General features: G+C 42.6%; 1 protein-coding gene across 4 annotated transcripts; it reads left to right on the top strand.

The window, feature by feature from the left end:
* Window positions 1–61,974: 61,974 nt before the first annotated feature.
* On the top strand, window positions 61,975–129,156 carry LOC115469118 (anterior gradient protein 3-like). 4 transcript variants are annotated; one of them, XM_030201457.1, is made up of 9 exons: window positions 61,975–62,112; window positions 62,567–62,647; window positions 104,153–104,295; window positions 105,766–105,829; window positions 107,723–107,775; window positions 116,100–116,176; window positions 119,861–119,924; window positions 124,509–124,592; window positions 128,560–129,156. In XM_030201457.1, the coding sequence occupies exons 3-9, from the start codon at window positions 104,190–104,192 to the stop codon at window positions 128,607–128,609; spliced, it is 498 nt and encodes a 165-aa protein (XP_030057317.1). In that variant the 5' UTR covers window positions 61,975–62,112; window positions 62,567–62,647; window positions 104,153–104,189; the 3' UTR covers window positions 128,610–129,156. The 4 variants fall into 4 exon arrangements, with proteins under 4 accessions (XP_030057317.1, XP_030057309.1, XP_030057325.1 ...); XM_030201449.1 differs by lacking the exon at window positions 62,567–62,647; XM_030201439.1 differs by lacking the exons at window positions 61,975–62,112; window positions 62,567–62,647 and adding an exon at window positions 91,501–91,595.
* Window positions 129,157–144,179: the final 15,023 nt, after the last annotated feature.

Here is a 144,179-nt window from a genome sequence, read left to right as displayed (position 1 = left end):
GAGCTGCTATTGAGAGCCAAGTGGTATAAACATTGTAAGGGTCAGCCCCTGGGGGCAGGACCAGGGAAATAATAAAAGTTATGGCTTGAAGAAAATTCTGGTCTTTAGTAGCCCACCCCCACCAAGACCCGTAGTACCGAGGGGGAAGTCCTGGGTGCCAAGACAGGAGAAATTTGGAAGTGTGGTGATTGAAGGCTTCTGCACAAGGCAGAAGGTGCCTGCAGTAGTGTTCCCGATTTGGGAATAAAGAGAGAGGAGTGCTTGAGGATAATCACCTCAGGTGTGAGAAGTGGTGCATGCCAATCCATTTTTCAGCGCACCTGTAAAAAGGGCCTCTTTTTTTTTTGCCGAAAATGGACAAGCGGCAAAATCAAAATTGCCACGCATCCACTTTGGGTCTGAGACCTTACAGCCAGCCTTAGACCTAGCGGTAAAGAATTTGGGTGGTAATGACCTAGGCACATGAAATGCCACTTGGCTCGCGTCCATTACGCGTGTCCGAAAATAACAAATATTTTTCAGACGTGCGTATCAGATGTACACCAAAAATGAAATTACTGCAAGAGCCACGCGGTAGTTGGGTGGTAACTCCATTTTGGTAGACACTTACGCAGCTTAGTAAAAAGGGGCCCTAAATAAGCAGATGGACCCTGGTCGAGGATGGGACAGAGGACATTGAAAATCATGTAAGCGGATTATAAGATGAGTGAGACTAGTGCGGCTCGCCCACATGCTACTCTTGCTGCTTATAAGTCCACAAGGCATATTTTGCACTTGGGGCCATGAAGGGTTAAGGGGGTCTTTTACTAAGCCACAGTAGCGTTTTTAGCTCATGGTAGAAATCAATTAGCAGTAAACGCCGAGGCACCCATACGAATATAATGGGCATCTCGGTGTTTACCGCCAGCAGATTTCAACCACGAGCTAAAAACACTACTGTGGCTTAGTTAAAGACCCCCTAAGTGAGTTGCCCAGACTCACAAGGAGCTGCAGTGGAAATTGAACCTGGTTCCCCAGCCACTGCACTAACCATTAGGCTCCTCCTCTACTCCTAATGGGTCACTTGATTTAGTGCAGCTGTTTGGTGTGCTAATATATCTTCCAATGAAAGAAGGGGCATTGTACACAAAAAAAATTCTATGCTAAACAGGAAGTAAACCAGTGTACTAATGTCAGCATAATGAGCATGGCAATGTATGTTAATGAGCATCCTATGGAATTACTTCTAATGCAGCAAAGTGCCAAAATTTTAATGCATTTTTTACTTCACACTTTTTTTCACCTCAAGGTGAAGCAAAGCTATAAGTCCCAATTAATTTCAGGGTAGAATCAATTAATTAAAAATCATCCACCTAAGATCTGAAATTTCTGAGCTAGGGAGCCCTGGAGAATTCCCAATGTAGGGGCTAACAGATCCAGTATCCCCAGATCTAAGGTCCTTGGGTTCCACTTCTAACTACTGAAGTGACTTCCATGTTGTAGAAAAGCATTAGCATCATATCTGTGTTACTTGAATGTTCTAATGCATGCTTATTAGATGTTTCATTAGTATTATGCTGACATCGTATTACAAGTATATCTTTGTGATTTGAATTTCTGTGCTGTTTGATACTGTTTCATGGAAGTCAGATTCTTAGGTTTTAATTTGTTGCTCTCAAGATTACCTCATTTAGCGGACCTTATACAAAGGGCTTGTCACGCGCCAATACAGAACCAGTGCCGGGCTACCACAGAAGTCCTGTAGTAGTTCCCACCCCCAGTGCGTGCCATTTCTGATGCTACAAAAATATTTTGGGCCCCTTTACAAAGTGGCAGTAAGCCCAATGCGGGCTTACCGCTCACTAAAAATGAAGTACCACTGGGCTACCGCAGCAGCCCGGTGGTAATTCCCACCCCCAGTGAACCGTCATATCCGGCACTACAAAAATATATTTATTGTTATAGTGCCGGTGTGTACCTGGTGGTAATTGGGCAGTGCCACATCCTGCCTGGTTACCACCGGGTTAGCATGGGAGCCTCTATCACCACCTCAGTGGGTGACAGTAAGGGCTCCCCCCCCCTGAAAAAAAGAAAGACTTTCCTTTTACCCACTGCTGTTAAAGGGGACCTTGGCGCACGTCAAGAACACGCGCCGATGCTACCGCAGGACCTCTTTTACTACTGCTTGGTAAAAAGCAGGGGCTTAGCCAGACCTCGAGGTGGGAAGGGGCCAGAGCCTAAGGTGAGGGGGCACAGTTTGGTCACCGCCCCCTCCTCTGCCTCACTGCCCCCCCCTCCGCCGTCCACTGCCACCGCTGTACATCTTGGCTGACAGGGGTCCCCAAACCCTGTCAGCTGAAGCACCGCTGCCGCAAATACCTTGGCTGCTAGGGGTCCCCAACCAACCTGAATTTCATTCAGCATTGGTCTCCAGCGCCACCACATTGCCTGCCCTGCTCTCTTTTCCCCTCACGTTCGGCACGCTCCTTTTAATGAAACTAATTTCACTAAAAGGAGTGTGCCCGACATGAGGGAAAGAGAGAGTAGGGCAGGCAATGTGGCGCCGCCGCCGCAGACCAGCACTGGATGAAGTCTTCAGCTGGGGGACCCCGCCAGCCAACCAGGAGCCCAGAGCAAATTGGGGGGCCTAGGCCCACATGGCCCCACCTAGCTACGCCACTGCTAAAAAGGCCCTTAGGGCTTCTTGTACAATTAATGCTAGTGATTCGTGCACGGCAAATAAGAGGAAGACCATAGGAACTGAATGGGCTTCCTCTCATTTGCCGCACAGGAATTGCTAGTGTGACTTTTTAAAAGAAGACTTTATAGTATTCATGTTCATATTTGGCTATTTTTCCTGTGGTTATGTTATTAACAAAATTGTAAATTTTATGTTAAACTGCATTTGCTGTCCACTGCCATGGGTGAATCTCATCATAAAGGCGGTTAATAAATCCCAGTAAGTAAATAAATAAATAAATAACATTTTATTGCCCTGGGGTTTTTTTTTGTTTTCTACTGTACTTTGGATTTTGTGCTGTGCATCATGTAACTTATTATTTATTTATTTATTGTGTTTGTATCCCACGTTTTCCCACCTCTTTGCAGGCTCAATGTGGCTTACAATATATCATGGATAATGGAAATAGCAAGAGATATACATTTGGCTTTACAGAAGGATTTTGGGTTACTTCCAAAGTAAAATAAAAAATTAATACAAACGTAACAAAAAAAATTAAACCAAACAAAATAAAACATTAAAAATGTGATGAAGAATTTCAATGTACCATAAGAAAGAAATGCCAGTAGTGCTGGGTATGACTAAACAACAGATCCCTGGACTTGAAGAAAGAAAACCAAAACAAGAGAATAAACTGTTATCTTTATTTAAACTAAATAAAGTTAATGACCATTTTTGCTTAGTCATGTTCCCTGAGGTTCAAGAGCACCTGCTTGCTCCTCATCTGACCTACTGCACGTGTGAGAACATCCCCACAGGATTTCTTCTGCTAAAAGCTGAAATGGAAGAAACAACCCAGTAAAAAAAACAGCAATTGCTCTTCACATGCATAAACTGGGGGAAGGGGTCTTTATATTGATAGGCCTTGAATCACTTGTCCTGGATTTCTTTCCTCTCCTCCCTCTCATTCCTCAAACTGCTGATCCAAGGCAATTACTGGTAACAAGCCAACAGCAACAGTAAATTCTAATGTAACTTGACATTAGTCACTAGGAAGTAGCTGAGAGTGCTGGATGTGGCCTTTGACCTCCTCCCCAGGGGCCCTAAGCTGTGCCTCTGTACTGCTGCCAATTGAAGCAGCAAGCAACTTAACTCAATACCCCAACTCAGTTTTCCCACATGGAAATATACCTAGCCAACCTGTGAGCTATCAGGTTCACTTGATGGCAAATGCTTATGACCAAGGACCTTAGCTTCTAATGACAACTCGTAAACAAATTCTCTGGCATGGGTTAGAAAGATTACAGCATGATTTTCAAATTCTGCGTGGGTTCTCTATCTTGTTTCTTTTTGTTTGTTTGTTTGTTTAATTAATTTAATTTTCAACCCATATAGTGCAACGTGTACTTTTCCCTGTCCCATTCCTTCAAAATGGTTTTTTTCTTCCACTCTCTTTGAGTGACAGGAGAGCAGACACCTGAAAGCAGCTCCAGGGGCCACGTCACTTCACAGTGAAGAAAAAAAAAAGGGAACCTGTGCATTTACCTCTAATTCAATGGAAACTTTAATTGAATAATGAGCTTTTTAACAAGCTATTATTGGCACTAATTAGATTTAATTGAAATATATGTGGGATTCGCGCCTAAATTTTACACACAGGTTGTGGAAATGGAAGGGTCATGGGTGGATCGGGGATGTTCATTTAAGTTACATGCGTAGTTAGAGAATAAGGGCACCTGTGCCTACATTTCCATGTGGGTATTTTGCACCACATTTAATTGGTGCCAATGGCTGCGCCTAATGTTATGTGTGATTCCCAGGCATATGCGTTATTCTATAAATCTAACTTTAATCACGTTTTATAGAATAGCGCATTTTTCGTCATCCAATTTCTCATATATAGAATTTACCCCTTTACCTCATAAAACGAGTTACTGTGAACCCGTTTAAGTCAAATTTTCAGTCAACATGCAGAAATGTAATGAAAACAAGGCACTAATAATATACATAATTAAAGCCTAATGCTGTTGTCATATACCTTGTAAAACTGAAGTTGTCCAGCACACTTTTAGCAATAACTGATGTGATCCTCCTCAATTAGTAATACGCATGGAGCTACTCCTACAAAGTAAATTAGGTTAATTTCAGTCACAGAATTTATTCCAAATGTTCTCCCTGAGCAGACATACAAGCGTGATGTGTTCATCACTGTCTTATTGAAGCATCGATCCACACAGTTCTTCCCATTCAGTTACTTCCCTCCCAATGTTCTGTTGTACAAGTTTCATCAAGCTGTTTCAGAACCTTATTTAAGCCCCTCAATGACCAATTCTTTGTCAGAAATTCAGCAATTAGTCATTTCATATTGTAATGCTTAGTATGTCGCAAAACTTTGATAGCTCTATCTTCTTCAGTAAACACCATTTTCAGTTAGTGTAAGCAATGACATCATATCGATGTCACGTTTGCATGGTAGAAAAAGTAAGTAAGCAAGTTCTGGTTTTCAATTATGGAAAGTGTTGCGTGATGTTTATTTTGGTACAAATTACTTAAATTTGCTAAACAACAAAGTTAGATAACAAAATCAAGGGTTCACTTTTCTTCCAATGACCATGTATATTCAGCCATTCAGTTGTGACTCCAGAAGGGTATAGACAGCTATCTGGGTCTAAGAGCAGCTGGAAGATTAAATTCACAGCTAATTCATGCCTGCCAGTCACCCTAAGGATGTTGCTTCTCTCACACTTTACCCTGTCCTTGCCTCCTACCATTTTTTGTCATCTGCCTATGGTTCCTCAAAGAAAGCAAAGATGACAGAAGAAGAGGAAAGGTAGTTGGATGAGGGTAGAAAGTCCATACATGGCTGCCCAATGGAGGCTATGACAAGAAATGCCTTGCACTAATTTATTTATTTTAATTATTTATTTAGATTTTGCTTACAGCTTTTTCAGTAGTAGCTCAAGGTGAGTTACATTCAGGTACTCTGGATATTTCTCTGTCCCAGGAGGACTCACAATCTAAGTTTGTACCTGAGGCAATGGAGGGTTAAGTGACTTGCCCAAGATCACAAGGAGCAGCAGTGGGATTTGAACTGACCACCTCTGGATTGCAAGACCGGTGCTCTAACCACTAGGCCACTCTTCCACTCCACTAATGCACCACTAGTGGTTGACTACCCCATTCCCAAGATCTGCTGTATAGTCCAGATTCTGTAGGCATTACTACATTTAAGAATGATCCAGCCCACTCATTCTGCCCAATTTTCCCTTAATTATACTTCCAAATATCAGCCACATAAGCTTAACTGCCTATACTGCTGTAGTTCTGGTCAGCATCCTTCCTTGTCTCTACCACCACTTAATGTGCTAAGGATACTTTCCAGTCATGTAAATTTGACTGTTTGCAGGAGGTTGTCCCTTGTCCTGGAATGTATAAGCAAGCTAGCTTGCTGTCTTGGCTCCAATGTAGAAAACTTCCATTAGAGCCAGGCGCAGATAGATGAGTGCCTAACATCTAATGCAAACTTAACACTTGATTTTTGCTTACCGAAGCAATAAGCAAATTATACATGTAACATCCTGGTTCTGGTGGTCACCTTGGTAGCTGTCTAGTACGTGCTCAGAGTAGTAGGAACTGAGTACACAAACACATTTATTAATTGTCGGGACAAAGACTGGGAGTGGACTGAAATAATCCAGGAGGCAGTTCAGATTTTTCGATTAATCCTGCACAAGTCAGCAATTTTCTAGTTTCTGGTTCCTGCAACTTCTGTCTAGTCCTTAGGCCTAATAACTCTCTGGTCTGAGTGACACAGTAAAAAAAGATTATTAGTTCTGGGACCTATATTATTAAGGCTTGACTTGAAGAATTCCTCTAATAGAAAGGTCAGAGGCTGGGGAGGTTCTGGAACCTAAGACATAGTTTCTGAAGAAGCAGCAGCAGCAGCAGCGTTGGTGGTGTCAGGGGGAGAGGAGGAGAGAAAATAGGGGTCAAAACCTGGATGTATGGAGGAAAGAAAGTGTTCAGACACTGAATGTAAGGGTGAGAGAGAGGGCAGGCACTGGATAGAAGGGGGAGAGAGGGCACAGAGAAAGAAGACAGACATTGAATGGAAGGGGGGAGAGGGGCAGATGCTGGATGGATGAGGAGGCAGGAGGGGGCAGATGCTGAATGGAAGGGGAGGGAGTGTGGGTAGGTTCTGGATGGATGAGGGGTAGAGAGTAGGTAGACACTCGATGGATGAGGTGTGAGAGTGCGCAGGCACCAGATAAAAGGGAGAGAGGGGACAGACGCTGGATGGAATGGGAGAAAGAGAGGGCAGAAGCTGAATGGAAAATGGAAGAGGGAGCAGATGCTGGATGGATGAGGAGAGAGTGGGTAAACACTGGATGGAAGGGGAAGGGAGCAGGCAGATGCTGGATGGATGAGGATGAGAGGGGGAAGACACTGGATAGAAGGGGGAGAAGGGACAGACACCGGATGTGGGGGCAAAAGTTAGGGCAGACACTAGATGGAAGGGGGGAGAAAGAGGGAACACGCTGAATGGAAGGAGAGAGGCAGATGTTGGATGGAAGGGGGGAAGAAAGAGAAGCAGATGCTGGATGAAGGTGAGAAAGAGGATAAAGTGACCAAGACATTGGGTAATAGTGAAACAGGAGAACCAGAGTGAGGGAAAGAGATGACAAGATGTAGGTAGGCACAGTAAAAAGAAGGAAACTGAAGAATATATAGTAAGAAAGAATTAAATCTGGACAGAGGCAGGCAAATAAATTGAAGAAAGCTGAAAGAAAAGAAGGAAAGAAAAATGACAAATGGACAGGAAATCCTGGCAAGAGAGTTAAGGAGAAGACGAGGAAAGCAGAAACCAGAAAGTGGGACCAACACAATTAGAAAAAGTAAATGCCAGACAACAAAGGTAAAAAAATGATTTTTATTTGATAGTTTAGGACAAAGTAGTGTGGTAGCTGTGTTAATAAACATTAATAAATATAGGGATCCTTTTACTAAGTTGCGGTAAAAAGTGTACATAGCACACCCTTACATGGGTTTTTCCTTTGCGCTAAGGCCGTTTTTACTGCAGCCAGCAAATGGCCAATTTTCCTTTTTTTTTTTTCCATTATGGCCTAGTGCTATTGCCATCATCTATTAATGGCTTAGCACTTACCAGCACCTATTTTGTAGGCAGTAAGGGTTCACGTGGTAATCCAGTGCTAACCAGTTAGCACGTGCTAATGCTGATGTGTTAACTGATTAGCTCAGGAATGCCTACTCTTCACCCCCCAGACAGGCCTCCTCCAGGAACATTTTTTTAGCAAATGAGTACGTAGCATGCAGATTAGGAACTTAGCACAGTCCTGTGTCCCTGTGGTAAGCACGCACTAACACCGCAGCTTAGTAAAAAGACCTCAGAAACAGAAAATGGAAATAAGGTGATGTTTTTTTTATTATACCTTTTTGACTAACTGTTTGAGACCAAAACCTCCTTCCTCAGTCAGTATAACAGCAGTATACTATCCTGACCTGAGGAAGGAGGTTTTGGCCTCTGAAAACTAATTGAAAAAATGTGTTTAGCTCAATAAAATGTTATGAACAGATATTTTCCAGTTTTTGTTTTATTTATATTTGTTAATTTGTAATGAGGTGATTGGGATATGTCAGGTTTTGACATTTATGTTTACTATCTTTGTAATTTGTACAGTACAGAGGGACATGCATCACTTTTTCTCAGGTGTTGCACTGTGGCTTCTTGGGGGTTCAGTTTAATTTTTGACTTTATATTTCTGTTTTTAATTTGTGGTTACTTATTCTATACTGGGTGAAAGTCTACTTGTGTTCTCTGTATGTTTCTGTGTTCTGTACATGGTTTTCTGTTAGCATTGACTGTGCAGGATTGATCTATATTAATCTTATTATTTACTGTAGTTTTCTAAAAGATTTACTGATGTTCTAAGGCTCACTGCAATTTTTTTGGTGTTGTCTTTTCCTAGGCAGATCCTTGTTGTGTGACTTGTGGAAGTAATTGCTATTATGGTACGGTAGAATTACTCTGTATGTCCTGAGTGACATTTGTAGTGTTTTGAATTACTTCACAGTATGCCTGGTACTGGATTTTAGATTTGGATTTAGATCACACCTTTCTTAGTAATAGCTCAAGGTAACATTTAGGTACAGTAGGTATTTTCCTGTCCCTGGAGGGCTTACAATTTAAGTTTTCTACCTGCATTGAAGGGTTAAGAGACTTGTTGAAGATCTCAAGGAGCAGCAGCGGGATTTGAACCCTTGCTTCCCTAGTTCTCAGCCTGGGGGGTGGGATAGAGGAGAGAAGAGTTGGAGACCAAGGGGGAGGGGAGAAGAGAAAGCCCAGGCATAATGAGGGGAGGGAGAGGTTTGAGAGATAGGAAAGGAAAGAAATGCTGGACACCATGGGGGGAGGAGAGAAATGTTGGCCACCATGGTGGGGGTTCAGAGGTAGGGAAGAATGCTGGAAACAATGGGGGGGGGGGGGGGTGGACTATGGGATGGTAATAAGGGAAGGGGAAATGCTGGAGCTGCAGGTGGAACTTGGATGAGGTTCAAGCCTTCCTTTGTGACACAGCTTCTTGTTTCCGCATAGGCAGGACGAGGCCAGAGGGAAGCCTTGGGGCCAGTGTGAGCAGCGGGTATGAGCTGCTGCTCGCTGCTGGCAAAGAACTAAAAGCATTAAAAGGTAATGGTGGGATGGGGAAGTGGAGTTGAGATGCCCAATCACCTTGTGCGGAGGGGAGTGAGTGATGTCAGGCAGGGGGTGGGGTTGTCCTGCCCACCCACTGTGGGCTCAAGCTCACCCAAAACTGGGTGTCTGGCTACACCCCTGTGGATAACAGACTGAATATTGCCACTGTCAACATAAGGTGGTCAGCACTGGAACTTATCTGCTTATTCAGTGCCTCTACCCAGTTTGATTCCCCTGTACCCCAAGTCACCCTCAGGCCTTACCAGAGGGGATTCCTGGTATTCTAGTGGAATGGGGAAGGCACAGTCTCTCTCTCTCTCTCTCTCTCTCTCTCTTTCTCTCTGCTCCCACCCATCCAGTTCCGGGTTAAAAATGGCTACAATAACCCCTAGCAGTATTCTTGTGGTGCTACCACTAGGAGTCACTGTGGTCATTTTGAACCTGGAGCTGGATGGAGTAGAAATGCAAGAGGAATGTTCGTGCTTGCTTCCACCAGACTACTAGGGATCACCTCTGGGTAAGTCCCAAAATGGCTGGGGTGGTGGTCCAGAATGATCAGTGCCAAGGGGGGGGGGGGGGATCCAAAGGGGGTAATGGTTTGGGAAGGAGGCAGAGTTTGCAGTGGCAGGTCCACTTATCCAGGGAACATTTGCATGCTGATAGCACTAAGTTTAGTGCAGCAGTTTACTTCCAGTTAACACTGATTTTTTTTGTGTGTGTGTGTACTCCCATCCTTGCTGCACAGGAAGTTATTGGACTGCACAAAAAAAAAAACAGTTCTAAAACAAAAGTAAGTGTTGTATTGTGATTAGCACAGTTTATCAGAGCAGCCTACACATTTAAGGGAGACAAATCCAGCAGCACACTGCAACTCAGAAAGTACAGACACCACTTTCAGCTAGTTGCCTCCAGGCAACTGCCTGTACTGCCTCGTGGGAAATCTAGGCCTGAGTACTGCTAAAAGCTCTAAGAAAAATATGTAAGAAAAATTGCAGGAAACTGAACAGGCCAACACTATGTTCCACCTTTAAAATCCAATAACTCCTTGTTATCTTCCAACACCATATGTAAGATGATTTCTTTGGCTTTTTTATTTGTTTTTTTCTTAATCTGATCTGCCAAAATAGCCTACCATAGGATAATATACATATCATTAGTAGGACTCCAGATTGTTGACTTCAGATAAGCTAATGGAGGACTAAAGGATGGCATTTATTTACAAACATTTTGGTTAAAATGATGATTGTATATAAGTCCTCTGCTTTCCTGGTTAAACTTACAATTCATTGAGAAGGGGAAGAGAAAGGCTACTGAACTTAATCACAGTGACGCCTGTTTGTCTGATGTTTTTGTGGACTGTGGGAAGTTACGTCCCGTGAGATTCAGCAAGGAGCTCCTATTTTAATGAAGTCATGTTATTATAATGTATTAACTTTTATCTACTCAAAGTTAGTCAATTGAAAGAACAACAGAGACATAAAATGGAGCCCTCATCCAACTCTCCTATAAACTGTGTTTGAAACCAGTTTCAAAGCAGTTTTAAATAAATGAGGGCTTCTTTTACTAAGCCGTGCTAGCGATTCCTGTGTGGCTAATGAGAGGAAGCCCATAGGAATTGAATGGGCTTCCTCTCATTTTTTTCCACGCTGAGGATCACTAGTGCAGCTTAGTAAAATAGGCCCTAAGTATGCAAGGATTATCAAATGTCAAACCGATTTGAAATATGGCTCCAACTTACTTGGTGAAGAAAGTTAGGGTAAGATTTTAAGAGACAGAAATGCAGATTTTTTAAATCATCCATTTTCCTCAGAGTTATACTTTCCCAGAGAGCATGGTTATAATTTTGTTTAGGAGGAGCAGTCTAGTCAAAACTTTCCTTAGGAGAAGTCATCTAGACAATTGGATCGAGAAAAACACCTATACAATCTCTTCCCATCCCCACTCCCCTGGCTGTCCCCTCCTCTGCATGTCCTGCATCTCTCCGTTCGTTCATGCAGTTCTCCAAAGCTGCTTTTGGTTGCTGGCAGTGGCAGCAGTTTAAGACAAGTTGCTTCAGCCAACCCCAGATTCTTTTCTTTGTCATGTTCAGCCTCCTCAGATGTAACTTCCTGTTTCCATGTGGAAGAACCGGGGGCTGGCCAGAGGCAGCCTGCCTTAGGGGTCCTTTTACTAAGGTGCACTGAAAAAATGGCCTGCGGTAGTCCAGATGTGTGTTTTGGGCCCAAGCAGAATCATTTTTCAGCGCACCTCCAAAAATTTTTTTTGCTGAAAATGGATGTATGGCAAAATGAAAATTGCTGCGCGTCCATTTTGGGTCTGAGACCTTACCGCCAGCCATTAACCTATGTCCTATGTTAAATGTGCTTTTCCAAGGGGAATGTCATGAAGTCAGCCGGAAAAGGGCCAGAGTTAGTAACAACATTTTCTGATGTAAGGGAACCGATTTTTCTTGACTCCTTCCATTGCCTCTCTTCCTCACTTTGACAAAGTCCTTAAACATGACTCCTTGCAGTAGTGCCATGAGACAACTGCTAGGGGTGGCAGGTGCCAGTTAGGATCCCAGTGTCAGTGAGAGCAGGGGATCACTCCTGCCCACCCACTAGATATCAGGGAAAACATAAGGTATGTGGAGGCCTTATGAAGGGTAGAGGCAGGGCTTGATTGGAGGTGCTCAACAAGGGCTTTCTTTTGAGGGGGTGGTTTGTACTGCTAATTTTTACAAGTGTTGGCCCTCTTAAGAGATGGCTTAGAAGCACTGGGCCACAGTTTGGCAGCCTGATTCTTCCAGATGGTAAAATAACCTCAGCTTTTAACTGGAGTTTTTTTACATGCTATATTTTGGCTTGCATTGTGTACCCAGTGCACACAGCAAGCTTTGTTATAATATTTACATAATAAGCTGCTTTACATACATTTGCATGTTTTACATCTCATTACTATATAGTCCACAGTGACCCACAGTGATGGCATATTTTCAAGGCATTTAGATTTGCAATGTTCCGTTTACAGGAATAATCGAAAGGGACACCCAAGTTTTGTTGAGGATATCCTCGCAAAATGTCCTGATGGAGGGGCGGGGACACCTGTATTATCGAAACAAGATGGATGTCCATCTTTCATTTCGATAATGCGGTCGGGGACGCCCAAATCTTGAAATTTTGGTCGTCCTTAGAGATGGTTGTCCCTAGACTTGGTCGTTTCTGATTTTCGGCGATAATGGCAACCAAGGAAGCCCATCTCAGAAACAACCAAATGCAAGCCCTTTGATCATGGGAGGAGCCAGCATTTGTAGTGCACTGGTCCCCCTGACATGCCAGGACACCAACTGGGCAGCCTAGGGGGCACTGTAGTGGACTTCATAAAATGCTCCCAGGAACATAGTTCCCTTACCTTGTCTGCTGAGTCCCCCAAACCCCCCCCCCCCTAAAACCCACTACCCACAACTGTACACCACTACCATAGACCTTACGGGTGAAGGGGCACCTAGATGTGGGTACAGTGGATTTCTGGTGGGTTTTGGAGGGCTTGCTGTTTCCTCCACAAATGCAACAAATGTTTCTGTGGTTTTTCCAACTACATTCAAAGCGGTTTACATATTATATACAGGTACTTATTTGTACCTGGGGCAATGGAGGGTTAAGTGACTTGCCCAGAGTCACAAGGAGCTGCAGTGGGAATCGAACCCAGTTCCCCAGGATCAGAGTCTGCTGCACTAACCACTAGGCTACTCCAACACAGGGAGGGAGGGGGATGGGCCTGGGTCCGCCTGCCTGAAGTGCACTGCACCCACTAAAACTGCTCCAGGTACCTGCATACTGCTGTGATGGACCTGAGTATGACATCTCAGGCTGGCAAAATATATTTTGAAAGATGTTTTTTGAGGGTGGGAGGGGGTTAGTGACCACTGGGGGAGTAAGGGGAGGTCATCCCTGATTCTCTCCTGTGATCATCTGGTCATTTTGGGCACCTTTTTGTGCCTTGGTCATAAGAAAAACAGGACCAGGTAAAGTCATCCAAGTGCTCGTCAGGGACGCCCTTTTTTTCCATTATGGGTGAAGGACGTCCATGTGTTAGGCACACCCAAGTCCCGCCTTTGCTACGCCTCTGATACGCCCCCTTGAACTTTGGTTGTCCCTGTGACGGAAAGCAGTTGGGGATGTCCAAAATTGGCTTTTGATTATACCAATTTGGACGACCCTTTGAGAAGGACGCCCATCTTCTGATTTGTGTCAAAAGATGGGCGTCCTTCTCTTTCAAAAATGAGGCTGATGGTAACCTATGGATCTTTGTAAGCCTAAATGCTTTGAAAATGAAACCCCATAATATGTAACCCACACTGAGCTAGAGCAATAAACTAAATCCTGATAAATCAAAGGTACTTATTTTTTCTAGGAAAGGAAAAGTGACTTTCTCTGATTAACCATATATTGCTAGCTCAAAAGTCCCCTTGGCAGATTCCATCAAAATTCTTGAGTGATCCTAGATCTCAAATTGCACTTCCAGTTGCACCTTTCAGAGCTAGAGAGGAAATATTTTATTCATCTTAAAAATGATTAACTCAGTTAAAGGACTATTAGACAGAAAGTGTTCTCTATTCTGTTTCACTACTAATACATGTTTCACATTGACTATTGGCAAAGCTTTATTCAAGTACTATGGACAGCTAACATCAGACAGTAAAAGTCATCCCAGGTGCTGGGAAATTTGATGTTGACACCTCATTGCTGAGAAATGAGCATTAGTTACCCATTTCTTCAAGAATCCCTTTAAAGATTTTGATACTAATGCGCAGTATACTTTTCTGGGCTACCTTTATTTTTAACTTGCTTATTAATTCTTTCTAATTTCTAGAACTCTCAGATCTTCACAACAGAATCTTCTCATAGCCCCCCATTATTCAGACACAAGAGGCTAGATTTTATATGGAACGCAGTTCACTGAAGTGTCTTCCACATTGTGGAACATTTTGCCCGTTTATTTGAGGATGGAGACATCCTCTGCAACATTTGAGTGGTCTGAAAACATATTTATTTAAAAAGGGTCCCTTTTAACAAGCCACGGCAAAAGGGGGCCAGTGGCAAGTAAAGCAATTGCCTTGTGGCCATTTCGGGGGGGAGTCCTTACCACCACCCATTGAGGTGGCAGTAACGGCTTCCGCGTTAAACCGGCGGTAACCGAGCAGTATGCGGCACTGCCCAATTAGCGCCAGGTACTCTGGTACTACAAAAATGAACAAATGTTTGTAGCACCAGAAATGACAGTGCACTAGTTGTGGGAAGTACCACCGGGCTGATGCTGAAGCCCAGCAGTACTTCCTGTATAGTGAGCGGTAAGCCCGTGTTGGGCTTACCACTGCTTAGTTAAAGGAACCCAAAGAGTTTTGCTTCTTGTTGGGAATATTCATTAGGATGGAGGAGATGAGGCCAAAAGTCAGTAGTAGAAAACAAGATGACTTTTCTCTCTGTGATTTTCTCCTTTTCACTATCTTTTTCCATTAGCCGTTTTTATTTTATTAAGAAATCATTTCAAAACAGAAAACAATCAAGCCATCTGCTTGTATAGAAAAATGCATGAACAAGAAATAACACATTAAAGTATGCATATACCGGTAATACAAAAGAAAATCAATGCACAGAAGTCCTCCACATTATGGAAGGAATCAATATAGATTATAATCAAGAAAATCAGGAAGTAAACTATCTAGAAAAAAATAGCAATGGGTCGAGAACTGGCACACAGATAACTATTTAAGAAACCCCATTCTCAGAAACAGTAAGAGATAGTGAAACTGCTGACAACATAGGCTGGTTAGCGGATAGAAAAGAAGTAAGTTGTAAAGGCTGAAAAATTATATTAAGTAGACTTCTATTTATGGCATATTTTTGTGCCTTATTCATTATAAAAACAGTTCTAGCTCAAAACGTCTTCCTTGTAGCCTTGGACAGTTTTGCTTTGTTCCATTATGGCTGAAAAATGTCCCAAGTGTTAAGGAACACCCAGATCCTAGTCTTAACACACCCCTGATATGTCCCCTTATTATTCAAATGCACCTCTGACGGACTTCAGAGAAAAAAGTCTAAAATTGGTTTTGAAAATACCAATTTGGATAGTTTTGTGAGAAAAACATCCAAATGCAGATTTATGACACTTTTTGAATGTTTCTCTCTTTTGTAAATAAACCCCTTAGCTTTTTCTTAGCAACAGAGCAGCCACGCATAATGCTTGCTTCTCTGCACTGGCTTCCCCTCCTTAGGAAGGAATTCATGGCAAATGAGCTAACAGTGAGCAGCTCATTTGCATGCGATTTCCTTCATGCATGCCCGTTCCTTTCTGAATCCCTAAGGGATCGGTAAGGGAAGGGCTTTTTCCGTTCAGTTAGTGCATTAGTTAGTCCACTGCAGTGCCCCCTAAGGTGCCCGGTTGGTGTCCTGGCATGTCAGGGGGACCAGTGCACTACGAATGCTGGCTCCTCCCACGACCAAATGACTTGGATTTGGTCGTTTTTGAGATGGGCGTCCTCGGTTTCCATTATTACCGAAAACCGGGGATGACCATCTCTAAGGTCGACCATCTCAACATTTATGTCGACCATCTCTAAGGTCGACCTAAATGTTGAGATTTGGGCGTCCCCAACTGTATTATCGAAACGAAAGATGGCCGCCCATCTTGTTTCGATAATACGGGTTTCCCCGCCCCTTTTCCAAGGAAAACTTGGGTGCCATGTTCAATTATGCTCCTCTATGTGTATAAGAAAATTTCTGAACTAAAGAAGTAATTTCTGTACAAGAAACAGTGAAATGAAAACCAAACTCTATCCACAAAAATATGTCTACTTATATCAAAAAATGATAAGTATCCCTGTGACACTAATAATAATTGCATATTTTCCAGCTCTGCCCTTATCTTGCTAACATTTGAGAAGAAAAAGTCAGCAAGAGATTGAGCATCTGGCTGAGCCGCAATAACAGTTTCACTTGGTTTAAGTGAACAAATTAGCTTATTAATTGTCTGAAAAAGCATTTTGGAAAACAATGGAGAAATAATACCAACATAATAAGATCTTTTTGCTAAAATCAAATCAGACTTATAGTGTGCCATCAATATTTTCCAAGACTGCTTGATATCTTCATTATTAGATTTTTGCCATAATCTCTCAAAGCAATGACTTACCTGTTTCTGTCTCTGTAACTTTTGATCATACCAACTACTTTAATTTTCTTCTTCAAAGGTATAACTTGATCTAATACCCCAAGTTCTGAATGATTCCAATTGGATATTAATTATCATGGATCCTCAGAACTCTCCATCAAACTAACAGAGAGTGATTGCCAAAATACATTTGCCTTGATCTTACGCTTTGTTAAAAAAGTCTCATATTTAGGACTAAAAAATTCCTTAGACATCGCTGTATTTAAATTAAAAGACAACAAAAAATGGTCCAACCATAAAACCAACTGCCAGTTGGAATCAGATATCAAATTAGATGGACAAGAAGCAATCAGATCTAAAGAATGACCCTTAATATGGGTTTGAACCTGTATTTGATTGAACAACTGGAATGAAAAAAGATTTCAATTGTTGTACATTAATATCTGAATAATTTTCTAAATGTTGATTTAACTCACCCAATAAGCAAGCCTGGAAAATAAAGAAGAATAATAGAAACTACATCAAACAGTATATGTTGCATTTTAGACTATAAGCTAGGCAGACAGTAAATAACAATAATTTTTTTTATATTTGTACCCTGTGCTTTCCCACTCATGGCAGGCTCAATGTGGCTTACATGGGGCAATGGAGGGTTTAGTGACTTGCACAGAGTCACAAGGAGCTGCCTGTGCCGGGAATTGAACTCAGTTCCCCAGGACCAAAGTCCACCACCCTAACCACTAGGCCACTCCTACTACTACTACTACTTATCAGACATCTTAGTGGCAGCATCAGTTAGTTGAAAGTCTACTAATTCCAGTCTCTCAATAACCTTAGACTCCAGAAGTTTCAAATTAAAAAAAATGATTTAAAAAAAATATATAGCTTAGATGGCAATTCCAGAGTTGAGAAATAAGGCAAGTCCTGGGCAGACTTCTACAGTCTGTGTCCCGAAAATGGTAAATACAGATTGAGATCAAATAAGCATATTTTATATCGCATTCATAACGTATGAATGTGTCTCAAAGGGAGCAGGGAAGACATCTTGATGGTGATAGCAAGGAAAATATTGTCAGCAACATTGCTGGAATGTTGGTTTATTCAAGCATTGACGATGAATGTGAATATGCTGCAACCAAAATTAGAAAACCACTCTTCCAAGATTGCATTAAATCTAATTGCCTATATGTAGATGGCATTGATCATACTGCCAACTGCCCGGTTTGTGATGCCAATATTTGATCATGAAAGAGTGTAACCTGTACAGAGTGGAAGGTGCAGCTCTGGTAGCCTTGTTGGGCAACCTGGATGGATTGTGCAGTTCTTTATCTGCTGTTACGTTACTCTGTAAAAGTAGGTGGATAATGTAGAGTGGACCAGATGACATAACAGCAGGATGTTGTAAGGTCTCTTTAGGGACCAAGTTAATTATTTTTATCTTTTTCAAAACCTTTCATTTTGCTGAAAGGACTATTAAAGTACTGCAACAGTAAAATTGGTTGCTGGCCAGCACACTCCTTAATTATTTTTCATGGCAGAAGAATTATTATCTTTATTTGGAGAAACAGCTGATTAGTACTTTTTGGCACCTGTTTGCTTCCTCAGTAGGAAACAGATGTTGAGCCTTTGGAGACCTATTTAAACTACCTGCAGACACAATAGATTTCTGCTGCTATTTCACAGAGATCGCCTGATGTAGATGGCAGAGTTCAGATGTCTCCTGTCATTAGATATGTCCCTTTTTTTCTATTTTTTATGCTTTTATTTTTATTGCTACCTGAAAGTAGTCTTAGGAATGTTTTATTGGTTCTACAGAATTTGGAGTAAAAACTGATGAGAGATTAGATCTGATAAAGTCATAATTAAACAGAAACTCTGATGTTGTTTGTGTACTAAAGAAGGAAGATAGTATAGCTGTATAAATGGGCTTAGACAGGAACCAATGAAAACCTGATTGCTGCATTTGTAACCCCACATTATCCCACCGATTTGCAGGCTCAATGTGGCTTACATTGTATTGCAAAAGATATAATTACGAACAGAATAAGAGGTTTGTTCTAATTTAACATATTACTGTACAAGAATTGAGGAAGATATGCTTGTAGAATGATTTACATAACTCAAACTAAGAAGCAGTAAAATATAATGATCAAAAAATGATAATATGATTAATATAATCAATTCAGAGGGAACAGTAAGTGGTTGGTTTAGATATTCAGTGCTGGGACCCACATTGCTAACCAGCCTATTTAGGACAGGCTTTGTGCTGTCCTAACTTGGCCAGGTAAGCTGTACGGGTCCTGGTACTGAATTTTCCCTGCACCTGTATAACTTCTGACTCCTTCCCAGTACCACCACTGTATAGCTTCTAACCTGCCCACTTTCTACATGGATGTTCAGAAAAAAGATTCAGTTGTACGGCCTAGTTTAGTGCCGCTGAATACCAGAAGTTGGGTGGCTTCAAGCGATTTAAGAGGGTAGGAACTTTTTCTGCTTGCTTGAGTCACTTTGAATATCATATGTAATAACTAGTAAAAAAAGGCCCATTTCTGGAGTAAATGAAACGGGCGCTAGCAAGGTTTTACTCCCCAACCCCCCCTACCCTACCCCTTCGTCGTTGTGAAGCCACTGACGCCATTGCTCCGCACCTCGTCAACGCACCTTCATCACCTTCTTGGTTCTGAAGCCACTGACGCCATTGCTCTGCCCTCAATGCATGACGCCATTGCTCCACCCTCGACGTCATGACGTTTGACGCGAGGGCGGGGCCCAGAGACTTGGTGCTTTCGGTGGCTTCACCACCACGAACCCTTCATGAAGGAAGTGACGTCAGTGTCCTCAGAACGTTGAGAGTGAGTTTTATTATATAGGATTACAATTGAACCTCAACAGAACAAACACAAAAATAACCAAGTTTAGGAATAATGTTAAAATGTATTTATAGCATTTACTATACCTTATATATCTATTCTTTACTGTTTCCTTTGAAAAAGTCTTTCACTTCTGATGAGAATTATCAGTTCTCCATTCCCAGCTGTCAAAGCTGAAAACATTTTACTTAAGCAACTATTTATCTTGAAGTACAGTCATTGAAGCCATATGTTTGGACAATGCTTTTTTGGTAGGAAAAAAAGGTATCGGTACTCATACAGGGCAACCTTGGGGGCGGGTTCACAACCCTTTTACCAGCTATGGAGCATATAAAAAGGCATCACTGAAACTATTACACCAGTCCCTAGAATACCAACATATCTCTTACTGGGAAAACATAACAAACAGGGTTTGGACAGATTCCTGAAGGAAAAGTCCATTGAACATTATTAATTTAAATTTTTGTTTTGTTTTTGAGTTTTTGTAAGGTTCTTGAGGCCTGGATTGGCTACTGTCGGAGACAGGATGCTGGGCTTGATGGACCCTTGGTCTTTTCCCAGTACGGCAGTGCTTATGTACTTATGTAGGATTTTCTACACAGAAACCACATATCAGCAGAATACTGCATCTCAGTCATATATACAGATAGAGCCTCACCAAATACAAAATAAGTGATCATAAATTACTTTATGCTGCTGTTGCCATTATGGATAAATATTTCAATGCATCCCATCACATACGGGAAGCATAAAAAGTGAGGCATGGAACTGAAATAACTTGTAATTTTTTCATAATTTCTGGAAAGCTGTTACAGAAACCAAATTAGCACAGAGACCACATTACACAAATGACACAAACCAAATTAGCACACAAACCAGACACAAATGACACAAATCAAATTAGCACACAGACCAGAAATTAGAAGAACAGTCTTGCTCTTGCCAAATCTGAAACACAATATATCAAAATCTCAGAACCCTACAAAGCTCATATATCATAAAGGCACTAATTCCTGTTTAAGAGCAAAAGGTTCTATTATAATTTTAATTGGACAGCTCATAAAGGCACTAACTCCTAGTAGTTAACAGCATACCCCTCCATCCATCCTTGTAGCCTGCTGTCAGCTCTTCCTTCCCCTCCCTATACCACCTCATGCATCCATATCACAGCATCAGCCATTCCCTTCACTAAACCTCACATCCATCCCTATAGTCCAGAAGCAACCTTCCCTTCCCCCCATCCATCTGTGTGGTCCAGCATAGACCCTACCCTTCCCTTCCCATCCTACACCCCCCCCCCCCCATCAATCCCTGTAGCCTGGGATCTGCAGTTCCTCCCCATCCCTCTCTGTAGCCCGGCATTAGCCCGACCCTTTCCCCCCACTCCTCCCTGTAGCCTAGTGTCATCCATGACCTACCCCCAACCCTCTTATTTCCCATGCACACCAACATTAAATATAATTATAAAACTTTTATTTCAACCTAGGTACTGCAGAGCCCATTCCCACCCAAAAACCCACCAATATGAGAAATAAAATATACAACTTGGGTAGTGCAGAGCCCACCAACTTTACAGAAATTTTTATTTTATTTTACTTATTTTTTTACCTGGGCTTCAGCTTCCTACAGAGGTCTACCATCTACTGCTCCTGAGGCCTTGTGAGTGTGTGCAGACAGTGCTAGAGAGGAGGCCCAAGGTTGCAGTGTCCGTTGGGACTTTAGATTGATGAGGACAAAGAATAATTTTTCTCAGCGCTGCCGCAGAACTGCCTGACCCCATACTGAAGCACGCTGGTTCCCTTGCCCAGACGCCCAACCGAGCACTGATAATCACAATGGAGCAGGTTCCCTGGCCCCTGATGCCTGATTGGCAGGTCAGAGACTGGGTGGGCCTGGGTCCACCAAGGCCCACCCATAGATACACTTTTGCTGCCTGGAGTCGCTCTGTTCCACTGGCCGGTGGCTGCTGGTCTCCCACTTTTCTTGCTCCCACTGATTTCACTTCCTGCTGGTGATGCACCAGCAGTGTGGCTTTGCATGCAAAGAGGACCCCCTGGCCCCAGCACAGATCAGCATGGCACAGCCCTCCTCACCACCAAGCAATGTGCAAGCCACCTGCATGCTGGGAAAAAGCTGGGCGGGTGAGTTAGGGGAGTGAGAGATAAACAACAAGCAGCGCAAGTAGCAAAACAGCAAAACTGTGTCTGTGTGTTGTTGATCCATAGACAAAGGGCTGCACATTGAGGGCAAGCAGAGCAGAGCCTGGTAATATTAATAATTACAATTAGCCACTGTGCATGGGCGGTGTCAGGAAAAGGTTCCGGTATACCATACTGTCGCAAAAAAATCCCTGTGCTTGGGTGTCAATTGAACATTGCAGTCTCATTTTTGTCACTATACATGCTGAGATATCCTGCAAGCTTACCCCAGGTCCATAAAAGATTTGGATACCTCTTGTCATAATGTTAAACTATCATGTAGCAAGTCCTTTTTGCCAGACATTGAAGCTGAACTGCTAGACTAGGGATGCAGGAGTTCAGACCCTGAGTGTAACAAACAGGCCAGGTTTTCAGGATGTCCCTAATGAATATCCATAAGAGAGAGATCTGCATACAATGGAAGCAGTAACCATGCAGATCTATCTCATGCATAATTCTTAAAGTTCTGTTTTCTTTTATGGCCACCACCACACACTGAGCAGAAGAATTCTGCCGGAACAGCTCCCTAATGCTCAATGTTAATGAGTTGCAAATATAGGTGCGGTCATAGCATTGGGCATTAGGGGGTTCGGTGGAAGGATTGTACTTGGCGCATGTGCAGAAGAGTTCCGCGATAAGCTTGGCTCCTGTGTGCATGCGCCTGGCAAAACCCGAATGTGAAACACTCATTGGCGTCTGTTTTCTGCAACCTAAATATAAGCATTTTTTTTTTTTTAGCTTGGATGCTTATATTTAAACACAGGAAACAGGCGCCGATGTGTGCTTTCACTTTTGAGTCTGCTGTGACTTGCGCATATTTGTTTTTCACGACCAGCGCTTAAGGGCTTGCACGGACTTCCTTCTGCTTCCAAAAGCAATCAGAACCAGCAGATTTTGAAAAAAGAATCATAAGAAATCCTCTCTTGCAGCACCCTAACGCCTGCTTCGACCTGGCGTTATTTTTTACAGCGGTAAGGCAGTTTTGTTTTCAGCACTCTTTTCTGAGCATTGAGGAGGAAAACAAAATGATCTCGTTTTCACGACCTTCACTACATTAGCATCCTATGCTACTTGCACTGTTTCTTTGTGTGCTTGTTTGTTCCCGCACTCTGGGCCTCTGAACATTCTGCACAGGCAAATGTGGGTGCTAGTCCGGTGCTAATTACCTCTAGCACCCACGTTTACATTTGAGCACAGGGCCTTGATATGTTGTCCACAGTAATACCTAAATCCTTTTCCTATGTGGTGCCTCCTAGGGAATATGTCTACAGAGAAGGTGCTGACATTTCCATGACAAATACATGCATGAATGACTACAATACTAGCATATATGTGTGCACATGTGGTGAAAATATGGCTACATACCAACACACTTTGATTACCCAGCAAGTCATGCCCACTAGAGATGCTGCAAAAAGATTTTATTGAAGATACCGTGTATGAACAAATCGCCCGACACAGGCCATGTTTCGCCCACCTAGGGCTGCGTCAGGGGCTAATTTGAAACCTTCGTAAAGGGGCAAATATGGTGCATAAAAGTCAAGAAAAAACCAGCTAAAACGGGAATCCTGTGGTCTCTAGCATACACAAATGGACACACCATTATTGAAGCTGCATTGATCTGCTGGCTTTCTTTCCCATATTGGATTTTGCAGATCGTTTGCCTTGTTGTTTTTTGGGACCCTCACTAGAGATGCTGTACAGGTGTATCTCATTGAGGATACAGAACTTTGCTTGTGGTCATGCTGGTGTAAGAGTTTCCTTATTGTATGTTCTCCCAACCAACGGCCCTATGTTGCTTTGCTGATACAGTCACCCAATTCACCATCTTGCCTGACTGAGGCCTTTTGAGTAGCAAAGAACAAGCCCGCAGCCGATATATACCATACACCCTGCTCCTGTTGGTATACAAGGGGGGATTAGGGCATGATGGCTGCATCAAGTTTTAAATGTTCTTGCTTGGACCATACCAGTAATAGGCGTCCTGAAATATAGAATGCCTCCTAGAAAACATCCAAGCTCATTTCCTGCCCTTAGATCAAGCTCTGGCTCTCCTAAGCTCCATCTTAGCTGACTCTCCTTCCATTTTCTTAGTTCCTGCTACCCATAATTCCATCCCTGTTCTTCTTAGCCTTGCCCTACTTTCCAGAGTTGCTAGATATGGCCACAGCTTCAGATCTCAAAATGTCCCTGTTCGGGATTTTTTCAATGGAGAAGTGCCTCAGTGTATTGAGGTGATCACATTACCATCTTTTTAAAAGCAGTCAGAAATGATAGAGTTCATGTATTTCACAATATTTTTAAAGTTATGCAGTCAAGATCAGTCAGTATTTCACCTGAGCAAGTGATATAAAGTCAGTGCACATCAAAGGCATATCAGCTTTGTAGGATCAAATGGGGGTTTATACACATAGAGGGAAAGGAAGAAGATGGAAGGGGAAAAGAAGACACCAGGATGGTTCTGAAAGTTGATGGAGAATAGAAGTGTGTAAAAACTTCTAGATCACTGAGCAGCATACCCAAAAAACTGTGGGCTGTTGGGTTTATGTTACTTTAAGTTGAGAAAGGACGCTTGAAGAGAAGCTGCTCCACACTACTGGGTTTTCACTGGAAGTCAGGCACTTTTTCCTTGTGCCATCCCTCCAAACTTTCATAAAACAGACAATTCTTGAGTAAAGAAATCGGTAACATATTCTTACCATGTGTATTCTGCATGGATGCCATATGAGTCCAATTTTCTTCCTACGTTGTATGCAGCTCTTCATCATGTTCTTTCTGCTCCAGAAGAATGTCAACTAATGCTAAAACTCAGGGTTTGATTTCTAGAACTGTTGGAATATTCCTCAAGATATTTATCCTGGGGGAACAGTCCCTAGATGTTCTGATGTTAAGATATGAATTTAAACAGATGAAGCTAGAATATGGTAGATTTAAAACAAATAGGAGAAAGGTTTTCTTTACTCAGCGTGTAGTTAGACTCTGGAACTCGTTGCTGGAGAATGTAGTGACAGCAGCTGGCCTTACGGAATTTAAAGGGGATTTGGACAGATTCCTGTGGGAACAGTCCATTGAACATTATTAATTTTTTTTTTTTTTTGGGGGGGGGGGGGGGGTTGCCGGGTTCTTGAAGCCTGGATTGGCCACTGTCGGAGACAGGATGCTGGACTTGATGGACCCTTGGTCTTTTCCCAGTATGGCGGTACTTTATGTACTTATGTATTTTCAACTCCAAATATGAATACATTTGGAGTTACATTTCTGGCTCAAGGAAACTTTACCAGAATTCAGACTGAATCTAACTATCTCTTGCAGAGGATAGGAAAGTCAACAGCATCAGACCTCTTCTAAAGCATTCCTTATCTTACTCTATTCGGATATGTTTAGAATTTCTAAATTGTTTTTTTCAAATCTTATTTTTATGTTAACTACAGAGGCTCTATATGGGATGAAAATATGTAACTTCTCCTAAGAGCTCAATTCTGTCTTGGACTATAAAGGGTGTGGGATTTGATATACCACCTTTCTGTGGTCACAATCAAAGCGATTCACATATTTTATACAGGCATTTTTTCAGTACCCTGGGCAATGAAGAATTAAGTGACTTTCCCAGAGTCACAAGGAGCTGCATTGGAAATTAAACCCAGTTCCCCAGTTTCTCAGGCCACTGTACTAACCGTTAGGCTACACCTCCATTTTTAAAGCAATGTCTTGAATGACTTTTTCATTATTCTCCCTGTTTATGAGTAAATAGGCTGTGTTTTCATATTCAAGACATGTTGCTCTTAATTTGGATGAGTTTAGTGTGAAAGAAATGATGGATCTGGCTCCTTAGACATGTTGAGATGTACAACAACAATAAGTTAAAGCATAGAGTATTGAAAACTGTGCAAGCTACTGTAAAGTCAGCAGGTGGAGCTTGTAATTTAGGGGTTTAATTACAAAAAGGAAATGTTTTCTCTTTTTGCCTTTCCTATATATTGTGTGGTGCTGTTTTATTCAGTTACGGATCATGTAGAGGGGCATTTTCGATATATTTAAGTCAGACATTGGCTGTTTTGCACTAAACATCCCAAATCCAAATAGCAAATGTAACCATTTTCGAACAAGGTTTTGTGAGTTTATCATTTTAGGCCATTTTTGAAAAAAAATGCACAAGTTAAAAACACACAAAATCAAACCATTGGGAATGGGATGTAGGAGGGGCCAGCATTTTTAGTAGAAATCCCAGGACAGCACTACTACTACTACTACTATTTAGCATTTCTATAGCGCTACAAGGCGTATGCAGCGCTGCACAAACATAGAAGAAAGACAGTCCCTGCTCAAAGAGCTTACAATCTAATAGACAAAAAATAAATAAAGTAAGCAAATCAAATCAATTAATGTGAACGGGAAGGAAGAGAGGAGGGTAGGTGGAGGCGAGTGGTTACAAGTGGTTATGAGTCAAAAGCAATGTTAAAGAGGTGGGCTTTCAGTCTAGATTTAAAGGTGGCCAAGGATGGGGCAAGACGTAGGGGCTCAGGAAGTTTATTCCAGGCGTAGGGTGCAGCGAGACGGCGCGAAGTCTGGAGTTGGCAGTAGTGGAGAAGGGAACAGATAAGAAGGATTTATCCATGGAGCGGAGTGCACGGGAAGGGGTGTAGGGAAGGACAAGTGTGGAGAAATACTGGGGAGCAGCAGAGTGAGTACATTTATAGGTTAGTAGAAGAAGTTTGAACAGGATGCAAAAACGGATAGGGAGCCAGTGAAGGGTCTTGAGGAGAGGGGTAGTATGAGTAAAGCGACCCTGGCGGAAGATGAGACGGGCAGCAGAGTTTTGAACCGACTGGAGAGGGGAGAGGTGACTAAGTGGGAGGCCAGCAAGAAGCAGATTGCAGTAGTCTAAATGAGAGGTGACAAGGGTGTGGGTGAGGGTTTTGGTAGAGTGCTCAGAAAGAAAGGGGCGGATTTTACGGATGTTGTAAAGAAAGAAACGACAGGTCTTGGCAATCTGCTGGACATGATCAGAGAAGGAGAGAGAAGATTCAAAGATGACCCCAAGGTTTCGAGCTGAGGAGACAGGGAGAATGAGAGATCCATCAACAGAAATAGAAAACGAGGGGAGAGGGGAGGTGGGTTGGGGGGGGGGGGTTCCCTAGGGATCAGCAATGGGGTTCCCTAGGGATCACCGCTGTTGACTTCATTTAAATGTTCCCAGGTACACATATCACCATTGCTCCCTTAACTAGCCTGCTGAGCCCTCCAAACACCACCCAGAAACCTACTACTCCCACCTGTATACCACTTTAATAGCCCTTATGGGTGAAGGAGCCACCTATATTTATTTATTTGTTGCATTTATATCCCACATTTTCCCACCTATTTGCAGGCTCAATGTGGCTTACAATATTACATCATGTCAAGCGTCATTCAAGAGTAGATACACAGTTAATTACATACAGAGCAAGTGTAACAATAGATATAATCAATTCAGTTAACAAGAAAACAGTCAGAATATCAAGTGACTAGCGATGTGTTAGAAATCCTATTATTGATTATATGTGGGTACAGTGGGTTTATAGTGAGTTTTGGAGGGCTCACAGTTTCCACCACAAGTGTAACAGGTAGAGGGAGATAGGGACCCGAGTCCCCCACTCCATAGTTCACTGCACCCACCACTACACTACTCCGGAAACCTGCACGCTGCTCTAATGGACCTTGGTATTACATCTGAAGCTGTCATAGAGGTTGGTGAGTACTATTTATATTCATATTTTGGGGGAGTGGGAGGGGGTCATTGACCACTGGGGAAGTAAGGGGGTCATTCTTGAATCTCTCTATTAGTTTTCTAGTCATTTAGGGCACCTTTTTGTGTTTTAGTCATTAGAAAAGCAGGTGTAGACCAAAACATTGAAGTTTTAGCCTTAGACCTTTTGGTTTTGTTCCATTATGGCTGTAAAACATCCAAGTGTTAGGCACGCCCTAATCCCACCTTCAAAATGCCCATGACACACCCCCTTGTGATTTGGACACAGTGCAGATGAACTGCATAGATAAACATCTGCAAAATAGGTTTTGAAAATACTGATTTGGACATTTTGAGAAGAAAATCGTCCAAATACTGCTTTATGACAGTTTTTGAATGGTTTTTCTCTGTCAAAAATGAGCCCCAATGTCTTTTTTCCTTCCTCTTACAGTTTAAGACAGGAAGTATGTAGAACAGTTTCTACACACTCCTGTCTTAATCTGTATCAAAATGGAAAGTCCAATATACTAAAGGATCTAACCAACTGAACTGAATCTTAATTTGAACCTAAGAAGGAAAATTACATAGTTTTCTGCAATCTTAGGAACTCTTAATGAAATTCGACTGCAAAAAATTGAAAATAGGGGTCAGTTCAACTATACTCACACTCGTTCAAAAATGGCTCGAAACAATTAGGAACAGAGGGACTGGTTATTGTGTGAAGCATTTTATTTACTCAATGTATATGTAACTTGGCTCTTGAAATGTTTTCTTATTAAAAAAAAGAATGAAGAAGGAAAACTCCATCCCTTTCCTTGGAAAGTTGTTGACCTCTGACCTAAGAAGAAATTCTTGCACTAGCATAGACTCCATGAAACCTGCAACCTCAAGTGCACTGGTTGACTTTTCATCTAAACATGCATGGCATCAGCTACAAATATTCATGTAGACAGACAGCATGAATTATTTCCTGGAGAAAGGACAGAGAGTTACTTTTAAAAGATAAGCAGCTCTTATAAATGGAATGCCTTGCATTATTTTTGAACCATTACTGTAGTGTATATTTTTCAAAAGATGATTGATTAACATTGGCTGCAGCATCACAATTTATTTTTCCTCTTTTATGTCATTTTATTCAATCTACAGTTCCTTGCAGTTGCTGTGCAAAGAGAGAGGTAGGAGCTTGCCAAAAATATGTGTTTAGCAGAAGCAAGTTCATGCAGATAGGCATGCAATGGGAATATTTTTGTATAGCTATGCAATCTATTCAAAATAAAACACACAAGTTAATTGACATGCTGTAGAATTATTTTACATTAAATGTCAAAACAATTAGCTATTCGTTTTATCTGTGGTTTCTGTCCCCCACAATCTATATATGGTGACTAAAGTTGCATGTGCAAATCAAATCAGCACCAAATCAGATAATACGCTGAAATCTTCTGTTAAGTGTGTGGCAGCAGCCAAAAAAGCAAACAGGATGCTAGGAATTATTAGGAAATGGATGGTGAATAACATCGAAAATACTATAATGCCTTTGTATCACTCCATGGTGCATCTGCACCTTCAGTATTGCATTCAGTTCTGGTCACCGTATCTCAAAAAAGATACAGCAGAATTAGAAAAGATTCAAAGAAGAGCAACTAAAATGATAAAAGGGATGGAACTCCTCTCAGCTAAGGAAAGGCTAAAAAGGTTAGGGCTCTTCAGTTTGGAAAAGAGACAACTGAGGGGAGATATGATAGAGGTCTACATAATCCTGAGTGGTGTAGAACGAGTAGAAGTAAATCGATTTTTTTACTCATTCCAAAAGTAAAAAGACTAGGAGACACTCAAGAAAGTTACATGGAAATACTTTTAAAACAAATAGGTGGAAATATTTTTTCACTCAATGAATAGTTAAGCTCTGGAACTCTTTGTCGGAGCATATGGTAACAGTGGTTAGCTTATAGTAACATAGTAACATAGTAGATGACTGCAGAAAAAGACCTGCACGGTCCATCCAGTCTGCCCAACAAGACAACTCATGTGTGCTACTTTTTGTGTATACCCTACTTTGATTTGTACCTATGCTCTTCAGGGCACAGACCGTATAAGTCTGCCCAGCACTATCCCTGCCTCCCACCACCGGCTCTGGCACAGACCGTATAAGTCTGCCCAGCACTATCCCCGCCTCCCACCACCAGCTCTGGCACAGACCGTATAAGTCTGCCCAGCACTATCCCTGCCTCCCAACCTCCAGTCCCGCCTCCCACCACTGGCTCTGGCACAGACCGTATAAGTCTGCCCCGCACTATCCCCGCCTCCCAACCTCCAGCCCCGCCTCCCACTACAGGCTCTGTGTTTAAAAAAGGTTTGGACAAATTACTGGAGGTAAAGTCCATAGTTGCAACTGAGACAGACTTGGGGGAAGCCACTGCTTGCCCTGGGATTTGTAGTATGGAGTGTTGTCACGATTTGGGTTTCTGCCAGGTACTTGTGACCTGGCTTGGCCACTGTTTGGAACACAGGATACTGGGCTAGAAGGACCATTGATCTGACCCAGTATGGCTACTCTTATGTTCTAATAATTGGCTGCTAACAACCAATTATTGGCCTTAATTTGGGATTTATATTTGAATCATATTCTATAATGATCTGCGCATAAATCCTAGGATGTGTATTTTTGGGGGGTGTTTAGGGGTATTCTATGAATTATGTGCATTCTTATAGAATATGCCTGATCCGTGCCTAATTTTGATGCTGGCATTTATACCTGGGGCCCTGTTTGCTAAGCCACACTGTAGGTGCGCTAATGTTTTTAGTATGAGCTAAAAATTAGCACGCGCTAACACTAGAGACACTCATAAGAATAAATGGGTGTTTCTAGCATTAGCGTGTGCTAAATTTTAGCGCACACTAAAAATGCTAGTGCACCTTAGAAAAACAGGGTCCTAGGTTTCAGCAGACATAAATGCAGGCAACTTAAGTTAGGCAAGGATTAGGCAGTGCGAATACCCTTTATAGAATACCGATCAATGCATAATTTTTTCCACAACAATTTTTTGGCACAAAGTACCTCATGAAAGACTCCAGAGGAAATTGGAGAGTCATGGGATAGGAGGTAGTGTTCTACTGTGGATTAAAAACTGGTTAAAAGATAGAAAACAGAGAGTAGGGTTAAATGGTCAGTATTCTCAATGGAGAGTAACTAGTGAGGTAATTAAATTTGCTGATGACACATAGTTATTCAAAGTCGTTAAATTGCGGGAGGATTGTGAAAAATTACAAGAAGACCTTACGAGACTGGGAGACTGGGTGTCTAAATGGCTGATGATGTTTAATGTGAGCAAGTGCAAAGTGATGTATGTGGGAAAGAGGAACCCGAATTATAGCTACGTCATGCAGGGTTCCACGATAGGAGTCACGGACCAAGAACGGGATCTAGGTGTCGTCGTTGATGATACTTTGAAACCTTCTGCTCAGTGTGCTGCTGCGGTTAAGAAAGCAAATAGAATGTTAGGTATTATTAGGAAAGGAATGAAAAACAAAAATGAGGATGTTATAATGCCTTTGTATCGCTCCATGGTGCGACCGCACCTCGAATATTGTGTTCAATTCTGGTCGCCGCATCTCAAAAAAATATAGTGGAATTAGAAAAGGTGCAGAGAAGGGCGACAAAAATGATAAAGGGGATGGGACGACTTCCCTATGAGGAAAGGCTAAAGCGGCTAGGGCTCTTCAGCTTGGAGAAAAGGCGGCTGAGGGGAGATATGATAGAGGTCTATAAAATAATGAGTGGAGTTGAGCGGGTAGATGTGAAGCATCTGTTCACGCTTTCCAAAAATACTAGGACTACGGGGAATGCGATGAAGCTACAATGTAGTAAATTTAAAACGAATCTGAGAAAATTTTTCTTCACTCAACGTGTAATTAAACTCTGGAATTCTTTGCCAGAGAATGTGGTAAAGTTGGTTAGCTTAGCGGAGTTTTAAAAAGGTTTGGACGTCTTCCTGAAGGAAAAGTCCATAGACCGTTATTAAATGGACTTGGGGAAAATCTACTATTTCTGGGATAAGCAGTATAACATGTTTTGTACATTTTTGGGATCTTGCCAGGTATTTGTGACCTGGATTGGCCACTGTTGGAAACAGGATGCTGGGCTCGATGGACCTTTGGTCTTTCCCAGTATGGCAATACTCATGTACTTATGTACTTATTTACTGAATCTAGTCCTGTATGTGTTTTCATTGTAAATGGTCTAGATGTACTATGGATGCCATACAAATAACAAGATCATGTTTGCTTCTATTTATTATTATTAGTTCTTCATACACCTGAGGTAATTTGTTATTTAAAATCTGTTATGTTTGTGGTATGTATAAGGGTTAACAAAAAGGTTTTGGGGCCCTTTTACTATAGTGCATTAGAATCTGGGCTTAGCACATCTCAACATGGGACTTTTCCTTATTTATTTATTTATTTATTACATTTGTACCCCACATTTTCCCACCTATTTGCAGGCTCAATGTGGCTTACATAGTACCGTGAAGCGATAGCCACCTACGGTGAAGAAATAAATACAGAGTGATGTTATTGTCAATGAATTAAATACGTACAAACACATTAGGGAATCATAAAGAGGGAAGTTATATAAAGTTCATGGTGTTCATTACAAGTTTAGGTTTCTTTGTGTTGCTGGGTTCAGGTACTTAAGTTGGGTCAGTGGGATATGCCTTTTCGAACAGGTTGGTCTTTAGTGATTTCCAGAAGTTGAGGTGCTCGTACGTAGTTTTTAAGGCTTTTGGGAGTGCATTCCAGTGTTGCGTGCTTATATATGAGAAGCTGGATCCATAAATTGATTTGTACTTGAGTCCTTTGCAACTAGGGTGGCGAAGATTTAAGTAAGTACGTGATGATCTGGTTGAGTTTCTAGTTGGCAGGTCTATGAGGTCAGACATATATCCAGGGGCATCTCCATAGATAATTTTGTGGACCAAGGTGTAGATTTTAAAAGTAATTCGTTCTTTGATTGGAAGCCAATGTAATTTTTCACGAAGGGGTTTGGCGCTTTCGAATCACAATCTTCCAAATACAAGCATAAAAGTCATACATTTCTTTTTTTTTTTTTTTGCAGGTCCCATATTCATTTTTCCATTACTAAGTGGCACTTAGGAAAAAATAACATGAGAGCAGTTATCACCTCCTAATTAGGAGGTGGAAAGTACTCCAGTGGTCCAGCATGTACTCAGCGTTATCCATTTAACGCATGCTAATGTGAACACGCTAGATGGTTAACGCTTCTACTACCTTTCTCCACCCATGACATATCCCCTCAAAAAAATATTTCAACAAATACTTAAAGTGCACTTAGCCTGTTTTTCATGCGCTAAACATGCATTAGGGCTTTAATGGCCTTTAAAAAAAGGGTCCCTTTATTACTCTGTCTCAGAAGCAACAGAAGCATAATGGAGAAACATTAATGTCAACAAATCCGCTGTTCTACAATCTCATCTTTGTCCAGGAGGGATGTCCTCATTCTGATTTATATTGTCAAGGACTTTGGGTTAGAAGTCCTAGTCCAGAAAAGTGAGAACAGGAAACCCATCCCAAGAGGAAGACAAGCTTTTTTGGAACAGGATATTCAACACACAGTATTTTTGGATACGGTACAGGCTGGGGTAGTAGGTGAAAGGATTAAAGATTCCACTGTAAAGACGGTCTGCATCTGTCTGAAAGGGAAACCAAGATCCTATGTGAAGAGTTCAGAACATACTTTGACAGGACTTTTAACTAGGTGAGGGAGATAGCAGATGATGGAATTGGACTGGCGACTCTAACCAAAAAGGAAGTTAGCAGAGAAAAGCATAAAAAAGGAAAATTTTTAAACATCTTGAGCATGTTGCATAGGTTTTACACACTCAGGCAGGCACTTATAAAATTTCCCTACAATGCATGCATAAAAGTAGGTGCTAGAAGAATGGTTTAATGTTTGGCAGAGAACATTTAATGTAAAGAGCAGAATAATGCACTTGGGCAGTAGAAATTCAAATAAGCTATAAGTAATAGGGAGGAAACTGATGTACACAGACCAGGAGAGGGATCTCAAGACAGCAAAACAATATTGTAAAGCAGTGGCCAAAGCCAGAAGGATGCAGGCCAACTTAATCTAAGTACCCAAACTACATCACTAATCCAAACCACTAACACTATCCATACCTTATCTTGCCCCATATCCCTTCATCTTCTCATTCTCTTTACAACTTGTTATTTCTGTAATTTGATGTATCCATACATTGTGTTATCTCTGTTACACATTGTTCCCGTTTATTGTAAGCCGCACTGAACCTGCTGTTGAGCTACAAATAAATAAATAAAAATAAATAAATACAGAGAGGCATAACCAGCAGAAGAAAGATATTAATGTACCTGTACAAGTTTTATTGAGGCCAACTTGGAGTATTGTGTTCAGTTTTGAAGGCCATATCTCACTAAGGACATAAAGGAAGTCATTCTCTATAGCTTGCCTACAGTTAGGTGCTGGACTGATGCAGGCTAACTGTCAAATTTATAACAGCAGTTACGTGCATAACTGCCATTATAAAACAACAGCATAAGTCCACAGTTACGCATTTAACTTTAGGCACAAGTACTGATGTAGGCAGTTAGGTGCATAACTGTTAGTATTCAATAACTAACAGGTGCATGGTCTTTTGATGTTGTGTACAATGGATTTTGTGCGTGCAATTTGCAGAATCCCAACTAAAGACAGTTTTTTAACTGCTAATTAGTGCCAAACTAAATATACCACCTTAAACTAATGGGTAGATCTAGACAGTGTACAATAAAAACAATAATGTTTTACAATAAACATATGGATCCTGTAGAGACTAGCTCACAAGCTTCACCTCTAAAATCATAATTTTTTTATTTACTCTTTGATGCATATTTCAGATATCCTGGAAAATTCCTTATTTGGTTAATTATTCAGTCCAAACATCCCACAGGCAGACTTTTTAAAATGCTGGTCATGTTTGGAAATCTGTGTTTGAAGTTTGTCACAGAGAAGAAAAGTAACTGTGAAATGATCTATAACAACTGAAAGACTGGATATTTTTGGAACTCATAAGAGAAACTTACCAGTCTAGAGTATTAAAAAGGATAGTAGCAAGGCTCAAACTATATTAAAAATTACAGAGCATATTCAGAAGCATGGTTTAATGAGACAAAGCCAACATGGATTTAGTGAAGGGAATTCTTACCTCACCAATCTATTACATTTCTTGAAGTGGGTGAAAATGTGGATAAAGGTGAGCTGGTCAGTATTGTGCATCTGGATTTTCAAAACGCATTTGACAAAGTACCTCATGAAAGACTCCAGAGGAAATTGGAGAGTAATGGGATAGGATGGGTTAAAAAAACAGAGAACAGGGTTAAATGGTCAGTATTCTCAATGGAAAAGGGTAGACAGCAGGGTTCCCCAGTCTGTGCCGGGACTGCTGCTTTTTAACATATTTATGAATGATCTAGAGATGGGAGTAACTAATGAGGTAATTTAATTTGCTGACAACATAAAGTTATTCAAAGTTGTTAAATCGCAAGAGGATAGTGAAAAATTACAAGAGGACCTTACGAGACTGGGAGACTGGGCATCCAAATAGCAGATGATGTTTAATGTGAGCAAGTGCAAAGTGATGCATGTGGGAAAGAGGTACCCGAACTATAGTTACGTAATGCAAGGTTCCACATTAGGAGTCACCGACTAGGAATGGGATCTAGGCATCATTGTTGATGATACATTGAAACCCTCTTTGCTTCGCTCTTCACCGAGGAAGATTTGGGTGGGATACCGGTGTCGAAAATGATATTTCAAGCGGACGAGTCGGAGAAACTTACTGACTTCACGGTAAACCTGGAGGACGTAATGGAGCAGTTCAGCAAACTGAAGAGTAGCAAATCTCCTGGACCGGATGGTATTCATCCTAGAGTACTGATAGAACTGAAAAATGAGCTTGCGGAGCTACTGCTAGTGATATGCAATTTATTCTTAAAATCGAGCGTGGTACCGGAAGATTGGAGGGTGGCCAATGTAACGCCAATTTTTAAAAAAGGTTCCAGGGGAGATTCGGGAAATTATAGACCGGTGAGTCTGACGTCGGTGCCGGGGAAAATGGTAGAGGCTATTATTAAAAACAAAATTACAGAGCACATCCAAGGACACGGATTACTGAGATCGAGTCAGCACAGCTTTTGTGTGGGGGAAACCTTGCCTGACCAATTTACTTCAATTCTTTGAAGGAGTAAACAAACATGTGGACAAAGGGGAGCTGGTTGATATTGTATATCTGGATTTTCAAAAGGCGTTTGACAAGGTACCTCATGTAAGGCTACAGAGGAAATTGGAGGGTCATGGGATAGGAGGAAAAGTCCTATTGTGGATTAAAAACTGGTTGAAGGATAGGAAACAGAGAGTGGGGTTAAATGGGCAGTATTCACAATGGAGAAGGGTAGTTAGTGGGGTTCTTCAGGGATCTGTGCTAGGACCGCTGCTTTTTAATATAATTATAAATGATTTAGAGATGGGAGTAACTAGCGAGGTAATTAAATTTGCTGATGACACAAAGTTATTCAAAGTAGTTAATTCGCGACAGGATTGTGAAAAATTACAGAAGGACCTTACGAGATTGGGAGACTGGGCAACTAGATGGCAGATGATGTTTAATGTGAACAAGCGCAAGGTGATGCATGTGGGAAAAAAGAACCCGAATTATAGCTACGTCATGCAAGGTTCCACGTTAGGAGTTACGGACTAAGAAAGGGATCTGGGTGTCGTCGTCGATAATACACTGAAACCTTCTGCTCAGTGTGCTGCTGTGGCTCGGAAAGCGAATAGAATGTTGGGTATTATTAGGAAAGGTATGGAAAACAGGTGTGAGGATGTTATAATGCTGTTATATCGCTCCATGGTGCGACCGCACCTTGAGTATTGTGTTCAATTCTGGTCGTCGCATCTCAAGAAAGATATAGTGGAATTGGAAAAGGTGCAGCGAAGGGCGACTAAAATGATAGCGGGGATGGGACGACTTCCCTGTGAAGAAAGACTAAGGAGGCTAGGGCTTTTCAGCTTGGAGAAGAGACGGCTGAGGGGAGACATGGTAGAGGTATATAAAATAATGAGTGGAGTGGAACAGGTGGATGTGAAGCGTCTGTTCACGCTTTCCAAAAATACTAGGACTTGGGGGCAAGCGATGAAACTACAGTGTAGTAAATTTAAAACAAATCGGAGAACATTTTTCTTCTTCACCCAATGCGTAATTAAACTCTGGAATTCGTTCCCGGAGAACATGGTGAAGGCGGTTAGCTTGGCAGAGTTTAAAAAGGGGTTAGACGGTTTCCTAAAGGACAAGTCCATAAACCGCTACTAAATGGACTTGGGAAAAATCCACAATTCCAGGAGTAACTTGTATAGAATGTTTGTACGTTTAGGAAGCTTGCCAGGTGCCTTTGGCCTGGATTGGCCGCTGTCGTGGACAGGATGCTGGGCTTGATGGACCCTTGGTCTTTTCCCAGTGTGGCATTACTTATGTACTTATGTTCTTAATGTGTGGTGGTGGCTAAGAAAGCAAATAGAATGTTAGGTATTATTAGGAAAGGAATGGAAAACAAAAATAAGGATGTTATAATGCCTTTATATCGCTCCATGATGCGACCGCACCTCGAATATTGTGTGCAATTCTGGTCACCGTATCTCAAGAAAAGATATAGTAGAATTAGAAAAGGTACAGAAAAGGACGAAGAAAATGATAAAGGGGATGGGACTATTTCCCTATGAGGAAAGACTAAAGCAGCTATTGCTCTTCAGCTTGGAGAAAAGATGGCTGAAGGGAGATATGATAGAGGTCTATAAAATAATGAGTGGAGTGGAATGGGTAGACGTGAATCACTTGTTTACTCTTTCCAAAAATACTAGGACTAGGGGGCATGCAATGAAGCTACAAACTAGTAAATTTAAAATGAATTGGAGAAAATATTTCTTCACTCAGCATGTAATTAAACTCTGGAATTCATTGCCAGAGAATGTAGTAAAAGCAGTTAGCTTAGTATGGTTTCAAAAAGGTTTGGATAGTTTCCTAAAAGAAAAGTCCATAAGCCATTATTAAAATGGACTTGGGAAAAATCCTCTGCTTATTTGTAGGATAAGCAGCATAAAATGCATTGTACTGTTTTGGGATCTTGCCAGGTACTTGTAACCTGGATTGGTCACTGTTGGAAACAGGATGTTGGGCTTGATGAATCTTCAGTCTGTCCCAGTAAGGCAATACGTATGTACTTATGTACTTAACTGTATTAAATGGGAGGGGGGGGGGGGGGGGGGGGGAGAATCTATGTTGTAGTGGGAGTATTGTAATGGATGGATAACAATGTTATGAGCTGCAACTTATCAATGGTTCACTACTGTAAAATTGATGTTTTGTGAGCTAATGGTTGTGTTATATGTTTGGAAACTAATAACATTTAAAAAAGGTTATGGATTGCATATATTTTTATTTTTTGTGTATGTGTTTAATAATTGTACTTAATGTTTGGGGTTATTTATGAGCTCCTGATTAGAAGGGGAAAATGCATGGAAATGACTTCCACTAATGAGCTGATATGATTATTAATGAAATATATACCCAAAATGAGCAGGATGTTTCTTTCAAGATTAATTCACTTGCAGACATCAGAAATGAATGAATGTTAAATTCTAAGCTTACATACAGTAATTGCAAATAATGTTCCTGCTATCGTAATAATATGATATATTGTTAAATCTGTATGAAGGAAACTAGGTAATGCAATTTTTCCATCTTATTTACTCTCCCTGCAGAAAAGAATTCTGTATGGAAATATTTCTTCAAGAAAGGGAACAGCCTCTCAGTGGATGTAGTAAAGGCCAAAACAGTAAAAAGACTCAAGAAAGCATGAGATAAATGTAGAGGATCCTTAGATGAGAGGCAGTTCTGCGGCATCGGGTTAGTAATAGGCAGACTAAATATCATTTATCATTTATTAAAATCTTGATATACTGCTTAATTTGCATTCGAGTCAAAGCAGTTCACAAATAAACAAAAAGATGAAAACAAAAGAATGCCATGAAATAATAGGAAAGCTTCATTCATTCATTCCACTAAGTATACAGTCAAACCACAAACAGTCCAATTATGATTTCTCTGCTCTCTGCAATATACCCCATCCCCACAGGCTAAACAGAATAAACTCTTAGCTATGGTCAGATACTGTTTCAAAAAGGTCTTTAAAGAGGAACAAAATGTAGCATATGAACTTTCTAGTCGGAGATATTGGGACAGTGAATAAAAAGTACTCTTTCTGGTAGATTCCCATTTTGTGCATTCCCATTTTCTGCCGTCATCTACTATGTTACTATGAAGGGTTAGGGAGATGAAGTCTATTATCATTTAGTGAGCGAAGACAGCAAACTGGTGTATATGGAGAAATGAGTGAGGCTAAGTAGCCTGGTATACCTTAGTGAAGTACCTTGTGAACCATTGTCATACCTTAAACTTGACTCCCGATTCAATTGGGAGCCAATGAACTTGTTTTGAGAGGGTTGTCACATGAACTCGTTTGGCTCTTCATAGAATTCTTGCCACACTTTTTTGGAGGATTTGCAGATGCTTCAGGTTAGTTCTAGTTATACCTGTATAAATTATGTCAAAATAATCATAGTGAGAGTAAATATATGCGTAGAACAAGGTATGGAAGGAATCATCATCCAAATAATTCCAGATTGATCTTAGCCATTGCAGTACATAGAAGCATGATTTTAACACATTGAAAATTTGAGATGAGAAATTAAGAGATGAATCAAGAGTAACTCCTAGATATTTGAAGGATGGAACAGTAGCAATAGGCCTATCAGAGAGTAGGAACAAGAGAAGGAGATGGTGAAGAACTTGTCATCCAACATGCTACAGTCTTGTCTGGATTTAGGTACACTTTGGAGACAGTTTACCACCTCATGAAGACAGCTTTGAGATTCAACAGTGGTATAGTGCACACAAAGAATATCATCCATGTAAAAATATGAACTGATTTGGATCAGCATAAGATTAAAGAAGTGGTGAGAGGACAGACCTTTGAGTTACACCACATGAGAGGGAATAAGAAGAGGATAGGGAGGAGTGTTGCAAGATCTGAAAGGGATGGTGTTCTAAAAAAGAAAGGAACCCTGAAATCCTGATTTACTATTATTTATTCAGTTTGTGGGTTTCTAAATAGGATGAAGAACATTTGTCTTCTTTCATTGTTAAATCTGAAAATATTTTTCCCTCTGATATTCAGCCGGCTTCGAGCTGCGTGGTGTCTGCCCGATGCCGGCGCTCAGACCGGATATTCAATGACAGCCTGTATCCAGTGACTGACATTGAATATCTGGTTTCACTTTTGACTGCAGCAACGTAACCGGCTAAACTGATATTCAGTGCTAACCGGTTAACTGCTTAGCGGTTAAAGATAGGCCTGCTATTTATGCAGTCTATTTTAACTGCTAAACATAGCTGGTTTAGCACTGCATATCTGTGCCTAACCAGCTGTGTCACTAACCGGTTATCTCCCACTGAATATCTGGAGTGAGACACTAAAATGTTATTTAACCATCCAGGAGCCGTTCCTGGCCAGCGAAATAATTTTGAATATCAGCCACCATGTTATTAAAGATATACTGAAATAACTGTGAGTTCCCAGGGCTGTGATGTAGGGATGGAGCAGTAACAGGTCAAGTAATATATTGTAACATATTACTGACAAGCTTCTACCTGACAATTTTTACTCCAACAGCTTCAGACATGACTACCATTTACCTGGGGAATAGGGAGACTCAGGGAAGGACCACAGTACGAGTGACTCTTGAGGACAAGGAAACTAAGAAGTTTGCTATAGCTGGAGAAAGAAAGTGTAAGGCCTGCACCATATTTCCTTCCTGCTGCACAGGTCTGTGTGAAACCTCCCCAGAGATGAGTCTAGAGTGAAACCTAGAATGGGAGGGCAATGGCATTCTCTCTCTCCTTCCTCTTCCTGCTCAGGGTAGCCCAGATCTTCTGCTAGATGTACAGGGTGACTCATCCTCTGCTGTTCTCTCTTCACTGGTGGTGGGCTGCTGCTGCTCCTCCTCCTCCTTCTTCTCTGCCAACATAGCTGTGTCCCCAAGGTCATCATCCTCCAGAAGCTGAAAGTCTGGTTCCTCTGTTGCTGCTACACTCTGTTGTTCCTCACCATGAAGCTGGGATCTCTGGGATGATGGGCCAGCAGCATCCTCCTCCATCTCCAGGGCAGCCTCCTCAGCATGCACCTGTGCAGCTGCAGTATCTGCATGAAAGGAACAAAAGGCACATTAGCATGAGCAAACCAACTTTCAGGTATGGGGCAGCATGTAAGATAACAATCTGAGGGGGGAAGTTATTACAGTGGGCTACCATTAAGACAGGTTATTCCACCACAACTTGTGCTATTTTAGCATGGATCCCATTTTATGCAATGAGACCCTGTGCTAAAATAGAATGACTTGAGGTAAAATAACCCATCCTAACAGTAGCCCACATTGATAATTTGCCCCCTTATTTAGGTAAATACTACTACTAATCATTTCTATAGTGCTACTAGACGTACGCAGCGCTGTACATTTGAACACGAAGAGACAGTCCCTGCTCAACAGAGCTTACACTCTAATTAGGACAGACAAACAGGACAAACAAGAGATAAGGGAATATTAAAGTAAGGATGATAAAATAAGGGTTCTGAACAAGTGAATAAGGGTTAGGAATTAAAAGCAGCATCAAAAGGTGGGCTTTTAGCTTAGATTTGAAGACGGCCAGAGATGGAGCTTGACGTACTGGCTCAGGAAGTCTATTCCAGGCATATGGTGCAGCAAGATAAAAGGAACGGAGTCTGGAGTTAGTGGTGGAGGAGAAGGGTGCAGATAAGAGAGTTTTACCCAGTGAATGGAGTTCCCGGGGAGGAATGTAGGAAGAGATGAGAGTGGAGAGGTACTGAGGAGCTGCAGAATAAATGCACTTATAGGTCAATAAGAGGAGTTTGAACTGCATGCGGAAACGGATAGGAAGCCAGTGAAGTGACTTGAGGAGAGGGCTAATATGAGCATAATGACACTGGTGGAATATTTGTCGTACAGCAGAATTTTGAACAGATTGAAGAGGAGAGATGGCTAAGTGGGAGACCTGTGAGAAGCAAGTTGCAATAGTCTAAGCGAGAGGTGATAAGAGTGTGGATGAGGGTTCTGGTAGTGTGCTCAGAAAGGAAAGGGCGAATTTTGGTGATATTATAGAGAAAGAAACGATAGATTTTAGCAGTCTGCTGAATAGGTGCAGAGAAGGAGAGGGAGGAGTCGAAGATCACCCCAAGGTTACAAGCTGATGAGACAGGAAGGATGAGAGTGTTATCCACAGAAATAGAGAATGGGGGAGGAGGAGAGGTTGGTTTAGCAGGAAAGATAAGAAGCTCAGTCTTGGTCATGTTTAGTTTCAGATGGCGCTGACATAACATACAGTGGTGGAAATAAGTATTTGATCCCTTGCTGATTTTGTAAGTTTGCCCACTGACAAAGACATGAGCAGCCCATAATTGAAGGGTAGGTTATTAGTAACAGTGAGAGATAGCACATCACAAATTAAATCCGGAAAATCACATTGTGGAAAGTATATGAATTTATTTGCATTCTGCAGAGGGAAATAAGTATTTAATCCCTCTGGCAAACAAGACCTAATACTTGGTGGCAAAACCCTTGTTGGCAAGCACAGCGGTCAGACGTCTTCTGTAGTTGATGATGAGGTTTGCACACATGTCAGGAGGAATTTTGGTCCACTCCTCTTTGCAGATCATCTCTAAATCATTAAGAGTTCTGGGCTGTCGCTTGGCAACTCGCAGCTTCAGCTCCCTCCATAAGTTTTCAATGGGATTAAGGTCTGGTGACTGGCTAGGCCACTCCATGACCCTAATGTGCTTCTTCCTGAGCCACTCCTTTGTTGCCTTGGCTGTATGTTTTGGGTCATTGTCGTGCTGGAAGACCCAGCCACGACCCATTTTTAAGGCCCTGGCGGAGGGAAGGAGGTTGTCACTCAGAATTGTACGGTACATGGCCCCATCCATTCTCCCATTGATGCGGTGAAGTAGTCCTGTGCCCTTAGCAGAGAAACACCCCCAAAACATAACATTTCCACCTCCATGCTTGACAGTGGGGACGGTGTTCTTTGGGTCATAGGCAGCATTTCTCTTCCTCCAAACACGGCGAGTTGAGTTCATGCCAAAGAGCTCAATTTTTGTCTCATCTGACCACAGCACCTTCTCCCAATCACTCTCGGCATCATCCAGGTGTTCACTGGCAAACTTCAGACGGGCCGTCACATGTGCCTTCCGGAGCAGGGGGACCTTGCGGGCACTGCAGGATTGCAATCCGTTAAGTCGTAATGTGTTACCAATGGTTTTCGTGGTGACAGTGGTCCCAGCTGCCTTGAGATCATTGACAAGTTCCCCCCTTGTAGTTGTAGGCTGATTTCTAACCTTCCTCATGATCAAGGATACCCCACGAGGTGAGATTTTGCGTGGAGCCCCAGATCTTTGTCGATTGACAGTCATTTTGTACTTCTTCCATTTTCTTACTATGGCACCAACAGTTGTCTCCTTCTCGCCCAGCGTCTTACTGATGGTTTTGTAGCCTATTCCAGCCTTGTGCAGGTGTATGATCTTGTCCCTGACATCCTTAGACAGCTCCTTGCTCTTGGCCATTTTGTAGAGGTTAGAGTCTGACTGATTCACTGAGTCTGTGGACAGGTGTCTTTCATACAGGTGACCATTGCCGACAGCTGTCTGTCATGCAGGTAACGAGTTGATTTGGAGCATCTACCTGGTCTGTAGGGGCCAGATCTCTTACTGGTTGGTGGGGGATCAAATACTTATTTCCCTCTGCAGAATGCAAATAAATTCATATACTTTCCACAATGTGATTTTCCGGATTTAATTTGTGATGTGCTATCTCTCACTGTTACCAATAACCTACCCTTCAATTATGGGCTGCTCATGTCTTTGTCAGTGGGCAAACTTACAAAATCAGCAAGGGATCAAATACTTATTTCCACCACTGTATATTAACATGTTAAACAAAGACCCAGATATAGGATTGAAATAATGGTGCTAACAGGCTGATAGTTGTTGCACTTTAACGATAAACTCTAACCTTTGGCTCCTCTCAGTACCTCAACACCTGAAATGTGATTACGCTACATCATGTTTCCAGGGGTCATACCTTTTTGTTTCTAGCTTTCCAGCTCACAATGTAAACCAATGGAAAAAACATCCTTGAAAAAAGATTCTCACTAACAGAGAGCTAATTGTGATTTTTATGTTCCTTTGCTAGGATCTGTTTTGGCATTCTTACAAATCCCAGTTATGTAAAGAAATGTAAATTTAACATAAATCAGAATGATGCACAGCTGGTTTGACTTTAATCACACCATTTGTCATTGTGCTGGCAGGGCACTGCATGGAGTTTCTCATCAAAATAAACATATATCACAGTACATGCTCTGTTGTTTCCTGTACAAAAAGGCAGTGAATGGAAAGCAGCTTCTCTTTAAAGACAAGCTGAATGCAGCAAACCAATACAAACCTCACAGTTAAAAGTTCCCTGGAGACCCATCATCCTTGAAAAAAGGATGCCACACATTACATCACTCATCAGAGGGACTGTACGGAGTGTGTACCCTGGAGGCTAAAGAGGACCCTGGTTTCACTGTGCTGAAAGCACCTGCAAGCATTTGTAATTAACTGATTAGCTATGAATGAGGTTGGTATGTATTTTCCTTTTCTTTGCAATCTCGTTGTCGTTCTTGCCGTGTAATATTTGTTTGCTATTGGCTATTCATTCTGCCTACTGGTTCTAAATAAAGAGTTTTTTAAAAACCAAACTTTAAAACACAACTCTAGAGGTAGAACAAGAGAGGGGAAGAGAGGGCTTGTACCCCCAGGCGGGCTTAGTGTTGTGCTCTGCCAATATTGTAGTGCAATTCTTTGACAAAAAAAAAACAAGGCAAAAGAAAAGGACTGAATTTTAAACCCAGACAGATTGTTGGAAGGATATTGGCAAGAAGGTTTGTAGGTTGATGAAGTGTTTCCAGACATGATCATTTAAATTGCCTTCCTGAAAGTAGTAACATAGAAAAATGAAAAATGATGGCAGATAAAGACCAAATGGCCTAATCACTTGCCCATCCATACCAAGTACTCAGTTTTACAATCCCTTCCTCTTCCTTCTGAGTTCTTGTCTTATGCTTTCTTGAGTTTATTTATTTGTTACATTTCTATCCCACATTTTCCCACCTATTTGTAGGCTCAATGTGGTTTACATAGTACCGGAGAGGTGTTTGCAGACTCCGGTGTAAACAACTACAAAGTGATATTGTGGTAAGATAAAGTTCATGTGGCACAGCCACATTAAGGAATTGTACAACGGAAGAGTTATGTTATGTCCTTTACGTACTTTAGTTTTGTTGTGTTGCAGAGATCAGGCATTTATGTTGGATTGGTAGGGTATGCCTTTTTAAACAGGTTAGTTTTTAGTTTTTTCTGGAAGTTTAGGTGGTCACATAGGCGCCGACTCCGTGGGTGCTCAAGCACCCCAATAATTTGGCAGTGGCACGTGACGGCGTGACGTGGGAATAAAGTCCCTCCCGCCCGGTCCCGCTCCCGCGGCGCTCCCTGCACCATCCTGACTCCTGACTCCTTGCCCTGCTGCACCACTGTGCTGTCCGTCCGCCCGCTCCGCCTCCTATCTCCTTCAAATGTTCCAGACTGACTCTGTCTCTGTGTCAGTGCAGACACTGCCTTCATCACTGTCGGAAGCTTTCCCTCTGGCTCTGCTCTGTTTCCGGTCCCGCATAGGCGGGATGATCATGCTGCAACAGAGGCAGAGCACAGAGGAGCTTCCAGAGCTGCCGTCGCCGAAGCCTGAACTTAGGCAGTGGTGGGCCGGTGAGTGCATGTCCTCGGTCAGTCCTCCTGTCTGATCCCTCCCGGGCCGGCTCCCGCACAGCCGCTCCAGTCCCTGCATGCTCCCTGCCATGGCCCACCCTGCACAGCTTCATTGTTTCAACTTCTGGGCCCACCAGCAGCAGTGTGCAGCAGTTTCCTGTCCCGCGTAGGTGGGAATTGGGGAGAGCTCGGGAGCGCCGAAGCGAAGGCAGCTGTGTGTGGTGTGCTTACCGGCGGTCTGGATCATGGAACATTGATTGAAGAAGGGCAGAGACTGAGAGCGAGCCAGAGAGGTAGGTGCCAGCCCAGCCCCAGACAATGTAGGTTTAGTTAGGTGTTAAAGACAAAAATAAGCCCATTTTAGACTGGAGAAAGGAATAGAGATGTCCATGTCAAGATGTGTTCAAATTCCTCCTTTATTATAAGGCTCTGGTGAATTGAAAACGTTTGAAAAATACATATAAGGTCGAGCAGGGGCCACAGCATATTTTTGCCTGTATATTCAGCAGAAGGGAGGGACGACAACCCTGGAACTGAGAGGGAGGAGGGACAGGAGAGGGGGAGAGGGAGGGGGGATGAGGGGACAGGGGAGGGGGAAGAGGGAGGGGGACAGGGGAGGGGGAAGAAGGAGGGGACGGGGGAGATGGAGGGGGACGGGGGGGAATGCACCACCTGTAAAAAAAAAAAAATTCAGCACCCCCAATCATTTTGAAAAGTTGGCTCCTATGGGTGGTCGTATGTAGTTTTCAAGGCTTTTGATAATGTGTTCCACAGTTGTGTGCATATGTAGGAGAAACTGGATGCATAAGTTGATTTGTATTTGAGTCCTTTGCAGCTTGGGTAGTGCAGATTTAGGTACGTTCGTGTTGATTCGGATGTGTTTCTAGTTGGTAGGTCGATCAGGTCTGTCATATACCCCGGGGCTTCACCGTAGATAATTTTGTGAACCAGAGTGCAGACTTTGAAAGCAATGCGTTCTTTGATTGGGAGCCAGTGTAGTTTTTCGCGGAGGGGTTTTGCGCTTTCAAATCGCGTTTTTCCAAAGATAAGTCTAGCTATCGTGTTTTGAGCGGTCTGAAGTTTCTTTAATGTTTAAATTTGCATCACGCATAAATTCCATTGCAGTAGTCTAAATGGCTTAGTACCATTGATTGTATCAGGTTGCAAAATGTTTCCTCGGGAAGAATTGTTTCACGCGTTTGAGTTTCCACATTGAGTGGAACATTTTCTTTGTTGTGAATGTCACTTGGCTCTCTAGTATTAGGTTGCGGTCCAATGTAACTCTGAGGATTTTCAGGCTGTCTGAGATAGGGAGGGTGTAATCTAGGGTGTTGATAATTGTGGGGTTGTCCGCGCTGTGTTGGGATGAGAGGATAAGACAGTGTGTTTTTTATTTGTTGAGTTTAGTTGAAATGCATTTGCCCAAGAGTCCATGATGTTCAAGCTGATCTTGATTTCGTCAGTGATTTCTGACAGTTTAGATTTGTAAGGAATGTATATTGTGACATCGTCTGCATATATGAAGGGGTTAAGGCCTTGGTTGGATAAGGACTTGGCTAGTGGGGCCATCATTAGGTTGAAGAAGATCGGTGATAACGCTGATCCTTGTGGAACTCCGCAGTCTGCTTTCCATGGTGATGATATGTTTGAGTTTGATTTAACTTGATATGTTCTTGTGGTTAGGAAACCCTTGATCCAGCTAAGTATGTTTCCACCAATTCCAAATTTATCTAGTACTCTTATTAATATATTGTGGTTTACCATGTCGAAAGCACTAGACATGTCGAATTGGAAGAGGAGGATATTTTTGGCTATTGCTATATCCTGCTTGAATTTGGCTAGGAGAGTGAGTAGTACTGTTTCTCTGCTGTGGAGGGGGCGAAAACCTGACTTCACATGATACCCTCATTTCCGTCACTTTCACTGGGATACACATCCTCCCTGCTTTACATAAAGAAATATTCCATTAGATTACTCCTGAATCTGTCTCCTCTCACCTTCATTCTAGTAATGTACAGTGCAATCCACTTAAGTGCAAGGGTCTGGGACCAAAGAAATACATGCAGTTAACCGGAGCGTGCACTTAACCGTTGTGACCCAAAGAAGCTTGAAATCTGATAAACACATGTACTGTTTATTATACGTACAGTATACAGTCTCCGCGTTGTGACCCAAAGACGCTTGACATCTGATTAACCTATGTACAGTACTGTTTATTATACGTACAGTACACAGTCTCCGTTAACTGACGTTAGGCTTACTTGAAGTAATCAGTCATAGTCCTCTGTACACTATTGTGTCTGTGAGTGCCATAGACTACGTCTGCCAGACAGTAAAAACTGTCATAGCACTGATATCCAGTGGCCTCCAGATAGGCCTGAACAGTGTTGAGACTCTCCAGCACTCTTGAAAACGTGACAGGAGGTTGTTGAATTTCATCAGCATGTGCCTCGCTGCTCATTTCATCATCTGTTTCATCATCAGCCGTTGCCTGCGTGTAGGCACATATCTTGACATCAGTGCTGTCGGCAGCTGTTTGTAGATCGTAATCAACAGCTACGTAGTGATGAAACTCTTCTTCAGGAACACCGGCTGGGATGTCAATAGCCTGTTCATCTGACGTGTTTGCAATAGCTGCATCTGTTTCATCCCTCTCCACATCCTTAACAAAGCTTGCCCGCTTGTAGCAGTTACTACTACTACTACTATTTGACATTTCTAAAGCGCTACTAGGGTTATGCAGCGCTGTACAATTCACAATGTTTGCCTGTGTAACATGATTCCAGGCTTCTTTCTGCATATGTAGGGAATCCAACAGTGATAGATTACGAGCCAGTTCAACAGCACGTTTATCCTTGCCAATCTGGTCATCCATAATGCTCATCAGACGACCTAGCACAAGAGCCCGATAATGTTTTTTGAAATTGCCTATTATGCCCTGATCCGTAGGTTGAATCAGAGAGGTAGTGTTTGGTGGCAGGAAGACCACCTTGACGTTAGACAGCCTGACATCATCACTGTGTGCAGCACAATTATCACAAAGCAACAAAATCTGATGCTTTTGTGCCCACATTCTAGTGTCTAACTTCTTTAGCCACTGCTTCCAGATTTCCCCAGTCATTCATGTTTTATTTTTGTTTTATTTCTATTGATTACCTTTAAAAGTGGACTAACACGGCTACCACACCTCTCTACCCAGTCATCCATGAATTTGCGTTAGCCTCGTATGACACAGGAAGTTGCTTAACATTCTTGAAGCAACAGGGCTGTTTGCTCTTTCCAATGACGAGTGATTCCAACTTCTTACTCCCATTCATATTGCAGCAAAGGAGGATCGTCAGTCGGTCCTTCGACCTTTTACTTCCTGTAGTTTCAGCTTGTTTTAATGCAAGTGTTCCATCAGGAATCGCTCGCCAGTAGAGACCGGTTTCATCAGCATTGAAAATGTCACGAGGTGCAAACTTGTTCAAGATGGTAGGAAGAACTGAAACAACCCAATTTTCAGCACCAAAGTCATCAGTGTCTTGTTTTTCACCATGCTGTTTCTTGAATTTTATGTTGTTCCCCTCCTTCCATCTTTCCAGCCATCCAACAGTGGCTTTGAATTCAGTTAGTCCAAGACTTTCAGCTAGATGATTAGCTTTCTCCAAAAGCAGTGGACCACTGACAGGAAACTGTCTGCTCCTGACTTGAGAAAACCACAGAAGAAGAGCATCTTCTACATCCTCAGCTTTTCCTGCCCATTTACGTTTCCTGTGTGGATTTGTATGTTTTGCCAGTCGTCCAGAAGCTGATCTTTCTGCTTCAAGATACGTGAAATTTGACTGGGATTGATCCCATATTCTTTAGCAATAGATGCTTGACTTTGTTTGTTTTCTAATTTTTTAATAACTTCTATTCGTTCAGCCACTGTTAAAGTCTTACAGTTGTGTGACGACGGCGGCGATGACTCCATTGTACACTCTAACAACTTCCTTTCGCTTATTCTAACAAATTAACTCTCATTGTTTACCGCCTGTGGCAGGTAACCAATGAGATTTCAAATTTATCGCCCCTTTGTCACATGCCAATCGGCTTCCATATTCCATGCGTGCGCTTATACGGAGTCTTTCCTGCAGGGGAGTGGTCTTAAACCATACATATAAGCGAATCTTACACTTATCAGTGGTGCGCTAAATCGAAGTTTGTCCCCATAGAAATTGATGGCGCCAAAAACGGGATCGAAGTACGGCATGCAGTTAAACAGAGCATGCACTTATCCGACATGCACTTAAATGGAGTGCACTGTATTACTTATTTTTGTACTTGTTATTTAACAAATAGTTTGAAATTTTTGTATCTTATTCACCTGCAATAGGCAATGCACTGCAGGATCCCCTTGACAATTAGAACCACATAGCAACATAGTAACATAGTAGATGACGGCAGAAAAAGACCTGCACGGTCCATCCAGTCTGCCCAACAAGATAAACTCACATGTGCCATTTTTTGTGTATACCTTACCTTGATTTGTACCTGTCTTTTTCAGGGCACAGACCGTATAAGTCTGCCCAGCACTATCCCTGCCCCCCAACCACCCGCCCCGCCCCCCACCACCAGCTCTGGCACAGACCGTACAAGTCTGCCCAGCACTATCCCTGCCTCCCAACCACCAACCCCGCCTCCCACCACCGGCTCTGGCACAGACCGTATAAATCTGCCCAGCACTATCCCCACCTCCCAACCACCAGCCCTGCCTCCCACAACCGGCTAAGCTTCTGGGGACCCCGTCCTTCGGAGCAGGATTCCTTTATGTTTATCCCACTCATGTTTGAATTCCGTTACCATTTTCCTCTCCACCACCTTCCGTGGGAGGGCATTCCAAGCATCCACCACTCTCTCCATGAAAAAATACTTCCTGACATTTTTCTTGAGTCTGCCCCCCTTCAATCTCATTTCATGTCCTCTAGTTCTACCGCCTTCCCATCTCCGGAAAAGGATCGTTTGCGGATTAATACCTTTCAAATATTTGAACGTCTGTATCATATCACCCCGTTTCTCCTTTCCTCCAGGGTATACATGTTCAGGTCAACAAGTCTCTCCTCATACGTCTTGCAACGCAAATCCCATACCATTTTCGTAGCTTTTCTTTGCACCGCTTCCATTTTTTTAACATCCTTCACAAGATACGGCCTCCAAAATTGAACACAATACTCCGGGTGGGGCCTCACCAACGTCTTACACAGGGGTATTAAAACATCTTTTCTTCTGCTGGTCACACCTCTCTCTATACAGCCTTGCAATCTTCCAGCTACGGCCACCGCCTTGTCACACTGTTTCATCGCCTTCAGGTCCTCAGATACTATCACCCCAAGATCCCTCTCCCCGTCCGTACCTATCAGACTCTCACCACCTAACACATACGTCTCCCGTGGATTTCTACTCCCTAAGTACATCACTTTGCATTTCTTCGCATTGAATTTTAATTGCCAAACATTAGACCATTCTTCTAGCTTCCGCAGATCTTTTTTCATGATTCCTACTCCCTCTGGGGTGTCCACTCTGTTGCAAATCTTGGTGTCATCCGCAAAAAGGCAAACTTTACCTTGTAAGCCTTCGGCAATGTCACTCACAAATATATTGAATAGAATCGGCCCCAGCACCGATCCCTGAGGCACTCCGCTACTCACCTTTCCCTCCTCCAAGCGAACTCCATTTACCACCACCCTCTGGCGTCTGCCCGTCAACCAGTTCCTAATCCAGTTCACCACTTCGGGTCCTATCTTCAGCCCGTCTAGTTTATTCAAGAGCCTCCTGTGGGGAACCGTGTCAAAAGCTTTGCTGAAATGTAAGTAGATTACATCCATAGTACGTCCTTGATTTAATTCTCCGGTCGCCCAGTCAAAGAATTCAATGAGATTTGTTCGGCATGATTTCCCTTTGGTAAAACCATGTTGTCTCGGATCTTGCAACTTATTTGCTTCCAGGAAATTCACTATCCTTTCCTTCAGCATGGCTTCCATCCTCAATATCCTGGGGTGGATCCCATCCGGTCCCACTGCTTTGTCCACCTTTAGATTTTGAAGTTGTTCATACACACTCTCTTCCTTGACCGGTGCTATATCCACTCCATTCTCACATGTACTTTTGTCAGTCAATTGCGGTCCTGCTCCAGGATTTTCTTCTGTGAAAACAGAACAAAAGTATCTATTTAGCAAATTTGCTTTTTTTTTTTTTTTTAATTTTTCTTTATTGAATTTTTCATTTTCACAAGAAAGACTTATAAATGGAAATACAGCTGTAAAATTGTCATAGGTTAGTATTACCATGAAACAATTCAACATAATCTCAAACTAATAAGTATTTCAATATACCTAACAGATATTAACTATGAAACATAGTCTACTTTCTTAGACCACAACAATCAGAAGGAGGGGGAGGAGATAAAGCAATTAAGGAGATAAAACAAGATACTCAAAAAGTAAATAGCCTGGTTCATATTCCCCCATCAAATTTCCATTTCCTTAATATCTTCTACACATTTATTTGGATAGCTTTTTAGCATCTATAAACTTTTTTAGCTGGTCTGGTTCAAAAAATATATATTTATTCCCTAAAAACTTGATACAGCATTTGCAGGGATAAGCCAGCAAAAAGGTAGCGCCCATAGTTTTAACCTCTTCTCTGTAAGCTAGAAACGCTCTCCTACGATCCTGAGTAGTTTTTATCACGTCTGGAAAAATCCAGATTTTTTGACCATGAAAAAGTTTAGTAGCATTCTTGAAGTAAAGTCTTAATAATGCATTTAGATCTTGCTCGAAAACGAAAGATATCAATAAAGTCCTTCGACAAGTTATCTCTGAAATAGATTCTTCCAGAAATGCTGATAAGTCTTTCAAGTTTATTTCTGGACCTTGATTATTATCACATGGATTCGCTTTGGAGATTTTATCTGGCAAATAGTAAACTCTGTTAATAGGTGGTATTGCTGATTGAGGGTAAGCCAAAACTTCCATTAAGTATTTTTTAAGGAAATCCACTGGAGTAACTCCAATTTGAAAGGGAAAGTTCAGTAACCTCAAATTTAGTCTTCTATTATAGTTCTCTAAATGTTCCAATTTTAAAGAAGTTTTCATTTTGTCTTTTATCAAAGCATCCGTAACAGATTTTAACGATGTTATTTCGGTTTTTTGAGCAAATTGTTCAGTCTTAACAGTTTCTAAGGTTAATGTTAAAGAATCAAGCTTATTTACCAGCAATGCTGTATCTCGAGAAGTTTTTGTGACCGTAGTTGTTAGTTGTTGAATTGCTGCCCAAATAGAGTGTAGAGTCACCGCTTGGGGAGCTTGAAGCTCTATGATCGAACCATCTGTGTCCTGGGGAAGAGTTCTGCCATCTGAGGCCCTTTGGTTACCGACTTCCGGTCCCATCGAGTCCTCATCGCTCATCCGAAGGGCTGCAGGGCAAAGCGGCAGATTAAGCTCTGGCAGGGATAGTGATGTCTCCGACCCTAGTGGAAACGCCGCTCCTTCGGCGGATCCAACAGCGGGTTTCCTCATGCCAGTATCCACAGGGGTGCTCGTGGCAAACTGCAGGAGCGTTCGCTGGCCCGGAGGGAGTGATTGGGCCGACGGTAAGACACCCTTCACTACACCTTTTCGCTTTGTATGCGGCATATTGGAAAAAGGTAATATTGAACAGAGCTCAGTGTTGGCTTCTACAGAGCCTCAAGCCCGCACCGCCATCTTGACTCCTCCCGCAAATTTGCTTTTTTCTTCATCATTATCTATATAGTGGTTCTCAGCATCTTTCAGTCTCACAATTCCCTTTTTAGTCTTCCTTCTTTCACTAATATACCTGAAGAAATTTTTGTCACCCCTCCTTACATTTCTAGCCATTTGTTCTTCCGCTTGCGCTTTCGCCAGACGTATCTCTCGCTTGGATTCTTTCAGTTTCATCTGGTATTCCTCCCCGTGTTCCTCTTCTTGAGTCTTTCCGTATTTCAGGAACGCCAACTCTTTAGCCTTTATTTTCTCAGCCACATCATCAGGTAAGTGCACTGCCTATTTGGTTGTAGTCATATCGGAGGTTCCATGGAGTGACAGTCGGACATTTGATGAGCGGCAGTTCCAGTAAAGCCCCTGCGACAGTTTTGGTTAAGTCTTTTTGGGACTGGCCATGCTCTTTTGGGGTTTTGTTTTTGACTCTGTGTCTTTTCTTTTTAGTGCAGTATGCTGACTTGCGGGGTTCTAGCAAATCCCAAAGGAAGACCAAATATCAGCCATTAACTTGCTGGAGGCATAAAACCAAAAGCTAAACTGAAAAAGTGGGTTTTTAAAAGAGTTTTGAAGCACAGAAATGAGAGTTCTGATTGAAACACTGGAGGGAGATCATTCCACAATTTAGAGGCCAAGAATGACATATTCTTAGCTCTAGTATAGGCAATACATGGATCTTGTTTGAAAACATCATATAATTCCAAAATGTGCCAGTGATTGTATATACCCTTGGCTATCTGAGGAGTCAAGCTGGAATATGAGAGAACACGTATTTCTTTGTGTAAGGGTTTATCTAGATGTTTTTGTAATAACAATTCAGGATTAGCATAAAAAGCTCTCAAAATGCTTTTTTCAAAATTAAGTAAGGATAACCCCTTTTCATAAATTGATTCATCTGAGCTTGTTTCTTCTATTCGGTATCTGTAAAGCATATAAACCGAGGACTGAATTCAATAAATGGCACTGAAGAATTGGCACCACCTGAAAAACATACTAAGCGCTATTCCTTCAACAGTGCTCAAAGTTAGACACCATTTATAGAATAGCGCTTACGCCAGGAACAATTCCTAACTTTAGATGTGATGATTTATACCAACTTAATCCCTTTAGTAGATAGCTGCTCAATCAGAGCACCTTTTTGTACCCCAGACATTGTTGAAGCCAGGGCTGCCAAGAGTGTGGCTCGGGGACCACCGCACGTGTGCCCACCCAGCCTGGGCGACCATGCCCCCGCACCTTTCTGTCCGCTTCCTTGCTCTATCCTCACCTGCGCTGCTCCTGTCTGTTCTGGGAGTCGGGACCTGGATGATTGCATTAATACGATATCACGTTAATGTAATCATCTGGGTCCTGGGTGGCACGCAGGAACAGGAGAATACAGAACCAGAAGCAGGCAGGAAAAAGCTTGCTAAGCCGCTCCCCCCCCCCCCCCCCCCCTTAGAGGCTGGGCCCAAAGAAATTTGCCTGCTAGTCCTGTTAATATGCGGTTCAAGGAATCGCAGCACAATTAGACGCCACTAGCAGAATGACGTTAGAAAACCGATTAGTGCTTGACCAGATTCTGGCAGCAGATGGCGGAGTGTGCCACAAAATAGGTACACAGTGTTGCACCTTTATCCCCAACAATACTGCTCCAGATGGGTCAATTACCAGAGCTTTGAAAGGTCTAACCTCACTGTCGCAAGAATTGGCAGAGAACTCTGGTGTCGATACATCTTGGACCGGTTGGATGGATAAAGCTTTTGGTAAATGGAAGACATTTATCATTTCTGCGGCCACCACCATAATCATAGTGGTTGCAATTTTTGTATTAGTAGGATGCTGCATAATCCCTTGTGCTAGAGGCTTAGTAGAACGCTTAATTGAAACCGCAATAACAAAAAAGACAACCGCAGGACAATATGCCCTGTACGAAAATCTCCTTCCCAACACCACAGGGGATAACACGCTGGACTATTTCCCTATGAGATGGACCAATCGCTATGCAAATCCTAGAGACAATGTAGAAATGTCTGCAACAGTATAATCATGTAATAGCACACAGGGATGCAATATAATAGTGTTAAGCCTGATGAAAGGATGTAATCAATAATCAGTATGACTATGTAATCCATGCGAATGTATACTCAAGATATAATCAGTATATAACCAAAGAATTATTGATTGTTATCAATATATATATCTCCATATATGTAAGAGTAAGATTGAACCTGCATATTAATAGGTTTAGAAATATTATTGTTGTAGTTATAGTATGTTACCGAAGTAGTGCCTATGTTATAACCTTAATTCAAACAAATCAGACTATACCAGCTTTCAATTAGACTCACTCGATTCTATAATTTAATAGGATACCTTCTGGAATGGATGGTACCATGGTTCCTTAACCCTGGTGTCACCCTATGAGATAGGGTGAAGAGGGGAATGTTAATATGTGTTCTAGCTTGAGACCTGTCCACTGGAATGGTGGTGGGCCAAGCTGCACAGCTTGGAACAGCTGGAAAGCACTAATTAGGCCCAATAACCTACTGATGGCCTTATAGCAGAGAGCTTGCAAGAGCAGAGCTGCTTGGTGAGTTTTAATGAAACCTGGTACAACTTTCAAATTGAGTGTAACACTTAAGATGAGGAAATTAGAGATAAAAATGGTAATAGTTTGGTTCTTAAGATGGAGAATGTCTTTGAGAAAATGGCTCCTGGTATCACAAGATATAAAAACACATGATCTCTGTCATAAGATTGGAAAAGAGGAAGTGAAAGTGTAAAAGTTGAAATTATTAAGCAATCTTTGGGAGGAGGGGCAGGTGGGCACCTGACCGGAGGTCATGACTCACAGATTAAGTAATATTAGAGAAAAAAAAAATCCCTCTCCATAGACTTGTATTGGGACCAAAGACTATAAAAGAGATGAGAATTAGACAGATTTTTGGAAGATTCCCCTACGCTTTCTTGACGGCGAAGCTCTGGCCAGTTGGTCCCAGAACCTGCCTGCTGAATGTATTTGATTGCAACCTGACTTGGTAAGAATTAAAGAATATTTCTATAACTAAACTATTTCTGTCTTTATTTCAACTTAATCTTTATCTTCTACCTGTCCTACAACAAAACACCCACAGGGAAAAGCTTTCTTCACTGAAGCTGTTTTATAGCTCTTTTCTAGATTTAATGTGGGAACATAAATGGCCAAAGATTCACTTAGATCAAAATAGACAGAAAGCTGTGGTCATGGGAATTAGATTTGAACTGCGCCTTCTGATGCCTCCCCAACAGCGATACCCATGGGAAAGGGTGTCACTGGAATTCAGGGAGGCGGTCCGCAAGATCGTAGTAGAACAAACCCTCTGTACACCTCCGTGTGGAAGAATCCCACGGGGGTCTATAGAGGGGTAATTAAAAACAGTCCCCTTCTTTTTAGACTTGGATGTTTCTTCCCCTTCGGTAATCACTGTTGGACATCCTGATTTTTGGCCCTTCCTAGTCCTGCCCAAAACACACCCACAATATGCCCTCTTGCTATTTGGATGTATGGCAGTGTCACATGTCCAAATCCTGCCTTTGCAAAATTGGGATTTGAATGTTTCAAGCACGTGGACGTCTGTTCCAGTATTTTGGGACATCCATATGCTTTTGAAAATAAGTGCAATACGTATTTATGTGATTTATAAAGTAGGTGCCTTCTCTACTGGGGTAACATTTTATAAAATTACCCTCAAGCTTTAAAAATTGCTTTCCCTTACATTAAGGTAGATGGAAAAGGGAGAGCGAGAATGAGAATGAGAGAGAGGATGAAGAGAGATCAGAAAATCTCTTGGAAATAGGAATGAAAGAAAGGGGAGTAAAAGCAGGGTGAATCTTCAATAACTAGACACAGTTAGTGTGCTCTGCAGCCTATGCTTCTGTTGGTATCCTAAACTGAATCTACAAATGCTTTATTTATTAAGTTTACTTTAATAAAGGTAGTGGGAGAATAAATGGTTTTCCATCTGCCAAAGGAGTTGGTTATATAAAAAAAATCTTTGATAACTCATTTATATATCAGGCTAGTAAAATCTGGAATTCAATACGAGAGCTAATACAAACCATTCCAACATACTTATTATTTCATAAAGCACTAAAAATTTTTCTTTTTGAAAGATATCTGAGTGATTAATATTGTTAAGGATCTTTCTGTTCTTGATTCTGTATTTGCAACCCGTTGTAACCTGTTTAGGGCCCTTTTACTAAGGCGCGAAGCCATCTACGTGCATCCAGCGCATGTCAATGTGAAACTATCGCCTGGCTACCGTGTGCCCCAGGCAGTAACTCCATTTTTTATGTGCGTCCGATACGCGTGGCAGAAAATATTTTTTATTTTCTACCGTGTGGCGCTAACCGGGCAGTAATCAGCAGTGTACGTGCGCTGATGATTACTGGCCAGTTAATGCGTGAGACCTTACTGCTAAGCCAATGGGTGGCGGTAAGGTCTTAGGGCCAAAATGGATGAGCGCCAATTTTAATTTTGCCACACGTCCATTTTCATCCCCCCCCAAAAGGCCTTTTTTGCAGGCACGCTGAAAAATGGACTTGCGTGCATCCAATACACGCGCCTACAACAGCGAAGACCATTTTTCAGCGCACCTTAGTAAAAGAACCCCTTAGATTCTTAACTGATGGAAGCGGGATGTAAATTCATGGAATATAATAGAAGAAATAGACAGCAGAGAGTTGAGAGTGGACTGTAGGAGAAGAAAGGATAATAGTGAAAAAGAAAGATGATTTATAGAGAAATTAGAGAGAACAAGGAAGAGGAAGAGAGATGAAAAAACTGATGTAGAAAGAAACAGGAGAGATTCAGGGCCCCTTTTTACTAAGCCACGTAAGCATCTAGGCACGCCCAGCACGCGCCAAAATGAAGTTACCGCACGACTACCGTGTGGCTCTTGCAGTAATTTCATTTTTGACGCACATCCGATACACGCTTCTGAAAAATATTTTTTATTTTCAGACATGCGTAACGGACGCGCGCAGGTGATTATCGCCTAGATTCTTTACCGCTAGGTCTATGGCTGGCAGTAAGGTCGCACACCCAAAATGGGCGCACAGCAATTTTGATTTTGCCGCACGTCCATTTTCAGCAAAAAAAGAGGCCTTTTTTACAGGTGCGCTGAAAAATGGATTGGCACGCACCCAAAACCCCCGCCTTCACTACTGTAAGCCATTTTTCAGCACGCCTTTGTAAAAGGACCCCTCAGAGAAGTCATGGGAAAGGCTCTATGAGCTTCCACCAAAAAACGAGGCTCAGTCATTCCACTCTCCGTTATTGCCTGGAGGTCTACACAGCCCCAAACGCAGTACTGGGCATAACTTAACTCTCTCCGATGCTTTCTTCTGGCTTTGCGTGGCATGTTTTCATTCACACTCGATCTTATTTAAAGGCACGTGTGTGGGTATATTTTGGGATTTTTGTATCTTGAAATTTTACCATTATCAGCGAAGATACCAGGCCCCCTAAGTTTTTCTTTTAAGGCTTCTGTTTTAAAGATATAAGAAACATAAGAAAAAAACCAGGCAAAAGGTGGCAGGCTTCGAAGTTTCTGTGCTGAAAAAGTGATGTGTTTTTTAAATAATTAACATGCTGCAGTCTTTCTGGTCTTCTTTGTATTCTTGATTTTCCTGGTTGAGGGCCCACAGTGGAACTTCAGCTTGTGACTCATCAGCAAGTCAAGCAAAAGAGGAACAGAGCTTGAGCTAAAGAAGGAGGAGAAGGAAGAAAGGGGGAAGATTCATATATATTTTTCCTCTTGTTGCTCACTCTGCTCCACTGTGTAGCAAGGTTAGCAAGGTTGCCTCTCTGAAGCTGTAAACTGATAAGTTTAGCCAGAAGTGCAATTCATTCCTAAAAGTTTAGTGCTTGGTTAAGATTTTGTCAAGACAAATGCCCACACTAGCATTTTTCTTTAGCTGATAGATTGCCCTATCTGCCTGCCAGAAACAGGGAAGCTCAGTTTAAGCTCAAATGGCATCCAGTCTGCCCATCCTCACTAACCACTAACTCCTCCTTTTCCTAAGAAATCCCATGTGCCTGTCCCACACTTTCTTACAAAGACAGCATAATAAAGACTAAATGTAATCACTGACCTGTCTATGTATAGACTGAGACAGGCCCACTTTCCACATGCACTCTATTATGTGGACTATAAAAGCTCTTTGGGATTTACTGTACTAATGGACTAAGTTTTAAAGCAGAGAGATTAGCTTGTTTTCATTGTCTCCAGACTGTAACAGACTGAACAATAGCATAGCTGTTTTGCAAAGAGCTAACAGTACTTTATGTTCAGGGCTTGGGAGGAAAGAAAGAGCTCAATGCCTCACTCTGCTCAGATGGTGTAGCCAGTCACTGAAAGGAAGACAAACTCAAAGCTCTCTGTCTGTTTGGAAGCACTGGTATCTCAGTTAAAGAGCGGCACAAAAGAGCCCTTGTATGCTCTGATGACAGACCTCTTTGAAGCTTTTGTATCTTGATTCCCATATCTGGCCATCTTTGGTTAGGAGCAATGCAGGCTGGGAATGGAGGAGGAGAGCAGGAAAATATGTGCTGTTCCAGCATAATTAAAGACCTGGCTAAGGGCCAAACATTAGAGAAATATGTGACCAGTCTAACACTCCACTTGTTTTTCTTTTTGACCAACACGGGAGTTGTCCTGACTGACTGGTGGACAGAAAGAAACTGTCAGTTACTGATGCAAAACAATATGGGGGTAATTGTATTAAGCTGCGCCTATTTCATAAAGACGTGGTGCTGGTGCATATTTCAGTGTATGCATTCCGAACATACATGCATAAATTGCAGTAGTTTATAATCTAAGGGACCCATTTACTAAAGAGCTTTAAGCCATATCAAACACTTAGCATAGGAAAAACAGACCACGGTAAAGCATGTTAAAGTGTTTTGCAGTATTATGCCTGTTTGTATGTGCTAAGTGCGTGTTAGCTCTTTTCTAAAAATATTTTTCTACAGGGAGAGTGTCATTGGTGGTGAGTGGGTGTTTCCAGCTAGCACATTTGCATTAGTGCGCTCTAACTGAATAATGCAGGGTTTATTTATTTATTTATTTGTTACATTTGTATCCCACATTTTCCCACCTATTTGCAAGCTCAATGTGGCTTACGTGATAGTACCATAAAGGTGATCGCCAATTCCGGTATGAACAGGTACAAAGTGATATTGTGGAAGAATGAAGTTCATGTGTAACAGTCCCATTAGGGAATCATAGGGAGGAAGAGTTAGGTTATGTCCAGTACGAAGTTAGGTTTCACTGTGTTGCAGGGTTCAGGCATTTAAGATGGATCGGTAGCATATGCCTTTTTGAACAGGTAAGTTTTTAGTGATTTCCGGAAGTTTAGGTGGTCATACGTTGTTTTCACGGCGTTTGGTAACGTGTTCCATAGTTGTGTGCTTATGTAGGGAAAGCTGGATGCATACGTTGATTTGTATTTGAGTCCTTTGCAGCTTGGGTAGTGGAGGTTTAGGTATGTTTGTGTTGATCGGGTTGTTCGGGTTAACACAGGAACACTTAGGGACCCTTTTTATGTGGCCGCTGGCGGTAGTTCCGGATTGAGCGTGTACCATTTCTGGGGGGGAAAAATAAAAACTCCAGAAATGGTTAGCGCAGCGGTAACCCGGCAGTAATCAAGCATCGCAGCGAGTTGCCTGGTTACTTCCGGGTTACCAAGGGAACCCTTACCACCACCTCAATGGGTGACGGTAAGTGCTCCCTGCTGCATGGCCACGCGGTAAGAGTTATCTTACTGCATGGCCATTGGGGGGGGGCTTTTTACCTGCTGCAGTAAAAAGAGCCCTGCTGCATGAAAAATGGCCTCTGCCGCTACCGCAGCGCCTTTGTTCCTGCAGCTCGGTAAAAGGACCCCTTAGTGCCTCCTAAATAAGAGGTGGTAGGTGCGCCTGCACTATTTTTTTTTTTTTGCAGGTGCCGTGCGCTAACTGGAACATTAGCACATAACTTGCAGAAAGAAAGAAAGGAAGAAAATGCTCACCTTTAATGCCACAGTAAATCTGATCTTAGTGCACGAGAAGTCCCATGTTAGAACACGCTAAGCCCAAATATCACACCACCTTAGTAAAAGGAGCCCTAAAATACCAGCATTTACACATGTTCTTAGTATCTAAAACTAAGTGGTTTCTTATAAGTGATGCCCTATGTGCCAAGACAGACAGATCATCAAAGCAGGGTATACCAGCTCTGTTTCTATACTATAAGTAGCACTAGACGGTAAATGCACCAAACATGTTTTTGTAAAGCTGGTATTTGTTTACCCCATAGCACTGGAAATGCCTTAATGATTTTCAAAACACTACACATCCTATAGGGGTGTAAAATTAAGCACAAAGTAGGGGCAGTGGAACACCTTTATGGCTGAGGAAACCAAACAATCTCTGCCCCCATCATCCAAACTTTCTTTTTCCTAGTTGTATAAAAAGAAAGTGGCTTGGGTCACGGTCTTTGTGGCTCACTCCATCAGCTGTCTATGGAACAATGTGGACTGAGTGGATTGTGCAGGTCTTTATCTGCTGTCGTGTACTGGATAATTTTACACACAGGTGGAGGAGGGGATATGGTTGGGTTTGGAAATATACACTTATTTTGAGTTTTCAAAAATACATGTATTATTTGATATGGAACAATCTGAGGAGCAGATGTATGCGGGTACTTTTTCTTTGTGTGAAATCTTTTTTTATTGGTGAACATGACAAGAGGAAGTATTACACACAAAGCATATGATCAAAACCAGGCTGTTCAACACAAAGAGCACTTCATGATGCAGCAATCATTTTAAACACATATCCCCATTCCTCCCTCCCCCCTCCCAGATGCTGCAAGAGAGAAATAAAAATCAGATTGAGTCAATTTAGAAGACGACTCCTAGGTGCCGGCTGCAGCGTAGACCAGAATCGCTCCCAATAGTGATGAAATCTCCGTCCAGGAGCGGCATAGATCTCCGGAATACTCATGCATTCCATAGGTAACAAATTTATCATTTGGGACCTCCAGGAGGACACTGAGGGAGCAAACAGCTCTCTCCATTGTTGTCAGATGGTTTTCTTTGCTATGAGAATCAGACAACGCGGGTACTTTCTTTTTAAAATAACAGTCTCATATAGCCCAGGGTCTTATACTTCCAAAAACCAGAATTAGAGCAGGTTTTTTTAAGAATAAAAAATCATAGACTTCAGTGGTGGCTTGTTTCATAAGAGCCAAATCAACTCTTTGCTCGCCTTGCCTCTTCACGGGTCTATAATGACTTTAAATTGAAACTCACTTTTGCTGTTTTGTTATAATCTATTTTCATTTTTTTTTAATTTTTTTCACTTATTTATAATTTTAAAACAGATTAGCATCCAAATATTGAATTGCTTAGCTCATATCTCGTAAAGCATTCCAATAATATGTAACTTAGCCTTTGTTTCCTGTTATAGACGATAGGACCGCTGGGCAAAATGCGACATGTTTCGCTTATGCTGCGTCAGGGTCCAGTCCACTGAAAAAACAAATTCAAGGTACTTATGAGTAAGAGAAAAATCAGAATCAAAAATAAGCGTAGTATGCATTTATAACCTACTTACCGCAATGCTCACCATGATATACATCTCACTAAATAGCTGAAACCACAGTTCCCCGCCAATCAAAAAGAAAATAGAAAGGCCAATCAGAAGGCTAAAATGTTTAGTGTCACAATAGGAATCCCCAATTTAATTGGCTGTTAAGTCCCCTAGGGGACAGAGTGTCTAAAGTGTAAATCTAACATTGCGCTTTTTTAATTAAGGCGCTTACAGATATAACCTCCTTCCCGTCCCATTGTGACAGTGTCAATAATTCTCCAGTGTATATCTGATACTGCATGTGCTTTATCCAACCAATGTTGTACCATAGGACCTGTCGGCATTATTGTATTGATTTGGGATTTGTGTTCTGCTAATCTCAATTTTATGGGGCGTGAAGAACGTCCCACATAGATCAGATCGCAAGGACAAATTATAGCATAAACCACATTATCCATCTCACACGTTGAATTAGAACGGGCAACCAAAGTCTTATTTTTACCCGGTTAAGTCCAAGAAATACCGGTAATCGCTGATGTGCACGATTGGCAAATGGGAGCATATATTGTGACCAATCAGCTGAAAAGTAGTGTCATAGTCCAATCATTTGTATTTATAAACCTCCAAAACTGTTTACTACTGATTTGAGTTTCATCAATAAATGGAATGCTATCTACTATAATAAAACGCACCTCCAACGTTCTGAAGCTGACTCCGTGGCTTCAGGGTTCATAAGTTCGTAAGGGTGTCACTTCTCTCTCTGCCCCGCTCTCGCGTCAAAACATGATGACATCGAGGGCGGGTAATCAGAAGGCAGGACTGAGGGAACAAACTCACCTCCAACGTTCTGAAGCTGAGTCCGTGGACGGCCAGGGCTTTCAATAACGCCGCCGCTTCGACGGAGCTAATGGGGACACAGTACAATCGCTGGGTGGCTGGAGGGGGGCAGGGGAGACAGGAGAATAGCTGGGTGGCTGGAGGGGGGGTAGGGGACACGAGAATCACGGTGGCTGGAGGGGGGGCAGGGGAGAGAGAGGAAAATCGCTGGTTGGCTGGAGGGGGGGCCAGGGGAGAGAGGAGAATCGCTGGGTGGCTGGAGGGGGGCAGGGGAGAGAGGACAATCACACACACTCTCTCTCTCACAGACACACTCGCACCCAGTCTCACTCTCTCTCTGTCACACACACACACTCGCACAGTGCTGCCAACCACACAGAGGGGGGAGAGGCAGGGGGTCCTGAGACCACAGGGGAGGGGAGAGGAACGCAGAGGGGGGAGGGGTCCTCAGACCTCAGAGGGGGGAGGGGATCCTGAGACCAGAGGGGGGGGAGAGGGTCCTCAGACCAGAGGAGGAGGGGGTCCTGAGACCACAGAGGGAGGAGAGAGGCATCTCTGTCACACACACACACACTCTCTCTCACAAACACTCTCTCACAGTCAGTGTCTTTCTCTCTCACACAGTCTCTCACACTATCCAGCTTATAATCGAAAGTAATCGCCGGCTATTTCCCGACACAAATCGGGATATGGCCGGCGATTTCGCAAAAGCGGCGAAAAGCATATATTCAAAAGCTACATTTGTGATAGCTTCGCCGCTTTCCCTTCGCCTCGCCGGCGAAAGTTCAAAGGGGTGTGTTGGCGGCGAAGCGAAGGCGGGACATGGGCAGGCTTGGGCGTGGCTACCAGATGGCCGGCTTTCGCGGATAATGGAAAAATAAAACCCGGCGATAAGCAGTATTTCGCCGGGTTTACTTGGTCCTTTTATTTTCACGACCAAGCCTCAAAAAGGTGCCCCAACTGACCAGATGACCACCAGAGGGAATGGGGGATGACCTCCCCTTACTCCCCCAGCGGTCGCCAACCCCCTCCCACACTAAAATGATTAAAATACAAACTTTTTTTACCAGCCTGTATGCCAGCCTCAAATGTCATACCCAGCACCCAGACAGCAGTATGCAGGTCCCTGGAACAGTTGTTGTTGGTTGCAGTGGACTGCAGAAAGGCAGAGCCAGGCCCATCCCCCCCCCTACCTGTTTCACTTGTGGTGGGTAATGTTGAGCCCTCCCAAACCCCCCCAAACCCACTGTACCCACATGTAGGTGCCCCCCTTCAGCCCTTAGGGCTAGGGTAATGGTGCACACTTGTGGGCAGTGGGTTTTGGGGGGATTTGGGGGACTCAGCACACAAGGGAAGGGTGCTATGCACCTGGAAGCTAATTTGGTTGTTTATAAAAGTTGTTTGAAGTGCCCCCTAGGGTGCCCGGTTGGTGTCCTGGCATGTGAGGGGGACCATTGCACTACAAATGCTGGCTCCTCCCACGGCCAAATGCCTTGGATTTCACCGGGTTTGAGATCACCGGCAGTTTTTTCCATTATTGCGGAAAAACAAAAGTGGCGATCTCAAACCCGGCGAAATCCAAGGCATTTTGCCGGCCCACACCATATTATCGAAAAAAAAGATGGCCGGCCATCTTTTTTGAAAATACGGTTCCGGCCAGCTGTTGCGCCGCCGCCAAAATAGATCGCCGGCGACCTATTTCACCGGCGACGTTCGATAATGCCCCTCTATGTCTCACACTGTATATCACATTCACTTTCTATGTGTCACAGTCACTCTCACACACTCTTGGTCTCACACACTCAGTCTCATACACTCGGTCTCACGGAGAGTCTGTATCGCACACATACTCTCTCACACTCTCTCTCACACACACACTCTCTTGCACACTGTGTGAAACACACTCTCACAGTCACTGTGTCTCACATACGCACTCGCACACACTCATTCAAACACGCACCCAGACTCACTCTCTCTCTGTCACACACACACACTCGCACATTCACTCTCTCTCTCACAAAGTCACTCTCACACACACTCTCTCAAACATACACACTCCGAGGAAAACCTTGCTAGCGCCCGTTTCATTTGTGTCAGAAACGGGCCTTATTTACTAGTTTTAAATAAATGTAGCAAGGATCTTATGTTATTGACCATGGAGTTCACGTCATATCTGGCGGTAAGTGCTCCAGAGCTAACCTGGCGGTAACCGGGCAGTACATGGTACTGCCAGATTACCACGGGTACAAACGGCACTACAAAAATATTTTAAAATTGGTTAGCTTATTGAGGTCCTCTTTTACAAAGCTGTGCTACCGATTCTCGGTGCAGCAAATGAGAGGAAGCCCATTCAATTCCTATGGGGCATATATACTATCCGCCTTATTTTCGAAAGAGAAAGTCGCCCATATTTTGACCCAAATCGGAAGATGGGCGTCTTTCTCCCTTGGGCGCCCAAATTGGTATAATCGAAAGCAGATTTTGGGCGTCTTCAACTGCAATCTTTCGCGGAAACAGCCAAAGTTGACAGGCGTGTGTCGGAGGCATGGTGAAGGCGGGACTGGGGTGTGTTTATTGGCCGAGGAGAGATGGGCGTCCTCGGCCGATAATCGAAAAAAGAAAGGCATTTTTAGCGTGAATTTGGGTCACTTTTTTTGGACCCTTTTTTTTCACGAACAAGTCCCATAAAAGTGCCCTAAATGACCAGATGACCAGCGGAGGGAATCAGGGATGACCACCCCTTACTCCCCTAGTGGTCACTAACCCCCTCCCACCCAAAAAAAAACAACTTTAAAAACTTTTTTTTTCCAGCCTGTATGCCAGCCTCAAATGTCATACCCAGGTCCATTACAGCAGTATGCAGGTCCCTGGAGCAGTTGTTAGTGGGTGCAGTGGACTTCAGGCAGGTGGACCCAGGCCCATCTCCCCCCTACCTGTCACACTTGTGGTGGTAAATGGGAGCCCTCCAAACCGCCCCCAAAACCCACTGTGCCCCCCTTCAGCCATAAGTGCTATGGTAATGGTGTAGAGTTGTGGGGAGTGGGTTTTGGGGGGGATTTGCGGTGCTCAGCACCCAAGGGAAGGGAGCTATGGACTTCAGAGGTAGTTAACTTTTTTTTTAATTGTTACAAGTGCCCCCTAGGGTGCCCGGTTGGAGTCCTGGCATGTGAGGGGGACCAGTGCACTACGAATCCTGGCCCCTCCCATGACCCAATGCCTTGGATTTGTTTGTTTTTGAGCTGAGCGCCTTTGGTTTCCATTATCACTGAAAAACGATATCGCCCAGCTCAAATCCGCACAAATCCGATGCATTTGGCTGGCACAAACCGTATTATCGGAAAAAAGATGGACGCCCATTTATTTCGAAAATATGGTGACGCCCCCTCACGTACCCGTTCTTGAAGATAGACGCCCATGGAGATGGGCGTTCACGTTCGATTATGCCCCTCCACGTAAACTGCTTTGAATATAGTTGCAAAAACCACAGAAAGGTGGTATATCAAGTCCCATTCCCTTTCCCCTGCAAGCCCACAAGTTAGCTGGTTTGGCTCAGGTGCTAACCACAAATATTCAGTGTGCTAATCAATTAAATGCCGCTGAATATTTGTGATAAGGGAATAGGATTTGATATACCACCTTCCTGTGGTTATAATCAAAGTGATTTACATATTATATACTGATATTTATTTTGTTCCTGGAGCAATGGAGGGTTAGTCACAAGGAGCTGCAGTGGGAAAGTGATTTCAGCGGCCAAGAGCCTCTCCGGGCTGTTTAAATCACTTTAAATATCAGGTGGTATAATTCTATTCTCTGTTGTTCCATTGTTCTCTGTCTATAAGCCAGTAAAGTTGTCCTTTTGCATAGAGAATTGATTTCTGGTGTCTAGAGTAGAGAGGTGTGGTAGCCGTGTTAGTCCACTCTTAAAGGTTATCAATAGAAATAAAACAAAATAAAACATGGAAAAGAAAATAAGATGATACCTTTTTTATTGGACATAACTTAATACATTTCTTGATTAGCTTTCGAAGTTAGCCCTTCTTCTTCAGATCAGAAATAAGCAAATGAGGTAGCAGATAGTGTATATATAAGAGAAACATCAAAGCATTACTTTTGACAGTCTGACAGAGTGGGAGGGTGGGGGTATGCATGGGGACATCAAAGCATTTCATTGATATTCTAACAGGATGGTGTGGGAAGGTGAGAGGAGGGTGATAAACAGAGAAATAAACAGAGAAATACAACTTTATGGTTTATAATGGGCTAGAAAACCCAGATCCTTATTAAGTCCTGTCTGTTGGGTGTCAAAATATTCAATCATTCTGACTTCAAAGGTCTTACGTTCTTGTATTGTCTAGAGGAAACGTTAATTTGTTGTTGTTGTTATTATTATTTTGATTAGGATTTATTTACCGCCTTTGTGAAGGAATTCACTCAAGGTGGTGTACAGTAAAAATAAATCAAACATAAGCAATAGGCAATTACAGCAGTAAAAATATTCAAATAGCAATGCAAAGTATAGCATAGTCTACTTACAATGCCAATACAATACGTAATAGAACATTTTAATTGATAGTGAAGAGTAAAGCAACGATGTAACATACAGATAGGTAAGAGAGTAAGAAGAATTAGAAAGTAAGGTGACCGATTTAAAAGAAAGTTGTACATGAGGTCAGAGAGATGGTTAAAAATTATCTCCGTTAGGGTAGGGGTGGATAAACATGTCCTGCTGCAGTATGTGCAGCCCAAGTCAATCCTTGTGTGTGTGAGTGAAACTAACAAGTTAGTTACTTCTTCCATTAAAGGCCTGGTTGAAGAGCCAAACTTTCACCTGTTTCCTGAAGTAGAGAAAATCTTGTGTTAAGAGGAGCATTTCAGGTAGTGCATTCCAGAGTGTGGGGGCTTCTCTGGAGAAGGATCACTTCCGGGTATCACATTATGTAATATCTTTTTATGGGCTTATATAGACACTTCTTCCTCTTCGGAAAAATCTGTTTATTCCCATATTGCAAAAAGCCTGCTAACTGGAAGGCACTCATAAAAACAATATTTGCACAATGTACAGCTCTTTTTATGGAGAACTTCCTGAGTATGCTTATCCTCTTTTGGGCCAACAAACAATATCAGATTTATTTCTTGCCAATTACACAGTCATTAATTATTCTGAGTATTGCTAAATGTGTCTAGTAAGGATTAAGTGATATATCCTTGTTACTTAAGTTTTTTGTTGAACTAAGTTTATGGGCATTCTTCTGGCTGACCTTTTTGAGAATTCTTTGGTCAGATATAAATATCATCATCATCATCATCATTGTTTGTACTCTAGTGCCCTCTGCTGGCAAAATTACTGACACACAAGCACCTAAATTCATATCTGTTTAGTCTTATCTACAGAGACCCAGCCAATCCAATGGATTTGTGCGTGTGTGTGTGTGTTTGTTTGTTTTTTACATTTCCTGCTCTAATATCCAAGGTGCTAAACGTCTTCTGTACTGACAGAGTTTGTTTAGCAAAAGAACATTATGAAGAAAGAGATCATGATGAATTCTACAGATTTGCTTTAGAACAACAAAAAATGTACTTCTCAGGCAGTGTTTCTGAGTAACTGACCACTGAAAGTATATGCCTACGCTGATTAAATAAAATTTAAGTGTACATGGAAATTAGAAAGACAATTCTCACAATGGCAGTGCTAACTTGCCAATATAGCTATCCAGTTGCTGGTTCTAGATAACTTCCAGCAGCCACCCAGGACCTGGATATTCAGTCTCAGAAGCCAGATGTGACCCAGTACTGAAGATCCAGGTATAAATCCTGCAGTTGCCAGTGTTTAAAAAAATGCTGACTGCCACAGACTGAATATTGCCCATACGATTACTATTTCAGGTGCTTGCATTTCCCAAAAAAATGTGATGACATAAAATTATAAGGTACCAGGGGGGCATATGAAGTAGAGGTGGGAATAAGGCTTCAATGGAACTCTCCTTCCTAACTTGATGATGCTGGTCTAAATTTACATTTTATGACTTGGAGGTGGGGGGAGAGACCTAGGTTTGGTTGAGGTTCCTTAGGGTGGTGGGGGGATGGGTTTGAGTTGGGAGAGAGCTAAGGAGACTTGTATGGTTTGTGAGCTACTGAATGGTCAGAGTGTGCTTTTTAAAAGCTAAATCACCTTGTTCCACAACTGTATTTGAGGAAGATATGGGTAGGGGTGGAATGGAGAGGGGTTTAGTTGGGATTGGGGGTGTATGCTTTAAAGACATTTGTGACTGCAGTAGTTACTGTTTAATGACTGTTTTGTTGCTTTATTACTAGTAAAACAATTTATGATACGGGGTGGGGAGGGGGGAGGATAGTTAGGGGTTGAGTTGATAACTATAAAGGAAAACTTTGAACTGATATGTGTTGGTTTGCTCATTGTATACAACACTTTAGTAACAGACCCTCCCCCTCCCTTGTTTAAGAGGTCAAGTAGGTGCCTACTTAGGCGCTCTTTCATAAAGACACATACACGCCTATGTATCATAAGATACTACTGTAAGCAGCAGAATTCACACCTGCACTGCAGGAATGAACATTTACACTTGCTTCACAGCAGGTGTAAATATCCACTCCTGGATTATTTAAGCGTGTGTGTAAACTAGCCTATTTTAGAATATAGGAACATAAGAGTTGCCGTACTGGTTCATTTAGCTCAGAATCCTGTTTCCAACAGTAGCCAGTCCTGGTCACAAGTACCTGTCAGAATCCCAAAAAGTAGCAGATTCCAGGCTACTTAACCTTATGGATAAGCAATGGCTTTCTAGAAAAAAAAACACAAAAAACAAAGAAACAGAGAAAAATGAAGGCAGATAAAAACCATATGGCCTATCCAGTCTGCCCATCCATGCCATCTACTATCCATTCCTCTCCCTTAGTGATCCTCTGTATTTGTCCCAAGCTCTCTTGAATTCAGATACTGTTTTCATCTCTATCATTTCCACTGGGAGTCTGTTCCACAAATTCAACACCCTTTCCGTGAAGACCATAAGAATATAAGAATAGCCATACTGGTTCAGGCATTAGGTAGACTCAGGGGGCCTATCGCGATGGTGTGGGAAGAGGTTGTATGGGGATATTTCTTGATCAGATCAAAAGGGAGGGCTGTTTGGGGGGAGGGGAATTGGAAAGGGAGGCATGGAATGAATGGGGATTAGTTTAAAAGTTCTATTTTAACCTCTGAAAGAGTTTTGGAGAGTTTGCAGAACATCTAAAGAAGAGATTACAAGATCTTCAGGAATTCAGCTCACTTCCTCTGGACCTCCTAAAAATAGTCATGGAAAAAGAATATTCTCTGCTGCTTAAAAAGGATTTCCTCAAACTGTATTGCACAGTCCCAAACTTTAACTATATCAACTTTGTTGAACAGCCAGATAAGGACAATGCAAAACTGAGCACCGCAGCCGGGGAAGCCACAAGGATGCAATTGGTTTGTCCAATTTTAATTCATCCCTAAAGGCAGATATCCACACACTGGCCAAAAAAAGCAGTAGCATTGGTACCCTTCTTTCTTTCTGGGAACTTGACCCTCAGATATTTAAACCCCACATTATACCAGCAACATGAGTTCAATATGGCTAACAATACAGTTAGTCAAGGCTAAAGTACACAAAACAAATTGAATACAACTACATCATACAATATTATAGAGAATAAAAGACACTACAATGCCTGGATCAGACAGGGAGACAGAAAGGTTAAAGCGATCAGATCAGCCTAAACAGGAAGTTCAGGGACTGCTTCCAGAAATCTGCTGATGTCTTTAGCATTTTTCAAAATGTCATATAATCACATTGACCATGGACAGATTTAGGTAAGGAGTTCCAACATTTAGTGCCCTGATAAGCAAATCCCACTTCAAGAACTGACTTTTATGCAATTTTCTTAATGCTTGGATAGTGTCAGTGTAAATAACTCCTTGCCCCTAGAACGGCATTTCGTGGTGGAAGGTCAACAAGAGGTTGCATATAGTCAAGGGACATACCGAATAATATCTGGTAGATAAGAACATAAAGTTTGAAAGTGACCCTAGCTTTAACTGGAAGCCAGTGACGCTTAGATAACAACGGTAATGCCTTATGAAAATGAGAAACTTTACAGACAAGCCTAGCTGCTATGTTTTGGGCAATTTGGAGTTTCTTCAGCAACTGTTTCCTACACCCAGCATAGATCGCATTCTTGCAAGAGCTACAATTCTCCATATCATCATGCTTGCCAACAATTTTAACCAAGCATTCCTTAAGCAGCTTTCCACCAGGCATCCATGAGTGAAAGTTTTAGTCCCTTCCATTCTCATGACCATTTTGGAAATATTGGATGGGTTCTCTTGCACTGAGGCCACCAATTTACTACTACTACTACTACTACTTAGCATTTCTATAGCGCTGCCAGGGTTACGCAGCGCTGTACAAGTTTAAACATGGGGAAGGACAGTCCCTGCTCAAGAGAGCTTACAATCTAAAGGTAGTCCCCTTATCCATCACAATCTCCAACTTGATGTTACAGGTGAGTGTTGGAGAAAGACTAAATCATCTTCTGAAGCATTCCTATGTAGTGGACACTTACCATTCCTATTTGGTGGCTGAGTCCTCCATCAGGCTCAATTTATTTAATGCTATTTTTCCCTAATGTTTGGATTTGAATGATCTGAATCTACCCAGAATGTCCAGCAAAGATCTTACAACCTCTTCTTTAGATGTTCTGCAAACTCCCCAAAGCAGAACTTCAATGATATGGTCAAGGGAACACCTCATTCCTACATCTGCATTCATAACACATCATATGGGACTTGGTGCCACCATTTCTGAAGCAAAAGCATTCCTGCCCACAGTACCACACTAGTTTGCTCCAATAGATGGGGGGTGAGGACTTTTTTTTAACAAGGATCTGGTGGAGGAGTACCCTTTATTTTCAAATAGGAGTATTTAGATTGAGGCTGGGTTTGGGTTTGAGGGGGTTCTGGACATATTTGTAAAGGAATCATAGGATAGGGACCAATGCATTTTGCATAATAATGAACTGCTTTGCTTCCATTTTCATGTGATGCAGCTCATTATTTCTTACCATGTGCTGGGCCACATTTTCATGTGTTATAATAAAATACAATTCAATATTTATTGCATTTGTTAGGTGCAACATGGTTTTAGCATGTGTAAATTGTTCTTTAATGTGTACTATTGGCTTAGAAAACAGACCTCAGAGCTGTCTATATGTAATACCGTTGTAATCTAAGTAAATTCATTCTCTCCCCTTTAATGGTTATGGAATGTTTCCTTTATTTTAATGAAAATCAAAATATTCCTTTCTATGGATGAAACTCAACTAAGATTATTTTCATTCCATATAATATCAGAAGCCAGCAGGTGGCAGTCTCACCTTTAATTTCAACAAAATGCTTCTTTGAAAATTAAGCAGCTAATTTTCTAGCTTTTCTGGGAAAGTAAAAAACTGATATGTATTTTTCAGGCTCTAGAGATAATCATGTATGTTGATTCTTACCTCATATCATGTCCTGACTGTTATTTGAACAGAAAGAAACATTATAGGCAGATTTCAAGCATTATGAGCTCCTGATGAAGAAGTGATACAAGGCTCCTTGTTGAGCCCTGAATGGGAGACTTCCAGAATTAGCTGCTTGGCTGTTCTTCAGCTAAGTGCTTGCTGTGCTATTGAGTTTTTTTGAGACTATGGGGCTCATTTTCAAAGCACTTAGATTTACAAAGTTCCTTAGCGACTAAAGTCAATGCTTAAGTAGAGGAGGCATTGATATGAGCCCCTTATTGCTAATAAGGCACTGCACTAGGAAGTGCTGGTCACGTTATTACTGAGGACATCATTCCCTCTCATACATATTATTAAAATAGTGATATCATTATTTCATTTAAGTGACATTATATCTCCATTTGAAAATTTGAAGAGTTGTTTTAAGGGTGATGTGGAGGGGCATAATGGAAGGGGATGCCCAGGTTTTCTTGAGGACGTCCTCGCAAAACGTCCCAATGGAGGGGTGGGGAAACCAATATTATCGAAACAAGATGGATGTCCATCTTTCGTTTCGATAGTACAGTCGGGGACGTCCAAATCTTGAAATCTAGGTTGTACTTAGACATGGTCGTCCCTAGACTTGGTCGTTTCTGATTTTCGGCGATAATGGAAACCAAGGACGCCTATCTCAGAAACGACCAAATGCAAGCCCTTTCTTCATGGGATGAGCCAGCATTTGTAGTGCACTGGTCCCCCTGACATGCCAGGACACCAACCGGGCACCCTAGGGGGCACTGGAGTGGACTTCATAAAATGCTCCCAGGTACATAGCTCTCTTACATTGTCTGCTGAGCCCCCCAAACCCCCCTAAAACCCACTACCCACAACTGTACACCACTACCATAGTCCTTATGGGTGAAGGGGGCACCTAGATGTGGGTACAGTGGGTTTGTGGTGGGTTTTGGAGGGCTCACTGTTTCCTCCACAAACATAACAGGTAGGGGGGGGCCGGGGTCCGCCTGCCTGAAGTGCACTGCACCCACTAAAACTGCTCCAGGGAACTGCATACTGCTGTGATGGACCTGAGTATGAAATCTGAGGCTGGCATAGAGGCTGGCAAAAAATATTTTTAAATATATTTTTTGAGAGTGGGAGGGGGTTAGTGACCACTGCGGGAGTAAGGGGAGGTCATCTCCGATTCCCTTTGGTGGTCATCTGGTCATTTCGGGCACCTTTTTGTGCCTTGGTCAAAAGAAAAACAGGACCAGGTAAAGTCGTCCAAGTGCTCTTCAGGTACGCCCTTTTTTTCCATTATGGATCGAGGACATCCATGTGTTAGGCACGCCCAAGTCCCGCCTTTGCTACTCCTCCGATATGCCCCCTTGGACTTTGGACGTCCCTGTGATGGAAAGCAGTTAGGGATGTCCAAAATCGCTTTCCATTATACCGATTTGGATGACCCTGTGAGAAGGACGCCCATCTTCTGATTTGTGTCTGAAGATGAGCGTCCTTCTCTTTCGAAAATAAGCCTGATAATATCTCTCTTCAATCAGAATTTAATTGGTGGAATAAAAAGTCGAATGAGAATATTAACTTTTCAAAGTAAATGAAAAGTACATTGAACACTGTATAAGAGGTCTTAAGTGCAAGCTAATTTTTAATCCTGATGGGTGTAATTTTAAAATGTCCACAGATAAAAATAGTGTTTTAGGTGCAAAAATAGCCTTTTCCAAAATTGCCCCTAGTATATATACTTAAAATTATACACACATGTTTATCCAACCAGAGGCAGGGTTTGGGCTTATGTACATATTTTCTAAAATGCACATGTATGTTTGCATAATGAACAAGTTAACGTGTATGCCTCAGAGCAGGTTTAATGTGTACATGTCATGCACTTTCCACAAAAAAAGAAAAATATAATCCCACAAAATTCAAAAGATTACAAAAACAAAAACTCACAATGGGATTGACCAAACAGACAAAGCTGTATGGTCCAATATATGAAGTCCTTTATTGGGGCTAAAAAATAAATTACCACACAATGGAATGGTAAAGGTTGAGTTTCAGCGCTGTCACCTTCATCAGGAGTCCATTGAAAAGTGTGTGGATTTCATATGGTTTTGAATAGAAATCAAACAAAATAAAACATGGAATAGAAAATAAGATGTGAACTAACACGGCTACCACACTCCTCTACTTAATATGGTTTTGAAAAACAGCAAAAAAAAGTCACTTCAATAGCAAATATCTTCTTGTGAAAACCGCAGCTGAGGACTGCATATATTGGATCACCCAGCTTCATCCGTTTGGTCATTCCTACTGTTTTTTGTTTCATAGTTTTTTTTGTCTATATGCACTTTCCGTCAGGTAATTTTTTACATTTTTCCCTTTTAACATTGTTGCAACTTATGCACATATCTTTGCAGAAGTTAGGCACTTGTTATAAAATTATTCTCTGCATCTTGTTGAGTTATGCTCTATCCTCTAAATTCTATATATGGCGCCTTAACTTGTGAGCACTAATATGGCTGCATGGCCAAATTGCACGCACAACTTAATTGATTAACAAGCCAATCAGTGCTGATAATTGGTACTTAACAACCAACTAGTGACACTAATTGGCTTTAATTAGAATGTACACGCACAACTCAGAGAGGTTCTGGTGGGTCCTCTTAAAGATTTGTTTAATAAATCCTTGGAGACGGGAGAGGTTCCGTAGGATCGGAGAATGGCAGTTGTGGTCCCTCTTCACAAAAGTGGTGATAGGGAAGAAGCTGGAAACTACAGGCTGGTAAGCCTCAATTTGGTTATTGGAAAAGTAATGGAAGCGATGCTGAAGGAAAGGATAGTGAATTTCCTGGAAGTCAATAAGTTGCAAGATCTGAGACAACATGGCTTTACCAAAGGGAAATAGTGCCAAACGAATCTCATTGAATTCTTTGACTGGGTGACCAGAGAATTAAATCAGGGACGTGCTATAGACGCAATCTACGTAGATTTCAGCAAAGCTTTTGACATGGTTCACCACAGGAGGCTCTTAAATAAACTGGACAGGCTGAACCTGACGTGGTGAACTGGATTAGGAACTGGTTGATAGACAGACGCCAGAGGGTGGTGGTTAATGGAATTCGCTCGGATGAGGGAAAGGTGAGTAGTGGAGTGCCTCAGGGATCGGTGCTAGGGCCGATTCTGTTCAATATATTTGTGAGTGACATTGCCGAAGGGTTAGAAGGTAAAGTTTGTCTTTTTGCGGACGATACTAAGATTTGTAACAGAGTGGACACCCGGGAGAGAGTGGAAAACATGAAAAAGGTTCTGCGGAAGCTAGAAGAATGGTCTAAGGTTTGGCAATTAAAATTCAATGAGAAGAAATACAAAGTGATGCACTTATTATTATTTTTATGTATTGCATTTGTATCCCACATTTTCCACCTCTTTGCAGGCTCAATGTGGCTTACAATAAGTCATGATAGTGGAAATGAGAGGAGAGTAGACATTTGGTGTTACAAAAGGAATTGGGTTGCATGGTGATGTAATACATAGTAGTAGGAAAAAGAAAAAACAGAAGGTATTATATTACATTCAGGGTATATGTGAGAAATTCAGATGTCTTGGTCTTTGTGATAGGTCTTGTCGAAGAGACGGGTCTTTAGCAGTTTCCAGAAATTGGTCAGTTCGTAAACCGCTTTCAGATTGCGTGGCAGTTCTTTCCAGAGTTGTGCACTCATATAAGAAAAGGTTGATGCGTGCATTAGTTTGTACTTTAGCCCTTTACAACTGGGGTAATGGAGATTGAGGAATGTGCGAGAGGATTTTTTAGCATTCCTGGATGGTAGGTCTATCAGGTCTGACATATAGGCTGGAGCATCGCCATGGATGATCTTATGTACTAGGGTGCATACTTTGAACGTGATGCGTTCTTTGATTGGGAGCCAGTGTAGCTTAGGGAGACGTATGTGTTAGGCGGTGAGAGTCTGATATGTACGGACGGGGAGATGGATCTTGGGGTGATAGTATGAGGATCTGAAGGCGACAAAACAGTGTGGCAAGGTGGTGGCCATAGGTAGAAGGTTGCTAGGCTGTATATAGAGAGGTGTGACCAGCAGAAGAAAGGAAGATTTGATGCCTCTGTATAAGTCGTTGGTGAGGCCCCACCTGGAGTATTGTGTTCAGTTTTGGAGGCCGTATCTTGCTAAGGATGTAAAAAGAATTGAAGCAGTGCAAAGAAAAGCTACGAGAATGGTATGGGATTTGCATTACAAGACGTATGAGGAGAGACTTGCTGACCTGAACATGTATACCCTGAAGGAAAGGAGAAACAGGGGTGATATGATACAGACGTTCAAATATTTGAAAGGTATTAATCCGCAAATGAACCTTTTCCAGAGATGGGAAGGTCGTAGAACTAGAGGACATGAAATGAGATTGAAGGGGGGCAGACTCAAGAAAAATGTCAGGAAGTATTTTTTCAAGGAGAGAGTGGTGGATGCTTGGAATGCCCTCCCGCGGGAGGTGGTGGAGATGAAAATGATAACAGAATTCAAAAATGCGTGGGATAAACATAAAGGAATCCTGTTCAGAAGGAACGGATCCTCAGAAGCTTAGAGGAGATTGGGTGGCAGAGCCGGTGGGGGGGGGGGGGGGGGGGCTGGTGGTTGGGAGGGGGGGCTAGTGCTGGGCAGACTTCTACAGTCTGTGCTGTTATAATGGCAAATACTAATCAAGGTCAGGTATACACAAAAAGTAGCATATTTGAGTTATCTTGTTGGGCAGACTGGATGGACCGTGCAGGTCGTTCTCTGCCGTCATCTACTATGTTACTATCCAGCTTATTTTTTAACAAGAAGGCCGGCCATCTTCCGACACAAATCGGGAGATGGCCGGCCATCTCCTAAACCCGGCCAAATCGGTATTATCGAAAGCCAATTTTGACCGGCTTCAACTGCTTTCCGTCACGGAGCCGGCCAAACTTCAAGGGGCGTGTTAACAGGGTACAGAAGGCGGGACGGGGGCGTGGTTATGAGATGGCCAGCTTCGCCCGTTAATGGAAAAAAGAAAGCCGGCCCTGATGAGCATTTGGCCGACTTTACCTGGTCCCTTTTTGTTAACGACCAAGCCTCAAAAAGGTGCCCGAACTGACCAGATGACCACCGGAGGGAATCAGGGATGACCTCCCCTGACTCCCCCGTGGTCACCAACCCCCTCCCACCCACCCCTAAAAATTAAAAAACATTTTGTTGCCAGCCTCTATGCCAGCCTCAAATGTCATACCCAGCTCTATCACAGCACTATGCAGGTCCCTGGAGCAGTTTTTAGTGGGTGCAGTGCACTTCAGGCAGGCGGACCCCGGCCCATCCCCCCCTACTTGTTACACTTATGGTGGTAAATGGGAGCCTTCCAACCCCCCCCCCAAAAAAAACCCTCTGTACCCACATGTAGGTGCCCCCCTTCATCCCTAAGGGCAATGGTAGTGGTGTGCAGTTGTGGGTAGTGGGTTTTAGGGGGGATTTGGGGGGGGGCTCAGCACACATGATAAGGGAGGTATGCACCTGGAGCAATTTTTTTAAGTACACTGCAGTGCCCCCTAGGGTGCCTGGTTGGTGTCCTGGCATGTCAGGGGGACCAGTGCACTACAAATGCTGGCTCCTCCCACGACCAAATGCCTTGGATTTGGCCGGGTTTGAGATGGCCACCATTAGTTTCCATTATCGCTGAAAACCAATGCCGGCCATCTCTAAAGCCGGCCCAAGTGTTGTTTCGATAATACGGTCGGGACGCCGCTTTACGGGGCCAGCCTTGAAGATGGCAGCCCTTATAGATGGCCGGCCCCGTTAGATTTTGCCCCTCTATGTAACTTTCTAGGCGTATTCTACAATGCAGTGCATGTAAATTCTAATGCAGGCAGGGCTATGGGTGTGGAATGAGCAGGTTGTGGGCATGTCAAAAAACTACGTGCATTATTATAGAATACACCCAATCTGCGCCTAACTTAGGGATCCTTTTACTAAGATACTAAAAAGTGGCCTGTGGTAGTGTGGGCGCATGTTTTGGGCATGTGATGGGCCATTTTTTACCGCAGATGGGAAAAAGAGCTTTTTTTAAATGGGCTGAGAAATGGGCATGCGCTGAAATTAAAACTAAAAATTTGAAATACAAACAGGCTTATGCTACTACCTTTGCGTACAAAAGTACACAGTTTTGGAACGCACTACCCATGTCCCTAAAAACCATGACCAATCTAACCAGCTTTCGCAAAGCTTTGAAAACACATCTCTTCAACAGAGCTTACAAACGTCACCCTCAATGAAACAAATCATTCCTTAAACCACCCAAGTACACCAAAACACCTCTCACACAACCTTACCTAACACCTTCTACCTAAATTCCTCTCTCACCCCAGCTTATGATCGACTGTTTTCTTAAATCATGTAATGACGTTCTCATTTCCATAATCTGTAAGCCACATTGAGCCTGCAAAAAGGTGGGAAAATGTGGGGTACAAATACAATAAATAAATAAACTAGCGAGCACCTATTTACAGCCTAAGCCCTTACTGCCACCCATTGACTTAGCGGTAAGGGCTTATGTGCTACCCACGTGGTAATCATGCAGCACATGCCAATTTCTGATTACCGCTGGGAATGCCCCCCCCCCCCCCCCCATGGTAGAAAATAGAAATGTATTTTCTACCATGGGATTCAGCGCACACCAAACTCAGAATTACCACCAGATGCACGCGCTAGCCTGGTAGTAGTGCCGATTTGACATGTGCTACCCACACATTAGCCCTCCTTCACCTTAGTAAAAGGGCACTTTAGGCATTTAGGCTTGAGTTTAAGTGACCTAAATGGATGCACCTAAATTCTAGTCACAAGAACGGCATGTGAGCATATTCTAGAAACTACACGTAATCACGCTAATCGTATGGTTTTTTTGGCACTGATTTTTAAGGTGCCATTTATAGAATTTGGCCCTATATCTATGCAATTCATAGTTTTATCTATCTCTGTACAGAAGACAAGCTCCAGAAGCAACAGACAGCACCAGGAAATAAAGCAGGGGCATAGCCACTGGTGGGCCTGGACGGGCCCAGGCCCAGCCACTTTTGCTCCAGGCCCGCCCAGCCTCTTCTGCCTTCTCTCCCCGTTCACGTGGTCTGCTCATTTTTTACTGCCCTGAAACGCTGTTCTCCCTCCAGCACCGGCGATTCCCATAGCCAGCCTTCTGCCAGCGCACGTTGTCGGGGCCTCTTCTCAGGCGCGTCCCACCTATTCTGCAACGTCCTGTGTCCCACCTTTGCAGAAAACAGGAAGTTGCAGAGTAGGCGGGACGCGCCTGAGAAGAGGCTTCGACAACACGCGCTGGCAGAAAGCTGGCTATGGGAATCGCAGGTGCTAGAGGAAGAACGGCGCTTCAGGTCAGTAAAAATGACCAGAACTGATCATGTGCAGGGGGCTGTCGCGGGGGGGGGGGGGGGGGGGGGGTAGCGGGTGGAGAGGAAATGCGGCAGCGGCGAGTGGATGGAGAGGAAATGCGGCGGTGGTGGCGGCGGGGGGTGGTAGCGGGTGGAGAGGAAATGCGCAGCCTGTGCCCACCCAGTCCACCTCCAGGCCCATCTAAAAATTAAACTCTGGCTATGCTACTGAAATAAAGTAGTCCAAAATGGGAGTTCCAAAGTTTATTAATAATAATTATATATCTGACATGGCTGAGTTTCGCCTAATAAGACTGCACTAAGAGTCAGAAAATGTTTATAAAACACAAGAACACTATGACAAAAGTCTTCCAACAAAAGGGATAAACCAACCACTCTATGAATGTCTCCCTCACTCACTCAAAAGGGGCAGAAAACTACTGCCACTGAAACTTGGTGAGAGAGACATTCTCAGTGTGGTTAGTTTATCCTTTTTGTTGGAAGACTTTTGTCATAGTGTTCTTGTGTTTTATAAACATCTCCTAACCCTGTTAAAACTTTATTAGGCTAAACTCGGCCATGTCAAGACATATTTTTATTAATGAACTTTGGAACTCCTATTTTGGACTATTTTGTGCTTCCAGTGCTGATAGGCTAGCATTCGCCTCCTTGTGTGTTTGGTATTTTCACAAAAGAAAAATTCAAACTTTAGCTTTGGGGATGATTTTTTTTTCTCTCCTACCCTGAAACAGTTAAATAGCTATTGCAAAACATAACTCAGGCGTAAGCTCTTAACATATAAGAAAAGGAAAAAAACCAAGGTATTCTATAAAGTGAAACAAAAGCAAAGATGTTTCTAGGCTCCACAGCAGAAACTTGTTTTTCTAGTTTAGTAGGTTCAACAGAAGTATGGGTTTTTCTCTAATTAAATATTAAAGTGTTGTATGGGACTTTTAAATAATCTCAGCTACACATCTACTACATGCAAAAATCACTTCTTCTACACACCTGTGCTGCTGCTGCTTCAGTCCCTTCTGTCCAGCACAGTGTCTTCACAATTCTTCTGGAGCCTTCTTCACCACACCTTGTCCATGCCCTTTTCACTGCTGTTAACTGCTAGCTGTCCACATACCTGTGCCTGTCCTCCAGTACATTCTTACACACACTCTCACTTGCAGGCCACACCATCCTCACTGCATATCCTCCACATGTCTTCCCCCAAAGACCAGTGGTTCCTCCCCTGTGCCCATAGTCTTTCCTCTCTCTCACTCAGTCCATTACAGACTATTGTCCATTCCTCCACAGTCCCTCCCCGCCCCCCACCTCTATGTTCCATTTTATTGCCTTCACAGCAGGGGGCCCCTTGTGATTGTTCCCTATATCCTCCCCTATAGTCATTATTCCTCTGCAAATTTTCCTGCAATGGACTACAGTAGAGAACCTAAAAGACAACGCATTTCCCTTTGGTTCAATAAGATCTTGGTAGAGCAAAAACGTATGGTCAGGGAGCTTGAAGAAAATGAAGAAAGGAAATGACAGATGGAGGGACATTTCGAAAGAATGTTCAAGTCAGAATTGGGACGACCTGACATCCAAAAAAAAAACAAAAAACATCCATCTCACAGCCATTTTCAAACAAGAAAAATGTTGGGATTTCCTGTTCAAAAATATGTGAGAATGATCTTGCACTGAAAGCATCCAAAATGAACAGCCATTTTCCAAAATGAAACATTCAAAATAAACACCAAAAAGCAGATACAAAAATGTCTGTCTGGCATCATGTGTACAAATATGGCCACACAGACATCCTGCAGAGCAGAGGAGCACCCTAGTGCTCAGTGCAGTAGACCTTAAACAACAGGACCCAGGTAAAAATCCCACCTTAATTCCAATATATGTTATGTGAGCCCTCCAGAAACATAAAAACCTACTGTACCTAAAGGTACACCACTACAAAAGCCATTATTTATTTTATTTTATTTGTTACATTTGTATCCCACATTTTCCCACCTATTTGCAGGCTCAATGTGGCTTACATAGTACCGTAATGGCATTCGCCAAGTCCAGTAAAGAAACAAATACAAGGTGATATTGTGGTCAAATAAAGGTACCTGTGTTTCAGGTATAGTGGGGATCAAGGAGAGGAAAGGTTATGTGGAGGGGCATAATCGAACGTCGCCGGCCAAAGAGATCGCCGGCGATCTATTTTGGTGGCGGCGCTACAGCTGGCCAGAACCGTATTATCGAAAAAGATGGCCGGCCATCTTTTTTTCGATAATACGGTTTAGCCCAGCCAAATGCCAGAGTTCACCGGGGTTGAGATCGCCGGTTTTGTTTTTCAGCAATAGTGGAAAAAAATGCCGGCGATCTCCAACCCGGCAACATCCAAGGCATTTGGTCGTGGGAGGAGTCAGCATTTGTAGTGCGCTGGTCCCCCTCACAAGCCAGGACACCAACTGGGCACCCTAGGGGTCAGTGCGGTGGACTTCAGAAAAGGCTCCCACATGCATAGCTCCCTTGCTTTGGGTGCTGAGCCCCCCAACCCCCCCCCCCGAACCCACTACCCACACATGTACAACACTACCATAGCTCTTAGGGGTGAATGGGGCAACTACATGTGGGTACAGTGGGTTTTGGAGGGCTCCCATTACCAGCACAAGTGTTACAGGTAGGGGGGGATGTGCCTGGGTCCGCCTGCCTTAAGTGCACTGCGGTACCCACTAAAAGTGCTCCAGGGACCTGCATACACGCAGGCCTCTAGGACTTGTTGCTGCTGTATAACCTTGGCACACCAGTTGACACCTGAAGACTAATCTCTTTGAAAACGTCCTTTATTGGAATAAGCACGCTTACTCACAGTTAACTACAGATCAGAGGTTGTGCCCGACTGGTAAAGAGTCTTCCTGGTACTGAGATTAGCAGTAGGTCAGAGCTGGCAGAATGGTGTACAGTGCCCTCTTTCAGCTACATTCAAGGTAATAACTAAGTTCTCTAACGTGGGTAACACATGAAAGGGATCTAAAAGTGGCTGACAAAAATGGCCACTACCTCATGGACTACCGGAAACAAAACTGGATACACTCTGACCCAGTTAGCAGGGGGAAAAGCACCATGGGAGTAGAGCCCACTACCCTACACCCACCACAATGCATTGCTGATGTGACTCTGCAGTGCACCTAACAGAAAAGGTGTCACACTCACCTGAGAGCCACATCACAACCAGGGAAAGGCTGTCAGAGGATAGAACGCATTCTGCTGTCATGGAGGTGGGTACGGCATTTGAGGCTGGCATACAGGCTGGCAAAAAAGGTTTTTAGTTTTATTGTTTTAGTGTGGGAGGGGGTTGGTGACCACTGGGGGAGTACGGGGAGGTCATCCCCGATTCCTTCCGATGGTCATCTGGTCAGTTGGGGCACCTTTTTGAGGCTTGGTCGTGAAAATAAAAAGACCAAGTAAACCCGGCAGCTCTCCTGGTCCTCTCCTGGTCCTCCTCCTCCTCTCTGCGTAAATGTTTTTTTGGCGGGGGGTTCAGTGCAGTGCACCGCGGGTCATGTCCAGATGTGCCGGATTGCAGAAGTCTCCCATGACGCAAGACGCAAACACCTGCAGCATGGCCATGCTGCTATGGCCTAAAGTTCCTCTCCCCCCGTAGTGCACACAATAACACCGCATGCAGTGCCACATGGAAAGGCTGCCAGCTCTGTTGCGGCGTGGCTCCTCATCTCCACACTGTGCCAGGTCACGGGTGCTGGACCGGGACTGCTGCCCTCGCTGGATGCGATCAGCATCAGCTTGTGTTCGTTGTTGATCGATTCAACCTCCCCCCCCCCCCCCCCCCCAGCAGCACCTTCCTGTGGCCTCACACAACACACAGGCAGGAACCAGCACAGTACTCTGCTCAGGGGCGTAACCAGACTTCGGTGGGAGGGGGTCCAGAGCCCGAGGTGAGGGGGCACATTTTAGCCCCCATCACTGCCGCTGACCCTCCCCCCCGCTGCCGTCACCAACAACTTTGACCCCCCCCCCCCCGACGACGACCCTCTCGACCCCGTCACCTACCTTTGATGGCGGGGGGACCCCAACCCCCACCAGCCGAGGTCCTCTTCTTCTGGTGCAAGGCTTCGTTCTGTTTCTGTGAGTCTGTTGTACGTGCAGGATGACAGACTCACAGAATCAGAACGAAGCCTTGCAGATCAGCAGGCAACGCGGCCGTTGGCTGATCTGCAAGGCTTCGTTCTGTTTCTGTGAGTCTGACGAGGACATCAGACTCACAGAAACAGAACAAAGCCTTGCACCGGAAGAAGAGGACCTCGGCTGGCGGGGGTTGGGGTCCTCCGCCAACAAAGGTAGTAGACGATGGCAGGGAGGGAGGGTTGGCTGCGGGAGGGGGAGTCGAGAAGTTTGTCGGCAGGGGGGTCCAGGGCGAAATCTATGGGGGCCCAGGCCCCCATGGTCCCACGTAGCTACTTCACTAGCTCTGCTGTACCACCTGCCAACAACAGCAAGCAGCAGCCCAGGTAAAATAAATATATTTTTAAAGTTATTTTTAAATGTAGAGTGTAACCAAAATGCTGGCTGGTGGGGGCTTCTGGGTAGGGGTGAACTCCTCATAGGGCAAAAAAGATACATTTATTTTTTTAACTCTAGGCAGTGAAGAGCCCACCCCCACTCAGAAGCCCACCAGCCAGCAATTTTGATTACTCTTGTAATCAAAATACTGGCTGCTGGTGGGCTTCTGGGTGGCCTTTTGTAATCAAAATGCTGGCTGCTGGTGGACTTCTGGGTAAGGATGGGGCCAGGCTGTTCACTGCCTAGAGCACAAAAAGGTATATTTAACCATTAAATATACCTTTTTTGCCCTAGGCAGTGAAGAGCCCACCTCCACCCAGAAACCCACCAACAATAAATGTTAATATTGCCCAGGTTAAAATTTTAATAAGGTTGTGTATTTCTCATGTTGGTGGGTTTTTGGGCGGAGATGATCTCTGCAGTGCCCAGGTTAAAATAAAAACAAAACAAAAAAACAAGTGTAGGCGGTTTTCTGGGTGGAGGTGGGCTTTGCAGTGCCCAGGACATTAAAAAAAAAATCTTATATTTTGTGCCATGGGGGATGGGTAGGGTAGGGGGTAGGACAGGGCTGACACTAGGCTACAGAAATGTTTGCCATTATAGTAGACTTATGTAGTAGGCTTACGTCTGGTCAAGTTTGATATGGCATAATGTAACTATATTTTAAAATGTTTTTTTCTATTACTTATGTATGTAGTTTATGTTGATGCAGGGCAGCTGTTGGGCAGGCTACTTAGAAATCCATCATCCAGTGGATTCTAAGGCATTATTTTGTAGGATCCCAAGAAACACTACTCATACTTATATACATAGTGCCCACCCATATTGGTCATTTCTGAGATGGGCGTCCTTGGTTTCCATTATTGCCGAAAATCAGAAACGACCAAGTCTAGGGATGACCATCCCTAAGGACGACCTAAATGTCAAGGTTTGGGCGTCCCCAACTGTATTATCGAAACGAAAGATGGATGTCCATCTTGTTTCGATAATAAGGATTTTCCTACCCCTCCACCAGGACGTTTTGCGAGGACGTCCTCAACAAAACTTGGGCGTCCCTTTCAATTATGCCCCTTTATGTAACACAGGGCAGTACAACCAGCATTATAGCCCTTTAACTCATCTTAAGGTGAAAATAGTGCAGGTTAGTGCCCTAACACAGCATTATAACTACCTCCTCAATGTATGGAATCCTGACATTTAGGCACCTACGTGTAGACTTATCTGCAGCAATCTCATTTGGGCATTTAAGTGGTATTCTAAAATTTGGCATCAAATGGCATAGCACATATTTTTAAGAGGAGCATTCACATGGGTGGGCTATAGGCAGGGCAGACCTTTAGATGGGCAAATTATAGAATACTGTAAGCTGCCTGCGTGCCTGCTACAGTTAGATGCCCTCAATTACACCAGGGCAATGGCAGGTGTAAATGGGACTACCTAAATGTACACTAGTATTTGACAAAGAAATGTGGGCACCCAAATGTCCATATAGAATAGGCTCTCACTCCATGTTACCGGGGCACCTTACGGAGGCACCTTGTAGAATTGCTTTCTTGGTGTGGATGGACAGACTGGATAGGCTGTATGGTCTTTATCTACCATCATTTCCTATATTTCTGTGTAAGAGGAGATGGAAAATAAATTGATCAAAGATCCACAATACAGAAATCTGACATGCTCCAGCCCTATAGTTCACTTGTTCTCAACCCAATCCTCAGGACACACCTAGCCAGTCAGGTTTTCAAGATACACAAAACGAATATGCATGAGATAATTTGTATGCAACGGAGGCGTGGCATGTAGATTTCTCTTATACATATTCATTGTGGAAATCCTGAAAACCTGACTGGCTAGGTGTGTCCTGAAGACCAGATTAGGAACCCCTGCTATAGTTCAATGGACTGTAGAATTCAGAAGGAAAGAGATGAAGAAAGGGTGATCTGTGCAAATCATTTGGGGGACCTTTTACTAAGCCATGGTAGGCACTAGAATGTGCCTATCAGACAGCAGAAAGCACTGCTGCGGGACGCGCTGAGGCGACCCATGGTAATTTGTCTATCAGCACACACTACTCCCTCCCTAAAAAAACTAGGGGGGGGGGGGTTGGTGCTGGAGGTGTGTCTATGGGCAGAGAGTAGGCTTGCCCTGCTCTAATTGGGTAGCATGGGTACACTGCCCCAATAGTGCAGGGCTAACGCAGGAGCCTGTAGCGCCTGCTAAATAGGTGGCGGTAAGGGCTCCCGTGGTAATGGCAACACGTTAATTGGGAAATTAGTGCATGGCCATTAATGACAAATGATAGAAATGCAGCCATTTTATCGCCACACTAAAAGTGGCTGCAGTGCGTGGATAACCCATATGCTGAACACAGCGCCGGCCACTTTTTAGGACAGCTTTAGTAAAAGGACCCCTTTGTTAGATATGGATTGCCAGGTGCTCAAAGAAAATGCTACAATGAAAATGAAGTGCTACTAGATCGAACTATAGTACACAAGCTTCATCCAGAACATTCTCTGGCATTTTGAAGATAATCTCTAAAGAAGGGCTGAGTGTAACTTTCAGCTCTGGTTTGACTTGTTCAGCAACATCATGTTCCTGATGCCCTGAAGAAAGGATTTTAGACAAAGTGACATTTATGTCTCTCATTGTTGTTTGTGTCTACTTTGGAACTTTCCCCATATTGTCCATTCCTAGGAATCCTACATATTGACTCTACATGCCTCGTGCTGTTGCATAAACTGTGAACTATTGCCACTGGAAGGAAGAAGCATTAAACGAATTGACGTACTGTATTGCAAACATTTTCAACAAAAGTAAAAGAGAAGAAAAAATGTTGTCTTTATTGAAAAATTTTGATAATATTGATGACCACCACTTCGTGAGCTTTTGCCTTATTTTGTATATTGTGATTATCATGTGTCAAGTCCTACGTTTATGCAATTTGTGTCCATTTGTCTTGTGTGGTTAATTTTTTTAAATTCTGTTATGCTCAATTTGCAATCTTCTTAGACTACCAGATAAGCAAAATAAATAAATAAAGTAACATAAAATAAATAGCGTGTGATCCGGGTGCTAGTAAAACCCTTCTATCTGAAGGTGAATATTTGCTGAAATGCCTTTTCAGGAGTAGAACTGCTCTGGGTGTTGAGCTCTAGGATTGTTCTATCTGGGTTCCCAGCTGGGTTATGCCCAGGGGAGGAATTAGGGGCTTCTTAGATTAGTAAAGACCCTGTTTGGAAGGAAAAGGTTATCTTGCCTCTCTTCTGCCACTCAGCAACAAGATCAGACCATTATCCCACAGTTCTAATGCCTTGCTAGGGCAGGACCTTGGAGAACCACCTGCTTTCAAGGCAAAGGGGGAAAAAAAAAAGAACCTGAAAGGGAAACAAGTCATTTTCCTTTTCCATGTTTCCTATACAACTACTACTTATAATTTCTATAGTGCTACTGGACATACGCAACGCTGTACACTTGAACATAAAGGGAATGGGAAATGGGACTTGATATACCACCTTTCTGAGGTTTTTGCAACTACATTCAAAGTGGTTTACATATATTCAGGTACTTATTTTGTACCAGGGGCAATGGAGGGTTAAGTGACTTGCCCAGAGTCACAAGGAGCTGCAGTGGGAATTAAACTCAGTTCCCCAGGATAAAAGTCCACTGCACTAACCACTAGGCTACTCCTTCACTCAGAGGAGGAGTAGCCAAGTGGTTAGGACAGTCCCTGCTCGACAGAGCTTACATTCTAATTAGAACAAACAGGACAAATAATTGATAAGGGAATTACTAAGGTGGAATGACAGAACATGGGTACGAACAAATGAATAGGGGTTAGGAGTTAAAATCAGCATCAAAAAGGTGGGCTTTTAGCCTAGATTTGAAGACAGCCAGAGATGGAGCTTTCCTATCAAGCAGGCCGAGCTCTCAAGGGTGGGATCCTAAGGACTAATACAGTCAAGAGCAAAAGAAAATAAGGGATACCCTGAGCGATCTGCAAAGAGGGTGAACTTCCCAACAAAGGCAATGTTGTTGATGCTTTCCTAAATAGCAGGATCTAGAATAAAAGATGAGGGAGAAACTGGAGGCTTTCCTTGTATAATGAGGGGCTCAGTGGTCCAGGACTGGAGTGAAGCTGAAGGATAGGACCCACTGGAAGCTAACATTAACATCACAGCAAACTTATGTGACATATAAGTCAAAGAAAAAACGAACATATGAAGCCTTAAGCTAATGGAAATTTAAGCAATCTTACCTCAGCTTTGTAAAAGGGCCCCTTACTTTGAGAGATTTAGGTGACAGTAATAACACCTTCCCTAGCCCTGTAAAAATTATTAAACTGTTTAGGAACAAATTACCCCCAATCATAACCAAACAAACATAAGGAAATTTTAACAGGAATATTGCTCTAAGAACAAGAACTTGAGGCTCGAAAGTCAGAAAGTCCTGCCTCCTCTTCTGGGGGCATGCGATGAAACTACAGTGTAGTAAATTTAAAACAAATCGGAGAAAATTCTTCTTCACCCAACGTATAATTAAACTCTGGAATTCGTTGCCGGAGAAAGTGGTGAAGGCAGTTAGCTTAGCAGAGGTTAAAAAGGGGTTGGACGGTTTCCTAAAGGACAAGTCCATAAACCACTACTAAATGGACTTGGGAAAAATCCACAATTCCAGGAATAACTTGTATAGAATGTTTGTAAATTTGGGAAGCTTGCCAGGTGCCCTTGGCCTGGATTGGCCGCTGTCGTGGACAGGATGCTGGCTCGATGGACCATTGGTCTTTTCCCAGTATGGCATTACTTATGTACTTATGTACTTCTGCATCATTCGTGGTAAGTCAGGAAATATATGAATACAAGATCTCCTAAACTTATCATTTAAATGGATGAAAAATAACCAAAGTACCAGGTTGCGGTTGGTTTCCAAAGCGAAGGTAGCCATCAAGGTTGTTCATTGTGTCACCTCTTCCAAAGATGACTGAAGAAAACCAGTTAAGTCTAAGGAAGGTGAATCAGATCTTACTAGTATCTTATTCTCATTTGAGTCTTTCTTTTTAACAGTAATATACTTGTGCTGTTCTAGACATGGTGATGGTCAAAAAGCTTCGATAGCCAGCTAAACTATTCCCAAGTAAAAACTGTACCAATAGACTCTCAATTCTTAATCCAACACTTCTTTAATGTAGCAATCATAGCAAATAAAGAAAATCAACTTACAGGTCATTTGCTTGGACAGAATTGTTGCCTTCTGTAAAACAAAGTCCCATGTCCAGCCACCTCAGAGACAAGGAAATGACCGTGCCTAAATGTAATTGCAGTTCCTGAGCTTAAGTGCTATTCTATAAACCACACCTAACTTTAAGGTCGGCTTATAGAATAGTGCTGATCAATTTTTGTAGGTGGACAAAACAGCATTTTAGCCAGAGAAATAGGCATTTAAAAAATTGATCAAGGTACACATGCATAATAATACGCATTTCCACCATGAAGCACATACTTATATGCGGAATGAGTATTGGCGTTCCTGTGGGTAGGTTGTGTGGAACTGGGGCAGACCTGCAAGATATAATGTATGTTATATATCCATGCATATCCATGCAAAGCTAGATAGACCATTTCTGTCTGCCAAGCAGCAGGTATAATAGTTTTCAAGAGGCTACTTTCTAAAGGCATGTAAGAACATATTTTGCCTTCATAAAATAGATACAGCATATGTGCCTAGGTGCCTTCATAGCCTAGGTAGCCTGCTATAAAAAAAAATCACCCTTGAAATGGGGAAATAAGAGCAATACAACAAATAATCTGATTGGCCAATTCAGATCTTAAGAAATCTTTTTGTGTGGGGGGGGGAGGGAGGGCTAATGCATGTAGATTTCTTTCTTGCACAATTTTCACATACAGCTATTCCAATATTTCTCTTTTAATTACTAGATTAAAGCAATGTAAAAAAAAACAGTGTTGCTTTCTGTTTGCTTCGTTTTATTTAGTTGGAGTCAAACAGCATTTTTGCTCTGTATAATTTTTGTGGGAAAAATTACAACTCTGTTAAATGACATATTTCCCATACAGAGTAAATACAAAGCAACATTTCTGCTTTCCTATCAATCTGGACTTAGTTTTTGAGCATCAGTGAATTTAGGCATAGATGTGGAACAAGAAAGGTACACAATTCCAATTTCCAGTGAAGGTTTCATTTTTCACTGAACATAAACCAGGCATGAAAAAAGCATGCACAGGACACCCCACCCCCTACCCCTTTCAATTGACGTTTGATTCTTAATTCAATGACATCTGATACAAGTGAAGATGGAGAGAAAGAAGAGCATTCAATGGGAACTTTGCTCTTGTGATTATGGGAACTCAACAAGGGCTGACTAAAAAGAAACAAAAAAAAAAGTTGGCCTGCACTGTTCCCTGCTCCTGTGTTCCTCATAGGTGACTAATACCTTGTTGCCATGGAGACAGAGGTAGGCAGGTCAAGTGTCTTGTGGACTATATATCACGCCTATTTCAACTGACAACTTTCAGAACAGGCAGTTCGGTTTTTAACAAAACCCCATCTCATGTGAGTACAAGATTTTAAACTTTTTAAATGTTTACTGAATGACATGAAAACCAAATAATCAGCCTCATGTATTCCTTTTGTTATGTTCACCGTAAGATCAACCCCTTGCAAATTCTGCGCTTGAGAGAATTATCTAGAATGTTTACCAGTTTATCTAGATGAATTTGTATTTACTTAGTATAATGTTGAGCAGAATGTTTTGTACTAACAATCCATGTATTGTAGAACCTACATTTCTTAATTATGCATAACATCACATTTTTATGCTCTGATTCACAAATATTGATGATAAGAAATGTACAGCAGGGTGTGACTAGGTTGCAAAGGAATGAAACTTGAACAGTCTTAGAGCTAAATGTCTGTGCAATTGTAATAGTGGTGTTTCCTGAAAGCATTTATTCGTGTTACAATTCCTATTAGATTTTACTTTCTTTCTTTTGCTATTCATTTATTTAACCAACTTTGCTTTAATTTTTAATGAAATTATTTTTAGCATTGTATAAAGCATGGAAAAAAGAATGCAAGTCCCAATTTGCTGTATAGAGCATACAGATACTAGAGGTGTGCATCCCCAAAATGTTCACTTGGAGGGGCATAATTGAACAGGGCGCCCAAGTTTTCCTGAGGGCGTCCTCGCAGGACGTCCCCGCGAAGTGGCGGGGAAACCCGTATTATTGAAACAAGATGGGTGGCCATCTTTCGTTTCGATAATACGGTCGGGGACACCCAAATCTCCACATTTGGGTCGACCTTAGTGTGCTGAGCCCCCCAACCCCCCCCCCCCCCAAACCCCACTCCTCACAACTGTACACCACTACCATAGCCCTTAGGGATGAAGGGGGGCACCTAGATGTGGGTAAAGTGGGTTTGTGGTGGGCTTTGGAGGGCTCGCATTTACCACCACAAGTTTAACAGGTAGGGGGGGGATGGGCCTGGGTCCGCCTGCCTGAAGTGCACTGCGATACCCACTAAAACTGCTCCAGGGAGCTGGGTATGATATTTGAGGCTGGCATAGAGGCAGGCACAAAATATTTAAAAAATATTTTTAGGGTGGGAGGGGGTTAGTGACCACTGGGGGGGTTAGTGAGTAGGGGGAGGTCATCCCTGATTCCCTCTGGTGGTCATCTGATCATTTAGGGCACATTTTTGTGGCTTGGTCGTAAAACAAAAGGACCAAGTAAAGTCGGCCAAGTGTTCATCAGGGATGCCCTTCTTTTTTCCATTATCGGCCGAGGACACCCATGTGTTAAGCAAGCCCCAGTCCCGCCTTCGCTACGCTTCTGACACGCCCCTGTGAACTTTGGTCATCCCCGCGACGGAAAGCAGTTGAGGATGCCCAAAATCGGCTTTCAATTATGCCGATTTGGGCGACCCTGGGAGAAGGACGCCCATCTCCCGATTTGTGTTGAAAGATGGGCGCCCTTCTCTTTCGAAAATGAGCCCATTGGTTTAGTTTCCAGTGTCCTTTACAAGAATTTTCTCCTTTTTTTTAAATTTCAAGAGCAATATTGTTCCAAAAATGTGTGCACTATTTCCCAAAATGTGCACACGTGATTGGAATATTGCTCTTGAAATTTAAAAAAAAAAGGAGAAAATTCTTGTAAAAATGAATGAAATTTCAGGCTTTTTACTGACATTTTGGGTCAAAAATAACATAAAGTAACATGTCATTTCCCATGTTGTTTTAAAACCATGCACGTCCCTAACAGATATGTAGGGATATTTTTACAGTATGAACTATTTTTCAATATAGCTTGTAAATAAGTTTCCTACACCATATAAATACATCTGTTAATAATGTGGCTAGAAGAGCATTTTCTTGTTTTGTTATAGTTAGTGAGGGCATGGGGTGGGCCACGGGGGCCATGGCTGCACCAATATTGTGCTCAATAGAGCATCAACCACTAGAGAGCTTGTGGGTGGGGTTGTAGGTTGGTGTGTTGGTGCCTACAAACAAAAAGGTGTTCTGCTGCCTCTCAATGAGGGACTGTAACATTTTTTAGCAGAAACTTTTAAAAACTATACATCGGGGGATTGCTTTTTATGTCCATTGACCAGGTGCGGAATGGGAAAGCTTTTTTTGGAAAGAGGAGCCGTGTATGGATAATTCTAAACAAAAAAACATTGTTTCCTAGTAAGGGTTCATTGTGTACCATGTATAAGAAGACTGTGTTCAATGGAACAATGGGCTCCTTTCAACCATTCCAACCATATAATAGCAATATTGAAATCTTAGTTACACATGTCATTATTGACATTTTCATGTTATGCAATAATATTTGAATATTGCAACTGAATGTTGTACTTGAGTGCTGAAACTATATGCTATGATTCACTGAAACAAACCCAGTTATTTAATCTAACCAATCATTAAAAAAAAATACAGGGACTTCCGGTGGAGCCGAGCGGGAAGATGGCCGCCGACTAGAGGGCTCCGCGACGCCGCGCGAGAGATCTCCTTCTCCCCCCGCCTACTGGGCTCACCCGCGGCAAGCAACGATACATAAAGGTCCCGAGAGCACGGAGATGTAGGCGGGTGCCGGCAAAAGTGCCCCGCGGTATCGTGGCCGAATTAATTCCACCGCATGTGCCGCGATTCAAGATGGCGGCCGGAAGACTCCTAGAGCGGGCAGAGGAATGAGCGGCAGCATAACAACGCGGCGGATGGCGGCCTGGTAAGGAAATGGGCCCAGAGGCAGGGAAGATCGATAAATAGAGGAGAGATTGAGAGACACTCCTTTTCTGCTGCTCCCTCCCCGATCTGAAGAGGGCTTTAGCCCGTTCCCTTACAATTTCCTTAGTTGAAGGGGGAAATAAGCCAATGCCTACGCAATAGAGATGCAGTGACATAATAATGACTTGGGTAAATTAAAGAACTCATTGTAACAGCCCCGCAATCTCTAGACAAAACAACTGCATATAAAGGAGAAGAACTGTGTTCAGAGTGATTCTATAATATATGTTGGATAAAGAATCAACTTAAAGAGAGTGTTACCCTGGTCATAATATTCAAACTATCCTTGAAGGTGGAATAGCAGTGCACACGGGGCATAGAAAATCCGGTCCCACAGACATTTTCTGATAAGAACGACAGCTCCATAGTGCAGGTGCACAAAGCACAGTACTGGACGAATCATAGACTGCATGGAGCAATACCTAAAGCCTAAATCTGCCGGCACAACCCGAAGTGGCACCAAATTCGACAAGGGGAAAAACACTCCCCCACCCACAGGAGCGCGAATGGCTGAGGGGAAACTTGAAAAACTCGGGGACTTCTCTGAAAAACAATTGGCCCAAATCACCATGGCAGTGAGTGCTGCACTTAACCCCAGATTTGATTTGCTAGAACGCCAAATGAGTAACATGGAAGCTAACATGGCAGATACAGTGAAGAGACTGGGAGAAACGGAAAGCAGAATATCCGCTTTGGAAGATACCAGAGCACAGCACACCCAAGATGTAGCCCGGATGACGGAGCAACTCAAGGCACAACAAGACAAGATTGAAGATATGGAGAACAGAGCAAGAAGATGTAACCTGCGCATTGTGGGTCTACCAGAGGCAATTCCAGAGAAAACCTTAGGGCACGTTCTGGAGCAGTGGCTCAAAAAAGAGCTGGCTCTGTCTGATAGCTACGGAGAACTGTGCATCGAAAGGGCCCACAGGCTGGGCCGGTGGCAACAGGGGCAGCAAAGACCCAGATTGGTGATAATCAAAGTTCACAATTACTTGCACAAAGAAGAAATTATGAGGGGCTTCCGTTTAAAAAGAGACACTCTGAGCTATGACGGAAACCAGATAAGAATATTCCAAGACTATTCTGCAGGAGTGCAAGAACAAAGGCGCAGATTTCATCCGCTCTGCATGACACTAGTCAACCGGAAAACAAGATTCTTGCTACTTTATCCAGCTGTTTTAAAGATTCAGCATGAAAACAAATGGCGTTCCTTCCAATCAGTGCAAGAGGCCCAGCAATTTATAGACACTGAATTAAAGGCGCCTGATGAGGCGCCAACTTGACTATGAGAAAAGAGAAATCCAGTTGATGAACCGCATAACCTTTGCAAGTATAGGAGGAAACATGATGATGTGATTTACTAAGGTTGTATAAGGCATTTGCTGATGTTACATAGTTAAAGTGATAATATGATATCTGCCAGATTGATAAAACTAATGGTGGAGGAAGTTTATACATGCAAGGGCCATATTAGAATTGATCTAAAAAAAAGGGGGGGGAGCTACCACTTAGGCCGAGAGGAGGAATGGGGGGGGGAGGGGAAATCTCATAGCGGTAACGTGTCACCTGGAAGCAGAGAAGCAACGGTTAGGGTTGGAAGGGAGGGGGGCTCAGGCAACGGGATAAGGGGATGGAGACTTCGAAAGACACAATGTTTTAAGGGGGGAGGGTGCTCCAGAGCTAAAGGAATTGGGTGGCACACACGGGTTAAGCAAAAGGGAAGCATACATAGGAACTGCGTACCAATGGGGAAAAGGAAATGTATGAAGCCACTGGGGAAGGGCTGGGACCCAGGGGCTAAATTATCAGAGAACAAATATTGGAAAATAGCAAACCCACACAGTCACACACTGTAAAATAGTCACTTGGAATGTAGGCGGCGTTACATCTCCCATTAAAAGGAAAAAGATTCTGGCACATTTAAAACACCTCAATGCAGACATAGCTTGTTTACAGGAAACAAAGTTGACGGCAGCAGAACATGAAAAACTCAAACAGGGATGGATAGGACAGGTGATACATGCATCCGCAGATGGGCGAAGGGGGGGAGTTGCAATATGTATTCATCGTCGACTGGCCTGTAAGGTAGAGAAGATCTTTCATGATCCCAAAGGAAGATTCCTCCTGGTTAAGCTCTGGTTACAAGGGAGGGAATTATATCTACTGAATGTTTATGCTCCTACCCCTCCTGAGGGCTCCTTTTTCCCAGGGTTGTTGAGGAGGCTGATACCATATGAAGACAAACACCTGATTGTAGCAGGGGATATGAATATTTCCATAGACCCCAGAATGGATTATTCAGGCGAGGGTGGCAGGGGAGTAGAAGGTAGGAGGGGGTCACTGATGTTAAACGAGTTCACTAACTCTCTCTCTGTAGTGGACACATGGCGTAATTTGCATCCAGATCAAAAAGAGTATACACATCGGTCCAGGGCCCATGGGACATGGGGAAGATTAGATTACATATTCATTTCAGCAGCCTTGTTTCATAGTGTAAGGGACACGAAAATAGAGGAGGTTCTGATATCTGATCATAGCCCGGTCTGGTTGGAGCTAGAGGCCCCAGGAGGCTTTCAGCCGTCCAGGCGCTGGAGGTTCCCTGGACACCTGATAAAGGATAAATCTTTTCAAAAATTCTTAACGAAAAAGTGGGAAGAATATGAATTATTCAATAAAGACCACAAATCGAATCCACAGTTGTTTTGGTGTGCAGGAAAGGCGGTGCTGCGGGGGGATCTGATAGCATATGTAGCAAGTAAACGGAAAAAGAATGCAGCTAGCCTGTTACAGTTGAATAAGCGGCTGCGGAAAGCCAGGCGTCAGTATATAGAACAAAAGTCCACGGCTGCTAGAGAAGCTTATTTGTCTTTACAGGCCGCGGTAAACTCCCTATTGCATGAAAAAATGTTACAGAATAGAACTTTCCAAAAATATAAGTTCCACCGCTTTGGAAACAGAGCAGGAGGTATGCTGGCCCGGCTAGTTCGGAAGTGGGAGGGAAATAGAACAATATCAGCCTTGAAAGAAAAGACAGGTGACCTTACTAACAACCCAGATAGGATCCTCCAAATATTACAGGAACATTTCAGTGACCTCTACAGGGCCAATAGGCCTGCCACGGAGGTTCATATGAATGACTTCCTCAGTAGGGCAAAAATGCCAAAATTAGGAGAGGCTGAAGTGGCAGGCCTGGAGGCCCCTATCCAAAATAAAGAACTGTTAGACGCAATAAAAGGGCTAAAGTCTTTCTCGGCTCCTGGAGTGGATGGGTATTCAGGAGAATTTTACAAAATACTCCAGCCTCAGTTGCTAGGTCCATTATTTGAATATCACCAGGCGGTAATTCGAGAGGGAAGATTCCCATTGCATGAAAACGTTGCCTCCATATCACTACTGTTGAAGCCGGGGAAATGCGGGGAGGAACCCGAATCCTATAGGCCTATCTCGTTGATTAATGTCGATATCAAACTGCTTGCAAAGATCTTGGCCACACGGCTCAATGCATATCTCCCAAGTGTGATTGAATCTACACAAGTGGGATTCATCCCAAAAAGACACTCGGTAACACACATTCGAAGAGTCTTACTGGCAATGGCTAAGTGTCGGCATGAGGAGATCCCAGGGATTTTGGTGAGCCTTGATGCCGCCAAGGCTTTTGACAGGGTCGAGTGGACCTTCTTATTTTGTGTTTTAGACTGGATAGGAATTCCGGCAGAAATGAAGCAAATTATAGCGGCCCTATATTCCGGTATGAAAGCCCATGTCACAGCAAATGGAGGGATTTCAGAGGGGTTCCCAATAAGTAGAGGAACACGTCAAGGTTGCCCACTCTCCCCACTTTTGTTTGATCTTACATTAGAACCATTACTACGTTATCTAAATTCAGACCCGGGAGTTAGGGGGGTGAGATTAGGGGAACAGGAAGTTCGAGCTTTAGCTTATGCCGATGACGTCCTCCTGGTATTAACTAACCCGCAAGAGTCCTTTAAGGCTGCCTTAACACTGATTAAGGAGTATGGGCAGTTATCAGGGTTTGGCCTTAACCTCTCAAAGTCATGCGCGATGTCCATGGATAGTGACGTTAAATTAAATTGGCAAGGAGAGGCTTTGCTGAGATGGGAGACAACAAAAATGAAATATTTAGGAGTGTATATAACCAGAGATGGGGCCTCTCTATATAAAGAAAACATAGGTCCGCTGATGGAGATGACTAAAAATAAGTTGTTTATGTGGAGGGAATTACCACTTACAATATGGGGTAGAATAGCGCTGTTTAATATGATGGTAGCACCCAAGTGGCTATACGTCTTTCAGCAATTACCGTTGTTTTTGAAACGAAAAGATGAAAAGTCTTTACAACGTTTACTACAAAAGTACCTTTGGCAAGGGAAGAAACCGAGAATTCCATATCATCTGATGATAGGCCCAAGGGAGGGGGGTGGCATGGGACTTATGAACATTAAATTTTTGGCTATCGCAAGTTCCATGAGACACATAAATGATTGGTATCGAGGGACCTCTGGGTTTTCCATTACGCCAGTGGAGACACAGATGTTCCCAAACATACACTTTAGTCATCTGCTTCATTCTGGAACGCCATTGCCCACTGGAGCATTCAGGAGGCATCCCCTACTGAAGGCCCTCAGGGAAACATGGAGATGGGTGTGTAGACGTTATCACTTCTCTGCCCGTACATCCCCCTGGCTGTCCATATGCGATAACCCAGCGTTTCCCCCGGGACAAGGGGTTAGTGTTTTTAGTAGGTGGGCGCAAAAAGGGATAATCTACCTGGCACACATAGTCACGGAACAGGGGAAAATTCTCTCATACCTAGAGCTTCAGACTCGATTTAGGATCCCCCCGACATATCAATTTGCATATTGTCAGCTGCGACACTATGTTGCTTCCCTAGAGTGGACCGACCTCACGGAGGATGTGGTGGAGGTTCTCTCCGAGGAGTTTACTCTGGGAGCGCAACTCTCAGTACCATTGAGATTCCATCATAGGCAATTGAAGGATACTGCAGCAGAATTGGACTTTAGACGGATTGCACGGGACTGGTCAGAGGACCTGGGTTGCACATTTACAGAGGTAGAATGTAGATCATATTTGAAAGCTATGTATAAGCAACGACTATCCATACCCCAGAGAGAGAGGTTATATAGATGGTTGTTGAGAACACACATATCTCCTTACAGAGCGCTAAGAGCGGGGTTTGATACTACAGGAACCTGCCCCAAATGTAACCAGGGAGCGGCTTCTCTAGGGCATATGTTTTGGGGCTGCCCATTAGCAGGAAAGTTCTGGAGGCAAATCATAGCGGGAATAGACCAATTGTGGAATTGCACTCTCATCTATGATCCCTTAATTTTATTTAACTGCTTTAAGCTAACTGCAGAGGCTCCAGAGGGCTTTAAGGCATTTGCCAGGATGGCTATATATTTCGGAATAACCACCATATTGCAATTTTGGAGGGCAAAAGAAATACCCCCCTTACAGGCCTGGCGGGCACAAATGGTGCGACAAATGAGAATAGATAGATGTGGGGTGCCTGATCTAGAAAGCCCCGCAGGTCTCAAGTTTAAGGCCCAGTGGGAAATGCTTTGGATTACCCTCCCGGTTAAGGCGCAAAGCCTATTGCTGAAATTCTAAAAACAATGCAAGGTCGCATGGGCTTGTTATTATTAAACAGAGGGGCGATGGATTATGGTAAAGAAGGCTCAATAATTACTGAAAGTCGGGTACGCTATGTACAATGAGAGCTGCCACTTCCTTAGATGCTGACTTCTTGTGTGCACTAAACTACAAATACAGTTGACTTTGTAACGGAGCAAGGGGGGGGGGGGGGGGGGGGAGGGGGGGGGGAGGGGTAGGGTCAAGGGAGGGAGGGATAGGGCAGGGGGGTTGGGTAGGGTACTCCTCCAGATTCATGTAGTTAAATAACTCATATAAGTCGAAGCCGAACAACAGAGAGTTTATTTTGAAATAATTTAGCCTGACGTTTGTCAATTGTTGGGAGGTTTGTTACATTTGTAATACTAGAATGTGGTAAGAGATAGGGAGTGCTAAAGGTTAAGAGGAGGACAAGGAAAGGGAGAAAATACAAATACTATACTGTAACATGATAAGCTATTTCGACCTGCTGGTCGACAAATCTGTGTATAAATTTTGTTTTTCGGCAAAGAAAGGTTTATTTGTTTGTTACAACCAATAAAAATGATTTAAACATAAAAAAAAATACAGGAATCTAGATATTCCAAATAATCTTATTTAGAGGTGTAGTTTAAGATGGGTTATTTTACCTGTAACTTGTACTATTTTATCATAGGTGACCTAGATACTAATAACTGAGATTAACAGTAAAATCACACGTTAATGGTAGCCGAAATTGATAGCTTCCTCCCATAATGTTGTTTGTCACAACTCAGAATGCATGGAATTCTAAAACCCCAAGAAGGAATTTTTTCTTAAGTTGGTGTGTATATCATTGGGGGGGGGGGGGGGGGGGGGGGGGGTTGTCCTCTTTGAAAGGTAACAGTGTTGTGAACTTTTCACTGTATTAAAAATTCCTTATTTCAGTGAAGACTATTCTGATTTTTATTGAGATATTGTATGTTGCAAATTCCTCTGCCAGCACTATACTACACATATTTTTGTCTACTTTTACAATTTTCTTGCATTTTTTTTCCCTCAATCTACTCTGACATGTTAGCTCCCATTATACATTTAATTATGCAGTTTAGTCAAATCATGAGAAAGTGAATGTTTGGACAATATCTCTGTACAAACCAGAGATATATTACCAAAACTTCTTCACTAATCCATTTTACATGTTTTTTCAAGTCATTTCATTGTATGTATTTTTTCAACTCTTATTTAAATATGTCCATATAAAATATATATACACTTATCAAACTTCCATATGCACTTATCTGAATTATCAGGAAACCTTGGTGGATATGTAATCCCAGGCACCAAAGTGCAATTTCTTGGCACTAGGATGGCCTGCTGCTGGGATTTTTTTAGGCTTTGCACTACAGAATTAGCAATTGAAAATTTATTTATCTAATCTTTTCCATCTTAATTGGGATTTCAACAAGCAAATATATGGTCAATATTCACCTGGTGGCGATTAGTGTTTTTTATGGGCTGACTGTCACTGGCTAAATCAGACCCAGATATTCAATGCTGGGCCATTTCTGGTCACTGGCATTGAATATCTGGATCTTGCTGGACATGCTTTGGCTGTGGGTCCAGGCCAATATTCAGCCAGGACCTACATACTAATAAGGGTCCTGGTTGAATATCAACTGGGACCCACATGAAAGGAGTCCAAATTTCCCCCTTCTGTCCCTTAACTAAGTCTGATCCCTACTTCCTCCATCTCCTCTTGTTGAAGCCTGATCTCTGGCCCTTCCACCAAATCAAAGCAGGTTCACCATGGCCTACCTCAGCAGGAGCAAACCCCACTCATTCCTGCTTCTAGCGGTTCCTAATTGAAAATGGTCACTGCAACCTCTAGTGGTGGTCTTGTAGTAGTTGGGGGGGGGGGGACAGGAAGGAGAGCAGATCAGCTTCAGGCCACAACCTGGTAGTTATGCAGGTGCCAGCAGTATTCATTGCTGGCACTCACATAGCTATCCAGGCAAAGTTAGGACTGCTATTTATGCAGTCCTACATGCCTGGTTAACTGTGCAGGCCCTGAATATTGCCAGGACCTACATAACTCTCAGCAACTCCCCAATTCCACCCCTGGAATACCCCATTCCTTAGAAACCAAGAAGTAGGGTAAAGTCTACGGTCTTCTAAACAAACAAATGGATCCACAGGAGTTGAATGTTTAGAGTTTATTCAAAACAATATACAGTAAATTCGACATTAGACTCAATGCGGTGCCGTGTTTCAGCAATCAAATGCCTGCATCGAGAACTTTTTGTCTGCTGAATGTTGTCTATGAGCCTCATAAGGTTTACAAACAAATGAAGCTGTGCTATGCAAGCTGCTGTGTTAAGTTGAAGCTTTGTGTGACTGCATGACCAGCTTCAGTTACAGGCTCTGTAGTGTCCATGGGCTCAAGGGCAGGGTCAGCATCTCAGGATAGTGATAGTGGAATCAACGCATGCACTTTGAAAAGTCAACAATCTGCAGTCTGCAATTCAAGATAAGTATAAAAAATAAGATTCTGAGATTAATTTAATGCTAGTCAATGGACAATATACTGGTCATAGCTAATTAGAAGAGATAGAAGCTGCTAGGTGGACTTAATAACATATAAGCATCTATTGACAAAAGGTTAGATATTGGGTCAATTGCAATAACATGAAGCGCAATGACTGAATAAAATAATGTGAGCTTGTCCACTATTGGCTATGCCACACAACTCTGAACACTGACCGAAAAAAAAAAATATATATAATATTATTAAAGTCTTTTACAGTACAGTATCCTTAAATTATTGTAAAAATTTATCACCCAGGAGCATCAGGCTGCTAAGCTCTGATCTGATGCTTCTGGGATATCTCTTAAAGGATCCTAGATAAATATTTTCCTCCACTATGTTTTTCAATTTGTCTTCAATTATTTTCAATTATTTTTCAACTTGCCTCAGTGGTGCTTATTGGCCAGTCATTATTTCTGTGGCAACATCTTAGGCACCTCGTTTCTTCATCGGCTTTATATTATTTATGTAATTTTAAACACTTATCTGTGTAGATTTTCGGACTGGGGGCTCAAAGACGTCCGTTTCGCTGTTAAGCTGTATCAAGGACTTCCCCCTTTTGCCATTTTAGTGCGAGGGCGGGACACGGAAGGAAGGAGTGGCCTGCCCTGCTGCTGCTTGCTGCGAAGGTGAAAGGAGGCGTTTAAGGTTAGTTCTGGGAGTGACAGAGGGCGGGCAGGCCAACCCCGCTCCAACCCCGATGTTTCCCCGAAAAATAAGACAGCCCCTGAAAATAAGACCTAGCGCATTTTGGGGGGCAAAAATTAATATAAGACTGTCTTATTTTCGGGGAAACACGGTACTAAGCTGCAGCAAGTATTAGCACGTGCTTACCAAAGGAAAAAAAGAGCATACCTTGGGCACACTCAGGCATCCCATGATAATTTTTGCTTGTGTGCCTGCTACCCATGCGCTATAAAATCAAGTTTATTTTTTAGTGCTGGAGGCATGTCAGGGGGACAAACAGTGGGCATGTTCTGTACTGATCGGTTACCACAGCTTCGCTTCATTGCTGCACTGTGGTTAACATGTGAGCCCTTACCGCCTACATAACGGGTGGCGGTAGGGGGCTCATGCGTTAATGGCAAACTTAGTGTGTGGCCATTAATATAGCAAATGGAAATATTAGCCATTTTAACCCTGCAGTAAAAATGGCCTTAATGCACGGGAATGACCCACGAAAGGCCCCTTTTTACCACAGTTTGATAAAAGGGCCCCTAGGTTTTTAAGGCACCTTAACAAAACTAAATGCATGCTAATGAATGCACATCCCTAATGCACAACTTATAATTGTGTCTCCAGAATGCTCCTGGCCCCTCCATTTACTACATGGATATATTTTCTGTGGTCAAAATGTAACCTTGCCACAGGTGGAAAAATTGAAACTAAAACACTTATGTGGTCAACACCTATTACCAGCTAAATACCAGAGTGTTTTTGAAATTGACCTCCAGAGTGCTAAACAGTGTGAAGACCAATCACCCAGACACCAAGCAATTATAATATGGTACAAAGGAATTCCATGTACAGTGGCATATTAACTTAGACTATAGATATAAATGACCCTAAGGACTAACAGAGTTATTTCGTTTTGTTTTCTAGCCTGCAGCTGCTTTGAAGACACTTTCTTGGAGGAAAAATGCTGCAATCAACTCTGGCCCTCTCCTTTCTATTGATTGCTGTCTCTTCCAACCTGGCTATGGCTATCAATAAGGAAAGAAAATTACCAGAAACACTGTCAAGAGGTCTTTAATATATATATATAGATAGATAGATTTTTTTTGGTCTTTTATTCTCGCATTCTTCTCTTGGCCTTTTCCACCTCTCTTACCAGTTTCAAACGCCATGTGTAAGTTCCCCTCCCCCACCAAAACAGACCACCAGTCACTCCATCTCACTGCACATACTATAATATAAATGACACTAATCAATAAGTGGAGAAAACAAACCTCAGTGAGCAGCCCACGCTCCTCACTAAAGTATAGAGTCAAAGCTGACAACCATCACTGGTCAAAAAAAACTCCACAATTGTTTAAAGCAGTAGACAGAGTGAGAATTGTAGTCTTAAAAACAGGATCAGTTCATAAAGCTGCAGACACATAATAATACAAAATAATATATATTAGCTGCTCAGGCAGTAAACACTTGTGTGGGGTAGGGGTTAGGGCTCTGGCTCCAGAGTACAGGGAATAGGAGTTTGATTCCCACTGTGAGTCTTTCTGGTCATTGTCTTATGGGTGTTTACTGATTGACTGCAGAGAAATTTTGGCGACTGAGCAGATAATATATTTTTTGTATTATTATGTGTCTGCAGCTTTATGAACTGATCCTGTTTTTAAGACTACAATTCTCACTCTGTCTACTGCTTTAAACAATTGTGGAGTTTTTTTGACCAGTGATGGTTGTCAGCTTTGACTCAGTACTTTATGGGCCGATGATCAGAAGCAAACTCAGGCGCTAGAGGCTGTTAGTGCCATACTAGTGCCTGCATGTGCTACCGCTCCATGATCAGAGCCCCCCGAGTGTGTGAAACAACGCGCTCGTGGGCTCTGAACGCAACTAGCATGCAAAACAGGGCTCTTAGCACAAGTAGCAAGCAAATGCATGCTAAACATATTCTTCCCTAATGATCAGCGGGCAGTGCACCAAGCATTGGCATGCTGTCTATGGCAAACCCTATGCTAGTTAAGGTTTGCAGGCCATTGGGGAGGAATGGTGAGCATTTGCATGCTAGCAGGCCCCCCATCCCCCCAAAAGTATGGGGGGGGGGGGGGGAGAATGGCCATCTTCAAATCTAAGCTAAAGGCCCACCTTTTTGATGCTGCTTTTAACTCCTAACCCTTATCACTTGTCCAGAATCCTTATTTTATCATCCTCACTTTAATATTCCCTGATCTCTTGTTTGTCTGTCCTAATTAGATTGTAAGCTCTGTCGAGCAGGGACTGTCTCTTCATGTTCAAGTGTACAGCGCTGCGTACATCTAGTAGCACTACAGAAATGATAAGTAGTAGTAAAGTAGCAGCAGGCTCCCCCCTCCCCCGCAGGAGCAGGAAACCTGACTCCCCCCCCCCCCCCCCCCCCCGTGACATGAGGGAAGGAGGTTAGGAGGGGCTGGAGATCCTGTGGGAGGGCAGGGAGATGCACCTGTAGGAGGAGGGGTAGGTAGATATGCCACTGCCAGTAATCCACTAACAATATTTCATTTGCACTGCAGGTTGGGGTGATGATATCACCTGGGTGCAGACCTATGAGGAAGGGCTCTTCCAAGCAAAACAAAAGTAGGTAAAGAAATTGTGACAAGAGTAATTCCACTGAATATTGAGATATACACTGAATGTTGAGATATACACCAAACAGGACATGATTTTCCTCATGTCATTAGACCACAAGACTTCAGCAGGGCTGCCGAGAGGGGGGGCAAAATTCCCCAGGCCCGGGTCTCCAAGGGAGGCCTGGCGCCGGGGTCCCTCTCTCTCTCTCTGCTCTTGACAGGACCCTAGTGATCGCATCCCAACAGGAGCAGGAGAGAGAAAACTCTGGCGCCACGGCCGGGCCCCCCCTTGGAGGCTGGGGAGGACCCATTGGGGCACCTCCAGCACTGCTGTTCTGCCCAGCTGAGCAGCCGCTTTTCCTCTCAGGTGTTCATGTTCAGTTCTAAACCGAGCATGCCCTGAGAGAAAAAGCAGCCGCAGGGGCAGGCAATTGGCAGAAGTGATAATCAAACAGAGCTATAGGTAGTCCAATCATTAATATATTAACACTCAAAAATAAAGGAGACTCCTATATGTATAGCATCTCGTGTGAGATATTCTTTTTAAATATAGAGGAAAAAGCCTCAATCCAGGCATGTACTCCTTATGTTATTCAACGTTAGGGAGCACTGGCCGATCATCACTGGCTCAAAAACCTCTGCTAAGTATCCCACATATATTATCTTGTTTTTCAAATTAATCTCTCGAGGGTTACTTAGCTTGCTGCTGGAAAAGGTTTCTGAGCAGTCTCATTCACGGATACAGAAATGTAAATCCCATCCAAGGCCCGACTTCGGCCCGAGTTTCGCCTCCTTCCTCAGGGTCCGTGGGCTATCCGACTGTATCTGTTAAAAGATATATCACATGTTGACGCTTTTAATTATAAATTATCAATTTTACCTCCAACCTTGACCATCTTGGAAGCTATTCATCGAAGCGAGCACAGCATTTTCTGAAGTAAGGAATACCAGGTCAAGGAGTCTCCTATATTTTTGAGTGTAAATTTGGGTGTGGCCATTTGTACCAACTGAAACATTCTGAAACTCATTCTGTAACAACATGCGTAAATGTTAAGAATGCCCCTTTCTGCCCATGACCCTCCCATTTCCACACCCCGTTTTTGAACTCACACATCCTGCGCCTAAATTTATGCACATAGATTTCAATGAAATCTAATTAGTGTCAATACAAACCTAATAATGGTGCTAATTAGCTCATTATTATTGCACGTGCAAATTGGGTGCACTTTTACAGAATTTGGGGGTCAGTGTGCACTCTTCTGAAAGAGTGTGCACTATTTTCAAAGAGGGTGCATTATTTCCCAATAGAGTACCTTATTCATGAATAGGGTGCACTCTCTTTCCCAATAGCACCATCTGCACCTGTGTGCACTATTAGAACAGAGTGTGCACACTTCTGAAAGATTGTGCACTATTCACAAAGAGTGTACACTATTGAGAAATAGTGCACCCTCATCACAAATAGGGTGTACTCTTTGAAAAAGACACACACTTCATGAATAGTGTGTATACTTTTGAAAGAGTGCAAACTCTTTCAGAAAATTGCACACCAGCTAATTGCTGCCAAAATGAAAAAAAATGTTTTCTAAAAACATGAACAAAATGAAATTTCATGTAAATGACATGGGGAAACTCAACAAAATAACAAAGTTTGGGCTGCAAACTTCTCATTGAGAGCACACAATAAAGAGGCACTTGGCTCAATAACAGAACAACTATACCGATGCTTAGGTATGATCTGAAAAGTAGGAAGGGCTGTGCAATATTTACAAAGGCCAAGGTAATCTGAATACTAATTAAAGACAAAATACTTGAATTGGACATTTTTATCAAATTAAAATACACAAATTTGACTTGATTTAACCCATCAATTAATGAAGACTTCTTTTATTCTTTGCAGTAACAAACCACTGATGGTAATTCATCATTTGGACGAATGCCAATATTCCCAAGGTATTTATAAACACATGAAGACACTTTTCTAGATGATAAATGAAATCCGAGTTTGATTTTAGTTTACTACTTTTATTTTGCACACTTGTTTGTTCCTTTCTGACGCCTTTATGATGTTTTTTGCTGCCTCGTGCTGTGTACCTTGACCCTCTCCAGTTTACATTGCACTTGCCACATTTAAAATGTCCCAGCACTGTTCTTCTTTTTCACTCTGCGTACAGCAGGACTGAGAATTGCCGTCAAATTCTTTCTCCTTGAGAAAGTTACTCTAAGTGATGTTTGCTGAAATGCGGAATGTAATTGAACTAAGTCCCAGTTCTTTATAATAATATCAACCACTTTGTTGCTACCATTGAAATAGTTCATAATGCAAATGAAGACTTTAGCTTGTTTGATGTCTTTCTGGCGTGAGCAAAGCAGTAAATCATGATTGTTAAATTTTGCTCTTGTGTATGCTTTCTTCAGCACCTTCTGTGGATATCCCTGTTTCTAAATTTAGACATTAATATTTTAGCTTGTTTCTCAAATGAACCATCATCGGAACAGTTTCCTCTGATTCTTAATAGTTGTGAAAATGGTAAACTATCCTTTAACTTTTTGGATGGCAGCTGGTATATGCTAGTAAGGTATTCAGTAGGTTTCACATATACATTAGTATGAAAGCTCTTTGCCTCCTAGATGATTTCCACATCTAAAAAATGAATCTTAACATATGAACAGATCACGGAAAAATATAAATGATGAACAGAAGCCTTTTTTATAGCCACAGGAACAGCCCCTTCCAGCAACAACTTATTCATGATGACAGCAGGGGCGTAGCTACGGGTGGGCCTGGGTGGGCCCAGGCCCACCCAATTTCGGCCCAGGCCTGCCCACCCAGCACACACACAACTGCAGCAGCAGAAGCAGCCTAGCTGCCTAGCGTGACGGCAGAGAGGGCTCCTGACCCGCGGGGCTCTAGCAGTGGTAGCTGGAAAGGTTGCGGGAGGCTGTCAAGTCAGGCGATTGCTTTGGGCTGAAGGCTAACCACGGCGGAGGAGGAGGAAGAACAGGAGACGCTCGGCCTGAAATGCGAGTGAGGCCCGAGTTGGGGATGGCTGCGAACGGCAAATATTGGTGTCTGTGGCGCCTGGGGCTGAGCCGTGAGTGGCTGCTGTTAGAGAACAACACGGAGGTGAGAGCTCAGGGCCCGGCCTCTGTGAGGATTTCTTCGCTCTTTCCAGGACTCATCCGGGCTGCATCCTTCTCAGTTAGTTTAGTGTGATTTAGTATCGCGTTTAGGTGGTTTTATTTGTAAGTATTTACGTCGTGGTGGTTTGGCTTCATGGCTATTTTCATTTGTACCTCGCCGAAGAAATATATGTAACGCCAGTCCCGATATGAGTTGCTGCAGACATTTGTTTCATTTATATGCCTGTGTTACCAGGTCTTCATAACTTGAAATATCTTTTGTATTGTGTATGATTTTAATTGGAAACCACCTGGTTTATAGGTGGTCTAGAAATCGGGTCAGACCAATGGTCCATATAGCCCAGTGTTCTGCTTCCAACATTGGCCAACTTAAGTATCTGACAGAAACCCAAATAGCAACAGAATTCTATTCTGGCAAGCAGTGGCTTCCCCCTTGTCCATCTCAATAACATTTTCTCCAGGAACTTGTACAAAACATTTTTTTTCAACCCAGATCTGCTACTGTTGTTTTAATAGTGCCAAGCTAGCTTAATTTAAAAAAAGTTGTCTTTCTCACATTTTGGTGGGTTTTTGGGTGGGGATGGTCTCTCTGCAGTGCCTAGTTTAAAATTAAAAAAAAAAAAAGTGTAGGCGCCGGCAGTTTTCTCTGGGTGGACCGGTGCGTGCAGAGGTGGGCATGAAAAAAAGTCTTTTTTTATTTAATTCCATAGGGGGTGGGTAGGGAGTAGGACAGGGCTGATGCTAGGCTACAGGGAGGAGTGGGGTGAAGGATAGAGCTGATGTTTAGCTATGGGATGGATGGTGGGGAAGGGAAGGAATGATACGGGCTACAGGGATGGATGGTGGGGGGGGGGGGGGGGTAAGGTAGAGAAGGGAAGGGCTGATGCTGAGCTACGGGGATGGATAGAGAGTATTGAAGGGAAAAGCTGATGCCAGGCTGCTGGGATGAATGGGGTAGGGTAGGGAAGGTCTTTATGTTTTTGTAATATGTTTTAAAATTAATGTGTATTGAATTGTGATCTGTTGAGAATTGCAGAGATAATGTGGCATAAAAATTTAGAAAATCAATAAATTTATCATTTTTGGTCCTTTATTCTGTAATTGATGAGGGTTGGTCTGTGGTCTGCATGTGACCACGAGCAGATGAGAGTTTCTGCTGGCATGTGGTTTGTATGGGGATCTACTGGAACTGGTGTTATAGTTTGCAATATGGCGTTAACCGATTCTGGTCTGAACAAATACATGGTATGAATGAATGCAAAGTGATACTGTTGTAGACTGAGGTGCATGTATGGTAGGTACAATTGGGGGAACTTAGAGAGGGAAGGGGGGAAGAAGAGTCAGTTAATGTCTGTTATGGTCTTTGGTTACATTGTGTTGCAAGTGTCCAGGTATTTTTATGTTGGGTCAGTGGGGTATGCTCTTCTGAACAGGTCTGTCTTTAGTGCTTTCCGAAAATTTAGGTGGTCGAGTGTAATTTTTTACTGCTTTTGGCAATGCATTCCATAGTTGTGCGCTTAGGTGGTGGTTTATGTTGATGCAGGGCAGCTGTTGGGCAGAATACTTAGAAATCCATCATCAAGTGCATTCTAAGGCATTATTTTGTAGTATCCCAAGAAACACTACTCATGTATCTCTCTATATATCTGTCTATTTATCTCTATCTATCTCTCTCTCTCTCTCTCTCTCTCTCTCTCTCTATATATATATATATATATATATAGTGCCCACCCATATTAGCTCTGGGCCCACCCAAAATGTCAGGTCTGGCTACGCCACTGGATGACAGTCAGAGGGTCTAAAAGGTCATTTTTCAGAACAATTAATAAGTGCCAGGAAGCAATCATCCAACGGACAACAAGAGGGGTTAACCCTACTCATCACAGTCTTCACCTGCCCCTTGGAGACTATCGAAAACTCAACTATGTATCCTACAGAATATAGTTCTGCTCCTGAAGTAGTCCAACATCACCAAAGGAGCTAGAAATATCTGCCACCTTCTTTAGGAAAATGTTCACAAACTCCTGACATGGTCTACCACAGAATGGCGCAAGGAAAACCGTATTTCTTGTAAAAGGTAGCTGTACTGTAGGATTAAGTATAATATCTGATTGGATATACAGGCTAGTGGAAACAGCTGCATTTACAATCATGTTACTATGTTTTGATGTCTATACAATACATATGACCAAGATTTAAGTGAGGATATCCTGTTTCCTGATGAGTTTATCTTAACTGTTGTACTCTGCCTTGGGAAGCTGGTGTTATAAAGATGATAGAATATATTGAAATTAAATGGAAGTAGAATTAAACTCAGCTTTCATTGGGACACATGGAATCTCATTTTAACGTCATTTCATTTGTAGGAATTTACATTTTAGATACACAACTGGATTATTCTGTTTTTAGGCATATTTCAGGGACAAGTGGTTTTATAGGTCAAAATAAAAATAAATATTTTTAAATGCAGATCTCTTTTGTTTAAACATAACTAAATGGGCTATAAGCCCCTAATGATGTATTAGGTTCTGCCCAGTGTAATATTTATGGTACAGTAAGGTTCTGAGTGTGTTTTCGCACAAAGTTGTGCATAGTGTTCTGCAGTTGAGCGATTGTGGTATATGCTTTGAGCAACCACTTTATTCTTTGACATATGATACATATCTAATATCTAAATTTAATAAAAGGTATTGTGACTTTTATTTTTATTTTTTTTCTGTGTGTTATCAGACAATTATGGATTTAATCTCCACCCCCTTTAGCCTCCCCAAACAGTTGGGCCACCGACCACCTATGTTTACAACCTCCCTGCTTTTACTGATAATTAATAACATCAAATCACAGGAACACTTATTGAGAATCTTATTCCAATGTTCAACAAACTCCACATCATCTTGGAAAACCTAGGGATTCTTTCACCTTTACAGTATTCAACCAACATTGCACTATTCAGTTCAAGTTTGGTAATCATTTTTTGCATATTAATAATTTTAGATACATTTGATGAAGCTTCAGTAGTGTAAGCAATGTTGAATGGTGAAGGAGTTTTTAATAAGTCATCAGCTTGCTCTGCAGTGAAACACAAAACCGACTTCCATGGACCTGAAGCCATCTCATTCAATGGGTATGTAGCACCAATCAAAAATAGAGAATATGGTAGAACCAAAGTGAAACAATTCCAAACAAAAATATGGTCTACCTGCCACATCAGAAAATAACAATGATTCCAATATATTTTCCAAAATGTGACTAAATTAAATAATGGAGGAAAAAGACCTCAACAAATGGAATGGCAGATATCACTCTACTCTAATCAATGGTTCCATTTATTATCATTGGTCTAAAAAAAAATCTCCATTTGACACATTATGTTAAAATTTAATCTTTTTTAAAATCTTATTTTCATTCATTTTTCAACTTAATTCAACTGTCCCAATGTGACTTGAATTCCAAACACACAGGCACTGAGCAGTTCACATTAGCTTCCTTTTTGGAGATAAAAGAGGCATAACACTTATCTTAATCATTGTTCCAACGGGGCAGGTTTCAACTGATGTTCGGGCTTCATCAGGGGTTACCATTTCAAAAATGAGTGTCTTCAATATCTCAGTGAAAAACACCCAACATTCAGTGCAGCGTGTTGTTCCTACAGTCCGCAGTGCCAACTCACAGCAATTTGTGCCAAACTTATTAAAACCTGGGACAACCAATGTTCTTCCTAATCTAAAAATCATTATAAACATGTACTCATTTACTGTGGAATCACATGTTTTCTTATCACTGATTTCCAAATGAAGCAGCGATACACAGCAGGTACGCTAATAGCCAATATGGTGCTGGTGCGTAAATAGAGACCAGCAAATGCATGACAGCATTATTCAAGCATCTACTGCCATCTGCTGGTGAAATCAATATTGCACTTCAAAAAACATTCCACTCAATTGAACTATTTAGATATAGTAACACAGTAGATGACAGCAGATAAAGACCTGGACGATCCATCCAGTCTACCCAACAAGATAAATTCATTACATATGGTATGATCTGATACATCATATGTATACCTGATCTTAATTTATCCTTGCCATTTTAGGGCATTTTTAAGGCATAGACCATAGAAGTCTGGCAGACACTGGCCTTGTTGAAGTTATTGTCAAAGCCCCTGAAAAGCTCCACTCCAGCCCATAAAAATCTATTCAGCTTTGATCAGGGCACAGACCATAGAACTCTGCGCAGCACTGGCTTTCCTACCTAATCTCTGCTAAGCTTCTTTGGATCCATTCCTTCTAAACAGGATTCCTTTGTGTTTGTCCCACGTATTTTTAAATTCCGTTACTGTTTGCATCTCTACCACCTTCCACAGGATGGCATTCCAGGTATCTACCACCCTTCCTGGTGAAAAAATACTTCCTGACATTCTTGAGTCAGCCCTACTTCAACCTTAATTCATGCCCTCTAGTCCTACCACCTTCCCTGCTCTGGAAAATATTTGTTTGCAAATTAATACCTTTCAAATATTTCAACATCTATATCATATCACCCATGTTTCTCTTTTCCTGCAAGGTATACATGTTTAGGTCAGCAAGCCTCTCCATGTACATCTTGCTACATAAACCCCATACCATTTTTGTCGCTTTTCTCTCAACCACTTCGTCTTTTTACATCCTTATCAAGATAAGGCTTCCAAAACTGAACACAATACTCCAAGCGGGGTCTCACCGATGACTTGTACGGGGGCATCAACACCTCCTTTCTTCTGCTGGTTATACCCCTCTCTATTCAGACTAGCATCCTTCTGGCTGCAGCCACAACCACGTTGCACCTTGTTGTCACTATCAGATCCTCAGACACCATCACCTCAAGGTCCCTGTCCTGACCTGAGCTTACAAATCTCTCCCCTCCTACCTAGTACATCTCTTTTGTATTTCTGCACCCAAGTGCATCTCTTGGCACTTCTTGACATTAAATTTTAACTTTGTAAATCTCACTACTGGGGTATCTGGTCTTTCTGGTTTCAATTTACTTTTTGTAATACTTCTGGAGAAAACGTTCTAAATTACTTTTTTATATTTTTCTCATTGCTCTGCAGTTTCTTTTGTGTCTAAATGATGTTGTAGGTGCTCAGTTTTGCATATTTTTCCGTGTGGCTTGTCTTCTAGCGATATGCTACCATGCACATCATTGCACCAAACGCCCTGCCTACCTCCTTCGCAATTTAATTTTCATACATTCACAGTTCTCAAATTGTGAACTATATTATTTGTTTACTTATCTCAGGGCAGGTCTTCCATCTCTTGAATTATGGTGCAGATCTCACAACAGAGTTCCAAACGCTTTGATTTAAGTGTCCGTGACTTGTGGTTGTGCACACAGCTGATTAGAAAGGAGGAGTGCACGAGCACAAGTCACGGACACCTGCCCTGAGATAAGTAAACAAATAATATAGTTCACAATTTGAGAACTGTGAATGTATGAAAATTAAATATTTATAGCAACTTTCAGCTTGGACCACTGTGTTTCCACCTTTCCAATTCCTACCCATGCTGTCAGCTTCTTCTTCAGGTATTCACCCATTTTACCAAAATCAGTACGTTTGAAATCCAGTACTTTGAGTTTTGTGTGTCTACACTCTGCTTTTGCTCTTATGTCAAACCATATTGTGTGATGATCATTATTACCTAGGTGGGCACCCACATGGACACTGGAAACACTTCTTCCATGTGTGACAACTAGATCCAACGCTGACCCTTCCCTTGTGGGTTTCGTCATCAGTTGTCTGAGCAAGGCACTTTGACAGCAATCCACGATCTCTCTACTTCTTTCTGATTCTGCCGACGGAACGTTCCAATCAATGTCAGTCAAGTTGAGGTTCCAAAGACTTGAGTTTATATATCAAATACACTTCTCTTTGCTGTAAACAATTTTGTCTATCCTCATCCATTATATTCACTGAAATCCTTCAGTTGCTAAACATTTATGATGACCAAACGTATGTGCAAATTCAATACAATGGGCTACTAGTGGTTCTTGAAGTCTGTGTCTTTTCAAATTCGATATATTTTCAGACATTCTCGTTCAAAGGCTTCTTGTAGTCATGCCAACATACAATTTCTGGCATGGAGATAAAATCATGTAAACCACTTGTTTAGTTCTACAAGTTGTAAAATTAAAAAAAAAAAAGTCTTGCCATCATGTGGATTTGTAAACTCTTTTCCTTCTATGGTAATATCACAAATGTTGCACTTACCACATTTAAAATGTCCCAACAAATTGTTCTTCTTTTTCACTCATCAAACAGCAGGGAAGACAATTTCTTTCAAATTCATGCTCCTCAAGAAAGCTACTCTAAGTGATGTTTGCTGAAATACAGGATGTAACTGAAATAAGTCACACTTCTTTCTAATTATATGTACCACTTCATTGCTACCATTGAAATAGCACATAACGCAAGTGAACACTTTAGCTTGTGTCACATTTTGTTATTTATTTTCATATTTATAGCCTGCTTGTAATCCAAAGAGGTTTACAATAAAAACTTGCTTAAAATATGTATCTTTCTTGCGCGAGCAAAGCAGTAAATAACAATTGTTAAATTGTGCTCTTGTGTACGCATTCTTCTACACTTTCTGTGGATATCATCTGTCTCTAAATTTAGACATTAATATTTTGCCCCTCCCCCCTTTTCCAAGCCATGCTAGTGGCTGCCAGTGCAGTAATGTCGATACAGCCCATTACTGTGTGGCAGCTGCTAATGCGGCTTTGTAAAAGGGGGAGGGGTTAGCTTTTTCTTAAATGATCCATCATCAGAACAGTTTCTTCTGATTCTTAATAGTTATGAAAACTATCCTTTAACTTCTTTGGATGGCAGCTGGTATATGTTAGTAAGGTATTCCTATCAGTGACGGTAAAAGGGAGTTTTGGCACATGGCAGCTCCATGCACCGATGCCTCCACAGGTCCTCTTATACTGCTATTTGGTAAAAGGACCCCTTGGAGCATCTGTACCTGGACTGTAGAGTGCATATTGCCTGATGTGCAGCTAGAAATGCTGTCACTTTTCCTTTGGTTTGTAATCAGTGCATGAGGAGTCAATTCTAGTAATACTCAATGAATATTATGGTTACTGTTTTTCAGCACTGAAGAAAGTATTTGCAGAACATAATGCGATACAAGAAATGGCTCAAAATGAATTTGTTATGCTTAATCTTAGGGTAAGTGTATTAGCTGGTTCATCAATGCTGCATATTTCACTTCAAGTTTCATTTATTATTTGATACTCTGCCTCGTGGAGACCATTTAGGTGGCTTTCAATAAAAAGTAATAAAAAGTTAAAATTCATAAAATTCAAACATACCTAAACTAAGGAGAAAAAAATGAAATACAATTCAAATAGGAAAAAAGAGAAACAGAAACTAGGACTGCGGATTCCTAGTCCACCCCACACTGCTGCACAGACCCCTAAATGCCAACCAATACAACTTGGAAATCAGGTATAAATCAAAAACAAATCAGTTAAGAGGGCCCGATATTCAGCCAGAGAGGATCAGCATTTTGCAGACTTCTGCCAGCATTATCCCCAGAAATTCAATACCTGATCATGTCTCGGCTCCAGCACTGAATTTCCAGGTATATGGAGTTGGAAGAAAAAATAGCTGGTTAAGGGCAATCAGCACTTAACAGGCTATGGCGTACTGCATAAAGATAGGACCGACTTTTATATGTCCTATTTATATGGTTACCTTGGCCAGTTAAGTGCTGAATATCAGCATTTAACCAGACAAGGGCTGACTGCACCCCCAGAACATCCCCAAAATAGCTTATTTTGAGTTGGGCACTATCTGGTTGAGTGCTGCAGAAAATGTCCTGAACAACTACTACTACTTAACATTTCTAGAGTGCTACAATGGTTACGCAGCACTGTACAGATTCAGAAAAGGACAGTCCCTGCTCCAAGGAGCTTACAATCTAATGGGCAAAATGTCAAGTAGGGGCAGGCCAGATTTCCTGAATAGAGGTAAGGTGGTTAGGTGCCGAAGGCGACATTGAAGAGGTGGGCTTTTAGCAAGGCTTTGAAGATGGGCAGGGAGGGGGCCTGGTGTATGGGCTCAGGGAGTTTGTTCCAGGCATGGGGTGAGGCGAGGCAGAAAGGGCGGAGCCTGGAGTTGGCGGTAGTGGAGAAGGGTACCGACAGGAGGGATTTATCTTGAGAGTGGAGGTTACGGGTAGGAATGTAAGGGGAGATGAGGGTAGAGAGGTAGGGAGGGGCTGTAGATCGAATACATTTGTAGGTTAAAAGGAGAAGCTTAAACTGTTTGCGGTACCTGATCGGAAGCCAGTGAAGTGACTTGAGGAGAGGGGTGATATGGGTGTACTGGTTCAGGCGGAAGATAAGACGTGCAGCAGAGTTTTGAACAGACTGAAGGGGGGATAGATGGCAAAGTGGGAGGCCAGTGAGGAGTAGGTTGCAGTAGTCAAGGCGAGAGGTAATGAGAGAATGGATGAGAGTTCGGGTGGTGTGCTCAGACAGGAAGGGGCGAATTTTGCTGATGTTATAGAACAAGTGATTTAACCGGTCAGGAGTCATTTCTGTCTGGTTAAATCACTTTGAATATTGACCCCCATAAGTTTTAAGGGCCATCTTAAACCTGTCAAATGATTGTTCTAGGCATAAATAAAATGGCAGAGCATTCCAAAATGTTGGACCGGTAAATTTGAAAATTGTCCTCTGGTTTGTATCCAATCCAATCCAATCTGCCTGAAAGATGGTATAACCAGACGATTATGCACTGACAGGCCTTAACAACATCCAAAAAAGAATATTTTTCTTAACACATTAAACAGGCTGCAAATTCAATCAAGCAGCTTTTCAAAATAGTAAACAGTCTACTAGAATCCACACAACAGAATCATCTTTCCCAGTCACAACTAACCAGCAATGATTTTGCCATACATTTTCCATGTGTTTCTTACAGTTGAGCCTGTCATCTAAGTGAGATTTTTGCCATTTTCTTTTAAGCTTATGTCCTTAATATATAAGGACCCATAGTTCTTTAGTGGGACTATGTTTTCTAAGGCCATTGCTAAGTCTGCATTCCAGATCAGAATCTCCTCTGACACTGGACTGTTTATCCACATGGGGATAGAACAAGACCTCTAGGAAACTCTCAGCAGTCAGATTTCTCATATCTCAAATTTCTTTCCAACCTTTAGTTGTGCCCATTTGTTTTAGGTAGTCCTTTACAGAAAATTGTACTAGAAAATGATCCGTTCATAATAAGGTTGTTATCTCAGCGCCACCACCTTGTGTTCAAAGATGTTTGACCCCTTTGCAGAAGATCAAATCTAGTATATAGCCAGTGGTGTGCTGGAGCGGGCTCGCACCAACTTGCAAGAGCCATTTGGCCATACTAGCTAATTTTTAAGAATTTTGGGAGCCGGTTGTTAACAACCGGCTCCCAAAGTTTGGGCTCAGATACTCTCCTGGCATTGGCATCCTCCTCCCCTATGTATGTGGCTTAGGTTAGGCATCTTTTGTCTCCACTTCCTCCCTCCCCCCCTCACCCCGCACCTTTCTGTGCTCAGTTTCTTGCCCCCCTGCATCTCCTTGCCTCTTGTACTGGCCGCTGCACGATTAATTTTTGTTAAGCAGTGCTGTTACACATCAGCAGGAATAGGCTATTTCAGCCAATCCTAAGGCTTTTCTTCAGCTCTCGGGGGCAGGACAGGCTGAAGGAAGGCCCCTTTGATGGGCTGAAGCAGCCTATTCCCATACCAGCACAGCTTTAAAAAAAATTAATTGTGCTGTGGCTGAGCATGTGCTGGCTTGCGCACCTTTTCTATAAGAGTGACTGTCTCTCCAGTCATTGCCAGCAGTGCCATTGGTGGTCTCTGTGCCCCCCGGCTCCCCTGACTGCAGCTTTTTCATGTGGCCTGGCCTGTGCCTCTTGGCTGTGCCGTGGCGCAGAGACAGACGCCAGATAGACGGTGTCTCTGGTGGCGGGTCCCCTCCTGGTCTGCTCTTAGAGTCAGAGAGAGCAGACAATCAGGAGAGAGGGACCCACAGCACTACCAGAGAGAACAGAGCCAGAGGAGCTGCAGAAAGCGTGAGTCTGGGATGGGGATGGAGGGAACCGAGCCGGAGCGGATTGGATCGGATATGAGCTGCTGCAACCACGTTGTTGTGCTTAATTGTTGGTGGCATTTTTATTTAATCTCTTTTATATTTTCAAGCATGCCAGCCAGCTTGTGCAGCATATGGATGTACTAGAGAAAGTATAACTTTCTATAGGTAGAGTAGTAATTTGTTATAAATCGTAATCAGTGTGTCATTTGGAGGAGCTGGTTATAGGGACACCCTAGCACATGTTATATACGTGCAGAGATTTTTGTTCTCCTGGTAAAAGGTCCACTAAAACAGACATCATGTATGAGAATCAGGTGCTCAACATTCAGAGTTTCTATCTATTTATTTACTTATTTTTGGCATTTTATCCCACATTAAACATGAATTAGATTGGAACTTGGGAGCATTTAAAATCTTTTTTTTTCTGGAGAGTAATGCATTGACCCCTCCTAGGCTTTCAATTTAGGAGGGGGGAAGAGGTGGACTGGGGCCCCCAGTCTACCTCTGCACCCCCCCCCAAAAAAAAAAACCAACAACTGTAGGGCTGGCTATACCCGGGGAGAGTGCCTGTTAAAAAATTTACCAGCACACCACTGTATATAGCCCTTTTCATGGGTTTGAGTTTTGATCACCTAAATGAATTGGGATAATGAGAGGCCTGGTGTTTTAAATGTAAATTTTTAATTTGGGTTATTATTACATCAGGCTCTCTAATGAATCATGCTATCAAATCAAAGTAGAGTAAAAGTAATGTAATATTTTTTTTTTCCAGCATGAAACCCAAGATAAGAACTTGTCACCTGATGGCCAGTATGTACCTCGAATAATGTTTATTGGTCAGTATTATGCATGCCTTAGTCTCCTTATTTGAGTGTACATATTTTTTCCCTCTATGGAAGTTTTCCTTTATAGAAGTTGAATGTTTCAATATTGTACATGCAAACTGCCTTGCAGGCTTTTTGAACCATTTGCCTATCTATCCTCCAATTTAGATCTGACTCTGTCTCTCTCAACCAGAAATGCTTCATTAACTTTCAGAGGGTAATATAAAGCAGTGCTTAGTTTAAGAGGGCAAGAAGGTGCCTACTTAGGTGCTATTTTATAAAGATACAGAGGTACTTTTGTGTCTTTATAAAATACTAGTTGAAGTGGCAGAAATCGTGCCTACATTGCAGGCATGTTGTTTCGGAAGTGAAACAGCAAGCAACCTCAGAAGTGGAGAAACTGAATCTGCTACGGGGGTGGGGGGAGTAGAGAGGGGAGTAGCGTGATCAATAAGACACTTCCAAGTACAACCAAAGAGATGAGAAATGGAGGGAAAACCCATTGTATGTCGTTCACCATTAAAGAATTTTCCCTCCATCTCTCGTCTACTTGGTCGTACTTGGAAGTGTCCTGTTGATCACGTTACTCCCCTGTCTCTACATTGCAGGCATGAACATTTACACTTAACGCAAGAGCATTTGTAAATAGCCACACCTAGATTATTTAAGAACACACATAAATTAGCATATTTTATAAACTATGGTGGCAATTCTGTAAATTGACATCTCATTTTAAGCACTAGAAAGGGTCATGCTTTGCATCAATTTTATAATAACTTAAGAGCATTTATTTAGTGCCTGATGATCAACTCCACATGCTTTTTCAAAACAGCGCCCTAAAAATAGCACCAGAACAGCAAAGGGAATTAACTCCCCAATGATCAACGCTAATAACATGCAAATTTAAGCGAGATATTAGTGTTGATCATCCAGCGAAAGTGAGGGAGGATTGTATCTGTAGAACATGAAAAACATCAACATTTGTGAAAAAATTGCATAGTCCCATTCTCCTGACTCTGTAGTACACAAAACTAATTTAACCCTCCAAACCTTTATAGCCTTTATCTCTGTTATTTGTAACCCCACGTTTGGTACCTTTCTACTTTGCGGGTCACATATTTTCCATTCCCTCTTTTCAGATTGACCTACATTGCCTCTTCCTTTCCACATAAGTCCTGCAGTTCTGTTGCTTTTTATTATCTTTAACATATAATGCAACTACCCCACCCCTTTCTTCCTACCATGTCTTTCTTGAACAGATTATAGCCCAGTATAACTATATCCCAGTCACGGTTCTCTGTAAACCACATGTCTGTGACTGCTAATAAATTCACGTCTGCCTCTTACATCACATCTTCTGACTCCACCATGCATTTTTAATTTCCCACTTCGATTACAGTAATTTGGTTTATGTAGGCATCACATGGACAAATCTGAAATATTTACAGACCCTTCAAAATTCCACAATTTGACTTTTTTTGTCATGCTAACTGCCTTTAATATATAAGTATTGGCTTCCTATTGAATATTGAGTTAAATTTAAAATTCTTATTCTCTCTTTTAAAGCACTGCACAATGGTTGCCCATCGTATCTTGCTGCTTCTACAATTCCTTATGTTCCCACACGTTTCCTCTGCTCCTTCAATGACCATCGTTTGACTATCTTTTATTTGGCTCCTGCCTTGTAGAACTTATTGCCTCTGATACTTTGCTCAGACCCTGTATATAAGTCTTTTAGAACTGCTTTAAACAAACATTTTTTTAGGAGGCATTCAGACAGTGGGGCTTGGAGATAAGTTAATCTGGTGATTTCTGTTTTATGATTTTACGTTTTATGGTCTTCTGTGTTTTTTAAATTTTGACACTTAATCTGACACTATTTTTCTATTCTTAAAAATTTTATGTAAACCATTTCGACCTGTTTTACCAGAATAAGTCAGTACAGCAAAAATTTAGGAGTCATGTATTAAGCAGCAGTAAGCAGTGGCGGCCCTACCGTTAGACCATCTGAGGCGGGGCCCTCAGGCGGTACTCCGTGGAGTGGTATCTCCCCCTTCTTTTCTCAACAATCTTCCCCGCGTTTACCTTCTTTTTTCGTTTACAAAAGGTGGCAGTTGCAGCAGCAATTCCCATAGGCTGCCCTGCCACCAGCACTGGCCTCTTCTCCCTACAGCAGCCCACCTCTTGACACAAATTCCTGTTTTATCAGAGGCGGGGTGCAGTAGAGTGAAAAGACCAGTGCCGGCATCAGGGCAGCCTATGAGAATCGCTGTCTCTACTGCTGCCGCATTTTGGAAAAAGAAAAATGAAGGTAAACATGGGGAAGAGGGTTAAGGAGGGAAGGGAGGGGATGCCAGACCCTGGCTGTGTGGGGGTGGGGCAGCATCTCATCCCTGCCTCAGGTGGCAGATTTCCTTGGGCTGCCCCTGGCGGTAAGTAATATCGCATGCTTCTGGTGTGCCAACTTCACTACCACGGGGTACGCTCAGGCACCCTGCAGTAGTTCAGGCATCTTTGCATGCTTCCCCAGCACTAAAAAATACTTCAACTAGAGGAGAGGAAGTCCAAGCATGACAAGACAAACCAATGAAAGAAAAAAAAGCACAAAGGGCCTTCAAAATTGGCATGGTGTAAAGATGTTTCTTTATTAAGGGACCCGACACAGCCTGTGTTTCGGCCAGATGCCTGCGTCAGGGGTCTGTGCTGCAATGTATGTACTTCAGTTGACAGCACTTGGTGATGTATTGTTTGAGGGTTTTTCAGAGATCCAACACTTCTTATTTGTTCTTAATCACAGTATGTTGTTGTGAAGTTCTTCCAAATAGATGATTTTTGGTTTACCATACTGCATCAAGAGAGGAAGTGAGACCTCACAGACTCCTGAGGCAGGCACCTTGCCGAAACACAGGCCATGTCGGGTCACTTAATAAAGAAACATCTTTGTGACAAGCCATTTCTGAAGGCCCTGTGCTTTTTTTTTCTTTTGCTAAAAAATACTTTGCATATTTTTAGTGCTGGAGGCATTTTTAGGGGCGGAGAGTAGGCGTAGCCAGTGCTAATTGTTTAGTGCAGCACATTGCCACATGCCAACTAATTAGCTTATGGTTAACATGTGAGCCCTTTGCGCATACTAAATAGGTGTTGGTAAGGGCTCATGCAGTAATGGCCATGCGCTAATTTGGAAATTAGCGCCTGGCCATTAACGGGGAAAATGGAAATGCAGCCATTTTACAGCCATACTAAAATTGGCCTCAGCACACGGGGAAACCCACGTGCTAATTTTTGCTTATGGCCCTTTTTAGTGCAGCTTAGTAAAAAGGCCCCTTAATAAATTATAAATGATAAACGATTAAGATTTGCATATAATGGAGATAGTAGACATGCAAATGATTAAAAAAATTCCTCATGCGTATTCATTAGGGGTATCCTGACCACTTGCCCTAATGGTGGCCCTCAAAGACTGGGAGTGAAGACCAAGGCTCTAGTCTATGATGTCAGTTCCTGTATCAATGTGAAAACAGAGCTCCACTGTAACAATGATAAACAGATGAGCAAATATTACCACAAAAAAACATTGCACTGTTACCACTATGTTCCAATAATCATGGTAAAATGTAATGAGAACTATGGTAAGAATTCCAGATATATGTGACAACTTTCCGACAAAGCATATGAAGTTCAAGGTGCTTTAACCATAGGCTTTACATTCATTTTCAAAGGGAAAATTTAACTTTTGAACATTGACTCAAGAAAAGTATGTACATAGATTTGCACCTGCTATTTGTATGGGTGCCTTCTTCTGTGAAAACGTATGCATACACCATGGGAAATTCAAATGTATATGTGGGACCATCTCATTGATGTGTACATACACTTATGCAAATATCTGCTACATGCACATATGTGTATACACATTTGTTTGGGGCAAGTTTCAAAAGCCCCATTACATAAAATATTTCTTTAGTTATCAAAGCATATATCCAGAATTCTAAATGGCCAAAAAAGAGACAACAGAAACTTAATTTGCACAGACCAATGATACTGCTGCTTTGAGCTCCCAGGTTAAGGTAGTAGAGTGAAGTAGCATGGGGCAGTGGTAGGATCTTAAAATATTCTCTAGCATAGCTGGGGAGAGGTGGGAGTTGATAGCACTGTTCCATCTAAACTGAGCGGGAGTCCTCCATCTACATTCCTGCCAGTGGGTGGTGCTGTTTCACTATCACATTTTCAAGAGCAAGGGACAGGTAAGCTCTTCAGGACTAAAGGGAACCTACCTGTCTCTAGAGATTGAAAACACAATATTGAAGCACTGCCCCCACTGGCAACAGTGCAATTGAAGGACTCCCACTCAGCTTAGAGGGAACAGTGGTTGATAGGTCATTTAGAATGAGCAGTAGGTATGCTTGAATATATAAGAGCAAAAAAATAAGGAGCAATCTCCTTCAGGCAGCAGGTTTCTACATATGACACCTAAGTAGATCAAAATAGGAATGAGTTACTTTACCCAAAGGTGTAAGGGTAGGAGGTTAAAATGTTCTTATTTGCCTGCCTCTTCCATAATAGTTGATAACATTTTATTATTACTATTATTTACAGATCCTTCTCTAACAGTAAGAGCTGATCTTATTGGAAAATATTCTAATCGAAAATATACTTATGAGCCAGAAGACATGGAAACGTGTAAGAATTCATGCATATTTAGTATTTACTTTATAGGGCTGCAGAAAGATTAAAAATTTTAAACATAATTAATCATGTGATTAAAAATGATTAATCACAATTAGTTGCGCAATTAAAACATGCCTGCCAGCAACTTATTCTACATCTCTCTCCCTCCCTCCCGCCCTTTGCTCCCCATTCCAATATCTCATTTTATAATATAATAGTTATTTAATACCAGTGTAGACCCTTTGAAACTCAGCAAATGGGCTTTTTGTGTATGTGCATGTGTTTTTGTGTATGTTGGGAGTGGCCAAGTGACTGTGCGTGTGTCTGTGTGTGGGTGTGTGGGAGTTTCTCCCTTATATGGTAGGGAAGCCCGGCCCACTGCATCCCAAGATGCACTGTGCAGGGCAAGGCGCCACCATTTTGAAGGTGGAGCTGGAAGAGGAGAGAGTGTGCTACTTCCTCCTCCATCATGGAGGTACTGGGGGTAGGCCGCTAGACCACCAGGGTGGGTGGGGGATTGTGTTGCCCACTTGAGCCACCAGGGATGAAACGATGATGGGGTCCAATTAGATTGAAATGAGCTCTGCAGTATTGAGGGGCTTGGGCACTTTTTGCCTACTGATTATGGATGCAAAGGTAAATGTGGGCGCTAGTCTGGCACTAATGGCCTCTAGCACCCACATTTACTTTTGATCATCGGGCTGGGCTGTCAGCGCTGAGCCCAGATATTCAATGCCGGGCTGTTTCCAGTGACCAGCATTGATTATCCAGTTTATTTTTGGCCACTTTGAACTTAACTGGCCAAGCCGATATTCAGCGCTGGCAGGTCAAGTTCAAACCGGCCAAGGATCTACCAGGTATTCACAGAGCCAAATTTGACTGCTTAACTGATACTGAATATTCCCAGCTAGCTGGTTATATTGCATGATATTCAGCGGGAGATAGCCGGCTATCTCCTGCTGAATATTGCCAGATACCCATTTATGTACCATTTAACCAGCCAGGTGCCATTCCTGGCTGGTTAAATGTTTTTGAATGTCGAGGGGTCCATTTCTCTTGGTGCGTGTTTCTGTGGGTGTTGGGGTGTATTTGTGTATACAGATGAAGGGAGTGTGTGAGGTAAGGGGAGGGGATCATGGGTGTGGTGTATATGCATGTATCTGAAGACAAAAGATGCATGTCTGCATATGTGTGTCTGGGGGCAGGGTGCATGCATGTGTGTATGTCCAAGGGAGAGTGGATGTGTGGATAGGTTATGTTTATATATATGGAGGTCAGGGCAAGGGTGTGCACTGGGGGGCTGTATGATTGAGGTGTAGGGAGCTGGTGAGTTGGAGTGTGTGTGTGTGTGTGTATGTGTATGTAGATGTGTAGAGGGATGGGGTATATGTATGTATTAGATGTGTGTGGATGTGGGATATAAATAGGAGGTGAAGGATGTGAGTTTGTGATTGTCTAGATGTGTTATCTATCAGGTAGGATGTTGGGGAAAGTATGTGTTGAGGGACAATGTGTATGGCTGAGGGCAATGGTATATGTATAGGTTTGGGGTGTTTGGGCAGTATGGGGTGTGTGCATGTGTCTGGGCAGTGTGTGTTGTGAGAGCAGATGTTGCATAGGAGATTTTGTCAAAAAGGGACATCTAATATTCTGAACACAGCATTTTGCAAAATATGTATATGGACTTGCAGGAGTACACTTGTACTGTGAAGCATATTCAGTGGGAACAGCCATTTTACAAACAGGCCCACAAAAAGAGCAGTATCACTTAGGGTTTCCTGCATGTCAGTTCTGACAATTATACATGCAAGTACTGATTTTGCAACCTGCACATGGGGCCAGCCCAAGAGTATCTGATGCCTTAGGTGAACTTTCATCTGTGTACTCCTCAAGGGGCAGCTCATGGTTCAAAGCCTTCCCCATGGTGTCCAGCATCTCTCTCCTTCCCTTCTCTACCTCTTCCCTCCCAAGGTTTCCACCATCTCTCTCTTTCCTTCTGTCCCTCTACCTCCCCACTGCCCTGTGAGGTATTTAGGTCTTACGTCCCTTCTTCCAAGGCAACAATACGGCAGCTGTAGAAGATTCATCACTGCCTGTGCAGGGCCTTGTGTATCTGTGAATGCTCAAGGCCTGCTGGCTCCTGCCCCCTCCTAACTTCCTGTCTCAGAGGTGACAGAAGCCAGCAGACCTTGGGCATATGTAGATGATCCAGGCCTTATGCCTGCTGCAATGCATCTTCTACGGATGCTGTCTACTGAGTCACCGCTAGCAGAAGAGAAATAAGACCTTAAAACCTACATAAACGGGATGCTGGATACCAGGGGGAAGGGGAGGAAGGAAAGATGCTGGAGACCAAGTGCTGGTGCTGCCCCCTAATTTGTGGTATTTATACATACTGTTCTATATTTTACAAAACTGGACATCCAGGATCAACCAATAGAGTCAAGTGAAATAACTCTTGTTAGAAAATATTTCAGTAACAATAAAAACTATTCAATATCAGAAAGTTTTATTAAATCATCAAAAAAAATGTAAAAAAAAAAAAAAGCCCAACTATACATGCATTGTGCTATTATTACAAATATAAGTTATCAATATATAGCATATTTGATTTTTAATTAATAAAAGTTTATTTCTTATTGAAGTTTTTATAGTTACTGAGATTTTTGTGTTGTATTTAGTTGTAACTATATTGACATTATAGATACCCAATTAATATGTTGTTAGAAAATATTTGAGATGATCATGTCTCTTCTTGTTATGTAGAGCTTCACTAAGTGGCGTAGGAAGGGGGGGCAGGAGGGGCGGTCCGCCCCGGGTGCACGCGCTCGGGGGGTGCCGGCCCCGCTGGTTCCCTGCTCTCTCTGCCCCGGAACAGGTTACTTCCTGTTCCGGGGCACAGAGAGCAGGGAACCAGCGGGGCCGACGCAGCTCCGAGTGACGTGCACTCGGGACGGATCGGCCCTCCCGCAGGTAAGAATGCGGTCCGGGGGGGGTGCACCGCAGAGGGGGGGGGGGGGTTGCACTGTGCTGCACCTGGGAGGGGGGTGTGCAGCGGGGACCCGCCCCGGGTGCCATTAGCCCTCGCTACGGCACTGGCTTCACTGGTTGACATTTGAGGCTAACGTTCTGTTTAGAATGGCCTGTTTTCTTTACAAACTATTGCATGGTTTATCCCCAATTATCTGTACTCACATTTTCAATTTTCAATTTCTGTTACATCTAGGAGGACTATTTGTAATCACTTGTTCTCCTTTCTTTCACCTAAAGGAAAAAAAAGGAGGTTGAGTATGTTAGAATTTACTTTAGCATTCCAAGCTGCTCGACATTGGAAAGAGTTTGCCCAGATATTCTTTTCTTCTGATTCTTACATGATATTTAGGAGAAAGGTTAAGACCTTTATTATTTTTAAAAAAATGTTTAATTAATTTTATTTTATTATTCTCAGAGGTTTGCTCTGGTTTTGCCTTACCTTGTTATCAGTTTTAATCTGTAAGGTATTAGCAGGTTATAAGTTTGTATGGTATGGTAACATGGGGTGAGAGACTGTTCTGCATGGACACTTAGGTGACCAATGTCCTTATTGAATACAGGAATCGGCACATCTAAGTGCCCCATTTACATCCACCATAGATCTGGTAGAAATGGGGGCCTAAATGTCAGCCTAAATGTTAGCTATACCTATGGCTTATCCATGTGAACACACCCCTTACAATACGTGCTATGTCATTTAAGATCGTATTACACCAATTGTGTGCACTACTGGCATTTTTGTGGGTATATATACATTTAGGCGTGAAAATAGTGATTTACACTTAGTAAATGAGCCCCTTTTCATATTGCAGTGAGAAAAATAATGAGTAAAAAGCCTTTAGGTCAAATTAGGCAGTAGTCTTTGAACAGAAGATTTGACCATAGTGACAAATGTTTCTGCTGGTAAAGTTGCTTAACATTTTCCTTATTTTCTTCCTTTCTCTAGTGGAAGGTAACATGAAGAAGGCCTTACGACTCCTTCAGACAGAGCTATAAGTTGAGTTCACTCACCACCATAACCTCCAAGAGGTCACATGTTGCCATGCAGCCATTAGTAATTTCAATATACTCTTTGACACTGTATTGAGCCTACTATTGACAGAGAACCAAGTTGTTTTTTTTTTTATCAGATTAATGCAATACAGACAGTAATGTGAGAACAATGTGTGATGGTATCTTCCAGGCCTAGTTGCTCAGTCCCCATTCTATAAAATATGCATACTTCTGTCCCACCTGTTTATTCTCCACTATTTAAAATCCCTCACACCTTCTAGAAACCTGTAAAATCTCACATTTCTCTGAAATATCTGCCAATAGGGATGTAGATTTGTGAGCATGCATTTAGGTCATTGGGCACCTAAAAATTACAAGTGCACACAAATCATTTGTATGTAATGTACACCTACAGATTATCACATACAAAATTGATTTGCATGCTCAAAAAAGTTCTTGCAAACGTAAAAACAAATATGTGAAATGGACAAAAACAATACCCCAAAACTAGGGAAAATTCATTTACAATAAACATGAACCTTTTAGTTTACATTTCTTTTTATTTATGTTGGTTTCAATAGAGATTATCATTTACTCTGTACGAAATTCTGTCATGTCCATTTTATATTTCATAGTATAGTAAGTATAGGAAACCATTCAATCAATTAATATAAAACAAATATCAAACACTACAAAATCATATACTGAGAAAAGCATTCACAGATATATTTCCTATGGGAATTGCTCTCTTTATGGGAAATTCAACCCTTTATCATTATGGTGAAACTAGAGAATGACACGGGGATAACATTTTGTCTCTTTCCCTGCCCCTTACCCGTGGGTTCTATTTCCGTCCTCATCCCGTCCCCGCAGGCCCCGTCTCCATCCCCATCCCATCCCCCCAGGTTCTGTCCCCATCCCTGTGGGCTCTGTTCTCATCTGCAGAAGCCTCAAACACTTATGATTTTATATTTACATTTTTTTATTAAAGTATAAAAAGGAACAATATGCTGTGCAACTGTTGTGTATAAATTACAAATAGAAAACAACAATAACAATGAGCAACGATAATAAACCCTACCACCACCACCCTCTACCCTTCCAACCCCAACAATAACTGACTTCTACTACCCCAAGGAATCCTAATCCACTTTGTCAAAATGTCCAGGGGTACAAAATACAACCCGTTCTGTATGCCCTAGAAGGGAGAAATAAGCCCTATGAAGCATTGTTTATGATTTTTTAATGTGTGGATGAATAAGAAGTCAACAATCTCAGGATTCAGTCTTGCTCTCCTGTCTTCCACAGTCCCTCCTGCAATAGAAGATGTCTTCTTAGAAGATGTGCTGGTAGCAGGTTGTACAGGATCTCCCATGCAAATTGTGCTAGCTGTGGCCAGCGTGTGTGCTTGTTTTTCCAAAAAATAAAAATATTGTTGTCTGCATCAATCAAACATAAATTAACAGTCCAGTTCATTAACAGGCTTGAAAGTAGAAAGTGACATGGGGACAGTTTGTCCCTGTCCTCACGGGCTCTGTCCCCATCCCCGTGGGATCTGTCCCCATCCCAATCCCCGCAGTTACTGTGGGTCCCCATCCCCATGTCTTTCTCTAGGTGCAACTTATTTGATGTCCGCTAAATATTTCTCTAAAGAAGCCCTTACTTTCTGGATATGCCATCTATTCCCCAACTTAGTTTTGACTACCATTTGAAATCTTTGGCACTGAAAGTGAGCCTTATGGGCCTGTTTTACTAAACTGTGCTAGTGATTCCCGGCACGGCAAATGTGCCGCAGTCCATTCAGTTTGAATGGACTGCCTCGCATTTGTCACGTGGAAATCGCTAGCACAGTTTAGTAAAAGAGGCCCTATTTAGTAAAAGGGGTCCTGTTTACTAAGGCGTGTTAGCATTTTTAATGCGCCTACAATTAGCACGTGCGCTAACCATGTAGGCGCCTATAGGGTTATTGTAGGCGCTTACATGATTAACACACGTTAAAAACGCTAACGCGCCTATAATGCGGCTTAATAAACAGGGCCCTAGATTTGAAAATAACAATTTTCAAAAGAATGTTCTATTTGCAAAGAAAAGATTTTCAATATAATTTGCCATACTTCTTTACAAAATTGTAATACACTTACCCCCTGTTTCTCTAAAAGTCGCCAAAAATTGCGTGTGCAAATTTGGTCACATGCCCATTTTGTGTGCACAGTTTATTTGAATAACAAGCCAATTAGTGATGATAATTGGCTTTTTAACAAGCAATTATTGGCACTAATGGAAATCAATTAATCTATGCACATGTAAATTTAGGCATGTGATCTACGTCTAAATTTTACTCATGTCCTGGAAAAGTGGGTGTTGAAATAGGAGGGTCATGGGCATTTCAGGGCAGAGCATGCTGTGGATTCCATTATGCGTGCAGTTATAGAATAAGGTGGTTCCACACATAGGCTGGAGCATTTCCACCATGTTTTCATTGGTGCACATGGATACACCTAGATTTATATGCAACCCCTGCTCTTAAGCACAATTCTATAAACCACACCTAAACATGGCTTATAGAATAGTACTTAAGTGCTTTTTTTGCACCAATTTTTTAGGCACGATTTATAGAATCTAGCCTTTAGGGTGGAAGTTATCTAAGTGGATTACTGTTGAGATGGGCTATTTTACTGTTAACCCCAGTTATTAGTAACTAGGTCTCATTGCATAAAATGAGACCTGTGGTAAAATAGCTCAAATTAGTGGTAAAATAAAATGTATTAGGGGTTCTTTTACTAAGGTGTGTTGACAGATTTAGCGCGCGTTAACTGTTAGTGAGTGCTAAATCCGTTTGCTTGCCTTAGCAAAAGGACCCTTTAATGAACATAAGTGTTGCCATACTGGTACAGACTGAATATCTATCAAGCCCAGTATCTTGTTTCCACCAGTGGCCAATTCAGGCAGGGCCGGTCTTAGCAACTGTGTAGATCAGTTTGGTGGTGCTCCCACACCCCACCTAGCCCCACCCCTTGTTGACAAGGTGAGTTTTAAAATAAAAACAAATCAAACAAAACTTGTACAGAAAAACTAATTCAAATAAGCACAATGCTTTCATAGGAAACCTAGTATTAAGCAATGAACATAACCAGAAATTATTCAGTTCAAATCCACTATAATTAGGAGTTCCAATTCTCATGACATAGAAGAGAATATAAAGAAAAATATTAATTAACTAAGAAAAGATCCAAGTATATGGGCAAAATACTTTAAAATTCCCCCATAACTGTAAAAACTGACACATTTATGTACATTTGATGATTAATTTAGTTTGTTATAACATCAGACAGGGTTTGTGAAATAAAGTTTTGAAATCACCTCAGTAAGGCCAACACACAGTCCCTCCACTGCAAAACACTAAGCACAAACTCATGCAGAAACACACTCAGAACCTTACTGTACCATAACAGCACTAACTCCCAGGATGCAAAGAGATGCAACCTTATCTGTGAAAAGGCAGCACTGTAAATATTATACAATATCCTAAAACCCAATACACTATCTAGTGACAAAAAAAGAACAAACCGGACTACTACAGATCTCTACACAAAAACTACATGCTAGCCTAGCAGAATAACACACCTTACTCCACATGCGAAACACGGAGTATCAACAAATATGAAACAAGGACTAACAGACCAGTAGTAAAGGCAAAAATCTGAACTGGAAAACACAGGAGTCAGACTCTGCAAGTACAACAATTACTAGAGATGCAGAAATGGAAATACAAAATATCAGAGATGCATATTTTCCAAAGCTGACATGTTCCAACCGATAAATTAAAAAATATATATATTTTTTTCTACCTTTGTAGTGTGAGCATTTTATTTTTACACTTGATTCAATCCGTGTCTCTTCTGCTTTTCCTGGATCTCCTGCCCATTTCATATTTCTTCTCTCTCCGGGTCTGCCATCCATCTTCTCTCTGCATCCCATCTGTCCTGCCCAGCATCTCTCCTTTGTGTTCCTGTTCAGCATCTGCCTTCTTAGCGTCCCTATCTACCCTCATACCCCACAGGTCCAGCATTCCTCTCTATCCCATGCCCCCCTCGTGATCTGGCATAATTCCTTCTCTCCGTCTGTGGGTCCAGCACCTCTCCTGTTCCACTCCCCACCCCCCAATCCAGTCTCTGTCTCTTCCCTCCCCCAATCTGGTCTCTCTCTCTCCCCTCTTGTGCTCCCCTTTCTGGCAGGTCCAACCACCCCCTACACCCACCCATCCAACACATCTCCTTGCTCAACTCCCTCCTGGCTCAGCACATCTTCATCTCCCCGCAATGCCCCCCTTCCTCCTGGTCCAGCACATGTCCATCTCCCCACAATGCCCCCTCCTCCAGGTCTAGCACACATCCTTCTCCCTCCAGCCCCCTCTCCAAACCAGCACATGTCCACCTCCTTCTAGCAGTCCTCCCCCCCTCAATGGGTACAACATATTTCTCCCCCCCCCCTCACCTAAACTCCAGTGTCCCTCCCTCCCAGATCAGCTACAATTGCATCATCCCCTTCCCCAATGCCTGCTGCGATGAAGACATGCTGATGTGGCTGGCATCAGAGCTTTCCCTCTGCCGGTCTCATCTTGGCGCCTTCTGGTTGAGGTAACTTCCTGTTTCTGCACGGGCAGGACCAAGGCAGGGCCGGCAGAGGGAAGGTTCTGACTTGACACCAACCTCAGCAATATGTTTTAATACAGGCATCAGGGAAGAGAATGAAGCAACTTTAGTGGATCTGGGAGGGATGGAGACACTGGATTTTAGGTGGGGTGAAAGAGAGAGGGACATGCTATGGCCAGCGCGGCATGGGGCCCCTGGGAACGTGAGGCCCTATGCAATCGCCGCTGTCGCCCCTGCCTAAGACCGGCCCTGAATCCAGGTCACAAGTGTACCTGGCAAGATCCCAGAACAATAAAACAGATTTTATACTGCTTATCCTAGAAATAAGCAGTAGATTTTCCCAAGTCCATCTTAATAATGGCTTATGGACTTTTATCCAAGCCTTTTCTTAAACCGCATTGATAACTACACCCCTTAATAGTAGTATAACATATGCACCAATGTTCCTATATTTTTCTTGCATGACCAACATAAATTGGAAGAGGTAAGGTATAGAATATGCATGTTATGTGGTGTCCATGTGTATGATGATAGACAAAAGTCTTTGTGTAATATTCACTGAGGACAGCACCCTTCAAATTTTGTTTTTGATTGTGCACATCCCTGTCTGGCAATACTTACATATCTAACTGTATGTAAGAATAGCAATTTCATAGAGACTTAAAAGTCCATAGTTATAGTATTTGTCCAGTTAATTTTTGTAGTTAGCTGGACAAACCTTGATGGCTGGAATAACCCTTCCCTGCTTAGCAGATACATTTTATCTACACAACTCATTGTTTGGACTAAATATAGCCACCTAAAGAAGTTTTTTCAGGCTATATTTTCATTTTGGTTGATCACTGATAACTGGCTAAAACTGAATGCAAACTCAGTCCATCCAAATTTAAACTAATCATCTTTAGACTAGATATACAATATCAGCAGATTTTGGTTGCAAATTTAGAAAACATTAACCTGAAAATTTTGCCTGGTAATGTTACCTAGACACAGACAGCTGAACTTCAGCCTCATAGAAGATTTTGAAAGATAAAGGCAATGTTTCTGTCCCTTATGCCTTCTTATTGTGATGCCACAGGCCTTACTCAACACATAGCTTATAATTGCTAGTCTTTATAAGTGCAATGAATTGTTTTAACTTACATGAACTTAGTATTTAGGCATTTGCAGAACTACTGAGCGATAGTACTCTTTGCTCTTTTGCCAACATCTTTTTGTCTCTTCATCACTGTGGGCATTTACAATTTGGTTTGGTGGGAAAAAAAACTTTATTTCCTGACATTATGGGCCATGTGTCCCACTGTTATAGGTCAGAGTTCTGAGTGCCCAAACTGAAATTAAGATCTAGGTCTTAAATATATTGCACTGGTGCTCCTTCTGCAATGTTGTAATCAGTGTGCCCTAAATCTAGCCACTAGGTGTCACTGTTATGTGGTAAGTGGGACACCATATTCCCAGAGACAAATCTTACCTGAGAATTGAACCCAGGTCTTAGTCAGAGCTACTGACTGAACCATAAGGATTCTATCAGGGTAGTCATGACTCCCTTCTCCACTCATTGTTCTAAAACATTTACATGAAGTTTATAGAGGGCAATAGAGAAAGGCATAGTGATACATCATTTCTTCTTGCCTGGACATAATGCTGAATTGGCCGTAATACTTATGTTATTGACATAAAAATAAATGTAAATCTGGAAATGAAAATGAAATAACCCTTCTAACTTTATGATGAAGTTTTACAATTACAGATTTTTTTTTGTTGTTTTAGACCACTGTATGTTTCAAATAAGTAGAGCATTATAAAAGAAAATGACATTGTACTGCATGTATGAGATAAGTTTACAGAGCAGAGAGTAGTGATTGATTATACTTATGGTAAAAGGAAGGTTTAATACATAATACTGTAACATTACTGTACCTACAATCAATAAAGAGCATTTTGTGATTACCTAGATTAAAAGAATGAAAGAACTTCAAATGGTGGGAAGTTCAATTTTGTAGATGCTGTCTAAGTTAGAAAAGAGAAATCCAACTCCAGTCGTTCGCAATTTGCAACTGATTTTACAAAAAGAGTTGCAAATTGTGAACGACTGGAGTTGGATTTCTCTTTAGATTTATCTTACAAAAGGCTCTCTATTCAGTGACCTTTTACAAAAAGGTCACTGAATAGAGAGCCTTTTGTAAGATACATCTAAAGCCACAGTAAAAATATGTGTATTATGGCAGAACCTTCAGTGAAATGATCCAATTTATAAAAAGGCACAAAAAAAAAAAAGAAGTAGGGTTAACCAAAAAGAGGGGAGCTGGGGAGCCTTAAAGACAAACTGGTGTTCCTGAATTCCAAGAGATCAAGCACAACTTCCAAATGGAATTAAGTCATTTTATTCTTCATATCATAACTCACTCCGAGGACTTGACCCAGATTATGTTTCGGCGATGCCTGCATCAGGTGTTCAGGATTCTGGTAAATATCCCCAAACAGCACAATCACATGTAGGGTAAATAAATGTGACCATCACTATTATCACTAAAGCTGTGTGTCCTTAGCAGCACCAAACAGAATGCTGGTAGAGAAATACCTCTCTTGTTGTGCTTGGTTGATCTTTTGACATTCAAGAGCATCAGTTTGGTTATAAGCTCCTCTAGGTCCCTTTTTTTTTGTCTACCTATTTTGTGAGGTACCCAGTTCTGCTGTTTTGCTTTTCAACTTATTTAAAGAAAAAACACACATTCAATAAGAGTACATTTGAATACTGTCACTTACATATATAAGCAGTATATTTTGCTTACACATATACCCCGGGATTCTATATATGGCACCTTAATTTCCAAATGGAAATCTAAGCGTATTCTATAACAATGCACGTAACTTAATTGGTTAACTAGCTAATTAGTGCTGTTGATTGGATCAGCACTAATTGGCATTGATTGAGATTTACGCACACAACTCGCTAAGCGTATTCTGTAACACAGTGCACCTAAATTCTAAATCGCATGTTGAAAAGGGGACATGGCCATGGGCATTTCTAAAATCTATGTATGTTGTTATAGAACATACCCGTTCGACACCTAATTTAGGCATCAGGATTTATGCTAAGTAAAACATGGCGTAAATGCCCGTGACTACATTTGGTCATGTTGAGAGGCACTCAGCGTTATTTCATATAGCACATAGAAATTTAAGCTTATTCTATAAAATTTAGGCGTACATTGCAGAATATGCCTAGGTGTATTTTATTTCCGTGTGGAATTTTCAGGCACCATATATGGAATCTAGCCCATAAGTACTAGATTTTACAAAACTGATGGGCCGATGATCAGAAGCAAATGCAGGTGCTAGAGGCTATTAGCGCCATATTAGCGCCTGTGTTTGCTACCGCCCCATGATCAGAGCTCCCAAGCGCATGAAACAATGCGCTCATTGGCTCTGAACGCAACTAAAACAGGGCCTTTAGCACTAGTAGCATGGAAATGCATGCCAAACATGTTCCTCCCCAATGATCAGCAAGCAGCGCACCAAACATTGGTGCGCTGTCCATGGCAAAACCTACGCCATCTCGGAGCTGGCATTAGGGTTTGCAGACCATTGGAAAAGAATGATGAGCCCTGTCCAGCCCTGTGTTTGACAGGTCTGGGCTTTTGACAGTCCAGACCTGTTAAACAAGTGCGGGAAGATGTGCTCAGGCACAGTCCTCCCACACTTTGCCCTATGATCAGAGATAATAGTGCGCATAAATTTAAATGTTATTATCAGTGATCATAGGAGTGGTAAAGCCCCACACTGTTCTAGTACTGTTTGGAACAGCGCAGGGCTTTCAATCATCTGGGCATGAATGTCCAAGGGAAGCAAATTAAGGAGCCAAGCTCCAAAATTCTAATTTTTTTTAATTTTGCAGGTAGTTGTAAGCAGCAAAGAGATCATCAAAATTCTCCTCTCAATCACTTCTCCAAAGCCCATGCCCAAGTAAGCACTGGGCTGATACTTGGCCAGGTGCACATGCCTGAAGGCAAAATAGAAAATACACGTGTATTTTTAGGAGTATTTTTATAATTTTTTTTTCTGCATGTAAACCCTGGTTTACTCTCAAAAAGGGAATTTATAAAATTATACCAAGGATTGATTACACATGTGCAAGTACACACAATGCTAAAAAGGGGTATGTTTTTACAGGAACCTGCATGTAGGCATGTTCAGGACAGTGACATAGAGGGGCATTTTCAAAAGAAACGACCATGTTGCGATTTGGACGTCTTTGCAAAACGTCCAAATCCAGGGGCGGGGGAAACCCATATTTTCGAAAAAGGATGGACGTCCATCTTTTATTTCGAAAATACCATCAGAGATGTCCAAATCCTTAAATTTGGACGTCCCTAGATTTGGACGTCCTTGGATCTGGACGTTTCTGACTTTCGGCAATTTTCGAAACCAAAGACGTCATGTCAAAAACGTCCAAATGCAAGCCATTTGGATGTGGGAGGAGCCAGCATTTGTAGTGCAATGGGCCCCCTGAACTGCCAGGACACCAACCGGGCACCCTAGGGGGCACTGCAGTGGACTTCATAAATTGCTCCCAGGTACATATCTCCCTTACCTTGTGTGCTGAGCCCCCTAACCCCCCCCCCCCCAATACCCACTACCCCCAACTGTACACCACTACCATAGCCCTTATGGGTGAAGGGGGCACCTATATGTAGGTACAGTGGGTTTGTGGTGGGTTTTGGAGAGCTCGCTATTGCCTCTACAAATGTAACAGGTAGGAGGGGTATGGGCCTGGGTCCACCTGACTGAAGTGCACTGCAGTACCCACTAAAACTGCTCCAGGGACCTGCATGTGCTGTCATGGACCTGAGTATGACATCTGAGGCTGGTCATCTGGTCATTTCGGGCACCTTTTTGAGCCTTATTCATAAAAAAAACACGTCCGGGTGAAAACGTCCAAGTGTTAGGCATGTCCTTGCTTTTTTCGATTATGGATCAAAGGCGTCCAAGTGTTAGGCACGCCCAAGTCCCGCCTTTGCTATGCCTCCAACACCCCCCCCCCCCCTTGAAATTTGGACATCCTTGCGATGGACTGCAGTTGTAGACATCCAAAATCAGGTTTCGATTATACCGATTTGGACATCTCTGCGAGAAGGACGTCCATCTTCCATTTTATGTCGAAAGATGGACGTCCTTCTCTTTTGAAAATGAGCCTGATAGCCTCAGGAGGACCAGGGGAGCCTGGGCCCTCCCAATTTGAGCTCAGGCCCTCCCCTCCAAAATTGTGGCACCATTGCTACAGCTAGCCCGACCAGCTGAAGAAGTCCTCCTCTGGCAGCCAGAAACTCCCCAGGACTTCTGGTTAGTAGCCCTTTCCATGGGCTGTTGCCATGCTTCCACCCCCCCCCCCCCCATGCATGCTTGGTTTTCATACAAGTTCAAAAACTGAGGGGCCCTTTTACAAAGGAATGGGCGGGCTAACGCACAGGTAGCATGCACCAAATCGGTTCTACCTCCAGAGTAACACATGCACCTGGCGGTAATTCTGAGTTTGGAACGTGCCGAATCCCACGGTAGAAATATTTTCAACTGTGGGGGCATTCCTGGCAATAATTGGCAGCATAGACACATTGGTGCATGCTGCATGGTTACCACATGAGTAGTACATGAGCCTTTACCGCTAAGTCCATGGCTGGTGGGAAGGGCTCAGGCTGTAAATAGGCACGCGCTAGTTTAAATTTTTACTCACACCCATTTCCCAGCCCATTAAAAAATGGCCTTTTCCCACTGCCATGCTACCACTCCTCCCCCCCTTCTGCACATTCATGTTTTATGCAAGTATGAAAACTAAGCATGCTTGAGGGTATAGCATGACAGCAGCCTATGGAGAGTACTGCTGACCATGAGAGTTGGGGAATTTCCAGCCACCAAAGGAGGACCTGTTCAGCTGGAGGGGATTGGGGATCCCCACCAGACATAGCAATGGTGCCACAATTTAGAGGATGGGAGCCTGAGCCCAAAGTGTGTTTGGGGGGGCAGGCTCCATGGAGTTCCCCTATGGTTATGGCATTGATTCATCTTGAGCTACAGCTGAGAAACATATGAGCTAAATCCAAAATTATTTTTCTTTGCTGGGATTATTGGGCTGCTAACTACAGCCTGATGCTCCCGAGGAGCCTCTTAAAGGAGCTGTGTTTTTAAAAAAAAATCCTATGTCTAGTCCCTTCAAGCCCTAATACCCCCTAGACACATTGTAAGGTCCCCCGATTAATCTGTGCATCCTTATTTGGCAGCTTGGCCCTTGTGGCATTACTACATGACTACTTCTAGAGGTTGACCAGTGCCATTTTGAGCCTTAGTGTCTGACAGGATAGGAATGGCTAGAACTAGCTCCTGCCTGCCCACTAAAAATCTGGGGAAACCCCTGGTAGGTGTCAAGGTAGATTTGGGTGTTAGGAAGCCTTGCGATATATCTGTGAATCATCAAGGGGTCGGGGGACATTTTCAAATGGATTTTTGAATACAGCTCATTCAAAGTATATCAGGCCCAATCTGAGGCCCACTGTCTATGTTACTGCAGCCAGTAACATGTAATTTTATATTTATCCTGGGACTGAGGTACCTCAGGTTAATAACTCCCACAGTAAATATCACTGTGGTTAAATGCGTTATTTTACTGCAGTTGAGCTGTGCTGCTGATTATGCTTTCTTTAGTTAACTGTATAATGTATCTGGCAAACTTTAGGCCAGTCATTTATGTAGCCACACTGAGCCCGCAAATAGGTGGGAAAATGTGGGATAGAAATGCAATAAAATAAAATAAATAAATAAATGTAGTCCAATTTAACCAATTAAGTTTACCTGAACGATGCTGAGTATCATCACCCTTAGGGTAAAAGTTAACTATGCCCCAGCATACTTCTTTCCCTGTCTCTTCTGAATAAAACAAACTTTGTCCAGTTCATTGTCAAACAAAATTTGTGTGGTCTGTAAGAGGGAAATTTTAAATTCTAAGCCATGTCCTGAAGATACCTGAATATCAGCACTTTATTTTTATGTAGTATGAAGTGATTGCACTTCCTTGAAAGCATTGTAAAGGTTACTGACTAGATAACATGAATCATATATTCTTTTTTTCAAATTTGTAATTCTTTATATTGTTACTATGTAAGCCGCATTGAGCCTGCCATGTGTGGGAAAGCGCAGGGTACTGTATAATTATGGTACAGCCAGAGACCCCCCAACCGGAATGGTGGCGGGCCCAGTCATAGAGCTCAGGCCATTACAGACCTTGGCTGAGTCAGAAATCTCATGGCTGACATAACTGGGAGCTTACTGGAAAAGTATGGCCTAGTTTGTAGCCCGGATTGAGGCCTAAATAAGCTAAATTAGGAAAAGTTAGGTCAATAGATATGGAAACAAAATGGAGGATTTCAGCACAAAATGGAAGCCGTATCTGTTGCAGAGTGGAATTTTCTCTAATGTAAGTTAGAAAAACAAGTTGAGAAATGAGACTTTCCTGTGAGCAGGATTGTGGTCAGCCATGGTGTGAGAAAGGAAAGGTGTAGCTGGATGCAGGGTCTTGCTTAAGATTTGTGGTTAAGCGAGCTAAACACAAAACCATGTTAGCAAGATAGAAGCTACTCATTAGCATGAGCCAATCAGTGACAACCATGACATTAGCATAGATCCAATCAGGTATATCTACTGTCATATTATCCATATCCTGAGGGCACCTATAAAAATCAGGGTATTTCCTGATTTAAGTTAGAGAGAGAAGGGTTGGCACTCTCTCTCTCCAAGGGAAACCAATGTGACCAGCAGAATTGACAAATTACCTAATTGCTTTCCCTTGTAAAACCTTTAATTGGTAAAAGAAATTATAAAAGATTAGGAATTAACACCTGTTTGCAGCTGGATTATTATATTCCTATAATTAATTGATTGTACGTGCCTGTTGTCAATCACTGATTTGACTTGTATCTTGGTAAATAAACTCCTCATCCCAAATGATGATTTGTGGGCTTCACTTAATGATGAGAGGCTGTAAGTATAAATGCTTTTGCTGTATCAGGCTGTCTTTCGCTGCATTGTATAACTTGTAACCTAAATCCAGTTTGTCATAAGGCTGGTATCTTTTCCTTAGACCTAACATCTCTCTTAGTGGCAATTCCTTTTAGAACTTCACAACTCCTTGATTACCCCAGTACTAGTGCTATTTAGAGATGGAGTCAGATTTAAGGTCACTTCAGCCTTCTTGGGGGGGCTCGGGACCCCTTAATTCACAACATTGGTGACCCCGACGTGATTCGAACAAATGTAATAAATAAAAAAATCTGTAAGAAACTGCATTACCTGCCAATCAAATTTAGAATTTACATTTTTTTCTCCTCATTTTCGAGTGCCTACTAGGGATGTGCATTCATTAGCATAAATATGTCTTGTGAAAGTGCCTTAAAATATTTAGTACACACAAAATCAATTTAATGTGCATTAACCTAAGGATTAACATGCATTCAATTAATTTTCATGCATTAAAACATGTTAAATGCACTAAAACTATTTATGCAAATCAGGGAAAAAACATAATTTTCTGGTAAAGAACTGGCATTTTTTTGCCTGTTCACAATCCTAGGTGGTAATTCTTTAAAGAGGGTACCAACATTTAGTCCTCAAGAACAAACATAAATGATCAGAATGCTAATACATATGTGCACATACACGCATACATGCCAATAATCCAGCTATGAGCTATTTTATAAAATGACACAAATGGGTTGATGTGCAGTTTGAAGCAGGGGCGTAGCTACATGGGGGCATGGGCCCCCGTAGATTTGGCCCTGCCACCCCAGCCGCCAACCCCCTCAACCCCCCCTCCCGCACCAACCCTCCCCTGCCGCCGTCGGGTACCTTTGCTGGCGGGGGTCCCCAACCCCCGCCAGCCGAAGTCCTCTTCTCCGGTGCGGCCGTGTTGCTGATCTGCAAGGGCAGGCTTCTGTTTCCGTGAGTCTGACGTCCTGCCAGAGAAGAGGACTATGGCTTGCGGGGGTTGGGGACCCCCACCAGCAACAGTGCCCGGCGGCGGGGAAGGGTTGGTGGCGGCGAGAAGAGGGGATCGAAAGGGTTGGCGCCAGGGGGGTCAAAGGTAGTGGTGGTGGTGGGGGAGTGAAAAATGGTGGAAGGGGGTTAAAAATGGCGGGGAGGTCGGCAGCACCAGGGGGGGCTAAAATGTGCCTCCTCACCTCGGGCTCTGGAACCCCCTCCCACCAAAGTCTGGCTACGCCCCTGGTTTAAAGGTGGGTGTACAAATACCTGGAGTCTGGCTGACCAAAAATCAAAAAACCTAAAATCCCCAAATTACCTCTGGTGAAAATTCTAACCGCCAATCATACAAACCAGGGTATGATATAATGGAAACAATGTCAGTGAAGTAATTGACCCAGTAGTATACCAACTCAGCAGGTGCTACATATAATTGAGTATAATTGAATATAAGGAGAGGTCTCAGAGTATAAACTCACCCAAACGAGACTACACAAAGTGTTTTACGTCTCTAAGGGTGGACAAGCATCTCAATCACAGAACTTAATGTGTTTTTATATAATTTTTGTGCTTGCAAATGCACCCCTATGCTATAATACTTATCAAACTTTCCTACAGCATGCACCCTCTGCCAATGTAGGCTACCAATAGATCAGTTCCATCACTGATTTCCAATGACCTCATATGCACAAAACATAAGTGCTATAATATAGCTAACTAAGTAGCTTATATATCATTTGCATTTTACTTGTCCTCTATATATAAATAGGATAAAGGCACTTAGCGTTATGATGTCAGAGGGGCCTCAAATCGAACAGGCAAACTCCTGATCAATGGAGGAAAATTCCCATATATAATTGTGTCAACGCTGTAGTTCAACTAAACCAGCTGTTTCTACTCCGGTTCAGTTCTGTCCATGTCCATAAGCGATAATCCACTCTGGTAATGTTATTAAAGCCGGACTTATATAAAGTCCAATTGGTATGTCGATCAGCTGTCTACCAAACCGGATGAGCTCACCGTAGGTCCCATTCTGCTCAAACACAATTTCCTAAAAAGTAAATACAACGAGAGTCCGACTCTGCAGGCAGGGTTTCGAAAACTTCTTCAGGAACTCTTCATTTGGTAAATTTCTACTTGCAAAATGTTCGCTACCGGGACAAACGATAAGTGCTCCACCTCTCTCACCTCCCCTCCATCCATCCATGTCCAGTAACTCTCCTTTCTCCCCTGCCCTCCCCTCCAAGTCCAGCAATTTCTTCTCTTTCCCCTCCCATCCATGTCCAGCAATTCCTTCTCTCTCTCCTGCCCTCCCCTCCATCGATCCATGTCCAGCAAGTCTCCTCTCTCCCCTGCCCTCACCTCCATTCATATGTAGCAATTCTCCACTCTTCCCTACCCTCCCCTCTCATCCATGTCCAGCGAATTCTCCTCTCTCCCCTCCATCTATCCATGTCCAGCAAGTCTCCTCTCTCCCCTGCCCTCTCCAGCAATTCTCCTCTCTCCTCTGCATTCCCCTCCATGTCCAGCGATTGCTCCTCTCTCCCCTCTCATCCATATCCAGTGATTTATCCTCTCTCCACTGCCCTCCCCTCCCTCCATCCATCCATCCATGTCCAACAAGTCTCATCTCTCCCCTGCCCTCTCTTCCATGTCCAGCGATTTCTCCTCTCTCCCCTCCCCTTCATGTCCAGCGATTTTTCCTCTCTCCCATCCCCTCCCCTCCATGTCCAGTAACTCCCCCCAAACACCACCTGCCCCTTTTCAGCCCCCCCCCCCGAGTTCCAGTTCCATCCCCAGCCCAACCTCTTCTCCCACAACAGTCCTCCATCCTTGCCTTCCTGCCGCCCAGAATTTAAAACTCATTTAACCTCAGGTCGCGGCAGCAGTGAAAGGT

Source organism: Microcaecilia unicolor, chromosome 1, assembly GCF_901765095.1.
Source record: "Microcaecilia unicolor chromosome 1, aMicUni1.1, whole genome shotgun sequence".
NCBI classification, from domain to species: Eukaryota; Metazoa; Chordata; class Amphibia; order Gymnophiona; family Siphonopidae; genus Microcaecilia; species Microcaecilia unicolor.
The sequence above is the reverse complement of the archived record's forward strand: the minus strand, read 5'-3'. Positions and strand labels throughout refer to the sequence as shown.

Coding starts and splice junctions, on each gene's coding strand:
- LOC115469118 (XM_030201449.1), top strand. CDS start 104,190: ATGCTGCAATCAACTCTGGCCCTCTCCTTTCTATTGATTGCTGTCTCT. Junction 107,776..116,099: donor CGAATGCCAATATTCCCAAG/GTATTTATAAAC, acceptor ACTGTTTTTCAG/CACTGAAGAAAGTATTTGCA. Junction 124,593..128,559: donor GCCAGAAGACATGGAAACGT/GTAAGAATTCAT, acceptor TCCTTTCTCTAG/TGGAAGGTAACATGAAGAAG.